At 32.3% G+C, this 144,179-nt stretch overlaps 2 protein-coding genes across 5 annotated transcripts; one reads left to right on the top strand and one right to left on the bottom strand.

The window, feature by feature from the left end:
* Nucleotides 1-8,356: 8,356 nt before the first annotated feature.
* Nucleotides 8,357-68,238, bottom strand: LOC139513793 (RNA exonuclease 1 homolog). The gene is made up of 15 exons (XM_071302607.1): nt 68,051-68,238; nt 56,399-58,158; nt 55,376-55,462; nt 49,917-50,066; nt 48,152-48,283; nt 46,611-46,745; nt 44,300-44,546; nt 41,425-41,568; nt 35,066-35,179; nt 31,201-31,274; nt 23,159-23,272; nt 17,927-18,042; nt 17,211-17,349; nt 13,551-13,671; nt 8,357-8,714 (listed from the first exon to the last, which is right to left on the bottom strand). The coding sequence occupies exons 1-15, from the start codon at nt 68,160-68,162 to the stop codon at nt 8,626-8,628; spliced, it is 3,534 nt and encodes a 1,177-aa protein (XP_071158708.1). The 5' UTR covers nt 68,163-68,238; the 3' UTR covers nt 8,357-8,625.
* A 6,789-nt stretch (nt 68,239-75,027) lies between these two features.
* LOC139513771 (terminal uridylyltransferase 4-like) lies at nt 75,028-140,260 on the top strand. Of its 4 annotated transcripts, none has more exons than XM_071302594.1 (27): nt 75,028-75,261; nt 77,155-77,966; nt 79,989-80,062; nt 80,525-80,641; nt 83,284-83,461; nt 86,727-86,861; nt 87,242-87,432; nt 92,531-92,644; nt 94,901-94,987; nt 96,032-96,203; nt 97,253-98,085; nt 100,313-100,460; nt 101,257-101,343; nt 102,150-102,250; nt 105,497-105,658; nt 108,060-108,149; nt 111,011-111,124; nt 114,583-114,666; nt 117,602-117,779; nt 118,240-118,287; nt 119,545-119,636; nt 124,573-124,697; nt 126,077-126,219; nt 126,596-126,723; nt 130,408-130,539; nt 135,909-135,963; nt 140,106-140,260. In XM_071302594.1, exons 2-27 carry the CDS (start codon nt 77,165-77,167, stop codon nt 140,195-140,197), a joined length of 4,482 nt encoding a protein of 1,493 aa, XP_071158695.1. In that variant the 5' UTR covers nt 75,028-75,261; nt 77,155-77,164; the 3' UTR covers nt 140,198-140,260. The 4 variants fall into 4 exon arrangements, with proteins under 4 accessions (XP_071158695.1, XP_071158677.1, XP_071158686.1 ...); XM_071302576.1 differs by having other exon boundaries at nt 130,408-130,705; XM_071302585.1 differs by having other exon boundaries at nt 75,122-75,256.
* Nucleotides 140,261-144,179: the final 3,919 nt, after the last annotated feature.

The following is a 144,179-nucleotide window of genomic DNA, read 5'->3' as shown; positions in this document are numbered from 1 at the left end:
TGTTATTGATTTCATGTATCTATACAAACGCATTTCTATCGTACAACATTGGTGTTTATGATGAGTTTAATTTACAACCACTGGGTCGGTGCCACTGCTTTGGATGTTTCCTCCCCAAAGGTTTAGCGAGGCCATTACTCAGCACTTCAGTTTGACATTACTTATCATTGATGTAGTCTAGTTATAAATCAACTTTGAACTTTTCGACAAACTCCAGGAATAATTCATCTGACCTATATTTGGCAGAATTTTCTGAATTTCGGTTAAATTCTCAACTCAGTTCTTTATTTGGCCTTTATAATTGTTTTGATTTTAGCGGCGCTGATGAGTCTTCTTAAGACATAACGCGGGTCTGACGTTCTAAATGTCGATCCTGGGTATCTATGATGAGTTGGGGTAAGTATGGACACAACATTCAAGCTTGATACAGCTCAGAATTTGGATTGTGATTAAATAGTTGACACAACATAGGTTTCTGACACAGAATGAATGTGGTTTTAATGAACTTAAAAAATTTTTTTTGCCTTTGAGCAATTCACTATGCTGTTGAATATTAATCCTCTCAAAAAAATGTTTGAAGAATTTTTTTTTTATTTATGAAATCTGAAACGGAAAAATTTACCCCCCCCCCCCTATTTTTTTTTCACATCCCCCTTTCCCTTTTTCCAAAACTGATCTCAATTCAAATTTCTAATGGAGTTTGCAACAATAACTACTCATTTAAATACATCATAAAATATTAAAATGTAACAAAAGGTGTTTGTAATCATTGAATGGTAAAGATTGTTTTAATTTATCAGTTGGTAGTAAAAGTGAATATACATTGTATATTGTATAAAACAATGATTTAAGTGACTCAACTACTATTCTGGACAAAGAAAGATAACTCCAATCAATTAAAAATATCTTGCTATTGCACAATTAGATATTTCTGGCTATTGTGCAATACTGTGCAATTGAAAATTTTGCTATTGCACAATACTGAGCAATTGAAAATTTCTTGCTATTGCACAATACTGTGCAATTGAAGATTTCTTGCTATTGCTGAATACTGTGCAATTGAAAATTTCTTGCTATTGCACAATACATAATATAATAATTTTGGATCCTGATTTGAACCAACGTGAAAACTGGGCCCATAAACAAAAATCTAAGTACATGTTTAGATTCAGCATATCAAAAAAGCCCAAGAATTCAATTTTTGTTAAAATCAAATTTAGTTTAATTTTGGACCCTTTGGACTTCAATGTAGACCAATTTGAAAACGGGACCAAAAATAAATAATCTACATACACAGTTAGATTTGGCATATCAAAGAACCCCAATTATTCAATTTTTGATGAAATCAAACAAAGTTTAATTTTGGACCCCGATTTGGACCAACTTGAAAACTGGCCCAATAATCTAAAATCTAAGTACATTTTTAGATTCAACATATTAAAGAACCCCAAGATTTCAATTTTTGTTAAAATCAAACTAAGTTTAATTTTGGACCCTTTGGACCTTAATGTAGACCAATTAGAAAACGGGACCAAAAATTAAGAATCTACATACACAGTTAGATTTAGCATATCAAAGAACCCCAATTATTCAATTTTTGATGAAATCAAACAAAGTTCAATTTTGGACCCTTTGGGCCCTTATTCCTAAACTGATGGGACCAAAACTCCCAAAATCAAACCCAACCTTCCTTTTATGGTCATAAACCTTGTGTTTAAATTTCATAGATTTCTATTTACTTATACTTAAGTTATGGTGCGAAAACCAAGAATAATGCTTATTTGGGCCCCTTTTTGGCCCCTTATTCCTAAACTGTTGGGACCAAAACTCCCAAAATCAATCCCAACCTTTCTTTTTGTGGTCATAAACCTTGTGTTTAAATTTCATTGATTTCTATTTACTTATACTAAAGTTATTGTGCGAAAACCAAGAATAATGCTTATTTGGGCCCTTTTTTGGCCCCTAATTCCTAAACTGTTGGAACCAAAACTCCCAAAATCAATCCCAACCTTCCTTTTGTGGTCATAAACCTTGTGTTTAAAATTTCATTGATTTCTATTTACTTATACTAAAGTTATTGTGCGAAAACCAAGAATAATGCTTATTTGGGCCCTTTTTTTGGCCCCTAATTCCTAAAATGTTGGGTCCAAAACTCCCAAAATCAATCCCAACCTTCCTTTTGTGGTCATAAACCTTGTGTCGAAATTTCATTCACTTTTACTAAAGTTAGAGTGCGAAAACTAAAAGTATTCGGACGACGACGATAGACGACGACGACGCCAACGTGATAGCAATATACGACCAAAAAATTCAAATTTTTGAGGTCGTATAAAAATTTAGAAAATTGTTAAAAATTGACTATAAAGGGCGATAACTCCTGAAAGGGTCATTTGAAAATTTTGGTTTATGTTGACTTAATTGTAGACCTTTCTTTGCTGAACATTATTGATGTTTACAGTTCATCTCTATCTATAATATTATTCAAGATAATAACCAACCAGATGCTCCGCAGGGCGCAGCTTTATACGACCGCAAAGCTTGAACCCTGAACGGTTGGGGCATGTATGGACACAACATTCAAGCTGGATTCAGCTCTAAATTTGGATCGTGATGAAATAGTTGACACAGCATAGGTTTCTGACACAGAATGAATGTGGTCTAAGGAACTTTAAATTTTTTTTTTGCCTTTGAGCAATTCACTATGCTGTTGAATATTAATCCTCTCAAAAAAATGTTTGAAGATATTTTCTTTTTATTTATGAAATCTGAAATGAGAAAAATTGACACCCCCCCCCCCCCCATTTTTTTTTCACATCACCCTTTCCCTTATTCCAAAACTGATCTCAATTCAAATTTCTAATTGAGTTTTCAACAATAACTACTCATTTAAATACATCATAAAATATTAAGATGTAAAAAAAGTGCTTGTTATCAATGAATGGTAAAGATTGCTTTAATTTATCAGTTGGTAGTAAAAGTGAATATATATTGTATAATGTATAAAACAATGATTTAAGTTGATTCAACTACTATTCTTGACAAAGAAAGATAACTTCAATTGAAAATTTCTTGCTATTGCGCAATATTGTGCATTTAAATATTTCTTGCTATTGCACAATACTGTGCAATTATTGTGCAATGGAAAATACTTGCTATTGCACAATACTGTGCAATTGAAGATTTCTTGCTATTGCGCAATACTGTGCAATTGAAAATTTCTTGCTATTGCTGAATACTGTGCAATTAAAAATTTCTTGCTATTGCATAATACTTAATATAATAATTTTGGCTATTGATTTGAACCAACTTGAAAACTGGGCCCATAATCAAAAATCTAAGAACATGTTCAGATTCAGCATATCGAAGAAACCCAAGAATTCAATTTTTGTTAAAATCAAACTTAGTTTAATTTTGGACCCTTTGGACTTTAATGTAGACCAATTTGAAAACGGGACCGAAAATTAAGAATCTACATACACAGTTAGATTTGGCATATCAAAGAACCCTAATTGTTCAATTTTTGATGAAATCAAACAAAGTTTAATTTTGGACCCTTTGGACCCCTTATTCCTAAACTGTTGGGACCAAAATTCCCAAAATCAAACCTAACCTTCCTTTTATGGTCATAAACCTTGTGTTTGAATTCCATAGATTTCTATTTACTTATACTAAAGTTATGGTGCGAAAAACCAAGAAAAATGCTTATTGCGGCCCCTTTTTGGCCCCTAATTCCTTAACTGTTGGAACCTTAACTTCCAAAATCAATACCAACCTTCCTTTTGTGGTCATAAACCTTGTGTTTAAATTTCATTGATTTCTATTTACCTTAACTAAAGTTATTGTGCAAAAACCAAGAAGAATGCTTATTTGGGCCCTTTTTTGGCCACTAATTCCTAAACTGTTAAAACCAAAACTCCCAAAATCAATCCCAACCTTCCTTTTGTGGTCATAAACCTTGTGTTAAAATATCATAGATTTCTATTCACTTTTACTAAAGTTAGAGTGCAAAAACTAAAAGTATTCGGACGACGACGCAGACGACGACGCCAACGTGATACCAATATACGACCACCAAATTTTCACATTCGTATAAAAATGCATATACTAGACAATATTTATCAAAATTTCTTGTGTATTTTAGTCTAGACACCATCTAATTAACTTAAACTATCGAGATGACCCCGAAAACTACCAACAATCAGTTGTATTTATACAACTGCAAAAAAAAAATTTGGGATTGTATAATTGTATGTCTACGTCGTCGTCTGCATCGCCTGAAGACACATTGGTTTTTTAGACAATAACTTTAGTTTACGTGTATGGATCTCTTTGAAATTTGATAAGAAGGTTCAATACCACTAAAGGAAGGTTGGGATTGATTTTGGGAATGATGGTCCCAACCGTTTAGGAATAAGGGGCCCAAAAGGGGCCTAAAACAAGCATTTTTCTACTTTCAAGATAATAACTTGTATATAAGTATTTCAATTGCTCTGAAATTGTACCACAATGTTTAATACCACAAGTAGAAGGTTTGGATTCATTTTGGGGGTTAAAGTGCCAACATTTTGAGGAATTAGGGGCCAAAAAGGGACCAAAAACAAGCATTTTTATAGTTTCTGGACATTACTTGTATGTAAGAGTATGGATCTCTTTGACATTGTACCATAAGGTTCTATATCAAACTAGAGGCTCTAAAGAGCATGTGTCGCTCACCTTGGTCATTGTGCATATTAAACAAAGGACACAGATGGATTAATGACTAAATTGTGTTTTGGTGATGGTGATGTGTTTTTAGATCTTATTTTACTGAACATTCTTGCTGCTTATAATTATCGTTATCTATAATGAACTCGGCCCAGTATTTACAGTGGAAAATATTTTGTAAAACTTTACAAAAATTTACAAAATTTATGAAAATTGTTACATATTGTTAAATATTGACTATAAAGGCAATAACTCCTTAAGGGGTCAACTGACCATTTTGGTAATGTTGACTTATTTGTAGATCTTATTTTGCTGAACATAATTGCTGTTTACAGTTTATCTCTATCTATTATAATATTCAAGATAATAACCAAAAACGGCAAAATTTCCTTAAAATTACCAATTCAGGGGCAGCAACCCAACAACAGATTGTCTGATTCATCTGAAAATTTCAGGGCAGATAGACCTTGACCTGATTAACAATTTTACACATTGTCAGATTTGCTCTAAATGCTTTGGTTTCAGAGATATAATCCAAAATCTACATTTTACCCCTATGTTCTATTTTTAGCCATGGCAGCCATCTTGGTTGGTTGGCCGGGTCACTGGACACATTTTTTAAACTAGATACCCTAATGATGATTGTGGCCAAGTTTGGTTAAATTTGGCCCAGTAGTTTCAGAGGAGAAGATTTTTGTAAAAGGTAACAGACGACGATGACGCCGGACACAAAGTGATGAGAAAATTGGCCAGGTAAGCAAAAAAGGAAGGGTAGGATTGATTTTGTAAGTTATTGCCCCATTCATGCAGGAACTAGGAGCCAAAAAAGGGCCAAAAACAAGCATATATCTAGTTTCCAGATAATAACTTGTGTTTAAGTGTATGGATCTCTCTGAAATTGTACTACAAGGTTTCATACTACTAAGGAAAGGCAAGGATCGAGTGTGGGGGTAATTGCTCAAAGGGGAGTTTCAAAAAGTGTTGGAGGGGGGGGGGGGGGTTCCAATTTTAGTAAGGGGTTCCTTTTTTTTTGTCAAAATTTATTATTTTTGAATTTTTATAAAGTTTCAAGAAGAAATCTGTAATTGCACAATTGCACAGAATTGTGCAATAGATTTGTAAGATCTTGTCATTTGTTTTGTGTCAAAAACCTATATTATGTCAAAAATTTGATAACAATTCTGACAGTATCAAGCTAGAATATTGTGTCCAAATTTGGCCCAACTGTTCAGGGTTCAACCTTTGTGGTCATATCAGGCTGCGCTCAGCGAAGCATTTTATTGTCTCTTAAATCAATTTCATGTTATGTTCTTTATATGGTAGTTTTTGGTGTGTCTTTTAATTTTGAGTATAATATTCATCAACAAAGTACAAAAAATATGCTTTACAGTACTTTTAAATAGCAGTAATAATAAGGAATACAAATTAACAAAATAATATAAGATAAATGATCATAAATGTTCCTTATTGATTAAAGACAAAATATTGTTTGATGCTTCTTTGTACCTCAGATTTTTAAAATAGGTTGATTTAAAAATTTCATGTACAAGACAAGGGATATTCAAACTCATAAGTGAAAGACAAACTGACAACACCATGGCAAAAAACAACATATAGCTGTGTCTAAAGAGCCGTTATATGCTCTTACTGAGAATTGTTGCATGAATAAAATGGAATATTTTAAAGGCATTCCATCAAAAGCAAATAAAACAGCTCTTTAGAAAAGCATGACTTAGATATAGACAAGTTTGTAATGTTCACCAATTCCACTTCTATGTAATGTTTCAACTACATCAATCCAAGCTAACTCAAGTTATGGAACAATATGTGAAAAATTTGTAAATATCAATTAAATTTCCTTAACTCTGGAAAAACACACAATAGAAATCACTAGGGAACTGCCTTTCATTTATCCCAACAATACTGTAAAGTTTGGTGTAAATCATTTGAACATATTGTCAGTTTAAAACATCATTTTGTAAAGAAAATTATTTAAATATCTTGAAAAATTTTGATTTGAGAAAAGCTATCACAAAATTCAGGATTTCATCTCATAGACTTAAAATTGAAACTGGGAGATATTCCAAATTAGAAGTTCATCAAAGAATTTGTGATAAATGCGATTTAAATAAAGTGGAAGATGAACTTCATTTTCTTATAGAATGTCCTGTATACTCTAAGGATAGAGACATGTTATTTGATCTGATATTTAAAGAATGTAAAAATTTTTACTCCTTGAATATGGTCAATAAATTTATTTGGCTATTAAACTGTGAGTCTATTAATATTTTAAAACAACTTGGCTATTTCTTATCAAAACACCTGCCTTGAGTAAACATTTATAATATAACACTGGGATACTGTAAGTAATATTAAAATGTCCAACTTTTTAAAGCATACTGTTTTGTTGTTTTGCTTTATTGTATTTGTAATTGTTTGTAACTATATATTGTCATGAATGTATATGCACTATGCCCCTTGAGGGTACCTCTTATGGAAATAAAAGATATTCTATTCTATTCTATTCTATTCATTTGAGGAATATTGGAATAGAGGGTGATTTGTGAAACATTGCATTAAATCTAAGGGACAAAGTTTCCATAACTTTGGAATAAAAAAACATGAATAAAAACAAGAATGTGTCCAAAGTACACGGATGCCCCACTCCCACTATCATTTTCCATGTTCAATGGACCGTGAAATTGGATAAAAAATATAATTAGGCATTAAATTAGAAAGATAACTATCGTAGGTGGGGCATAAAAATTAAAAGGGAGGGTTCTATCATCATTTCTAATGTGTGATAATGTCATATTGAGAATTGTTTAAAGCAAATTTGAGTTATCATACAATGAGTTGAAGGACAGATGGATAGACAAACATTGGTATATAATAACACTGCCAGTCATCGACAGGTGTATATGATCGACCAATTGATAAACATTGATCATTTTGCTATAATTTCAAGATAATTTGTTAAATACATAATAAGATTTTATACTGCAACTGTACTTTTTAAAGAGAGAGCAAAACTTCAATGGACCATGACTAAGTGTGTAGGGTCAAATAATCTCCATGGAAATATTATGTGGAATTGCTGAAAGAAATGCATTCCAAAAAAATTTACTGACCATTTACCATTTGTGATACTTCCTAAAAAAACCTACCACAAACTCTAACTTGTTTTAACTATGCTATTGCTGAAGACTGTAGTATGCCCTCTAGATGTCTATTGTATTTTTTTTGTCTTCATGAAGTATACCTCACATTTCATTTTAATCATATTCTTGAGTTTCAAGAGCAATGGACCACAACTGAGGGGGCAGGGCCATAAACTCTCTATGAAAATGCAATGTGACAATGCCTTTCATAATCATGATAACTGCATTTCAGATACTATTAGGTGTTAACCTTTTACAGACTTGATAAAAACTTCAGCATGTAAACTATGTTTACGGACAATGACTGAGAGTGAAGGGTCAAATAATCCCCAATTAAATGAGATATGCCAATACAACTATTCCAGTCAGTATTGATTTACCATTAGGGGTACTTCTTAAAATGATTAATCACAAACTTTACCAATGTTGATGCTAACAATGTCAGTCTGGAAACAGCAGGCCTAAGTCTGGATTAATTGCAAAAGACTAGATTAATACAGCACTTTTTAATTGTATGACTGCAAAATAAATTTGAAGTCATATAAGATTCTAACATAAATACCACATAGTGAATAAATATGAATGAAGTTAAAGTACCCATAACATTACTCAAAATTTTTATGTGCAAAAGATAATCTCAGTTATTCCTTGTTTGTCAGCTATTAATGTACACAACATACACAAAACTTGTTTGAATTCAGCCTAATTTACACTGCAAAACACTACTTGAATTGAACAATCTAATCACATTTACTGAACTTTATCTTTCTTTCCTGGCATCTTCTTTTAATTTCATATGCATCAATTCAAGACAGGATGCTGCATCTTCCATACTGTCATGTCCTCCAACTGAAAACAGTAGAACATTTAGATTTTTTGTTCATTTTAAAACAAATGGATACATTGATCTCTAGGCAAATCTACTCATCAATTGCTTAAAAGAAGTACAACAGTATGGACCAGAACATGTCTTGGGTTGCTCAGGTCTCCCATTGACTAGGATAGAATAGATGAACATTCATCTGTAAGGCCCACTTATCACATCATATTTATCATAGACATTTAAACTGTGGGGTTGCCAAAGGTTCTTAACACCTTAATCAAATAATTCCAAAAAAAACCTTTGTGTTTTGATTAATATTGAATGCATTCTTATTGCGAACCAAATGAAAATTTACCACAGAGTCGTCTGCTCTTGACCAAGGTATTTAAACTTTTGCAAGTTTACCTGTCCCATTCAATCAATACAATAGCTATTGTTCTCTGTGTAGTTTATTCACTTGGACATTTAAATTTCTTCTAGGAGAAATCTATCACTCATTGATTAATTTGCCTGACCAAAAAAAAATCTTCTTTGTTGATTGAAATACATGTATAAACTCACATAAACTGCATGTGATACAGTATTTATTCAATTTTAATAAAATATTTTCAATCTGTTCAATATAAGCACTGATTTAATTATGAAAATTTTATTTCTGATTTTTTTTAACTACTGCATGAATATTTATGGTTCAAAGAATTTGCATGTTTTTTGTGGTTATTCAGTTATAAAGAATAAATTTATGAAGACCTTTATTTAAACATTATCATTTAGTGAACAGACTAAAATAAAGCAAATTTTAATAGGTAAAATGTTGAAATTTGATCAGAAATCAACTTCTAATTTTTAAATCAGTGTTTATATCAAACAAATTGAAAATGTGTTATTGATTGAATAAATACAACATCACATGCAGTTTTATAATTACTTATTTGTACATGTATTTCCATCATTGACAGTTCAATTTTTTGTTCAGGTAAATAAATCAGTGAGTGATAGATTTCTCTTGCAAGAAATTTAAAGGTCCCATTGAATAAACTAATAGCTATTGTATTTGTTAGATGGGACAATAAAACTTACAAAAGTTTAAATGGACAGGTAACTTGCTGGTGAATCTGTGGAAAACTATGATAGGATTCGCAATAACATGACTTAGAACTGGCACAATATGAAGTGGTGTTACTCCTGTTTAAGATGTAACCCCTCCCGCTTTTTTGTCTCTCTTGACTATATTTGTCATTAAACAATAAGAGAAAAATAAACTAGACTGCAGCTATTAACAGGATTACCACACCTAGAACAAAGAAATGAATTTTAAAATGTGGTCAAAATTTCGATACAGTTACAGGGGAGGTAATGATGTTGTTAACATAAAATTTATTTTTTGTGACGTTCAACTGTGACATATCAGGAACAGATGCATCTTACGACTGACTTTTATCATTCAGACTGATTTAACTTGAGAACAAGTTTATGGACCCCTCTTTTTTAAAATGACATTTGGTTTGAATAGGTATGAAGACTATACAAAGCAAGTTTTATGAAAAAGTCAGTGAATAATTTTTTTAATCAGATAAATATTTTTCTAGGTATGTTTTAGGATTACCTCTAAATTGTTACAAATTACACTTAGATAAATTTAATTTTATCAATCCTTAAAAGTTTCAAAACATTTCACCTTGTAATTTGAATTGAATTTTGAAAATTGTTCGATCAGAGTCGAGGATTGATTTTGGAAGTCATGCTGTTTATCAGATGAAAACCAAATAAGAATAGATTGTAGAGGGCAATCCATACATCATTCCTGCCAAATTTATTTTAATTTGGCCATGTAGTCTTAAACCAGATGCTCCGCAGGGCGCAGCTTTATACGACCGCAGAGGTCGAACCCTGAACAGTTGGGGCAAGTATGGACACAACATTTAAGCTTGATACAGCTCTGAATTTGGATTGTGATTAAATAGTTGACACAACATAGGTTTCCGACACAGAATGAATGTGGTCTAAGAACTTAAACTTAAAAATTTTAAATTGGACATTTACCTATTATGGTCCAATATCCAAAATCTAAACACATGGTTAAATTCAGCATATCATAGCACCCCAAGAATTCAATTTTTGATGAAATCAAATCATGTTCAATTTTAGACCCTTTAGACCTCAATGTGGACCAATTGGATAACCGGGCCCAAATATTAACAAGAGGCTGTCACAACGACAGCAAACCGGATTTATTAATATTTATTTGTGTCCTGGCAATATCACAAGAACCATTACTGATGAGTGGTGAAAGTGAAAATCGTCTATATCAAATTTGACCTCCATTTTGTCATCAGTATCAACATTTGAAAAGCTTAGATTGAGTTCATGAGTAAATGCAACAACGTGAATGGAAACGCCATTTTACAATCTTTCAAGAACCATAACGCCTGAACGGTAAAAGTCAGAATCGTCATTATTGAACTTGACCTCTATTTTGTCATCAGTAACAACATATAAAAATTTCAAAAGCTTTGGTTGAATGGTTCATGAGAAAATGCACGGACACAACTGGAAACACCATTTTTCAATCTTTCAAGAACCATAACTCCTGAACGGTAAAGGTCAAAATCGTCATTACTTAACTTGACTTCTATTTTGTCATCAGTTACAACATATTAAAATTTGGAAAGCTTTGGTAGAACAGTTCATGCATAAATGCACGGACACAAATGGACACTCCATTTTTCAATCTTTCAAGAACCATAACTCCTGAACGGTAAAAGTCAAAATCGTCATTATTTAACTTGACCTCCATTTTGTCATCAGTAACAACATATTAAAATTTGGGAAGCTTTGGTAGAACAGTTCATGCGTAAATGCACGGACAGGACTGAAAACTCCATTTTTCAATCTTTCAAGAACCATAACTCCTGAACGGTAAAAGTCAAAATCGCCATTTTTGAACTTGACCTTCATTTAGATGTCAGTAACAACATATTAAAATTTTAAAAGCTTTGGCTGAACGGTTCATGAGTTAATGCACGGACAACATTTGATTCCCGACCGCCCGGCCGCCCGACTGTCCGACCGCCCGGCCGCCCGCCGAGCATCCCCAAATCAATAACCGACATTTTTGTCACAAAAATCCGGTTAAAAATCTAAATACATGGTTAAATTCAGCATATTGAAGAACCCCCCCATATATTCAATTTTTGTTGAAATCAAACAAAGTTTAATTTTGGACCCCGATTTGGACCAACTTGAAAACTGGGCCCATAATCAAAAATCTAAGTACATGCTTTGATTCAGCATATCAAAGAAACCCAAGAATTCAATTTTTGTTCAAATCAAACTAAGTTTAATTTTGGACCCTTTGGACCTTAATGTAGACCAATTTGAAAACAGGACCAAAAATTAAGAATCTAAATACACGGTTAGATTTGGCATATCAAAGAACCCCAATAATTCATTTTTTGATGAAATCAAACAAAGTTTAATTTTGGACCCTTTTGGCCCCTAAATCCTTAACTACTGGGACCAAAACTCCCAAAATCAATCCCAACCTTCCTTTTGTGGTCATAAACCTTGTATTTAAATTTCATAAATTTCTATTTACTTATACTAAAGTTATTGTGCAAAAACCAAGAAAAATGCTTATTTGGGACCTTTTTTTGGCCCCTAATTCCTGAACTGTTGGGATCTCAACTTCCAAAATCAATCCCAAACTTCCTTTTGTGTTGATAAACCTTGTGTTTAAATTTCAATGATTTCTGTTTACTTATACTAAAGTTATTGTGCAAAAACCAAGAATAATGCTTATTTGGGCCCCTTTTTTTACCCTTAATTCCTAAACAGTTGGAACCAAAACACCCAAAATCAATCCCAACCTTCCTTTTGTGGTCATAAACTTTGTGTCAAAATGTCATTGATTTCTATTTACATAAACTAAAGTTATAGTGTGAAAACCTAGAAAATGCTTATTTGGGCCCTTTTTGGCCCCTAATTCCTAAACTGATGGGACCAAAACTTCCAAAATCAATCCCCACCTTTCTTTTATGGTCATAAACCTTGTGTTTAAATTTCATACATTTCTATACACTTAAACTTAAGTTATAGTGCGAAAACCAAAAGTAATCGGACGACGACAACACTGACGCCAACGTGATACTATTATACGACCAAAAAGTTTTCAATTTTTGTGGTCGTATAAAAATATATAATGTGATCTTACTTATGGTTTCAAAGCCTCTTCTTATCTTTTGGAGCATATGTAAGTGAGTTCCTTTACAGATTACAATAGAGATTTTTTTATGAAATACAATTTGGTGCCCTGGCAGATCAATAACACGGGAATATTTTTCATTTGATTTCAACACAAATCTCAGCTATTTCCAATAAATTGAAAATAAATTGAAAATCCCAATACATTTAATTGCATTTAAGGGAAAACTGATTCAAAGAAGTAAATTGTGTGAAAACTTCAGACAAGAATTAAAAATGTGCACATGGACACTCAAAAATTTGCAAATTTCATCGAATTTGTATGTGAAAACATATTTACACATTTTATTTGATACCAAGTTTGCCTAGTTATCTATCCTAGTTTAAAAGTAATATAAACTAAAGGACATATATTTAGTATACTGGGGCCCCTAATTAGTTGTTCATAACATTTGATAAATATCAATAATACAACAGCATTAAGAATGGCATGAATTGTATCTTATGTGTATAAATCAGTTGACAACCGGTATACATAAGATCTTATGTACTTTGATAAACATAAAGGAATCTCGAGTGCAACCACAGATAATACATATAATCTAAACCAGATACAAAAGGAGGAAAACCTGAAATGTCTCGTAAAAAATGTAAATTACCATCATCCTGAATAATTTTTTGTAAGTATTCTGCCATGAGTGTTCTTAGAGCTCTCTTGTATGGTTTTCCAAGTCTGTGAGGGAAAACTAATGAAGTGTCCACAACTGTGCCATGTGTAATCTGAAATTAAATAATTAAAATGAGGTATAAAAAGTTCAGTATTTTCATTCTAGTCAGGAATGAGGGTTTGGATGGGATTAAATGATTAAAGAATAATGCCCTTAAAAAATGAAGATTAGAGGATAACAGGCAAAAAAAATGAAGATTAGAGAAATGTGTGGTCTAGTTTTTTGAAGATTAGAGAAAAAAGGAGTGAAAATTAAATTTTTACAGAAAAACAGACCCCCCCCCGCCCCCATCCAGACCCTCAGGAATCTACTTCCTCAAAATTATTTCCTCATTATGCCACCTGATATTTTTTCAATTATATAAACGGAACCCATTGTAGGGATGATGACACACTGTCAATAAACTTGTCATAGATACCAGGATTGAATTTTTGTATTTACGCCAGACACTTGTTTCGTCAACAAAAAAAATTAAAAAGGCCAAATAAAGTATGAAGTTGAAGAGAATTGAAGACTAAAAGTTCCTAAAAGTTTAGCCAAATACAGGTAACATAATCTATTTCTGAGGTAGAAAAGCCTAAGTATTTCAAAAATTCAAAGTTTTGTAAACAGTTAATTTATAATTATGACCATACATGTATCAATGATATTGCATGTCTCTTGAGAACCCAATAAATTTATCACAAAGCAATATTAAGATCCTTATATGATAGTTTTATTTTAACAGACAAATGTATCAACTAGCAACAAAATATCATATAATGTACTATTAGGCCTTTTGTCAGCATAAAACTATTGTCTGATTGGTTGTCAGGGGGAATACTTAAAAGAATAACTATTTAAACTTTGACAGTAAACAAACAGTGAAATTAATGGATTGCAATGTATGCCAGACTTAATATCCCTGAAAATTTGAACTTTTAAAAATTAATAGGCTAGGCCAGTGGCGGATCCAGAAATTTTCATAAGTCGGGGCCCACTGACTGCCTAAGAGGGGGCCTGCTCCAGTCATGCTTCGGTGATTCTCTATATAATAATCCAAAATTTTCCCAGAAGAGGAGGCCCGGGACCCCTGGGCCCCTCTCTAAATCTGCCTCTGCAGGCAATGAAGAGGTCGTAGTTCTAACCCTGGCTTCAGCAATCTAAAGACTTCAAAATTAGTATTGGTTGTATCTCCACCAAGCAAGTGTCATTTAGGAGTATGAGCAAAGACTGATTGGCCAAGAATAATGTGTGCAGGTAGAGGTTCCTAAGAAATGTAATCTTGTGAACAAACCGGTTAAAATCCATGTGCTGATCTAGTACAAAGCAGGAACTATATTCAAATCACTTTATCATGTCTCATTTTGAATATGCATTAAATTTACCACTGGGCATTAAATAACCATCCATTATCATCATCACGACTTGGTATTTCATATCTATAAGGTACAATTTATAGCTGCTGAGATAAAATGCAACCATTTCTTTTTACTTTAATGAAGAACATAAATGTGTCTATCTACAGGAAGTGATGGAGTTGAAATGCGTTACAGGGTATAAATTACCAATACAAATTTGGTACCAAATATCAAGAAGCTGTATATTTTAGTTGCTGAGAATAATGCTCGAGAGTTGTGTCATGGACAAATACATAAAAGAAAGGTCTGATAGAGGTAAACCAGTATAACTCCACTCCAATGGAATAAAGGTATACAAATTTCCATCCAGATATATATCTTGTTTAGCATTGAATAAAGCCTGAATAAGCTTTATTTTTGAAAGTTTTTATAAAAGATGGAATATATATCTCATAAATCAACAGAAATTAAACTTTTTATGCTCTTGTTACACCAGATATATATAGATTCCTACATTGAGACCAGTGGTTTACCTAATTTTTCCAATCGAGATATTGAAATCAGTCTTAGCAAGGACTTTAAAATTTATAATACAACTATCAAGATTGATTAAACCTGATAATCCATGAATAACTATGCAAGTATCTGTTTCTCTAATGATTAAAAAATAACTTTATAATTTTGTTAAACGATAAATCCCCTCCGAGTGCATTCCACATTCCATGAAGTTGTCAATTTCATTAACACCTGTTAGCATATTTTGATTCATCCAGTGAGCTGATAAAGGTTTATGACCTCAAAATTCATCCAATCATCTTCTGAGATCACCAACAACATCATGAAGATTGAAAAAATATATACAATGGGTTCAGAAAGGATTACATTGCCAGAGAATCAGAGAAAAAGCTATAGGCAGTGAGGCCTTAACATTTTATATTTTTGGAGAGAAACACTTGGTCCTGACCACTTCATTGATTTTGGAACAAATGTGCACACGCTAATATGACTCATCAGATTATGATTGAACTTTATGTTGATAGTATTTTATATTAATAGCTTACTATAAAAAATAACAATTAATAGCTTACTATAAAAAATAACAAACACTAAACAATGATCAATGAAATAGGATCAAGGTCAGATCACTATGTACACCTTAAAATAATTCTTTATAACTAAAATAAAAGTGTCATCTAGCTGTGTCTAAATTTTGTCACAATGAAACAATTAGGTCACAATTTGTGATGAAAAATGCATCACATCATATAGCATGTTCACATAAAGCCTGATAATAATTTTGAGGAAGGTCTAATATGTAATTTCGAAGAAAAACCTGATGCAAATTCATTATGCATAAGAATAAGAAAGTATTTGTTAAACATGAAGTGGATGAGAATGAGATGTTATAATGTGGACAAAATATCCTCCTTGAAAAGTCTCCTCTCCATCCTTGGTGGATTAAGGTATAATTTGGGATCCTTGAGGTAATGATTTTCATTGATTGCAGTTGTAACTAACTGCATCCAATCAAAAGGCACCTTTGAGATTACCTTGTGTAGATGAAGAAAATGAGATAAAAAAAACTGCCATGTGCTGAATGAGCAAAATGTCTTTACCCCCAAAAAATTGGGGATATATACCGTAGTGACAATTTTAAAGTTGTTAATCAACTAATTGAAGTTCCTGGTTATGTTTGTCTTGTAAACATTAGTTTATATTTTCGATTCCTGCTTTACGAATATGTAAACACTAGATACAACCAATTTACACCTTCACATTTAAGTGGTGTTATGGGTTAATAATGATGTAGTTGGAACAGGCATGCCTTGATCTACAGGTAGATGGTGCAGCATTATAATTTAAAATGTTGGCTTAATCTGCCAAGGGTGGAGAGGAGTTGACTGGATCGTAACCCTTAGCTAGCAGAGTTGCATATCTATAAACCAATGATAAAGTTCTCAAAATTAGTTTGTTTCAGTAGTTTTTTAAGTTTTTCATAAAAGTCAAAATTTGAAGCCCTAAAGCAAATAAGTAAGACTCAGTTCAAAGATACTGCTATCTGATACATTTCTTGGGAACATCTGAAGGATGCTTTTTAAAATAGATAATAACAGACCTTTTAAATTCTAAATTCAGAGGCCAAAAAGTGCCTTTCAAGTGTACTATAAAAAGGTATGAATAGTACAGAAAAAAACATTGCCTAAAAGTGGACACTACAGACACTTAAAAGATTATCTAGAGAAACATTTACCTTCACAGCTGTAAGATCACTTTCAAGGCTATGTCCCATTAAAATTGTTTTGTCTGTAACTAAACTTAAAAGAACAGCCTGCACATCACGTAAAGATGTTGTTACTTCTTCCAAATCCTCATCTGTTATGCCACTAAATCTAATAACAAACAGAAAAAGAATGCTATACAAATATCAAACTTCATGCTATCAAACTAAGGATTTATATTCCAGTAGTTGTTAAGTAGTATTAGCTAAGTTTTGTTTATCAAATGAAGTTTACAAGATTATTAGATGATGCAAAAAATGCTTAACTTGGTGAAAATAAAATCAATATCTTATAGACAATTACTTAAATTATCAAATAACATGTACCAGTAGTTATTTTACAATTTTGTTCTCCATGTAAGTTAGGAAGATCTTTAAATTTTAAACATTTAGTCACTGTCATATTTTTTCTAATACTGTTTTAAAGATATTTAGAACTAATACTTGAATTTTACCACTATGCCAAGTTGCCCCAATGGTTTAATACTGTGCAGTGGCATTAATGACTCAATTATTAAAAATGATATCCTTAATGATGCTTGTACTAAAATTTGGTCCAGACTTTTTTCTAAGTTTAAGGACAATTAATCAAGCATTTGCAATTACTGGGCAAGGTGAGCTTAAAAGCTTGAATTATTTATTATGGAGGAAGATACACACTTAAAGAACCACAATTCAACAGTTGATACCTTGTGTTCAAATCAACAATTTCATTGTCTGGTTTAACAAAACTTTCATATACTGCTGTGCTGTCATGATCGCAAACTGATATTCGTGCCAATTCTACACCAGCAGTAGTATATACCTGTAATTTGATAGCAAAACATTTTATTTCAAAAAGTCTGTTGCTGCATCCTATTTAAAAACATCATCACAAAAAAAATTGATGAATCGGTGGGAAAATATACACCTCTGAGGAGCCAAAAATTTCTAGAATTAAACTTTTTTTCTAAACCTTGATTTTTGGGTTTATAAGACTGTAAACAAATAATTGGTGAAGAAAAATTCATAAGGTGGTGCACTTCTTTTTTTGCTACGGGTCATTGAAAGTACCCAATTTTGATGATTTTCCCATTTTTCATCAATTTTTACCCATTTTTGGGTTATTATAGTGAAAAAAAATCACAGTTCCACAACTAAACTTTTTTTCATACTCTCAATAAAGATGAGGTGGACCAATCTGAATAAATTCAACTCAAAAGGTAGGTGTTAATAAATGTATAAGAAAGTTTTATCATATTTTGATGCTTTTTCGTGTCAAATTTACCATGTTGTCAATTTTATAAATTTGTGATTTTTCTCTGTTTGAAAAACAAAATGCATATTATTTCAACTTCTTTGTTATAAATGATTGAAAAAAATACATATCTAAGACATTTGAAATGAAACAAGAATGTGTCCAAAGTACACGGATGCCCCACTCGCACTATCCTTTACCATGTTCCATGGACCGTGAAATTGGGTAATAATCTAATTTGGCATTAAAATTAGAAAGATTATACTATAGGGAACATATGTACTAAGTTTCAAGTTGATTGGAATTCAATTTTATCAAAAACTACCTTGACCAAAAACTTTAACCTGAAACTCCCACTTTCATTTTCTATGTTTAGTGGACCATGAAATTGGGGTCAAAAGTCTAATTTGGCTTTAAAATTAAAAAGATCATGTCATAAGCAACAAGTTTACTAAGTTTCAAGTTGATTGGACTTCAGCTTCATCAAAAACTTTAACCTGAAACTCCCACTTTCATTTTCTATGTTCAGTGGACGGTGAAATTGGGGTCAAAAGTCTAATTTGGCTTAAAATTAGAAAGATCATATCATAAGCAACAAGTGTACTAAGTTTCAAGTTGATTGGACTTCAGCTTCATCAAAAACTACCTTGACCAAAAACTTTAACCTGAAACACCCACTTTCATTTTCTATGTTCAGTGGACCATGAAATTGGGGTCAAAAGTCTAATTTGGCTTTAAAATTAGAAAGATCATATCATAAGCAACAAGTGTACTAAGTTTCAAGTTGATTGGACTTCAGCTTCATCGAAAACTACCTTGACCAAAAACTTTAACCTGAACGGAAAAACAGATGGACGGACGAACGGACGGAAGCACAGACGGACGGACGAACGGAGTCACAAACCAGAAAACATAATGCCCCTCTACTATCGTAGGTGGGCATAAAAATTATATTGGATGTTTATGTTTCTGGTGAAATAATTTTTTGTACCCCTCACCCATTTTTCTCAAAATTTCGGCTAGACAGACTGGCTTGATTAGTATTAAAATTTGAAAATTTTATTACTCTAAAACTTCTTATTGGAAATACACAACTCTTTCACAGAGTTAAGTTTGATTGTGATAATTATCAAATTCATTGCTTTTTTCCACTTGTATCACATGTTTTTGAAATAATTCCAGAACAAGATTTCAATGAGACTGATACGTCAGAAGAATACATCCTTAAGGCAGCATAATGATGTATGTTATTTTATTTTAGAAAAATATTCTATAGACATGTTTTAACAGATACTATCAGCAAGATTTAGACTAATGATCAGAGAGTTTTCATAGACAAATAGTGTTTCTATTGTTATATACTGCAGAAGCACATTTTTTAAATGGAATACTTTCCCTTGATATTCTATATTGCCCCTTTTTATTGTTGTTCGTCATGTAGGTAACCCATGATGACCTTAATATGAGGGGGAGGACAGGGGGTACCCTTCTCCCTTCTCCCACCCCTCTTCTCCTTTCTCCTACCCCCATTCTCCTTTCTCCCATTAGAATAAAACATCTCCTTTTGAGATATTTTTTCTTGAAATATTAGAAAAAAATTTAAAAGGAGAGATATTTTATTTTTTTCTCCTTTCTCCAACTTTTTCTCCTTTCTCCCAGCCTTCCTCTCCTTTCTCCTACCCCCTTTCTCCTTTCTCCCACCCCCTTTCTCCTTTCTCCTACCCCCTTTCTCCCTGTCTCCCTTACCCCTGTCCTCCCCCTCTAATATATCATGTATTTCATTCATAAAAGTACAAATGTAGCCCAATCTTTTGCAAAAACATAATGCCCTTAGTGGGGTAAAAAACGTGAACATAGACTTTCTTTTAAAAGAAAATAATTTATTTTATCCAAATTTTCAGAAATGTACCACTTTTTTAATTCTTTTATTCCTGTAGTCTAATAATTCACCGACTTCTCACCGTATGCAGCAACCCTGAAGTCATAAGAAACGAGTGACTGATGAAAAATAATGTTCATCCAATTCTTGAACCAATGCATGTATATATCATAAACTTAGTCCTCTGTGCACGATTTTATCATTTTTTACGCAAATATATCGTATAATCGTCAATTTTTTTTCTATCTGTCTGTTATGATTTAACAAATATTGCTACTCATTAAATGCCGTGTTTTGAAGCCGAAGTTTACCGATTGTCACCTTATAGTAAATAATCAACAAAAAGCATGGGTATTTAGCACGTGTTTAACATATACAATCAGGTAATTGTTTATTTTAATGACAGATTTATGCGAATTGCTATGACTGGATTTTTATGAGGAGGGTCAAGCTTAGGTCACTATGCATACGGAAAATTTGTCTGCAAATTGCTTCCTGGCAACAAGCAATTAAAAATAAGTAAACTTCTTCTAAATGTGAACAAATTAAAGAATTTTCCTCAGAAAAAAGTATGTGTACAAAGGTTGTATAATGAAAACTATCCATTTAGTTTTAAAAAAAATATGCATATTTTTTTTTAATTTGAGGTTTCATATGACTTTAACTATGACACCTTTCATTAGAAACTTGACAATCACACAGCCCAAGTGCAAGAAAAAACAGACATGGATAAAAAGTAAACAAACATGGAATGAAGGTAGCATAAACCAATTGTAAAAGAAAACATCAACTGTAATGAAAAAATTTAATTAACAAATAGGACCTCATAGATAAAACCAGGTGCTCCGCAGGGCGCAGCTATATACGACCGCAGAAGTCGAACCCTGAACAGTTGGTGCAAGTATGGACATAACATATAAGCTTTATACAGCTCTAAATTTGGATTGTGATCAAATTTTTGACATAATATGAGTTTCTGACACAAAACAAATGTCAAGATCTTACAAATCTATTGCGCAATATTATGCAATTAAAGATTTCTTTTTAACTTTTCAAAAATTAGAAGAAAAAAAATTGAAAACTACCCCCCCTTTTTTTTGCAATTAGTCCAAAACCTGACATTTCTTTATATATAATATACAAGAAGTGAAAGGGAGGTAAATCCGAACATACCCAATATTGTATGTTAAATATTTTAGAATTACCTCCCTTACACTGCTTTAAAATTATCTTAATTGTTCATTGACCAGAAATACCCGGTTTTCCCCTTTTTTGCCCCTTATTCCGTAACAATTTGAGCCATAACCCCCAAAAGTCAAAACTAACCATCCCTTCATGGTATGGAAACTTGTGGTTTTAATTTCAGAAAGATCCATAAACTTAAACATAAGTTATTGTTTGAAAACTACAAAAATGATAATTTTGGTCCCCTTTTTTGGTCCCTAATTCCTTAACTATTGGGACCATAACCCCCAAAATCAATCCAAACTTTTCTTTAGTGGTATTGAACCTTCTTGTAAAATTTATAGAGATCCATACACTTAAACACAAGTTATTGTCTGTAAACTAGTAAAATGCTTCTTTTTGACACTGTTTTGGCCCCTTATTCCTAAATATTAGGGAAAATTAACCCCAAACTGAATCCCAGCCTTCCCTGTGTTATATGGAAACTTTTGGTACAATGTCAGAGAGATCCATACAGTTACACACAAGTTATTGTCTTGAAACTAGAAAAATGCTTGTTTTTGGCCCCTTTTTCCTTAAATGTTTGCCAAATAACCCCTTATAATAAATCCTAACCTACTCCTTATTGTATTAAACATTGTGGTACAATTTCAGAACAATTGAAATACTAATACACAATTTTTTGTCCTGCAACTAGATAAATGCTGTTTTTGGCCCCTTTGGGCCCCTAATTCCTAAAACTTTGGGACCTTTCCCCCCAAAATTAATCCAAAGCTTTCTTTAGTTGTTATAAACATTGTGTTAAAGTTTTATTGATTTCTCTTTACTTATTCAAAAGTTATTTTCCGGAAACAATCTGTCTTCGGACGACTCTGACGACGACATGATACCAATATATCACCAAAATATTTTTAATGTTTGCGGTCGTATAAAAACAAGACCCATATATATGCAAACTAATATTACAGTACTCTTATTTTTCAAGTGCCCAATAATTCTGTGTTGATTGTTTATCATTAGTCAATAATTGGTAAACTTGGACACCAAAATCTGATAGGTAATTAGCAGTTATATAACATTCACATTAGATAATGTTTGAGTTATATTTTTTTCTTTTAAACCATTATACAAAATTTTTCCATACTCCTTTATGGCTGACCTGTGAGGAAAATACGGCTTTATTATCATTTGAATTTTGGTGTCCTGCAAAGTGTAACGAAGCTCTACTACTAAGTACTTGCAGAGAACTATAAAGATTACGTCAGTGGATCTTCTTGGAAATCATGCTCAAAGGTCTAAAATGACTGCAAACTGCATGACCCAACTTCAAAAATACTAAATATTGTATCAGAAATAGACAGCATGTCAATATTGAGATGTGGGTTCCAACCCTGCATGCAGCAGGTGTGCACAACTCCAATCTTAATTGGCTAAGTTTGTCAGTGCACTCCAACTTCCTCCACCAAAATCAACTGACTGCCATGAAATAGCCAATAATACAGAAGCAGTGATAAACACCAATCATTCAATCTTTCAATATAAGGTCAAATTGGAAACAGACATTTTCTTACTTTTTAAGGTAACTGTACTTTAAAATTTTTGAAAAAATCAATTACATACCATTTCACAATCCAATGCAAACACTCCATAATCTCCATCGACTGGTGGCGAACATGGTTGAGTTTTCATATATCCAGATAAGTTCTCCCATTTATTTGTGTCATGGACATGACTCTGAAACAAAAATGGGTATAGTAAATTAAGAATTTATAGGATGTTTTTATTATTGCAAATTATGTGACTATGGCAATAAGAACTCTCAACCTGATCAAGTTAAAAGATTTGTTTAGTATTTGTGAAAGTGTTGAGAAAATATTTCAGTGGTGTATTTCTTTAGGATTAATTCTTGATTTATATAGAGATGAATGTAAAAGGTGTAACACCACTAATTCGGGCCTTGCCAGAAAGCACATACCAGAAAGTAGTACATATTTAACACTAAATAGTTCCTACGCATGAGTGTAACTTTAACCAGATGCTCCGCAGGGCGTAGCTTTATACGACCGCAGAGGTTGAACCCTGAACGGTTAGGGCAAGTATGGACACAACATTCAAGCTGGATTCAGCTCTAAATTTGGATTGTGATTAAATAGTTGACACAGCATAGGTTTCTGACACAGAATAAATGTGTTCTAATGAACTTAAAATTTTTGTTTCTCTTAGAGCAATTCACTATGCTGTTGAATATTAATCCTCTCAAAAAAATGTTTGAAGAAATTTTCTTTTTTATTTATGAAATTTCAAATGAGAAAAATTGAACCCAATTTTTTTAATCACATCCCCCTTTCCCTTCTTCCAAAACTAATCTCAATTAAAATTTCTAATGGAGTTTGCAACAATAACTACTCATTTAAATACATCATAAAATATTAAGATGTAAAAAAACTGCTTGTTATCACTGAATGGTAAAGATTATTTTAATTTATCAGTTGGTAGTAAAAAGTGAATATACATTGTATATTGTATATAACAAAGATTTAAGTTGATTCTGGACAAAGAAAGATAACTCCAATTAAAAAAAAATCTTGCTATTGCACAATATTTTGCAATTAGATATTTCTTGCTTACTATTCTGGACAAAGAAAGATAACTCTAATTAAAAAAAATTTGATATTTCACAATATTGTGCAATAAGATATTTCTTGCCATTGCGCAATACTGTGCAATTGAAAAGACTTGCTATTGCACAATACTTAATATAATAATTTTAGATCCTGATTTGGACCAACTTGAAAACTGGGCCCATAATAAAAAATCTAAGTACATTTTTGGATTCAGCATATCAAAGAACTTCAAGATTTCAATTTTTGTTAAAATCAGACTAAGTTTAATTTTGGACCCTTTGGACTTTAGTGTAGACCAATTTGAAAACAGGACCAAAAATGAAGAATCTACATACACAGTTAGATTTGGTATATCAAAGAACCCCATTTATTCAATTTTTGATGAAATCAAACAAAGTTTAATTTTGGACCCCGATTTGGACCAACTTGAAAACTGGGCCAATAATCAAGAATCTAAGTACATTTTTAGATTCAGCATATCAAAGAACCTAACTGATTCATTTTTTGTCAAAATCAAATTAAGTTTAATTTTGGACCCTTTGGACCTTAATGTAGACCAATTTGAAAACGGGACCAAAAGTTAAGAATCTACATACACAGTCATATATATTGACAGTTAGATTCAGCATATCAAAGAACCCCAATTATTCAATTTTGATGAAATCAAACAAAAGTTTAATTTTGGACCCTTTGGGCCCCTTATTATGTTGGGACCAAAACTCCCAAAATCAAACCCAACCTTTCTTTTATGGTCATAAACCTTGTGTTTAAATTTCATAGATTTCTATTTACTTATACTAACGTTATGGTGCGAAAACCAAGAAAAATGCTTATTTGGGTCCCTTTTTGGCCCCTAATTCCTAAACTGTTGGGACCTAAACTCCCAAAATCAATACCAACCTTCCTTTTGTAGTCATTAACATTGTGTTTAAATTTCATTGATTTCTATTTACTTAAACTAATGTTATTGTGCGAAAACTAAGAATAATGCTTATTTGGGCCCTTTTTTGGCCCCTAATTCCTAAACTGTTGAGACCAAAACTCCCAAAATCAATCCCAACCGTTCTTTTGTGGTCATAAACCTTGTGTCAAAATTTCATAGATTTCTATTAACTTAAACTAAAGTTATAGTGCGAAAACCAAGAAAATGCTTATTTGGGCCCTTTTTGGCCCCTAATTCCTAAAATGTTGGGACCAAAACTCCCAAAATCAATACCAACCTTCCTTTTGTGGTCATAAACCTTGTGTTAAAATTTCATAGATTTCCATTCACTTTTACTAAAGTTAGAGTGCGAAAACTAAAAGTATTCGGACGCCGGACGACGACGACGACGACGACGACAACGACGACGCTGACGCCAACGTGATAGCAATATACGACGAAAATTTTTTCAAAATTTGCGGTCGTATAAAAATATGTAGGATATTTTATAGGTATTTTTGGCATTAAATGACAGCTGAAGGACTGGTGATAATTGTAGAACACTTTTGGAATATTAAAAAAAACTGCACCAAATTTTAAAAAGAAGGTACATTTTGTCTGTTTGTCAGATCTGAAGTACCTGATTTGGTACATCCGAAGTTCCGGGAACCAGTTCTTTCTTTTATGCCGTTAAAGGTATGTTGTTTTTTTCAGTACAAGACACCATAAAGTGTTGCTTTGACATGCAATGATTGCCACTTTATTTGAACTTAAAATGAAAGAGGTGTGCCTGCTTGAAATGGAGGAATTTCACATAGAAAGCAATGGGACCATGAATTAGTGGTGTACTTCCAAAAAGTGTAGACATGGACATTTTGGATTAAGAAAAGACAGTTCCTTTTCAAACGACACTTTTTATTGGAAGTGCAGCAACAAAAAATGTAGTAAAAAAGTTTCTATCAGAAACGGATCCTGGTTTCAAGGACATAATTTAAGTTTAGAAAAATATTATTTATTACATATTTCTGGATTTACAAATTAAACCAAGAATTTGTAAGCATGAACTTTCTATTTGTAACCAAACAATCATAGATTGGTACAATTATTGCCGTGAAGTCTGTATAAATATTTTAGTAATAGACAGTGAAAAAAAAGGTGATAGCGTAATTGTTGAAATAGATGAAAGTAAATTTGGAAAAAAAAATACCACAAAGAGCATCGAGTAGAAGGTCAGTGAGGTTTGGATGTATGCCACAGTGGAAAATTGTACAAAGGAACTTTACTAAAATTAATTAATTGCTGTTCTGAGGGATTTGAACATTTAAAAGTCATCCATTCCATGAATTTTGTAGTCCCAGAAATAGGAGCTTATACAAATACAATTGAAAGTACCTGGCGTGAACTAAAAAAATCACTACCAAAATGAGGCACAGTAAAATCATTATACAATACTTATTTCCGTCAATAATTTTGTACGAAAGAAATATTTAATCAGCTATGACCACCCTTTCATAGCATTTATAAATCTCATTAAACTACCGGTAGAGGCTCTAAAGAGCCTGTGTCGCTCACCTTGGTCTATGTGAATATTAAACAAAGGAAGCAGATGGATTCATGACAAAATTGTGTTTTAGTGATGGTGATGTGTTTGTACATCTTACTTTACTAAACAGTCTTGCTGCTTACAATTATCTCTATCTATAAATGAACTTGGCCCAGTAGTTTCAGTGGAAAATGTAAATAAAAATTTACAAATTTCATGAAAATTGTTAAAATTTTCAGGGCCGTAGCATAATGGAGGCAACTGAGGCAAATGCCTCACTTTTAATGCTGAAATAAGCTTCTCCCTTTTCAGGCACCTGAACCACCCTAAAAAATAATTTCGCCTCGCTTCGCTCGGATAAAAAAAAAATTCCCTTACTTCATTTGGAGCTGCGCTACGGCATTGAATTGACTATAAAGGACAATACCCCTTAGATTTCAGTCATGTTGACTTACTTGTAAATCTTACTTTGCTGAAGATTATTGCTGTTCTGAGGGAATTGAAAATTTAAAAGTCATCCATTCCATGAATTTTGTAGACCCAGAAATAGGAGCTTATACAAATACAATTGAAAGTACCTGGCGTGAACTGAAAAAATCACTACCAAAATGAGGCACAGTAAAATCATTATACAATACTTATTTCCGTCAATAATTTTGTACAAAAGAAATATTTAATCAGCTATGACAACCCTTTCATAGCATTTATAAATCTCATTAAACTAGAGGCTCTAAAGAGCCTGTGTCGCTCACCTTGGTCTATGTGAATATTAAACAAAGGAAGCAGATGGATTCATGACAAAATTGTGTTTTAGTGATGGTGATGTGTTTGTACATCTTACTTTACTAAACAGTCTTGCTGCTTACAATTATCTCTATCTATAAATGAACTTGGCCCAGTAGTTTCAGTGGAAAATGTAAATAAAAATTTACAAATTTTTGGTATTGTTTGAAAATATTATTTTCGTGTTTCTTTTTCTGATTATGATCACATTGTCTGGTTGTATGCTAGCCGTGTTCCATTGATTCTAGCGCGGTAGGCCGTGGGTTCAAACCCCAGTAGGTCAAACCAATGACTTGAAAATTGGTAGAATAATGTGTCAAGGTAGGTTGACATGTTTTCCAGCGGAATGTTTACAGGGCTGAGTTCAATATCGTAGCTGCTATCAATATCTATGTAGCAGCTAGTCTATAGCTACATGTTCAATAGTCAAAAATCTATGTAGCACTACGTAGCAGCTACGATATTCAACGCAGCCCTGGTAACTTGTGATCACTTGTGACATTAGTACATCAAAAGTATGGTTAAGTAACAATGTTGGTCAAGTCGTCTCTGTACCTATTCGTTTAAAAACCTGGGAACGGGCTACAATAGGTGGTGACAGGCTTTGTGGGCTTGCCATGCTCCATGTGCATAGGAATGATACAGTTGACAAGGAACGTGTGTTGAAGCTTTTCGATAGTACAGGTCACAGGAGAATTGGAAAGATTTGGTTGACCAACAGAGATTAACTTTAATATTGAAACTTGTTTTGTTACTTACTAGGCTTGCTAAAAAAAAAAGCCCTTTCTGTTATATATTTTTTTTTTTTTTTTTTTAATTATAAATACATTGACCTCTCCAATAGTAATGCTGAAATAAGCTTCTCCCGTTTCAGGCACCCGAACCACCCTAAAAAATATTTTCGCCTCGCTTCGCTCAGATAAAAAAAAAATTCCCTCACTTCATTTGGAGCTGCGCTACAGCATTGAATTGACTATAAAGGACAATACCCCTTAGATTTCAGTCATGTTGACTTACTTGTAAATCTTACTTTGCTGAAGATTATTGCTGTTTATCTCTATCTATAATAATATACAAAGATAATAACCAAAAACAGCAAAATTTCCTTAAAATTACTGATTCAGAGGCAGCAACCCAACAACAGGGTTGTCCGATTCATCTGAAAATTTCAGGGCAGATAGATCTTGACCTGATAAACAATTTTACCCCATGTCAGATTTGCTCTAAATGCTTAGGTTTTTGAGTTATAAGCCAAAAACTGCATTTTACCCCTATGTTCTATTTTTAATCGTGGTGGCCATCTTGATTTGATGGCCGGGTCACCTGACACATTTTTTAAACAAGATACACCAAAGATGATTGTGGCCAAGTTTGGTTTAATTTGGCCCAGTAGTTTCAGAGGAGAAGATTTTTGTAAAAGTTTACGACCACGGATGACAGACGAAGATGGACGATGGAGCAAAGTGATGGGAAAAGCTCACTTGGCCCTTCAGGCCAGTTGAGCTAAAAAGTGTATAATTCAGAAAAACAAAAACAAAACATTGATAACGACAAAAACTATCACCATCAGTGAGCTGCAACCTGTAACTAAAAATCCCAGAATACTACAAGAAATAACAAACACATTAAATTCTAGTCTGAATGATTTTTAAGCTCAAATGGGTAAGTGTTTTAGATTTATTTTAATATGTTCAGTTAAACTAGTTAAAAGCATGCTTTAAAAATCATTTGCATTGTCGTCTTTTGAAGTGGTGAACAAAAATGGCTGCTGTTCATATTCTTGCATAGCAACGTAAATTGGGGTTATTGGTCATGTGTATAAATTGTGCATCTTCCAATTTCCTGAGTTTGCTACAACAGATTCTTCCCAATTTGGTACACGGTTGTATTAGATTGGCACATTTTATAGATTGGTTGGCACTGGACATGGTGTAGGGGTTAGTTCATCAGACTACTAACACAAAGGTTCCTGGTTCGATTCCCATTTCGAGATGGAAATTTCAAGGACTTAATTTTAGGCTCTCCCTTGACACCATTTGCAAGTATGGTCTTGAGGAGACGATGATAGTCCGTCGGAAGGGGGAGATAAATGGCTGACCTGTGTTAAAAGAGAGCCATATCTCTTGCATGTAAAAGATACCCTTGTAGATTTCGAAAAAGAGCAGGCTAATGCCGCTACAAGGCAGCACTCGCATCCACAAAGTGGAAAGGGATTAATATAAGTTGCAAAACTTGTTTCCCAATCCACTATAAATAAATATGTTTAAAGTAAGTACTGGACCTCTAGTGATTGTTTATTGACTTTGGTTGAATTGCATAGTTCACATTTTATTGCGAACCAATTAAAACTTATCCACAGGGTCAACTCTTCCTTAGAAATAATCTTGACAAACAAAATCAAAAATAAACTCAAGAAGCCATATCTTTTTTTATCTAAAAAGAATATAACTCTTTATAAATATGTAGAGTTATGTTACCATGTATCATAAGACCCTGTTTACACTGGCAACGAAATTGAATCGATCTTTATTTGAATCGATCTTAAAAAGAATAGTTCGTGTTAACATTGCAAAAGCAAAATCGATCAAGTCTTTTTTAATCCAGTGTGTTTACACTACAACTTAAAAACCAGATGCTCCGCAACTGAACTTTAACAGGACATGAAATTTTATGTCTAACAACCATTATATCAATTACCACACAGTACTATAATCCTCACAATTTTTTTGGCTGCATAATGATCACATTTGATTCAATCAAGCATGATTCCATTTTTCACAAAACTCTAAATCAGTATCAAATTCAAACCAGATGCTCTGCAGGGTGCAGCTTTATACGACCGCAGAGTTTGAACCCTGAACAGTTGGACAAGTATGGACACAACATTAAAGTTTGATACAGCTCTGAATTTGGATTGTGATTAAAAAGTTGACACAACATAGGTTTCTGTCACAGAATGAATGTGGTCTGAGAACTTAAACTTAAAAAACTTAAAAATTTTAAATTGGACATTTACCTATTATGTATGGTCCAATATCCAAAATCTAAATACATGGTTAGATAAAGCATATCAAAGAAACCCAAGAATTCAATGTAAGTTTAATTTTGGACCCCTTGGACCTTAATGTAGACCAATTTGAAAACGGGACCAAAAATTAATTATCTACATACACAGTTAGATTCGGCATATCAAAGAACCCCAATTATTCAATTTTTGATGAAATCAAACAAAGTTTCATTTGGGCCCCTAATTCCTAAACTGTTGGGACCAAAACTCCCAAACTCAATCCCAACCTTCCTTTAGTGGTCATAAACCTTGTGTTTAAATTTCATAGATTTCTATTTTCTTTAACTAAAGTTATAGTGCGAAAACCAATGTGTCTTCGGACGACGACGACAACGTCATACCAATATATGACCTCAAATTTTTTTCGGTCGTATAAAAACTGATCTGACCTTAATTTTCATATATAAATATAACATTCACCTGAAAAAAGATGGATCAGGATTGATCTAAGCGTTTACACCAAAAAAAAGATTGATTCAAATAAGATCAATCTTTTTAAAACCACCTCTATAACATGTTAGAGGTAGACTTTTTTAAAAGTCCAATTGAAGATTGGTCTTACCCCTTTTAAACTGGTCCAAAGATCGATCTTTTTTGTCAGTGTAAACAGGGTCTAAGAAACACATTTTTATAGAAGACATTCACTGGAAAGTTCTTAGTCATAAGGGAAAGAACTCACACCATAACAGATAATAATACATTTGTAACAGTATACAAACATACCTTAGCCACTTGACAGCCCTCAGAATTAAAATCTCCCTGGCAACAATTATATCTACTGTCAAATATACCATTAACTGTAAAATAGAATATTGAACAACTTTTAAAGACAATAAATTTTCATGTCCATAAAACACATCCGGTTAACAAAAGTAAAAACAGACTTGTCTTATAGCTATTTTTGTCGGCATATGTAACTGCAGGATTTAAAAATACTGTATTGTCAACCATTAAACCTTATCAAGAACTGAAAAATTAATCCCATTATACATTCAATGTCCTAATGTGTAGAAACAACTGAACTTTAACAGGACATGAAATTTTATGTCTAACAACCATTATATCAATTACCACACAGTACTATAATCCTCACAATTTTTTGGCTGCATAATGATCACATTTGATTCAATCAAGCATGATTCCATTTTTCACAAAACTCTAAATCAGTATCAAATTCAAACCAGATGCTCCGCAGGGCACAGCTTAAATACGACCGCAGAGTTCGAACACTGAACATTGGGGCAAGTATGGACACAACATTCAAGCTTGATACAGCTCTGAATTTGGATTGTGATTAAATAGTTGACACAACAAAGGTTTCTGACACATAATGAATGTGGTCTCAGAACTTAACCTTAAAAACTTTAAATCTTAAATTGGACATTACCTATTATGGTCCAATATCCAAAATCAAAATACATGGTTAGATTCAGCATATCAAAGAACCCCAAGAATTCAATTTCTGGTGAAATCAAATAAAGTTCAATTTTGGACCCTTTAGACCTGACAATGTGGACCAATTTGATAACCAGGCCCAAACATCAAAAATCTAAATACATGGTAAGATTAAGCATATATCAAAGAACCTCAAATATACAATTTTTGTTGAAATCAAACAAAGCTTAATTTTGGACCACGATTTTGGACCAACTTGAAAACTGGGCCTATAATCAAAAATCTAAATACATGTTTAGATTCAGCATATCAAAGAACCCCAAGGATTCAATTTTTGTTGATATCAAACAAAGTTTAATTTTGGACCACGATTTGGACCAACTTAAAAACTGGGCCCATAATTAAAAAAGCTAAAAGTACATGTTTAGATTCCGCATATCAAAGAACCCCAAGGATTCAATTTTTGTTGATATCAAACACAGTTTAATTTTGGACCACAATTTGGATCAACTTGAAAACTGGGCTAATAATCAAAAATCTAAGTACATAAAATTGAGAATGGAAATGGGGAATGTGTCAAAGAGACAACAACCCGACCAAATAAAAAACAACAGCAGAGGGTCACCAACAGGTCTTCAATGTAGCGAGAAATTCCCCCACCTGGAGGCGTCCTTCAGCTGGCCCCTAAACAAATATATACTAGTCCAGTGATAATGAACGCCATACTAATTTCCAAATTGTACACACATGTTTAGATTCAGCATATAAAAGAACTCCAAGGATTCAATTTTTGTTAAAATCAAATTTAGTCTAATTTTGGACCCTTTGGACCTAAATGTAGATCAATTTGAAAACGGGACCAAAAATTAAGAATCTACATACACAGTTAGATTCGGCATATCAAAGAACCCCAATTATTCAATTTTTGATGAAATAAAACAAAGTTTAATTTTGGACTCTTTAAATTTGGGCCCCTTATTCCTAAACTGTGGGGACCAAAACTCCCAAAATCAATTCCAACCTTCATTTTATGGTCATAAACCTTGTGTTTAAATTTCATAGATGTGTATGAACTTATACTAAAGTTATGGTGCGAAAACCAAGAAAAATGCTTATTTGGGCCCCTTTTTGGCCCCAATTCCTAAACTGTGGGGACCACAACTCCCAAAATCAATCCCAACCTTCCTTTGGTGGTCATAAACCTTGTGTTTAAATTTCATAGATTTCTATTGACTTAGACTAAAGTTATTGTGCGAAAACCAAGAATAATGCTTATTTGGGCCCTTTTTTGGACCCTAATTCCTAAACTATTAGGATCTAAACTCTCAAAATCAATCCCAACCTTCCTTTTGTGGTCACAAACCTTGTGTCAAAATTTCATAGATTTCTATTTACTTAAACTAAAGTTATAGTGCGAAAACCAAGAAAATGCTTATTTGGGCCCTTTTTGGCCCCTAATTCCTAAACTGTTGAGACTATAACTCCCGAAATCAATCCCAACCTTACTTTAGTGGTCATAAACCTTGTGTTTAAATTTCATAGATTTCTATTTACTTATACTCAAGTTATAGTAAGAAAACCAAATGTCTTCAGACGATGAAGACAATGGACGACTACGACGCTAACGTGATACCAATATACGACCAAAAAATTTTCAATTTTTGCGGTCGTATAAAAATCATGTAAATATAGATAAAAATCGTAACATATACCAAAATCATTTTTCAGCCAGATTTGGTTTTATATTGGGGCCGTAATTAAAAAAAAAAATCCTGGTGGCCATCAGATATCTTCAACAGTTAATCTGAAACAAAGTAGCAAACTTCATCAGCATCTCATAAAGAACATTTATGCCATGTTTGGTTTCATTCCTTTCAGTGGTTCTTTTGTCCTAACTGAAGGCATAGAAAATCATTTAAAATGCCATCATTTAATGATTCTTTGTTTAATTTGTATATAATTAATATTGTTTTATCAATTCTTATATTTTTTAAGGAGAGTAACTTAAAACAGGATTAATCAAGGGAAGTAACCGGAAATTTCTTTTGTGTTTTCAATAACAGAAAGCTTGAGACAAAAGTCGTTAATGATCATTATTTATTACAATGTTTGACACCCAAGATGTCAAATGAAGCCATTTAATTCACGGGAGAGATTCGTTTGCGCCAAAAATGCGTCCTTTTGCGCCACAACTTTTTTTCTCCAATGCTACGTTTGCGCCACATGTTTTAAAATTACATTGTATTATTTGCGCCAAAAATAAAACATAAGATTGCGCCAATTAGCAGAAAAATGACTTCCATACTCCTTTATTCGGACTTGGAACCGGCAGTTTACACGGCAAATGAAAAGGAAACATATCTTCTTTATACTGCTGCTGAAGGGGTACTTCCCAATTTAATGTATGAAGTAGCTGGTAACTTCACTTTATAGTCCAAAAACATTAACATTGAAGGTTGAAATGCATAAAACAGTTCATAATAATTCCTAACAACAATAAAGCCCATACGCATGGTGGAAACAAAGCACTGTGTCATCATTATATGTAGCTAAAACTTAATCAGCAACAGCTTCTTTTTACTCTTGTTTGGTATATCTTTATTAAATATTCAGCCAAGCAATACGTTTTTTTTTTCTCTCTTTACATAGAATATTTAATGCATTTCAAGTCATTTCTCTCCAGATGCCCATCTTCATTGTGACCTATCTCTGAACATAATTTTATGATACTTTTTAAGACAAAAATAAGAATAAATATACATTAATCACTGATATTTATGATAGATATGTGTACAAGTAAATTGGCGCAAATAAGTTCCGAATATTGGCGCAATTGATACATTTGGAAAACTAAATTTGGTGCAAATGATACCCCTGAAAAACAGTAATTGGCGCAAAAAGACTGCTGCCTAATTCACATGGTCTGTGATTTACAGGTAACAACAGACCTCATCAGTGACACAAAAAGTAATTAATGTTTACTGGTCATTCCAGCTTAAAATATCCAAAACCAAGAGATTCTATACTCCTGTGCAGTGGAGTACCGGCAAGCGGGAGATTTCTGGAATTTCGCAATTTGAGCTGGAGTCTCCTGCTCAAAACTGGAAAATCAACCTATTTTTAGTGAATAAAACTCCGAAACGTTAAATCCGAAATTATAAAGCCAGGCCAGGTGAGCTAAAAAGGGACTTACCTTTTCGTTTCCAAGCTTTAGCCCAATGATAAATACATTCTTCTTGCTTAGCATATACTCCAGTTGGATAAACAATAAACTTTTTTCCACATCTCACACATATCTTCTCATGTACTGTAAATATAGTATAAATATACATCTTTTTATTTAATTTAATATCCATATTGTATACCTCAAGACTATATTCACAGGACTTAGTCAATATTAATATGGATTTAATCTATGATGAATACATTAAATCAAACAACTTTTGGTCTTGAGTGTACCAGATAGAATTATTTTAAGAGACAAGTGAATTATTCTATTCATTTGAATGTCCCTAAGGGATGGGTTTGTGAGTTTCAACTCTACTCATAGCATTACTTTGACAGTCAATAGAATATAGCAAAGTGTCCCATATGTGTGTAATTTTGATGGTAAAAATCAAATATCAAAATAACCATACAAATATTAAACAAGAAATAAACAGAAATTCAAAATATGAAAAGAACAATTTACGAACATGTGGATTCATTGATTTCCATGGGTATCAATTTTTGTTGATTCATGAAAATGTTCATTTTCTTGGATATCAAATTCCATGGTTTTGCTTATTTCTGCATACAAGTCTTATAGAAAATTTGTCATTCGTTGAACATTTGAATTCATGGTTAAACTGTAACCACAAAATTGGTATCCAACGAATAATAATAAATCCACAGTAACTTGTTCACACAGCTAAATGTCTTGCCTGGGTGCCTGATAAGAAAATGCATATGTTGATATCAAAATGACCATACATTAACACGTTAACTAAGCAAAACAACCTAAAGTAGATATAAGAAGATGTGCAATGAGTGTCAATGAGACAACTCTCTATCCAAGTCACAATTTGTAAATATAAACCATTATAGGTCAAAGTACAGTCTTCAACACTGATCAGCTTTAAGAAGTTAGCTAACAACACCGCCGCCACCAGATCACTATCCCTTTCTTGAGCTTCTTCTGCGACAAAAGTCGCAGGCTCGACAATAAGTGATGATGTATTAAACAATTTCAGAAAGAGAACCATAACCTTGAACAAAATGCTACCAAATAGAATAATGTACACAGGTAAATGAAAATGATTAAGATGTAAGGTATACAGTATAAATGTAGAACAGGAATCAATGAACAATGACTTGTTATTCAGGGCCAATGAATCAGACACTTTATAATTAAATCTGAAAATGTAAAACATAACGTTTTGTCGAAAAAGAAAAGATTCAGATTTAAAGAAATACCGTCGAACTTTATGTGCTCCGACATCACGAAAGAGGCTATACATATGGTTATTCATCAAATTGAACTATGCAGAGAACAGTAAGAAGACATTGATACAGTCTATGAAGAATTATGCAAACTTGTTACAAAAGAAATGGAAGAAACAATACCATATCATGAGGCGTTTAGAAAAACAAAAAACATTTTAAACACGAAAAACCATTCTGGAATCAAGAATTAAGTGATTTATGGGTAACTATGCACAGTTGTGAAAAACAATTTAGGAAATCTAAAACCAGTAAAGGGAAACGTGAGACACGAGACAAATTTGTTATGGCGCAAAAGAAATTTGATAAGCGTTTACGATTTCATGAATGGAAATATGAGCAGGATTTAACTTTACAAATAGAAACTCTGAATACAGAAGATCCGAAAAAAAAATTTGGGCAGAATTACAAAAACTTGGTCCTAAGAAGAAGAATGCTATTCCGATGGAATGTGTTAATGACGATGGTTCTACGTCATTCGATGAGAAAACAGTGATAAACAAATGGGAATCCGATTTTAGAAATTTGTACATGAACAACAATGATGATTACGATGATGAATTTTATGAAAACGCATTACGATTGACCCATTGTATATACCAAATGATATACTGAATCAGAACATTCATATAGACGAAATACAAAAAGTTGTCCTACATTTGAAAGAGAAAAAAGCTCCTGGAATAGATGAAATTTATAATGAAGTGCTTAAAAATGAACCAATTATTAAACTATTGCAGGTGTTATTTCAGTTCTGTTTCGACACAGGAAAAGTTCCATCGTTATGGAGGAAAACATTAATTCGACCAATTCCGAATTCTACTTTAAATAACCGAGTGCAAAATTTTTAAGAAGACAACGGATTAATTGTTGATGAACAAAACAGTTTCAGAAGAGATAGGTCATGTGAGGATCATGTGTTTTCTTTGAATTGCCTTATTCAGGATAGGAAATTAACATTTGCTACCTTTGTGGACCTGCAAAAAGCATTTGATTATGTAGATAGGGATTTATTACAATACAAACTGCATTAAAATGGTATTGACTGAAACATGTATAATGCTATTTCTAGCTTATACATTGACACAGAATCATGTGTCTGCGTAAATGATCATCGTACAAATTGGTTCAAGTGTTCAAACAGGGTCCCCCAAGGGAATAATTTATTGCCTACAATGTTCGCTTTATTTGTCAACAATTTAGCTACTGAAATTAAAGATCTAGAAACTGGAATACCTTTTGATAATGAGAAAATCAGTCTTCTATTATATGCTGACGACATTGTTATTCTAACAGAGAACGAAAATGATATGCAACGTTGCTTAGATGTATAAATAAAGGCAACAGTAGTATACCACTGTTCAAACTCATAAATCCATGGACAAAAAGCAAAATCAGGGTAACAAACTAAAACTGAGGGAAACGCATTAAATATAAGAGGAGAACAACGACACAACACTACAATGTAACACACACAGAAACGGACCAAGCATCAGACAAAATCCCACGAGAATAACAAATATAACATCAAAACCAAATACATGTATTTGAGATAGACAAGTACAGTGACACGTCTTATCGCAATGTGAATTTACACTAAAAAATATTTACACTCAAAAATAAGAGAAAACAAACGACGCAACGTTAAAATGTAACACACACAGAAACGAACTATAATATAACAATGGCCATATTCCTGACTTGGTACAGGACATTTTTAAAGGAAAAAATGGTGGGCTGAACCTGGTTTTGTGGCATGCCAAACCTCCTTCTTTTATAGCCATGTGAAATATAACATTAAAATGACAACTCAACATCACAGGACTATAATATAAATAAATTGGAGAACACAATTGACAAAGAAACACACGAACAACAGCCAACAAAAGGCAACAAGTTCAAAATTTTAATACGCCAGAAGTGCATTTTGTCCACACAAGATCTACTAGTGACGCCCAGATACAAAAGTTTGAAAGCCAAAAGATGTGTTATACAGTTGGTGCCAACAATGGAGACTTAGTGTTAACTGTTCAAAATCAAATGTCATGCATTTTAGAAAACAGCGTTTACAATATGTAAGTCACTACAATTATCTTGGCATTATTTTTAATGATAAAATGGATTTTAGTATTGCCACCGAAACATTAGGTAAAGCTGGAGGACAGGCACCAGGAGGGATGATATCAAAGATTCACAATTTTAAGGAAGTTGCATTTAAAACATTTGAAACCCTTTTCGAGTTGTGTGTTGTACCAGTCATTGATTATTGTGCAGGTGAATGGGGATATAAAACATACCACTCCATTGAAGCTGTACAAAACCGTGCTATTAGATATTTTTTGGGATTACACAGATTTGCACCAGGAGTTTCTCTAAACAGTGAACTAGGATGGTTACAGCCAACTTTAAGACGGTGGATTTCTATGGTTAGAAGATGGAATCGGCTTGTTAAAATGGACAATGATAGACTAACGAAAAAAGCTTTTTCTTTGGAACTATAATAAATCGGGCCAGTGGAGCTCTCAGATGAAGGAAATTTTTCACAAAGTGGACATGGACAGTTGCTATGAATATGAAAATTTATGCAACATTGACCTTTTTAAAACAAAGATTATGGAATACTGTGAAAACGATTGGACTGGTAAAATCACTTCTCTCCCCAAATTAAGGACTTACATTACTATTAAACAGAAGTACGAGACTAAACTTTACATCAAAATGAACATTAAGAAACAAGAACGATCAGTTATGGCACAATTTCGCTGTGGTATTCTACCCATACCATTGAAACTGGACGATTTAGAAATGAGACTCCTGATGAACGATTTTGCACTTTCTGCGATGACAGATCTGTTGAAGATGAAAAACATTTCTTGTTGTACTGTAAAGCTTACCATAATTTAAGACAATTATTATTTGAATCAGTGAACCTTGATAAGACATTTTATTGATAATAGAACATTTGCTTATTTAATGACATTTTCATCAAAGACAAACTGCTAAATATTTAAATTTATTTTTCTGTAAAAGAAAGGAACTTCTTTATAAGTAACAATCACATTGCGTAATGCAAATTTGAACATAAGGTTTAAAGTGACTTAAAGGTCCAACGGGTCGGGTGTAAATTTATTGAACTATTGTATTCTTATTATGTAATATTATATATACTACACATGTCATTATAATAAATGATATACTTACTTACTTACTTACTTAACATGTAAACTATATAAAAATTTTAAAGTCAATGAAGCATGATTAAAAGGAGTTGCTCTATATAATCTCAATGGAATTGAGATGTGCTAAAACTCATACAACTGCTTACCAAATAAAATTTGCTAATAATGTGTGAGTCCCCCTACATAAATTAAGAAAAAATTGTAACTTAGAAAACAAATAAAACCTAAAAAATCTCTTAAACACAAAAATATTTTGACTAAGTTTCATAAAGTTCTATACTGATTTGACAAAGTTTATATCTATTTCTAAAAAATAACTGAACTTATGTGTTGACTCTACCTGACTTTATAAATGCAGAATCTATAAAGTCAGCTGGTGTCAGAATTGCTGTGTGTCACAGGCTCCAAATAATGAGGCAAGATTGATAATATTTTAAAAATTTCAGTTTAGTTTTAACAGCTGGGAGTGTGACCTTTGACATTCTGACCTGAAATTTGCTAGGTTTCTTTCCCTTTTCTATATCTTCATTCTATATAAAAATAAGAAGATATGGTATGTTTCTTATACTAGTTTCATTTCAGACCAACAAATCAAATTCAAGTTAGAAATAAAAAACTTTTCAGAAATTTCTATTTTTATTAAATTTGACTGAACAATATCTTATTGTCTCAAAAATCAATAGTCTTTACCAACTTTCCTATATTTCCATCAGTATAAATTTTGTTCCAGTTGAGAAAGGGAAAGAAACTTAACTTACGACCCTGATATCCTTTTACTAAAATTCAATTGCCTATTTTACATTCTCTTTGTGATACTTTTTTGTCCCAATTAAGAAAGGAAAATATAAGTGACCATCCAGAAATAAATTTACTTTAAACATAATGACAGACAGATGAACAAAGCAAAAATTAAAAAGATGATGCCCCCTTGCATATTATGTTATAATGGAACATAACTAGAACACCAAAATTTGATCTTAATTTTGTGGTAATAAGTATTGTGTATATGTTTCAAAACATTTGGTTGAGACAAACTAAACATAGAGAACAGAAACTGATTTTGGGATGTACGCAGGTATAGATAGATGTAGAGACAAGGGTAACACTTAATGCATAAAGTGTTGCTCTTGTCCCTGCTTACATGCTGTTCCGGTAAAATAATAGGACAACTACTAGGACGAGTAAATTTATAAATGAAATGCTTCGCTGGGCGCAGCCTGATACAACCGCAGAGGTCGAACCCTGAACAGTTGGGACAAATTTGGACACACTATTCAAGCTTGATACTGTCTGAATTTGGATTGTGATCAAATTTTTTTACATAATATAGGTTTCTGACACAAAATAAATATATTGAACAATCTTGTGCAATCGAAAATTTCTTCTTGAAAATTTTTGAAAAAAAATAAAATATGAATCCCTTTAAAAAATTGTAACCCCCCCAACCTTTTGACACCCCTGTGAAGCAATAACCCTGAAACTCAATCCCAGCCTTTCCTTTGTAGTATGGAACCTTGTTATTGTTCAGAAACTAGAAAATGCTTGTTTTTGGCCCCTTTTTGGCCCTTTATTCCTACACTGTTTGCCTCATAACCCTTAAAATAAATCCCAACCTTCTACCTGTGGTAATAAACATTGTGGTACAATTTCAGAGCCATTAAAATACTTATACACAAGTTATTGTCCTGGAATTAGATAAATGCTTGTTTTGAGCCCCTAATTCCTAAACGGTTGGGACCATCATCCCCAAAAAATTTCATAGAGATCCATTTACTTAAACTAAAGTTATTGTCCAGAAACCAATGTGTCTTCGGACAATGCAGACTACGACAACATCATACCATTATACAATCCCCAAAAAATGTTTGCGGTCGTATTAAAATATAATTACATCTTTCATTCTTCTTATATAAACTTCTCTCATTGTGTATTATAGCTAGTGATGGTTTATCTGGATTAACCATAGGAAATCCATTCTCTTTCAATTCATCTTCTGATAAAATGTACCTAGACAGTCGTTTATATAGTTCAGCACCTAGAAAGATAAATAAACAAAAAAACTGACTAGACTTGTTTGAGACAAGTGAAACAAACATTTGCCCTTGAAAAATTAGTTTAATTTGAGCAGATAATGACTGTATGAATAAAATAGAAACAATGATTTAAAATACAGGTAAGAACTGGTTATATATCATAATGTATTGTCATTTACAGAGCAGTATGCAATGATAAGGAAATGCAAATCAATTTTCTCTATCTATTCTGATATTTGATATATATATTTTTTATGGATATGTTCCACATGTCTAAGCCACAATCCTTTTATTTTTTTCTTGTTTAGTGTAAATATTTGGCACAACTTTTTGAAATTTTGATCCTCAATGCTCTTCAACTTTGTACCTTTTTGGCTTGATAACATTTTCGATATGAGCGTCACTGATGAGTCTTATGTAGACGAAACGCGCGTCTGGCGTACTAAATTATAATCCTGGTACCTTTGATAACTATAATTACCAAATTCACCTTACCACCACATTTTGTCTTGCATGAGCAATGATGTCACTGTAAGTGGAGTTTTTGTATTGCCCCTACAGCTTTTTTTCTTAAATTAAAGTAGAAAATGTAAGGAAATATATCTTTTTTATATTTTATAATTTGTTTTGATCCGACGTCATGACAAAGCCTTTTGTTGTATGACGTCAGAAGAGTGGAATAACCAAGTCGTTTCACATGTGAAATTATCTGTTTTTATTTTACTGGGAAATCAATCAATGTAATTCATTGCACCCAATGCAATACACACACATATCAATCTACAACAAGCATGTCTAAATACCATACATGTGATTCTTCCGGCAGGAGTCCGGCGGGAGATTATCCAGCTTTTCAGACCCTCTTCCGTCGATCCCGGTAAAATTTGAAATCTTCCGCTTTTTGAAAATGTCAACCTCGTAAAATTTTCAGTGCAAATTTTTGTTTACCAAATTGATAGGGACAGAGAAAAAGTCTGAGAAACTCAAAATTGATATGGGAAAAGTCTAAGAAAATTGGAAGTTTCCTGTGGTGTCAAAGGTAAAATGAGGTCGTAAAATAGGTAAAATCAGTCTGAGGTGTTTAGGATTAAACTGTATATACAACAATAAATTAAAGATAATAGGCAATAACCTGGTGATCAACTAGCTAGTTTAAGACACAAGCCTGGTTGATTAAAAGTGAAATACTGACAACAGATTAAATTGACGATTTATCTGATGCTGTTGAATTGTTGAAAACATGGAACATTTACTGAACCTGAAAGACAAATGAAATCAACTCAAATATGATATTTATGGCTTGTTTTCTATTCAAGCCAATGAAATACCTAAATAAGTATAGTTGTCTTGGACTATTCTAAAATATTTGAATTTGACAAAATGCAAACAGTATTTCATCACCAAATACCCCAGCAGTAAATAAAAGACCAAGTTTCTAGCCAAATTCAACTCTGCCTGGAGATCTTATTTCAAATGGTGCAGATCCAGTACCAAGGGTCAAGACCATGCTTACTTCACTTCATGCAAAGCTGACTATGGTTGCCCTAATTACTTGACCAAACTTATGGAGACAGCTACCAACGAGCAAGACTACAACTCTATCAATTTAACACTTTCTGTTACAAGCATGTTCAGTAGTGGTAGCAAAGTTGACAATGTAGCTTAATCAGAGATTCTTTTTGCCAACTATGTATGATGGCTGATCACTTTATCTTGAACTATACATAATGAATTAATATTTGAAAACCCCTTATCTTCTATTTTTATCAAGTAAAAAGGGATATGCAGGTGTTTAAAGGTATGGAATTATTGTTCTTTTAACAAAAAAAAGCAAGATATACAGTTTAAACACACAAACAAAACATTCTGTACGTCGATAAAAAGGTCCTAATAGTGCAGAAAACTGATTAATCAAGGGAACTTTCTAAGTCCAAGGACCATAACATTGCACAAAACCATCAGACTAGAACCAACTTGTAACTTGTCATGATAAAACTATATACCAATTTACAAATCAATATCTTAATGCATGAAGAAAAAAATAGTGGAAAACTGATTATTTAAAACAGAGGAAGTGCAAACCTAACGTCCCCTTCAACTTTGTCAGTAGGTGACTAATAAGTAAGGATGGAAGTATCTAATACTTAACCAATACTCTGGCAGGAGCATTTTTGTACTTGTGGCATTCTTTAAAATATTCATGTCATTTAATGTCAGCCAACTTTATTAATATTGATAATTCCTAAACAGATGAAAAACGATTTTTTGACAATCAAAATACAAAACTCTAAAATGGCTATTTTTTTTTTAAAATCAACAAAATCAAAAGGTATAGTTAAGACATAACAGTGTTAGAATTTCATAAGAATTAGTAAAAAAAAACATGCTCATGATTTTATGAGACATTTAAAGAAAATTATCTAGTTTTTGACATTTAAAGACCAACAACTATGAAATGCTAAAATCTCAATCTAAAAATCAAAAGGTTGCCAGAATGTATGTAACCTAACATTTTGTACTTTGTACTTGGTAAGGATTTATAAAAGCATTACTGAATGTCATCCATGTTCATGAAGGAGAACAAAATTACATCATTATCAAAATATGTCCATCCTTGATTGGAGTATAAAAAGTCAGATTCAGAATACCTGTTTCACAGGCTATATACAAAAATTTAATGTTGCTTCTCAGAACTAAAAAAATCTACTGTTTTAATATAACATTCTTCTTTACCTTTGAAATTTTCTAATTTAGACATAGTTCCAGATCTTTTCACTGTATAAGATGTCTTCATTGCATTTTTCCCTCCAAGTATAGCTTCATGTGATAACTTCATTGCATTCATTCTAGGCTGTTTTGAAGTTGTTGGTAAACTTTCTGTTATTTCATTTCTCAGTCTTTTAATAGCATTAATTGCGACATTCAAATATATGGTCTTTGTGTTACTTCTTTTGTATACTAACATTTCTTCTTCTTGGCCCTAAAACACAAGTACTTAAATAATATGTAAAGATGTGTTGATTGAACAGGGTTATATATATCATCCTGAACATATAATTGAAATCAATTAATTATATATATTCAAGAATGAACCACAACCTGAAGTAAAAAAACTGACAATCCTAGTCAATTAAAAAGAAATTGAGTCAGACACACCTACAATGTGCTTGATTCAAACAAACAACCTCAATGTTGACAGGCTAGAGATACAGAAGTTCAACAACTTAGACCACTAGGCCACTGAGGTTTCACTCACACACACACACATAAAATTTTAAAAAATTGCATTATCAAATTTAGACAATGTTTCAAGTATAAAAAAGATCTTGCTTGCTCAATTTCCTATTTCTGATAGTGTTTAAAAAAACCAAAAAAACTCAGTTCATGTTTTTTTATTTTTTTGGTTCACAGATTTTTTATATGAAAAGTCGGTCAGTAAAAAAACTAGAGGCTTTAAAGAACCTGTGCCACTAACTTTGGTCTTTGAGTGTATTTAACGAAGTACACTCTACAACATTATAGACAAGAATAGAATTCATGACAGAATTTTTTGTCTAGATGAATTTGTATTGCTTGCCATTTAGTAGGTTGAGTTTCTCTCTATCTTCTTTCGCTTTTGATCTTAAAAAATTACATGTATCATGTGTATTACAGGGTGTTTTTGCATTATCAAATTTAGACAATGTTTCAAGTATTAACACAAAAGAGGGTTAAAAAAGTGACTTTTTAGTAGAAATTGCCCTGCTGAATACTTTTTTGTGATTTAATGTATTTATTAATTTATTAAAACTCTTAAAATGAGTCTTCTTATGATTTCTGCCATTTGTCTTAATATGAGATCTAGTTTTAACAAGGAATTATTTGAATCTAGAATAATTTTGAATTCTGAAAAATTGATTGGAAATGTATGATGAAAACTAACCCAACTAAATAGGGTTAATTTAACTTTCACTATCATTCCTGTACAAACTAACTAACTCCCCTTAGTCATGTGTGCATGGCTAACCCTATGTAGTTAGGTTAGTTTTCATCATAAACAAGAATGTCTCCAAAGCATACGGATGCCCCACTCGCACTATCATTTTCCATGTTCAGTGGACCATGAAATTGGGGTAAAATTCTAATTTGGCATGAAAATTAGAAAGATCATATCATAAGGAACATGTGTACTAAGTTTCAAGTTGATTGGACTTCAACTTCATCAAAAACTACCTTGACCAAAAACTTTAACCTGAAACTCACACTATCATTTTCTATGTTCAGTGGACCATGAAATTGGGGTCAAATATCTAATTTGGCATGAAAATTAGAAAGATCGTATCATAAGGAACATGTGTACTAAGTTTCAAGTTGATTGGACTTCAACTTCATCAAAAACTACCTTGACCAAAAACTTTAACCTGAAACTCACACTATCATTTTCTATGTTCAGTGGATCATGAAATTGGGGTCAAAAATCTAATTTGGCATTAAAATCAGAAAGATCATATCAAAAGGAACATGTGTACTAAGTTTCAAGTTGATTGGACTTCAACTTCATCAAAAACTACCTTGACCAAAAACTTTAACCTGAAACTCACACTATCATTTTCTATGTTCAGTGGATCATGAAATTGGGGTCAAAAATCTAAATTGGCATTAAAATCAGAAAGATCATATCAAAAGGAACATGTGTACTAAGTTTCAAGATGATTGGACTTCAACTTCATCAAAAACTACCTTTACCAAAAACTTTAACCTGGAGCAGGACAGATGGACGAACAGACGAACAAACGAACAGACAGAGGAACGCACGCACAGACCAGAAAACATAATGCCCCTCTACTATCGTAAGTGGGGTATAACAAAGAAGATGTGGTATGATTGCCAATGAGATAACTCTCAACAAGAGACCAAAATGACACAGAAATAAACAACTATACTACCTTCAACAACGAGCATACATATATACATATATAGTCTTCATATCATCAAATATTCAACAATAACAAAAACAATCTTAAAGTTAGCAAAGATGAATGCATCTGGTATCTTATTTACATACCCTTTTAAAAGCCTCTTCTTCCCTATCACACAACTTGAGGCATTCATCAATGATCAAATTCAAATATCTTTGTCTGATGTTTGATGGGACTTTACTTCCAAATTCAGTAGGTATTTGTGGTCGTGCTAAATTTGACTAAATATAAAAAAAAACATATATAAAAATAATGTTATATTTTCTTTAAGATTCGCTAAATTAAAAGGGAACAATGTGAACAAGATTGCAATACCATAGCTGAGCTTTAACGAGCGATAAAATTAACAAATATCACAACATGGTGGCAAACAATCCTACCACGTGTGAGAGTTTTCTGTCAAATTGTATTAGAGGAGTAAATGTGTTCATAAGTTGATTCTGTTGTAAGATAGTTAACAGATGGACTAATGGACTGATGGACAGACAGCCATTTTCTTGTCTGGAGTACAATAAACCTTAAGGGTAAAAATAGAGACAAAGATAAAAATGTTTGTGTTTTTTGTTATTATGTTGAATGGCTTTAATTTGAATTATCTTTATAAGCCATTCAATTTTAAGTGAGATTTTCTGTATTCTTTTATCCTAATGACTATAGGCACAGTAACATGTCTATATCATTAAATTATTGTAGTATTTCATCAAGTGTTGACTTTTAATAGTCTTCACATTATATAAGTTAGTTGTTGGACACCTGATGTATTTATCATAACAACTCTGCATACCCTCAAACATTCAATTGGAGTATTATTTGTTACATGTCAGATTTGAATAAAATCTCATTGAAACAGCATTTTTGATAAATTTTATTTTCAATTGCATTGTATTAACAGAAATTTGTGAACCTAGACAAAAATATCAATAAGTATACCTCAAACAGTTTTAGTTAAAAAAATCATTAAGTAGTCTGAGGATAGGATTACCTTGTGCAATTTAAAATAAAGTATAAACATGTGTTTAAAACCATAAGTATAGATGCCAATACATCATGTTTAGTAACACTTTAAACTATAACAAATAAAATTGATAAGAGAACATTTATAAAGACTCAATTTAGCTTTAAGACCCTTCAAATACATTTTGTAGAACCAGAAAAAATCTTTTTCTATGCCCTAAATGTAAAGTCATTCAAATGATTTAAGGACTAACTGGATCCCTGCATATTTGAAGTGACAAAGTTATTATGCCTGTTTGATATTTTTCAAGCACTCATCTTTATACTTATGTTCATAGTTCTACCCTATTCAAAGAAATACTTAAATTTTATCACAGTCATAAAGATATTATCAACATTCAAGTATTCATCCCTTTGCTCAACATACTGACGTAGATTTTATGCCCAACAAAAGCACAAATGAAGTCAAATAACTTCAACAAAAAAAGCAAAAATGAGGTCAAATAACTAAAAATACACAAATGAGGTCAAATAACATCAACTGAAACTTTACACTTTGATGGAAACATAAGGATTGGAATCAAGCGTATTGTTTAAATAATTCTAAGTGCATGAACATAAAATTAAATGAGACGTAATGATTTATGGTATAAGGGTTAAAAATAAATAATACCACATCTGGAATTCTAGCTTGGCGTTTCTTGGTCTTTGATGCAGTAGACACCACTGTTATTCTTGAATTACTTGAACTGGACTGTTGTATGTGATCTCCCTTAGATTTGTTGTGTGACAGAGTTGGTTGATGCTGAAATGTAGTGGCTGTGATTGTTATAATTGATGATGATGATGACCAATACATAACATTCCACTAAACTCACAGACTGTCTGTGAATATCATGCTACAAATTAATGTAAATCAACTAATTTTCAAGAGCGATTTATTTTTGTGAGTTTGGTGAGTAGAAAATAACGCAAATATGTCGTAAATCTAGGATATTTCCTTATTAAGATATATCAAGTTTATTAGAAAATCATGAAATTAAATCGGCGCAACATGGACAAGAAAGGGTTAAATGCAAAATAATGTATTTGTGAAAACAGGCTCAAGTTTCACATAAAACCAGATGCTCCGCAGGGCGCAGCTTTATATGACCGCAGAGGTCGAACCTTGAACAGTTGGGGCAAGTATGGACACAACATTTAAGCTTGATACAGCTCTGAATTTGAATTGTGAATAAATAGTTGACACAACATAGGTTTCTGACACGGAATGAATGTGGTCTTAAAACCATAAAAAATTTTAATTGGACATTTACCTATTATGTACCAATATCCAAAATTTAAATACATGGTTAGATTCAGCATATCATAGAACCCCAAGAATTCAATTTTTGATGAAATCAAATAATGTTCAATTTTAGACCCTTTATACCTCAATGTGGACCAATTTGATAACCGGGCCCAAATATTAAAAATCTAAATACATGGTTAGATTCAACATATTGAAGAACCCCATATATTCAATTTTTGTTGAAATCAAACATAGTTTAATTTTGGACCCCGATTTGGACCAACTTGAAAACTGGGCCAATAATCAAAAATCTAAGTACATGTTTAGATTCAGCATATTAAAGAAACCCAAGAATTCAATTATAAAAAGTATGTTCCCTATTGGAATTTTGAAAACAAGGAATTCAATTTTTGTTAAAATCAAACTAAGTTTAATTTTGGACCCTTTGGACCTTAATGTAGACCAATTTGAAAACAGGACAAAAAATTAAGAATCTAAATACACGGTTAGATTTGACATATCAAAGAACCCCAATAATGCATTTTTTTATGAAAAACACAGTTTAATTTTGCACCCTTTTGGACTGCTGGGACCAAAACTCCCAAAATCAATCCCAACCTTCCTTTGTGGTCATAAACCTTATGTTAAAATTTCATAGATTTCTATATACTTATACCAAAGTTATTGTGCAAAAACCAAGACAAATGCTTATTTGAGCCCTTTTTGGACCCTAATTCCTAAACTGTTCATGCTGTTGGGACCAAAACACCCAAAACCAATCCCAACCTTCCTTTTAAGGTCATAAACCTTGTGTTTAAATTTCATAGATTTCTAATTATTTTTACTAAAGTTAGAGTGCGAAAACCAAATGTCTTTGACTCTTCGGACGACTACGACGACGACCCCAATGCGATACCAATAAACGACCAAAAAATTTTCAATTTTTGCGATTGATAAAAACCATAGGGTGGAAAGTTCTTTAGTTATTGCACAAAAACTATATCAGTCACTTTCTGCCCAAGCATTAATTGAAATTTTTTCAGTAAATCAAATTAAGAAGAAACTAAAACCAGCTAGAAAAGACTTTTGACATTCAAATAAAGAAATATAAATTTTTTTTGTTACTAACCATATAGGCTGTACTTACCAATGATGATGATGATGATGATGAAGTTGATGCTGAATGTAATTTAGCTGCCTCCTCTAATGCTTTCTTTCTCATCTCCAAAAATCTGTTGTGCATGACTTGTGCTGGGGAAAGCTTTGAGTATGGCTTTTCCCGAATTTTTCTTTTGACCTATAAAAAAAGTATAAGCCTCGTTTGTTTTGTCCTACTTACTGGATGAAATCAAAATTCGTCTGACAGTCAAAGACCAGTAACTCTAGAATGACAAACTAAAATATAAAAAATCAGAAGGGTATTTCCTTTAGAATAATAGCATAGGTGGATCCAGGGGGGGGGGGGCCCACTTTCGTGGGAAAAATTTGGTTGATTATATAGGGAATCATTGAAGCATGACTGGAGCGGGCCCCCCTTAGGTCAGTCAGTGGGCCCCCCTTAGGAAAAGTTCTGGATCCGCCACTAAATAGTATGAAGGTTAGAGAAAATTAATCTAACTAAAGCATACAGTAGTTAGTAAGCAATATGGTGACAAATTAATTTGAAATTTCTTTATGCTGCATCAGCACAAAATGATTTTAGCATGTGATGTTTTGACAAATTGCCTTAAATCTGATGTTAAAAGTCACAAAAATCTTGAATGACAAATGAAAAAAAATCCAAATTATCTGCAAAGACTTCTTTTTATCTGAATCCCAACAACAGTTTAAAGTTCTAAGTTCTAAGTAAACTTTCTTAACCTGATGGATAATTCCTGCAATTTGAAACAACAAACCAAAAACTTTTCAAACTCAAAAGTGTGTTTTCTTCAAAAGATCATGAATGAGGGGCTGGCTAAAATTCTCCTAGGAAATGAGACAATTTCTGATGCATACCAAATATTATTGACCTAGCAACACCTAACCTACCAAACAGCACACTCAAGTATCACTTTTTAGGGATTTGGTGAAAGTGAGACAAGAATTATTGTAGAATAACATGAATAAGAGATTATAAGTTTGTAAACCGAGTGATTAGATAATCAGAAACACTATAATGGTTACTGTGAGAGTTTTGGTACTTGAATTTTAGAAGTTTAGGTCATAAGATAGTCTGAAAGCCATCATTTCCAAACAAATTAGAAACATCACTCTTTAAGGCCTTGCAGATAAACTTTCTTTTTTAAAAAAACAAACTAAATCATAATAAATAATTATCAACATGAGCTTCTGGATGTAAGCAAACAACAATCAATGAATCAAATTGAACTGGTAAGTGCAGGAAAATTAAAAATAAATAAATAGGGGATGAGACATATACAAGATTTGTAATCAGCCAGTAATCATATGAATGTAGTCATAAAGTAATCTAAAAGTAATCATGATTACACCTGTTTTTTGCAATGTAATCGATTATATTATGATTACTTGTAATCAGAAATGGCATGATTACTGATTAAATAGGATTATCCTGCAAAATGTTATTGATTACAGCTGATTAAGATTACTAATTACGATTACCCCATGCCTGCTTCTTGCATATCATATAAATTTATAAACAGACATAACTGAAGAATGGTAAAAGACACACTACCCAAATTTGTACTTGATCTGAGTTTTGAAGTAATAAGCATTGTGTTTTAGTTTCATAACATTTGGTAAATGCAAACTTAAGGATGCACTTAGGTGATCTAAGTTGAAATTAAATAAATCAAGTATTTTAAATTGAAACTATAAACTGGAAGAGTATAAGTTAATGATCAAAATAAGCTAAAATTATTGATATGTCATGGAGCTCCTTTTCGAGATATTTGACTTATGAAATATGGCAGGAATAGGCTGACTCAAGCTTTTACCTTATATTTGCATTAGTATTATTTTGGTCTCAAATTAAAAGAAAGAAAATCAAGAATCTGCTTAAATTTTGTTAAATGACCTTTTATGAGCTAATAAGTCTTATATATATATATATATATATATATATATATGAAAAGATAAATGGGTGTTATGGGGCAAAATATTTGACTAGTATTGTATGGACAAACACCAAGTAGTCCAAACATCTGACACAAATTCCAAAACTTCACTCAAGTACATCCTTAAGTTAGACAAGAGTGCACACGCTGAAATGTCTCGCCTTCTATACTAATCATTGATATTATGTTGATAGTCTTAAGTATAAATCTAAGCTTTATTACAACTGTCACATAAACTTTACATTAACCAAGATAACTAAACAAAGACCAATGAACCTTGAAAAAGAGGTCCAGGTCAGATGAACCATGCCAGGCAGACAGGTACAGCTAACAATGCTTCTATACAACATATATAGTTGACACATTACTTATAGTTTAAGAAAAATACAAAAACTTAACACTGTGCAATGAACCGTGAAAATGAGGTCACGGTTAAATAAAACCTGCTCGACTGACATAAAGATCATAAAATATTTCCATACACCAAATATAGTTGACCTATGGCATATAGCATTAGATAAAAAGACCAAAACTCAAAAACTTAACTTTGACCACTGAACCATGAAAATGAGGTCAAGGTCACATGACATCTGCCCGCTAGACATGTACACTTAACAATCATTCCATACAACAAATATAGTAGACCTATTGCATATGGTATGAGAAAAACAGACCAAAACACAAAAATTTAACTTTTACCACTGAACCATGAAAATGAGGTCAAGGTCAGATGACACCTGCCAGTTGGACATGTACACCTTACAGTCCTTCCATACACCGAATATACTAGCCCTATTGCTTATAGTATCTGAGATATGGACTTGACCACCAAAACTTAACCTTGTTCACTGATCCATGAAATGAGGTCGAGGTCAAGTGAAAACTGTCTGACGGGCATGAGGACCTTGCAAGGTACGCACACATCAAATATAGTTATCCTATTACTTATAATAAGAGAGAATTCAACATTACAAAAAATTTGAACTTTTTTTTCAAGTGGTCACTGAACCATGAAAATGAGGTCAAGGACATTGGACATGTGACTGACGGAAACTTCGTAACATGAAGCATCTATATACAAAGTATGAAGCATCCAGGTCTTCCACCTTCTAAAATATAAAGCTTTTAAGAAGTGAGCTAACGCCGCCGCCGTAGCCGCCGTAGCCGCCGCCGCCGCCGGATCACTATCCCTATGTCGAGCTTTCTGCAACAAAAGTTGCAGGCTCGACAAAAACGTAAACGAAAAATTCAGCAATTTTTCCATTTGGCTACAAAGTAACAATACTTGGCCAGCACCTCATAAGGAAAGGACTATTCATACTATATTTGATTTCATTCCATTCTGTGATTCTCTAGAAGATGTCATTTGTATGCATTTCCCATAGGGTCCTATGTTAAACTAAGTTCCCCGCTGGCGGCCATCTTGGATGATGGATCGGCTACAAAGTAACAACACTTGGTCAGCACCTCATAAGGAACATTCATGCCATGTTTGGTTTCATTCCATTCATTGGTTCTCTAAAAGATGTCATTTGTATGCATTTCCCGTAGGGTCCTATGTTAAACTAAGTCCCCCCGCTGGCGGCCATCTTGGATTATGGATCGGCAACAAAGTAACAACACTTGGTCAGCACCTCATAAGGAACATTTATGCCATGTTTGGTTTATTTCCATTCAGCGGTTCTCTAAAAGAAGTCATTTGTATGAATTTCCTATAGGGTCCTATGTTAAACTAAGTCCCTCGCTGGCAGCCATCTTGGATGATGGATCGGCTATAAAGTAACAACACTTGGTCAGCACTTCATAAGGAACATTCATGCCATGTTTGGTTTCATTCCATTAAGCGGTTCTCTAGAAGAAGTCATTTGTATGCATTTCCCATAGGGTCCTATGTTAAACTTAGTCCCCCGCTGGCGGCCATCTTGGATGATGGATCGGCTACAAAGTAACAACACTTGGTCAGCACCTCATAAGGAACATTCATGCCATGTTTGGTTTCATTCCATTCAGTGGTTCTCTAGACGGAGGACGGACGCCAAGTGATGAGAAAAGCTCACTTGGCCCTTCGGGCCAGGTGAGCTAAAAAAGGTAAAAGATACCAAAGGGACATAACAACTCATAATTCGAAAATTAACCAACAATGCCATGGCAAACAGCAGCCTACAAATCACAACAGAAAAAACTAAAGACTGAGCAATACATACACCACCAAAGCATTTGAAGAATAGTTCATATACGATGCAAAGGTCAACAATTAAAAAAATCAAAAACTGTTGTGCTTTCATGAACTGCAGGAAATACATATGGCAATAACTTTCATTGCAAATGATAACTTGAAAACAAAATTATTCACATAATATTAAAGAATCATATTTCTTACCAACAGACAACAGAACTAGAGTCTCCAAGGAGTCTGCAGAACTCATCTGGTATCAGGTTATTGTTTGCATACATTTAATACATGTACAATGCACTCAATTTTCTAGTTTCCAACAAAATTGAATTTCTACATCTATAACCATGAAAACAGTTTTCAATAAATTAGACAATATTTGCATTTAAGCCATTTGACCTTAGATGTTCTATTGCATTAGAGACCAAGTTGGTTAGTACAAGAGATCATGACACACTTTTCTATAGATAAATGTACCTCAGTGATGATTATGGTCAAGTTTGGTTCCAATTGGCCAAGAATTTTCAAAAGAGAATATTTATTAAAAGTTTACAGACGACAAACAACATACAATGGTCATGATGGTGGACACCAAGTAAAAAAGGAGCAATCAAATACTGTAAATTCAGAAATTATAATGGGGTTTTTATCAATGTGAATAATGCAACTTGGTGAGTATCGCAATAATAAGAACTCATTTTCTGATATCTGATGCATATATCTGTAGGCAGCTTTTCCTGATGTTGCAATGATTAATCTCACAATTCAAGTCCATTCTCCAAAAATCGCAATATTTTCTGAATTTACAGTATCAAAATTAGAAAACAATATGGTTGAAAACAAACAGCAGTCCCTAAAACACTTCCTCAGAAAACTCCACAACAGCCAAACTAATCACGATAATCATGATAATGTCATTAAAACATTTGAAGAAATTACCTCAACTTTACCATTGGTTACCATGTGGATAGGCCACACTTAAAAATATTTTGGTTTGTCCAAACCCTACCTAAAGGTTGAAACAGAGAGTAGGTAAGCATTTTCTTCTTTTTTTTGACAAAGAGAAAGTAAAAAGTCAAATGTTTTTTAGTCTCCATGCCTATCTGATTAAAAAAAAACATTTTCACATCAACACAATAAATGATTTTGAGTAGGCAGCTATTTTTTGGGAAGGTAGGGCTAGGGCAAACAAACATATCTTTTTTATGGCCTTACCATGTTTACAATTTGGAATCCTTGCTTCCTTAGCTTGTAAGCAGCAACCCACTATCAAGGAATTCATTATTAGAAGTACAAGCCCTGAACTATCACCTTAATAATTGCAGCATCAAATTCTATTGATATATATTAATAGATTACCTCTTTTGAGTTTGTACTATGAGCTACTCTTTTTTTACTTGAAATTATCATAGGTTCTTCATTCTTTGCTGTCTCAGGAGGTGTTTTCTATAATAAAAAGTAAACAATGATAACAAAATTAAGTATTCTGCTTTGTAGTGACAGTTATAATTAATATTATATAAATGAATACATTCGCTAGTAATTCAAAACCGTTAAACTGTTATTTTACTGGTAATTGTTATTTTGACAACGTTCTATGTACCACACATGAGCAAGTTATCTCCATCCCTACTTTTTCGGCTTAGAAATAGCCTTCTCTAAAGATTTTATTGTCATTTTTCATCAAGCACTGTTAACATGGTTAAAGTCAGAATGTTGCTCCCATAGACTCAATGTAAAAAAAAACATTTATAAATAAAAAAAAATCCCTACCTACCCTAACTTTTTTTCAGATGTAACTGGAACCACACATACTTTTTTATTTGGCCTAAGACTATATACCAATTATCAAAGCAATATCTTCAAGTAAGAAGAAAATGTGTGAAAAACTTATTTGGCAGACGGGGGGATGGAAGAACAAACTACATTGTCAATGGATAGATCTCAACATTCTTAACATGGCAATTTTTATTATTTACAACAGTTTTCTTAATAATTGATAAATTTGCATTTTACCCATATGTTCTATGCAAAAATGCCTTGGTTGGCAGGCAGAGAATTGGACATGTTTTAAAACTAGATACCCCTGTGGTGATTGTGGCAATGTTTGGTTAAATTTTTACCAGCAATTTCAGTATTAAAGATTATTGTAAAAGCTTTTGGTCAGATGGCCTTTTACCACAAACTGAAAATATCTATATTGACACCAACAGTGTTGCCAGAGTCATGAGAATGTAGGATCCTTATGTCTAACTTCTGCTAAAACATGTTGCAGGCTCTACAATTAGTGAGTGTTAGTTACTAACTGCTTAGTTTACTGTACTTAAATGAATGAGAATTGAATGATAACATAAGATAAACATGATAAAGATTCAATACTACCTTTAAGTTACGCTTTGTGTTTGAATGTTCTGATGCTTTAAATATTTGTAAGCATTCATCATATGTATCATCATCTGACAAGTCTTCTGCATGTATCAATGGGTGGTGCTCTAAATCAGAATCATCAAGGATTTCTTTATCGCTGTCTTCACCAAACAAATCAACATTAATATCAACAATTTGTTGACTGTCTGTTGATGTTCTTTGTGCAGTTACTTTACATGGAACCTCAGATTTCTTACTTCCTGTTGAACTATATTTGGATTTCTGTTCATCACTTTTTCTTTTAATACTTGGCTCCTTGCTATTATTGGCTAACTTCTGCTGTTGTACATCCAATGTTATTTTTCGATGTGAATTTTTTCCAGAGTGATTCTCATCAGATTTTTTAGACTTGTCATGAGAACTTGCTAAAGAATGTTTGCAAGATTTTTTATCTTTATGAGATTTATTAGAATGATGATCCTTATGAGGCTTACTAGAATGGTTCTTCACTTTTGACTTTGAATCTTTACTTTTTTCACCACTGTTATGACTATGACCACTAACTTTCTTATTTGAATTTGGCTGTTCTGTGGTGTGTTTAGATTCTGATTTATTCTTACTAGAACTCCTGTTAGAACTAGGTTTCTTGTCTGATTCCTCACTTTTATCAGCTGTTTTAGATTTTAGTTTTTGATCAGAAGATTTTTCTCCTTTAGAAGACTTTTGAGAGCTGTGAGATTTCTGAGAACTAGACCTACTTTTATGAGACTTTGATAAAAAATGTTTTCCAGTATCTTTATCACATTTATGGGAACTATCTGATTTTTTATGAATACTGCTATCAGAATTTTTTTTAGTCTGTTTTAACTCTGTTAGTGACTTATTTCCACTTTTTTTCTCTCTTTTTTCTGGTGTTGTTATATTTTTGTCAACATTTCCTTCCTCTTTGTTTAAACATATTGTTCTACTCTTCTGTAAATCATCAAATGAGGATTCCTCTGGATTACTCAATAAAAGATTTTCGAAGTATTTAACATCTTTCATCACATTAGTATCAACAGATAGAAGGTCATCTTTTACATTTTCACCGACTGGAGCAGTTAATTTTTGTTCAGAAAGTATATCTTTGTCACAATTTCCTTGATATGAACTGCTCTCTGTAGGTGAATACTGCTCTTCCATTTTATCCTTTTCATTTTCACTTTCTTCACTTCCACTACTAAATTTTGATATATCAAATTCATAACTAGTTTTACGTGCAAGCTTTGCTGGACGAATATTTGTTGGCTCATAACTTAATATTCTCTTTGGAGCTGAAGGCAGTGAATGTGATGCAGTTACTTGATGTGTAGAAAAGTTTTTTTCTGGATCATACTGGTTCAAATTTTCGATTTGAGATTGTTCTTTTTCTGAAGTTTTGTCCAAATTGCTTTTCTTCAACTCTGCAATAGGAGTTGGATTGTATTCCGGAACATTATTTGTAATACTTGTTGTATTAGATCCATTGTATACAAGCTTTCCTGTATATTTATTGATACTAGCTGAATCACTATTACTTGGCCCTTCAACTTCATAGGTCTCTTGTTTAAAGTCCTCATATATAGGATCTCCTGTATATTTGTTGTAGCCAATTATGTTCCTTTGTGTGTCCTTAGAATAATCACCTTCATCTTTTTTGCTATTAACATCGCTCTGAATAGAAGAGTTTGAAGAACAAGGTTTATCAACCAAGCTATCAATATATACTGAGTTGCTTGCAGACTTCTGCACTTTTCCTACAAATAGAAAACTCATTTATTTAGTTTTATAAATAGTTAATTTGTTTGACAAATTAATGCTTGTCAACGTAAATATAAGAAGAATTAATATGAATGACAATAAAACTACATGCCATCACAGACAAAATATGACAAAAAAGTAAGAAACTATAGGTACTTTAATAATGAGCAAAATCTTGACTTGATAGCAAGCTATAAAATGCCATTAAATGACAGATGTAAAAGAATTCAAATGACAACCACTGAATTACAGCTCCAGGCTCCTGACTTTGGACTTGCACACATAGAATGTGTTGGGGTTAAACCCGTAAGCAGACACCCAACCCCTTACCTTGGACGGTGATGCAACAGTTCAATAAAAACACAGAGTTCCAATATTCCCCCATTGCAACAAATTTGATTTATCCAAGGCAAAAACTTAAATAAACTGCTTCGCTCAGCGCAGCTGGATACGCCTGCAGAGGTCCAACCCTGAACCGTACAGGCAAAAATGGACACATTATTCAAGCTTGATACAGGTCTGAATTTGGATTGTAATTGAATATTTGACATATACAATGTATTATAGGTTTCTGAATAAATGTAGTTAAAGAACTTGAAATTGGTTATATATAAATTCAATTAAAGATTTCTTGCTGTTGTGCAAAACACTGTGCTGTTGTACAATACACTGTGCTATTGTGCAAAACTTAGTAATTCTGTTGTCAGACTATAAACAAATAAAGTTCAATTAATTCTCTATGTCATATTAGAAATTTATGAAAATCAAAAGGGAGCTTACATCAATAGATATAAACAATTCACCAAAGTTTCATGAGAAATGCTGACTGCACTTTTGAATTATTGTCCAAAAACTGGGAAAATTCCCCCTTTTTTAATGAATAAAACCCCATAACTCAGAAATTTATGTAAAATGAAAAATTTATAAAATTCTAAAGGTAGCTAACATCAATAAATTAAAACAATTCACCAAAGTTCTATAAGAACTGTTGTAAGCATTTTTGAGTTTTTGTCCGAAAAACTGGAAAATCACCCTTTTTTTTTTAATAAAACCCTGTAACTTCATGAACTTGGAAACGTAAAAACTAAAAATTTATAAAAATCGAAAAGGAGCTCATGGGAATAGATATAAACAATTCACCACAATTTCTTGTAAGTTGGTGAAAGCATTCTTGACTTGAAGTTGAGTTATTGAGAAATAAATGAATGTGAATTTGTGTTTATTCAATAGTAATAATATTTTTTTTCAATCTTGATTCTATTCAAAATAAACACTAATTTAATAATAAAAAGTTGATTTTTAAAAAACTTTAGTATTTTTCCTAACAAAATTTTCATTTTTTAGTTTTTGTTAAAGTCATAAGAAACGAGTGACTGGTGAAAAATAATGTTTATGCAATTCTTGAACCAATGCATGTATATATCATAAACTTAGTCCTCTGTGCACGATTTTAACTTTTTTTACGCAAATATATCGTATAATCGTCAATTTTTTTTCTCTCTGTCTGTTATGATTTAACAAATATATGGCTACTCATTAAATGCAGTGTTTTGAAGCCGAAGTTTACCGATTGTCACCTTAAAGTAAATAATCAACAAAAAGCATGGGTATATAGCACGTGTTTAACATATACAATCAGATAATTGTTTATTTTAATGACAGATTCATGCGTATTGCCAAGTGCTATCACCGGATTTTTACGAGGAGGGTCACGCTTAGGTCACTATGCATACGGAAAATATGTCGGCGAATTGCTTCCTGGCAGCAAGCAATTAAAAATAAGTAAACTTCTTCTAAATGTGGACAAATTAAAGAAGTTTCCTCAGAAAAAAGTATATGTACATAAGTTGTAAAATGAAAACTATCCATTTAGTTTAAAAAAAATTTGTAAGGGTTCCGCGGAACCCAGTGTCTCGCCTATTTTTGCTGTAAATCACAGGCTCAACAACAATGAGGAAAAAAATCAATAAAAATATTCCTCTTGTTACTATTTTATGATTGTAAGAAAATCTAAGTCCATTTGAAAGTAAATTACAGAAAAAAACAGAGTAATCTTTTTACAAACTTTACTTCTGGATACAATCTTATGATCATAAATAAGGTTATTTCCAAGTTTGGTACAAACCCAGGATAGTTTAAGAAAGTTATTTAAATTTTAAAAACTTTAACCACAGAGTGAATGTAATGGTTCCCTGCAGAAAAAACTAAGTCCATTTATAAGTAAAATACGGAAAAAATTGAATTTTATTTTTACAAAATTTTCTTCTGGATACTATCTTATGATCATAAACAAGCTTCTGTCCAAGTTTGGTACAAACCCAGGATAGTTAAAGAAAGTTATTAAAATTCTAAAAACTTTAACCACAGAGTGAATGTAATGTTTCCCCGCAAAAAAAACTAAGTCCATTTATAAGTAAAATACGGAAAAAATGGAATTTTATTTTTACAAAATTTACTTCTGGATATTATCTTATGATCATAAACAAGCTTCTGTCCAAGTTTGGTACAAACCCAGGATAGTTTGAGAAAGTTATCAAAATTCTAAAAACTTTAACCACAGAGTGAATGTTTTGTTTCCCCGCAGAAAAAACTAAGTCCATTTATAGTAAAATACGGAAAAAATGGAATTTTATTTTTACAAAATTTACTTCTGGATACTATCTTATGATCATAAACAAGCTTCTGTCAAAGTTTGGTAGAAATCCAGTATAGTTTAAGAAAGTTATTAAAATTTCAAAAACTTTAACCACAGAGTGAATATTTGTTGACGCCGCCGACGACGCCGACGACGACGGAATGTAGGATCGCTTAGTCTCGCTTTTTCGACTAAAGTCGAAGGCTCGACAAAAAACATATGCATACTTTTTTTTAATTTGAGGTTTCATATGACTTTAAGTTATAGAATACTTTTAATTAATATCATTATTTTTAGGGTTTTTATGTCAAATGTTTTTTTGAACTGTAGGTATAATGTTGAAAATTTTGTCAGAAATAAAACTTTTATTTATGTTTGCATCAGTGTTTACATTCAACAGATTGAATATATAATAAATACAAACTCACATGCAATTTTTTATAATGGTAAACATGTTATTTCTATCTATTTACAAAAAAATGATTTAGCAGATACATTTTTTACTCAGTTTGATTAATCAATGTGTGATAGATTTCTCTGAGAAGAAATTAAAAGGCCCCAGTGAATAAACTACACAGAGAACAAGGGGCATTACTCTCTCAAAAATTATTGTTCAGAACCGAATTTGACAGGCAAATTACCCTGCATGCTGGGGGAAATCTGTTAAGAAAGTATTAGTTCATTATGTAAAGCCTTCATTATAGCATTTTGTCAACAAATCTCGAATTTACAGCTAATTGAATGCATCAAAGGCATAAACTTGATATTTACAAGAAAAAGGTTCATTTTTCCCATGTTTACTAATAATAATTAAATATACATGTAAGATATAATCTAAACTTACATACATGTATATGTTTTAAATTTTGGTAAAACTAAAAAATTTCAAATTTGCTACTTAGTTCCCTGACTGATTAGACCCAGGGAATAATTGTTTTTCCAAAAATGAACCCCACTCTCCCCGTCTTAATACAGAAACAATCCCAAAAAGGTTAAAATTAGCATCATTAGCAAAATAATATTCAAATTTTTTTTTGATAAAACACTAAATGATGAATGCATTGTGCATGATGTTCATATGATGAAATCATAATCTTTCAGTCAGTTTAATTGAAGTCTGGAGCTGGCATGTCAGTTAACTGCTAGTGTTCTGTTGTTATTTATGTATTATTGTCATTTTGTTTATTTTCTTTGGTTACATCTTCTGACATCAGATTCGGACTTCTCTTGAACTGAATTTTAATGTGCGTATTGTTATGCGTTTACTTTTCTACATTGGTTAGAGGTATAGGGGGAGGGTTGAGATCTCACAAACATGTTTAACCCCGCCGCATTTTTTGCGCCTGTCCCAAGTCAGGAGCCTCTGGCCTTTGTTAGTCTTGTATTATTTTAATTTTAGTTTCTTGTGTACAATTTGGAAATTAGTATGGCGTTCATTATCACTGGACTGGTATATGTTTGCTTGGGGGCCAGCTGGGGGACGCCTCCGGGTGCGGGAATTTCTCGCTACATTGAAGACCTGTTGGTGACCCTCTGCTGTTGTTTTTTATTTGGTCGGGTTGTTGTCTCTTTGACACATTCCACATTTCCATTCTTAATTTTACTCTTAAAATGTCTATATAACATTGAAAGGAGATGTGAGAACTATCAACTAAAGTTCAAATGAAGTGGACGTAAGTAATTATGGTAAACTGTACGGCCTTCAATTATGAGAAACAAGAGTGCACACGCTGAAATGTATTGCCTTCTATACTAATCATTGGTATTATGTTGATAGTCCTAAATATAAAGCTTTATATAACTATCACATAAACTAAACATGAACCAAGAAAATGAGGTCAAGGCCATATTAACCAAACAAGAAATACATGTTCACCTTACAATCATTCAATACATTAAATATAGTTGACCTATTGCTTATAGAATTAACCAAGAAAACTAAACATTGACAAATGAACCATGAAAATGAGGTCAAGGTCAGATGAACCATGCCAGGCAGACATGTACAGCTTACGATCATTCCATACACCAAATATAGTTGACCTATTGCATACAGTATAAGAAAAACAGACCAAAACTAACCAGGTGCTCCGCAGGGCGCAGCTTTATACGACCGCAGAGGTCGAACCCTGAACAGTTGGGGCAAGTATGGACAAAACATTCAAGCATGATACAGCTCTGAATTTGGATTGTGATCAAATTTTTGACATTACATGTTTTTTTTTTACACAAAACAAATGCCAAGATTTTACAAATCAATTAAAGATTTCTTCTTCAAACTTTTTAAATCTAAAATTAAATAGTTGACACAGCATAGGTTTCTGACACAGAATGAATGTGGTCTAATGAACTTAAAAGTTTTTTTTTGCCTTTGAGCAAATCACTATGCTGTTGAATATTAATCCTCTCAAAAAAATGTTTGAAGAAATTTTCTTTTTATTTATGAAATCTGAAATGAGAAAAATTTAACCCCCCCCCCCTTTTTTTTCACATCCCCGTTTCCCTTTTTCAAAACTGATATCAATTCAAATTTCTAATGGAGTTTGCAACAATAACTACTCATTTAAATACATCATAAAATATTAAGATGTAAAAAAACTGCTTGTTATCACTGAATGGTAAAGATTATTTAAATTTATCAGTTGGTAGTAAAAAGTGTATATACATTGTATATTGTATATAACAAAGATTTAAGTTGATTCTGGACAAAGAAAGATAACTCCAATTAAAAAAAATTCTTGCTATTGCACAAATAGGATATTTCTTGCTTACTATTCTGGACAAAGAAAGATAACTCTAATTAAAAAAAAATTTGCTATTTCACAATATTGTGCAATTAGATATTTCTTGCCATTGCACAATACTGTGCAATTGAAAAGACTTGCTATTGCACAATACTTAATATAATAATTTTAGATCCTGATTTGGACCAACTTAAAAACTGTGCCCATAATCAAAAATCTAAGTACATGTTTAGATTCAGCATATCAAAGAGGCCCAAGAATTCAATTTTTGTTAAAATCAAACTTAGTTTAATTTTGGACCCTTTGGACTTTAATGTAGAATTTGAAATTTGAAAACAGGACCAAAAATGAAGAATCTAGTCGGCCTTTTTTTTTTAATTAGTTGGTTTACGGACAACTAGTGTCAAAGGTTAGGGTCGGAGGAGGTAAAAAAAATAAAAATAAAATAGCAATCTTAGATTTTTTTTTTGTTCACGTATAACTGTTCTGAAAAATTTGAGTTGGAGGAAAAAAAAAAAAAAAAATGCTGTTCATTCATGACATTACAGGGGTTGAGGAGGAGAAATAGTTTAGCTCTTATCTTGATATGCTTTGCATTTGATGGATGGATGGTCAATTGTTGTTTAATGTCTAGTGGCTAATCAGATGCATAATTAGGATGAGAATATGATAATGAGAAATGAAATGCTAAACTGACACACTGAGCCAGAATTTAAATGTGGTAGCTCACAAGGTAACAGTTCCCCCAAAGATATGTTACCTTACCCAAACACATTATTCTGACTCCTTTAATAATTGCAATTGCAGCGTGCTTGGCGAAGAAGCAGCAGATACCAATTTTTAAGTCTTTGATTTTTGCCCCAAAGGACGCAAGCACTTCTACGGGTGTACTGGTAGGGGTGTCTGCCCTAGTTTTGTTTGGTGGCGAAACTGTTTGTACCTTGACAATGGCAACATTTTCATCAGCCATATTGTCGAATATGGCATCGCCGATTGTTTGCTTAGGTTTGCATTTGATAAAAGTGCTCTCAGTACGTTGACCATCAAAGTTAATATTCAACTGAAAGTAGATGAAGCCGTCAGACTCCATGGTCCTCCCTCGTTGGGTTTTTGAATTCGTCTGCGTCATTTCGAAGCTTTTCAAAATACGCTGTTCACTACAAACGCTTTATTGACACAGACAAAACGTTTTGGAACGCCTCGGATTTTTTTATTCACAGCACTCGAAAAATCGGGTCGGCGGAATAAAAAACAACACAAAATCAAAATTTTAATTTTATTTCACTTTTAAACAAAATCGGGTCGGCGGATCCGTAAACCAACTAATTAAAAAAAAAAGGCCTACATACACAGTTAGATTTGGCATATCAAAGAACCCCAAGGATTCAATTTTTGATGAAATCAAACAAAGTTTAATTTTGGACCCTTTGGACCTTAATGTAGACCACTTTGAAAACTGGACCAAAAAAACTTCAATAATCAAGAATCTAAGTACATTTTTAGATTCAACATATCAAAGAACCCAACCGATTCATTTTTTGTCAAAATCAAACTAAGTTTAATTTTGGACCCTTTGGACCTTAATGTAGACCAATTTGAAAACGGGACCAAAAGTTGAGAATCTACATATACAGTTAGATTCGGCATATCAAAGAACCCCAATTATTCAATTTTGATGAAATCAAACAAAGTTTAATTTTGGACCCTTTGGGCCCCTTTTTCCTAAACTGTTGGGACCAAAACTCCCAAAATCAATACCAACCTTCCTTTTATGGTCATAAGCCTTGTGTTTAAATTTCATAGATTTGTATTTACTTATACTAACATTATAGTGCGAAAACCAAGAAAAATGCTTATTTGGGTCCCTTTTTGGCCCCTAATTCCTAATCTGTTGGGTCCTAAACTCCCAAAATAAATACCAACCTTCCTTTTGTGGTCATAAACATTGTGTTTAAATTTCATAGATTTCCATTTACTTAACCTAAGGTTATTGTGCAAAAACCAAGAAAAATGCTTATTTGGGCCCTTTATTGGCCCCTTATTCCTAAACTATTGAAACCAAAACTCCCAAAATCAATCCCAATCTTTCTTTTGTGGTCATAAACCTTGTGTCAAAATTTCATAGATTTCTATTAACTTAAACTAAAGTTATGGTGCGAAAACCAAGAAAATGCTTATTTGGGCCCTTTTTGGCCCCTTATTCCTAAAATGTTGGGACCAAAACTCCCAAAATCAATACCAACCTTCCTTTTATGGTCATAAACCTTGTGTTAAAATTTCATAGATTTCTATTCACTTTTACTAAAGTTAGAGTGCGAAAACTAAAAGTATTCGGACGACGGACGACGACGACGACGACGACGACGACGACGACGCAGACGCCAACGTGATAGCAATATACGACGAAAATTTTTTCAAAATTTGCGGTCGTATAAAAACTTAACTATAACCACTGAACCATGAAAATGAGGTCAAGGCCAGATGGCACCTGCCAGTTGGACATGTACACCTTTCAATCCTTCAATACACCAAATACACTAGACTTATTGCTTATAGTATCTGAGATATGGACTTGACCACAAAAACATAACCTTATTTACTGATCCATGAAATGAGGTCTAGGTCAAGTGAAAACTGTCTGTTGGGCATGAGGACCACGAAAATGAGGTCAGACAATGAACTTGTGACAGACGGAAACTTTGTAACATACATTGTAAGGCATCTATATACAAAGAATTATGCATCCAGGTCTTCCACCTTCTAAAATATTAAGCTTTTAAGAAGTAAGTTGACGCTGCTGCCACCGCCAAATCACTATCCTTATGTCGAGCTTTCTGCGACAAAAGTCACAGACTCGACAAAAATGAAACACTAAAAGTAAACATGAGTTTTCATGGAATAGATTCAAATCAAAATTTGATCAATTTACATATGATAAACAAGAAATATAGAATATAATATTATCATATGATAAACAAGAAATATACAATATAATATTATCATATGATAAACAAGAAATATACAATATAATATTATCATATGATAAACAAGAAATATACAATATAATATTATCATATATGATAAACAAGAAATATATGATCAAAGCCTGGGCTTAGATGTGTGGATTTACAGCACTGTGTTTCATCCTTGTTTAATCAGTTCCCAAATCGAAATTATATTCTTGCAATAGACCACTTTCTTGTTCATCTGTCACCGGAAAAAACTCATCAATTATGCACGCCTTTATGATGTCATTTACCAGATAGAGGGGGTCACCTGTATCCCTGCACTATTAACATTCATCAAGCGTCTTAGTGATCATCATTGTGCAGGATAAACTAAAAATAATTTTGTTTTGTATGTACTTAATCACAATTCCCTAATGACAGCAGTGCTAATTGTCAATTATATTGATTGATTGATTGTTGTTTGCTTAATGTCCAGTGGCAAATATTTCATGCATATTCAGGACGAGAACAAGTTAACAATAAATACAATAGGTAGGTTGTTGTAATAGAGGCCATGTAGGATGATGGTCGGGGAAATTTGGAGTGCCACTGGAAAATGAGGGTATATTGGATAGGGACAGAAATTTTGCCTCGCAACAGGCCATCTACGGACCCCTCGAGGAGTTGTTGCAAGGGTTCTTAACGTGCAAAGAGCGTGGCACTCTCTTTACACGAGGCATCGGATTTAAACGCCCCCCCTTCTGACCGGACGTGACTGCGAACTTGATACATCCTGCACAGCCAAACGGACGCCCCACTTCGGCAAGCGTTTTACTGCCGGTCGGGAGAAGACCAAATGACCATATTTCTATACCCCAGTCACCCTTGGGGTAATTGTCAATTATAAGAATTTAATTTGCCGAATAATTTGTGCAATATAGTATTATAGTTTTCCTACCACTCGCTCAACATTGAGACGGCAGTGACGATGCCCCTAAACGCAAGAATGATGTTCACTAACACCAGAGTTTTTGACAGAAATGCATCAAACTTGAAAGTTGTCTATTAGTACTATACATGTTATATGTAACAACAATTTTAATTTTTTTTATTTCAACATAGCAGTACTCTTAGCTCGGTCTATGTATCCTTTGAGGAGGGGGGGTCTTGATCTCCAAATCCCGGGCTTAAAAACACAATATCCAGAGGTCCAGAATTTAAATAAATTTTAAATCATGACGTCCTGAAATTCGAAAATAGAATTCCCCAAAGGGTCAATCCTGAAATCCAAAGCTTAAAAACACCTGATCACGGAGTCCCGATAAAAGTCCTATCCCCCCTCTCCTTTTTAATCCGAAATATCCCTGATAGGCATTTTCTTCATTTGCGCACTTTCCCGTAAAATTCTTATGTCACACAATGTCATGTATTTTTGTCGTTGATATGGTTTACTCATTTAATCCAATTAAATTGGTATAACTGTCACCTGGTGTAACTCATTCTCAAAAAGAAAATTTAAAAAACTTTGTCTTTGATAATTTGACTCTTTCCAACAAATTACCTTCCTCTGGTTCTGATTTTGTATGTCTAAAATGACAGTATGGTCGTTCACATAGTCCACTGATAAAGAATGGACAGTTGAGTCCTTTTAAATAACCAGCAGTCGAAAACATGACGAATGTGTATAATGTTGTATTATCATTTCACAACTTGCTCAAATCAAAGGATTGGATTATTTCCCTTGTCAATAAAATATTGCTAGTTTAGGTATCGCTTGACACCGACCTATCGTTACAATCGGACGAAGAGACTGTTATTATATATATATAATATATATACCGACTCTAAATAAAATCTGAAACAACATTTGTTATAGTAGTCTCAGATAAAATTTACTTACTTACTTACATGACTTTGGTAATATTGCACAGTAAAAATTGCAGAGTTCAATAATAATACTTTTACCACTACTGACATCTGTTTAACCAAGGAATTGTATATTTAAAGGGAAACTTCGCAAAAAAATCAAAAATTGATATTATGTTCATTCTGTATAAAAATGTTCAAATTCATAGATATTAAAGTTTTATTCCGCTAGATAAGCGATCACCATCGATTTTAAATTTAGAGTATCAATTCTCCGAGATCCGCCATCTTGTCTTCTTTCCCGATGAATAAAAACGATATGTCTATAAACCACAAAGAAACAAAACTACAGTAACCGATGTAGTCGTAATTGCGTGTCGATATCTTGTCAATCGTACGGTTGTTTAATACGACTAACTAACTTGATACGGAAAATATTCTTACTTTTTTTTAAATTACCATGGTCTGTTGTTTTTAAACTGTTGATATTGGAATTAGGTGAAAAGTCAAAGTTGAAATCATAAATAAGTGTTCCGTGAAAATTGTTTTCGAAAATCTAATTTGTTCATAATTCTTTAAAGTAATATACTTTTTTCAAATATATTTTGATCTTCCCTTATCTGATCACCAGCATGGCTAAAGGTATTACTTCCAAAGGTATTGTGAGGGGTGTGAGGTGACACGTCCAGGTATTCAAGCGATTTCCTGTCGGGCTTGCAAGTTCATGCATCGTTTCACTTCTGCAGGTATTGATCAGTGTACACGGCTGATTACTTATAACTTAAAACTTTCCATTTTGAACTATCAGATGTATAATATACAACTCTGTCTTACTTGTCATTACTAAACTCATACGCTTGTTTATAAATAACATTTCTGGTGTAAAGAATATAATTCATAATATATAAATAATACCCAAAAAATAAGATTTGATGAAATTAAAATCTATTTAAATATTTTTTCCAAGGGTGAATTTGGGAAAATGTAATATATAGTCATTGTCAATAGTGAAGGACAGATTGGAACAGACCAGAAATATTGATTTAAAAAAATGTACGCACTTGCCGACGATTCGTTTATACGACTGGATATAAAGTTACGGAACTATAGCGCAATTTAAAATATATACGTGTATACATTGAACATAAGAAAAAAACATATATTTTGAATAAATAGGGGTAAAAGTGTTGTAAATAGACTAGCCAACGTATGCCAACAGTATGTAATCATCGAATGTCGATAGACTACAGTTGTATACCAAAAGAAGAAGAGAACCAATTTGATTTAAATACAGGTCGATGTATAACTTTTGCTTTGGTTCATTGAAGCTGTGGACCTAGGAAAATCACAGATTTATATTTCAATAAGATTGTTCTCAAACAAAGGAAGGAATTCGTCATCACAATTGTTATATATGCCACTGGACGAACACTAAGATCCCCAGGGGATGTGAATATTTTGCTGGGAAACTTTTGAGTATCAAAGTTTCAAATTAATTTCGGGATTTATTTTCTTTCTTGGTATTCAATAACCGAAAAAAGAATAAATTACTTGTTCGCTAAATAGGGATATTCTTGTCAGATAAAAGAATTTTAGTTATATTTAAAAAATAGGGAAATATGACATTAAATTGGTTCTGTCTTTTTTTAAACATCGTTAAAACGATGTGTGTCTAAGGTGAATGCCACAAGAACCCTGTAATACTAGTACGAGAGTATAGCATGTAAACATTCCTTCTCAATAATATGGTTGTATTGGAAAACTTTTCATACAGACTGACAACTCATTGTCCGATATGCATGTAATATTTGCCACATGACGCCCATAGTTCTTTCTACCATCATCACCTTATTCCTTGATATTGCTGTAAACATCGATGGTTCACACCCAAACAAAATGGGAGTAATGAACCTTCAGAGCTTCTCCGTGTTATACACTTGTGAAATATATAGACGAAATTTCTGTATTGAAATGAATCTACATCTCACAAACAGGATTTTCAAATAACGATTTTGAGTAATCACCTTACAAACCAATATAAACGTATGGCAAGATATAACCATGAAGGAATTTAGTTTTTGTCAGAACTCATCACTATATCATAAACGTATACGTATATATATGCATACAGTTTCAAATATCAAGAACAAGCGTTCGATGTCGATAGTCTGTTCTCTAACTGTTCAGAGTTAGACATGTCACTTGTTCATTCTTGGAAGCCTTCATATTCCCCGTCTAACGATGGGAACTCTTTCTGATTGTGTTGACTATAAATGCTTGTATGGTAATTCTGTCGTTTATCTGTACAAGCGGTTGCATTTCCTCTCCTTTCCCAACAAACAAACGAACGAAACGCAACTAGTCTGATTTCTCTGGAGCTCATCCTCAATGGCTCTTATACGTCAGGAAATTTACATGTATACTAATAATGATTGTTTCATGAACAACGATGTATGAACGAACTATTATAAATTCGTCAATATCTGTAATGCATGACTAAAGTATAACTTTTATTACAACTACTGTATTACTTATTTGGATTAATGACGGCTATCATGTTCAACATTGCACAACTATTATCATAGAATTTTAAAAAAAATCCTCAAAAATCCTCAAAAGATATAATGCCTTAGCTTAGATAATTAGTATTCTTTTCACAAAAAGTTCGTGTAAATGATTGTCAAATGAATTTAATTATGTAAGAATAACATGTTAAAAAGAAACTAAAAAAAAATTATGCATGTTGTATGTTTTGTCAATTAAAAACTTTAAAATTGCAATAGTTTTATTAGCATTTAAACACAGCCAGATTTGAATACAAGTTAAGAAATTCCGGTAAAGTCAATGATATCAAACAGATGTACAATGGTATATCAAATTGGGTAATGTTGCATTAAGTTTTTATTAAAGATTAAAACTACTTTTTTTTGCTTCATATTTGAATCTTTACGCCAATTGCCGCTAAGAAAGTAATCAAAAATTGTTTCCTTTTATTTTTATACACTTTCGGAATTACGAATCTGAATTTTATTTTCAATTAATTTACACAATTTAATTATTGTATCTTTATTCTCATCGTGTATTTAATCTTAGTGTATTAACATCATGACAGCATATACTCTAATCCTTTCTATTTATCCTTTCCAAATAACAACATTTATACCTGTGTACGCTTGAACTCACACCTGCGGCTAAATAGCTACAAGGTAAACGAATTGACCTCAAGCCGAGAAATATACAGTGACCTTTACAAAATAATATACACACTCTGCTCACACATTAGTTGCATTGAAATGATTATCAAAACAATAACGGTAAATAGAACTGAAATATTTTCAGTTCAATATCAGTAAAAATGTTCAATAAATATTTTATGAAAAAAATCTCAACAATAATTAATTAAATTTATTCAAAAACATTTACTAGAGATAATTTTATAGGAGTTTAATTCAATCAATACAAAACGGTATATATATATGCATATTCACTTTCGTTCATTCTTATATTGTGGTTTATAACTTCGACCATTCGTCAGCTGTGCGCTTTTAATTACGTATATTGTCGATAAGCTATAAGAGTTAAACAGATTTTATTTTTTCCCAGAATTCAATAAATCGGGCTAATACGTCACGACCCACTCGAGAATTCAACCAAAAAAGTTACAAATACTTGATTTTCTCCGTTATTAGAAGGAATATAAATTTAAAACTTTGCAAATGTGTTTTTTATGTTAAGATGAACATAATTAGATGATAAGTAAAAAATCGCGGAATTTCCCTTTAAATATACAATTCCTTAATTCTATGTTAGGTCTCTAGTTAAAGTGCGTTAGGGGACGACCATTTGATATTCTAGAGGGGATTTTGAAAATAAATAACTCAGCCTTGATAATCACAAAAATAAATGTTTTGTTCTGTAGTAATTCGAAAATAAATTACCTGACTTGCAATGTATTGAAAATAAATAGCTCAGCAGGTCTAATCGAAAGTATGAGATGGCACCAGATTCTTCATAAATTCATCTTTTTTCCAAAAAAAAATCGGGAAACACTTCCCAATTTTTTTAATAATAAAAGTATAATTATTTTTTAAATATACTTGAAATGTCTGAAAATTGGTTTCATTTAACTTGAGGTATATTGTCTCAGGAAACATAACCTCACTTTTATTTTAACAGGGCCATAACTACATTGAGGCAAATGCCTCATGTAAGAAATTTCAAAACCAAATGCTTGTCTCAATATCAAATTGTGTTCACGGCGAGTGCCTTGCAAGAAGCAAGTTCTGTTTTCCCTCAGACGTAGATCTGATTTTTCGGGATCAATGTTTCTTATTTATTTGTCTTTTGTTCATTGATTGTCCTTCTGTATTCTGTTAGTGTTGCATTCCTAGTAATTTTGTTTTGAACTTGATCATGAGTTTTTAAAAAAACAGCTGCCACACCCTTAAATATGTGAATTCCATTTTTGTTTTATCATGCACATTGGACTTTTGATGTTGTTCCTAGAAAATTTAGTCTTACACTGAATTTATACATTTTGCTTTGAGACCAAAATATTGTCAAAAAAATATTAAAGCAAAACTTGCATTTCAGATAATGAAAGGGTCTTCGGAACACTCAGAAAGCATGTTTTGCATCATTTGTTATATAGCTTCTTGGGCCTTCAGTACCGGGCTCCAAAACCCTCGATGAAAGATGTTTGCCAAACTTTTTAAAGAGGCTAGTTACAACCAAACCTTAATACTATGTATGTATGCAATACATGTATATGCAGTTGGGAAAATAAAAGATTCATTTCTGCAGAGGATGATGATTAATTCTGATTAAAAGGTACATAATAACTTGACTATACGTGTATTATTTATAATAACCAAATCATTTAAAATTGTATGTTTTCGAAAATATCAAAAATATAGTTGTGAAAATGAATAATCAGTCCCTTGCTGTAATGAAAATGAAACATCTTGTTTTATAAAAATAAATAACCGATCAAAAACAAATCCTCAGGCCTTCCACCCCCCCCCCCCCCTAAAAAAAACCCAACCCCCGCCCACCCCAAGATATCAAATGGTCGTCCCCTTATGTATTTCAACAAGGTGGTCATATAGCTTTCTTCATTACAGTGAATTTGTAAAATCGATAAGTTTCCAATAAAGTAACAATATTCAATCAAAGTACTGAAGTACTGAACATCGGATGACCGAAAATTCTTGTGGATGGTCACAAGCACTTGTGTCAGAAAATAAATCTTATCTCTATACCTGAATGTAAGGTTTAATGTACGATGTCATTTTTTTTCGTAGACAAGTCTGTGCGTGGATGATAAATCTATAACTATTATATTATAGTGATACAAATCATTGTGTGGTGAAACGCTGGTTCAAGCGAAATATACAAATTGGATTAAAAGCGGATTGAGAACGGGATAAGTCTGGATAAATTCGCTTGGAAACGGTCGAATATCGACGCTTCCTGAACAATATCTGATTGTTGTCGTGATTAAATTATTGATTTTACAAATTTTAATTAAAGTTTATGTTTCCATCCACGATTCACAGGAACTTGATCAGACTTTTGACAAATTTTAATCGGGAATGGTCCTGTCAAGGACGACGGTAGTAAAAATCGTGAATGTGTGACTCCAGCTAAACGTAAAATTTTAAAGTTTAAACAGCGTTCAAGAGAGGGACATATATATAAAAGATTCCTCTTTAATAGTAGATAATGTGTTGTTACTGTGGCAAGAAGTTTATCTTTTATTATTCTAATATGACGTCCTTCTTTCGCTTTGTAAACAACACACATGTGAAAAAAAACTCGATATATCTATACTAAGCGCAGACTCAGAGATATAGATAATAATGGATGTTACAATATACCTCCCACGTAAATCCACATGTATTTGAACCTACTTTGCAAACGCTTTGCCAATTTTATTGTATTAGAAATGCAATAAAATAAAAGACAAAAGAACTTTTATTCTTATTCGGATACATAATAAAAAGAATTAATATATTGCAACTAGTTTTGTTTATTTCCTAAATTGTATTAACACAGCTATATTTCAAGTTGTGCAATGTCAATCAAGTTCATCATGGAACACTTTCTCTACAATCAGAAGATGAAAATAAGCTTGATATTTATGTTACGATATTAAAAAAAGCTATCAATATACTAATTTAAGTTGCAGTATAACAATGTATAAAAACAATATTTAGTCCGCAATGTCACAAAACTTGATGATATAATTTTTTTTGTAACCATCGAAGTTCGTATAATATTGTATTAAAATGGGATTCTGAGGTAGGTTTTGTTTTGTTTTCTATTCTATTGCATTTGATTTCAACTTTATCTAACCAGGAGTAAATAAGAACAGCTACATACACGGCATACCCACCTTCGCTTCAGTATTTCAAGGATTTGTATAGTATTTGAATGAACTTATTTGTCCTATTAGAATCGAAATAATTCATGGAAGCACTAGATTTGTTGTAAATTTACACATGGCCTGGGCCGTGATATTCGAATTTTATCCTGAGCGTATGTATATTTTACAGAGTTACTTAGCAAAAAGTTTTCTTTAATAGCCAAATATGGTAAATTATAAAAAAAAATAAAAAAAGTCAGAAAAATCGACGATTTTTCATTCCCTATTGTTAATTTTCCTTTTTCAGACGGCGACGTTCCTTTGGCTCCATCATACCTTGTTTATATATCCCAACCCAGAATTGGCGGTCATCCGATTTTCAGTACTTTAGTACTTTGATTAGTCTCGGTACGGAACTGAACGTGTGGACTGAAATTAGCAACACCCTCCAATTCCCACCATTCCAAGTTTAAAGATGTCGATAAATTTTATGGAGAAAATTTTAAAACGAAGAGAAAGCAGACCGAAATAAATGTAAGGTATCACTTTCAATACTAATTTTTCAGAAGTTGTGTATAAATATTCTACGAAAAACGAACGAAGTGCCAACAGACTGCGGTTGTCGTTTGCTGCTGTATAAAAAAATTATATATCATATATTTTTTTGTTTTTCGTTCATCAATGTTCATTGTTTTGATAGATCTGTTTTGATCATATAAAATCAGGTAGTAAGTGTTCTCATATTGATTGTTTTACATTTGTTATTTAGGGGCATTTTATAGATGATTATGCGGTGTGGGATTTGCTCATTGTTGAACCTAAAGTTGTCAGCTTCTTTAGAATTAAGATACAAGAGTTGTTTTTTTTAACATGCTAGTTTGCTATGTAAAAGTCGGCAAGAAGATATGTCACCCAACCCAGACACATTATTCTGACTATGAGCCAACCAATCTCTATTACTTCTAAATGCCATTTACTTAAATTACTTTTAATAAACAAAGAAGTTATAACATTACTAGACATAGGTGACATTTAATTAGTGCAATTTCTGTTGCATTACCTATGTCACCTACATGTATGTTTTTAGGTCATAGGAAGAACCAATTGTTCAACGACTATGGTCAATTAGTATAGCTCATTCATAAAAAAATGCTTGAGGTTGGTCTATTGAACATGTTGACTTGAACTGTACACACGATACATGTACATGTCGCATGAACAGTTATTTTAAAACTAATTCTTGAAAATACTTAATATGAAACAAATTTTTGGTATATATATTTTATGTTAAGGAATCATTGAAGCAATCCTTGCATATATACTAATTAAGGGCATGTGCAGAAATCGGGAATTTTTTTTTGTCTATGAGCCCAGAGTCCCCTTAAAATATATCCAATGGGCCATTTTTAGAATTAATTGGCCATGATGTGAAATGAGTAAGAGTTGGCCATTAGTTTATAACAACAACAAATAAACATAATAAAAAAGTGTTAAGTTTCATCAACATGAGCAAAGAGGTTTTAACCTGTATGATTTTAATTGACACAATAGTTATTGTTCCCAGGCTTTCGTAGTTTCAGTGAATAATTATATAAGTAAATTTAGAATGTATGTCTGTAATGTGTCTAAGAATAACATCTTATGAGTTCATGAAATGTTACATCACTCAGAAATTATACTTTTAATGATAAATATTTAAAAAAAAACTATAAAATTGAGCAATATATGACTAAACTAACACCACTTAAATAAATAGTCTTAAATAAGGTAATGCTGAGATCAAGAAAAGGCTTTTATACGACTACAAAAAAATATTGGCATGATTGGTATCACTTTTAGTCTGTTGTTTGCATTGTCAAAAACATTTGTTTCCGGACAATAACATTAGTTTAAGTAAATAGAAATCTATGAAATTTAAACACAAGGTACAAATGTATATAACCACAAAAGGAAGGTTGGGATTGATATTGGGGGTTCTGGTCTTAACAGTTAAAAAGTTAAATTTTACCCCAACTGTTCAGGGTTGGACCACTGTGGTCGTATCGAGCTGCACTCAGCGAAGCAATTTATTTAAAACTAGACTAATATTTATCATTTAAAAACCATGATATTTTATTGTAATTAATTTTTTTGAGAACAAATTGAACTTGAACATACATGTATATCAATAATTATCAAACCATACAGCACAATCATAGAAGTGATCACATTTATATAAAAGATTAAATAATAAATGTTAAGTATACTCTGTATTTATTTTGTTGAAAAAAGCTATTAAACTGATTTACTATGTAGAACTTAGTATGACAAACATACATGTACAGTCAAAAATAGTAAAATATAATGTCAAGTGCAGGCCTAATATGAATCCTACATTTACAATGTATTCCTTTGTAGAAAAACTCATTTAGAGATTCATTGTGTTTTTTTAGAACAAATATTATGGCTGAAGAACAAGGTGCTGACCCATTAAGCAAGGAGGAAATAGAGGTTGGAATAAAGAAACTGATAAATTTTGGAAACACTGATGATCCTAATAATATAAATTTGAATACTAATTCAAATTTAGATGAGGAAGATAATCAAGATTGTACAAAAAAAGGAACTCTAGCAAAAGAAAAAAACTCAGCTCTAGAAGATCAGCATCATAGTACAAAATCAGAAAAAGCTCTGTCCAAAAGCAAAACAAAGAAAAGTAAAAAAAGTAAAAAAAAGGTTTCTGAGCTTGTCACAGAAAATGTCTCTAATTTTAAACAAGATAAACAAAGTCACCTGGCTAAACAGTCTATAGGTCAACAGTCATCAAAAGGAATGTCACAATATCAGACAGAAGAAAGAGATTTCCTAAAACCAGGATTAATAATATCTGTTAATAAGGAGAGTAAAAGACAGATTACCACATATTTATCAGATAGTCGAGACAGTGCAATGGGTATAAAAAGAGGGGAAGATAACTCAGACCTAACCATTTCTGATAAGAAAATTATAGTTGATTCAGAAAAGGAATATACAAAAAGAAATAAGAAGGTGAAGAAGTCAACACCAGATAATGACATAGGGGATGATAAACATGATAAAGAGCAAGAAGATAAAAAATTGTTTAATGAAAAAGAGTCCCAAAGCCACCCAAATATTGATGAAGTTTCAGACAGATTTTGGAATAGCAAAATGGAAGACAAAAAGATGAGAATGGGAAGAAGTAAGGAAGAAAATGAAAATGGTGCACAGAATAGGGATCATTGTGGTAACTCTATTTTATATGCCTTGCAGATACATTTATTGTAACAGCTGAACTACTTTATTTATATAATCATAAGCAATGCTTAAAAGAGAAGTGCATGTACATGTATATGTATGGGTTGTAAGTTTAAGGGTACCACAAATTCTTTATAGGTCACCATGTATTGTACATGTTGATATGGAAACAACAGGTCTGACATTCACAAACATGTAATTCAGTCATTATTTACATGCTGTTGTTATATGCTGTGTAATTTCCCATTAAATTGAATGGATAGAGAGACATTTTGTAACTATTGTTATCATGTTTAAATAGGAACTCTCTAAACATGCTCAAGACAAAAGTAGGCTAAACAGAAATTGATTTGCAGGTAGCAGAGGCGTTCACAATACATAAATTAACTCAAACAGAAACATTTGATTTGCCTGACGTGACGTCAATCTGATCAAAAATAGTAGCATATGATTATGGTCACAAATATTATTTTTTTGGTCCCTCAATTAATTTGTCAATATATACTTTATTGTTTAGTGATGATGGATAAGACCAAAAAATAAAAAATCTGTTTAAGGTTACATCTATAAAAAAAAAAACAATAGGTAGGAAGGTTGGTATTTCCATTTATTTTATTTTTTGCAATATGATTTCGAGTCAGAGTAGTCTGTCTTGCTATGCTTTTGAGTTGTCCATGTTTACCTGTATTTTTAATAATTGATTACTTCCCTTGGATATTGGTTGGAAAAAATGTCAGCAAAGTGAATTATATATATATATATATAGCTGTCATATTTATAATCGTGAACATTTAGATGTATAAACCAGGAGAGAAATGAAGAAGGGGAATATGAAGGATAAAAAGCAGAAGTGAAACCACATTTACAATTTTATTCACCCAGAGACTAGAGCTCACAACGAACATTTCCGTTTCCCTGTTAAGGTTCCAAAATTGTCACAGAGTCACCATAGTCTAAAATTTATTCTCTTTCTAAAAGACAAACTAGCAGTTGTTTCCAGGGTTGGCAAAAACCCGGGTTTTATGAGTATTGCCCAGCCCAGTGGGAAATACTGGGAAAACCTGGGTTTTACTGGGTTTTAGTGGGTAATACTGGGCAATACTGGGTAATATAAAATACTGGTCTAAATTTCATAGAGGATTCAGTGATCAAACAGAAATGTAATACATTTAAAATATATATAACTTGTTTTAGTTGTCTAGATTGGTCAAACTAAATATAAAGCAAAAAAATCATTTTTTTTCAAATAAGTACAACTCTTATTAAGAAGTAAGAAAAAAATACATTTAAATTTATATCTATGTAATGTACTGTCACTAATTAATAAGTAATTATTCAGATTACAACACAGATTTGTTTATGTAACCATAATCAGCCCTTTCAATTCTATAAATGTTAATGGCATGACCCCTTAGGTTGTTTATTTAGCAATATGAATGTATAACAATTAAAATAACAATTCACTTAAAAAAATGCATTTTTATCAAAGATTTGATTATCAAAACAATGCTTGGTAATTAACAGGGTATCCTTAAATGTGCAAATCTTGCATTGTGCTTACATTAATGAAGAACTAACATGACTAAATGAAATTGAATTTTTCATTCTTCTAGAAAGGACTCAATGGTTATCTGTATAAAAAGTATATATCTAGCTGTAATACTATGAAACTACACCAAGTCTTAACAAAATTGTGTTAAAATAAGCTTAAAAAACCATATTGCCCAGTAATGCCCAGTATTACCCATTTCTGGGAGTATTGCCCAGCCCGGGAAAACCCGGGTTTTCCCACCCGGGAATTCCCGGGCGGGTAATACTTTGCCAACCCTGGTTGTTTCTCACCTAAAAAGTCACCAATATATAGATTTAATGTCAAATATTTTATTTGTAATAATTAATAAAACTACAATACCATGTTACATAATGATAAGCAGAAGTGTATAATTAGCCTGTTTTGTTTTGATTTATCTGACTACATCCATGTACATATAAACATTGGTTATGATTGCAGGTTTGGATGAAGACATACCGCTTGAAAAAGTACACCAGATTTTGGAAAAAGACAAAATATTTCCTTTGAAAAAGGTATTCTAATGATTTATGATATACAATGTAGTAGACTCGGAAACAGTCTGTGTGCTTTGCAATACTTAGTATAAATAAACATTCTAAAATAATTAATACTTAAAATATGTATAAGATAAAACAACAGACCATACCCTCAAACAGACTCCTCAACAAAAAAAACCAACATACAAATAATTAGATAATAAAAGATGAACAACAAAACCATTTTCTTGATAAACATATGATAGGTATAGGCACAAAAAGTGATAAGATTAAACCTGTGTGTGCACTCAAATTTCTATAAAACTTATTTGTGCATGTATTGTAAAGAAGAGACAAAATTAAGAAAATTTAATCTTTGTTGCAACAGTTTGATATTCATCATTGTTTGCTAGCTAAATTTTCAAGTATATCTGATGAATAAGCAGGATTGATTAAAAAATTTAATATATGTACATAGTAGTTAATTTTTTGTTTTAGAAATCCGTCAGGTTTCCAAGAGCACGATATTTCTGTCGTGTCTGTGACTATCATATGGATACCCTAGATGATGTGAGAAGGCATGGCAAAGATCATCGTCATAAACGAAGAGTTGAAGTAAGAAGCTTTAACCTTTATATGCTGTACAAGTAAATTATTTGAAGTCGTTGAAAAAAGGGAATTTATTTCCAACAATGTTTACTTGTTATTCAAAGGGTTTTTAGATTATCCAGCAAATCTGTATAGGAAACATCATATTTTAAAAAAATACTCTTAAATTACAGCCCTTATATAAAACAAAATAAAATATTGATCGACTTGTTTGCTGTTTGCAAACAATGGGTAGGCAGAGTTTCAATATAAATATAAATTTTTATCAGGTTACCTGCGTTTTCAGGTAATTAACAGGTAAAAGGTGTAATTTATTACATTTGTGTTGAATTTTGAATAAAAACTACTTTTAGTCTTCATCTATTTTGTTGTTTTATCTGCCATATTGTAAAGAAGACACCAGTTGCCCGATTCCGTAGCGTATTGTACCATATATAACGTTTTATGTAATCGTGGCACAAATAAAAATTTCAGTCAACCTCCGTTTTCCCCCCTTTTTCTACGTCTCGTAATGATCGATCAAATCATATTTCCCACACGAATTTAATGTAATAAACACATTGAGATAACAAGAAACCTTTTAACTAATCCTCGTTGTTAGTTTCACCAAGGAAATGCTGAAATTTTTCGATATTTACAGCTTCGTTTCCGATTTCCGCCATTTGCATTTGTCAAAATATTTGTTTTTATTTTCCTTCTATTTTCCTTCTACTGCATGATTTTACTATAAAAATTGTCGGGATTTCAAGCGCAAATGAGACCTTGCATATCGTAGATTCAAACGAGAAAAAATTAGAAAGAACCCGAATGAAAACCGAATGGTTTAAGAGTCCTTATGAAAAATCCTTTTTCATCGCGGCATATGCCGCGAATAGCAGTGGCGAACGGCGTACGTCATCGCGGCATATGCCGTGTTTAGCGTTGAAAGGGTTAAAAGTAAATGGTCTGTACTGAAATGTTTTAATGCATAAAAAAAATTGGCAGCATAGCTCCTAAGGACATGTTTTAATTGAATTCACACAGGCTTTGGGTACATTTAATATTGTAAGAAAGAGAATAATTGCAATGAGTGGGGCAGCCCCCCTTATCCTAAAGGAGCATACTCATTGCAATCGATTTAATATAGAGAGAGTATATTTATTTTTCAAGCTAACCATTCATTTTCTCTACATCTTTGTGTAGTTAGGGTTGCTTCTTATTGATTTGGCATGATCTATATCCATTAACATTTCAAATGAGCCCTTACTCCGTACAGGCGTGTTTACAGATATCCATGAAGATTTAAGTCGCGGAGGAGTGGTTTCATCTTTGTCGTGTTCACAACGATTTGTAGAAAATATGCCATACTTCAAGCTGATGTCGAATTATTTAACCACTGAAATTGGTTCCATAAAGTCAGGCTCCACAGATTCTGTACCCGATTTGTTTGAGACAGAATGGTTATCGTGTCAGTTATGAATATCCGCTGCATCATCGTCAATGATATCATCACACATCATTACATGTGCCTGAATCTGTATAAACAGTTTACTAATACACTTTTTTGTTTGTTATTTGTCTTAAAATTGACATGAGACGACAGCGTAAAGTACTCCTCCGTGACTTCATGGATACCTGTAAACAATTTCCACGTGCTTTATCATTAAATGGTCACATGAACGCTTGACGGGAAGCTAAGAAAAACCGAACTTGAAATGCGTAATTGACCCAGACTTTAAATCATTTCCGAAAAGGACCCAAAGTTCCGGATCGCGTCAATAGAAATATTAAAAAAAAATTCTTCAAATTTAAGCAATAAAATTTTCAGTCGGGAGGATTTTCAAGGGTCGGTCGGTAAACTGCAAACAAACAATATTTTAATTTAAGCCTTATGAAAGTATTATTATTTATAAGTTACATTCTTATAAATTGGTTCTTTGAAATGTAAATTCACATTAAATATCTGCATTCCTGCATCAAGTTTTCTAACTTGAGGGAAAATCTGGACCTTTGTTTCTCTTCTTTTTTTTTTTACAATCCAAGATGGCAAAAGACACCCATATCACCTTTTAAAAAAGATAAAAAAAATCAGTTCAGAATTATTTGTTCCACAACATTTTGAAATAGTGAGGGACAATATTTTATTTTTTTATGGATTTAGATTAAAAGTGTCATAAGCATGATAAGGGTGTGTTCCTGTTACGCCTGAGTCTGGTTGGAAACTAAAAAAAAACCAGTACCCTTGCCTATTATATATAGTTAAGGGGCAGGGTGAGATTGGAAAGTTTATTATGTTTATATTTATTCATGATTTTTATTTATATTACTTAAACCTTTTTGGTGTTTTTGAATATAGAGAAAACATAAGCTGAAAAAATGATCAGTTATATGCATGATCAACTAAGGAAGAGAAAAATCATATCACAAAACTGTTAGTTCATTCACAGTTACATATATATGGAAGCTTATATACATGTATGATTAGCTTTATACATTGGAACCTCATGAGTTTCCATATATTTTGGTTCCTGTTTGCAAGAAGTATCAGAAATATGTGACTTTTTCTTGCCTTTCAGATAAGTTTCAAGTTTAATACTGCATTACTGCACTGTCTCATACTAACCTGTCTAATATATCATGTATATATTTAATTTATCTTTTTTGTTAAGAATATCAATATACAGGATGTATTGAAAAGATTAACTGAACCATCAGAAAAACACATACTGGCTGTAGAATCTTTGTTGGAGAGAACATTTAATGAACATCACCTAACTAAAGCAATGATGCAGGAAAGACATGAAACAGTTCAACATTTAGAAATATTTTTGAAAAAAAGTTTACCAGGTATGTAAAAGTTCTTGGTAGGATTGTGTAGTTGACAATACTATAGTAACCAATATTGTTATATGACAATTATTGCAGGAGTTGTGGGACTTTTATGATTTAAGGTAGCACAATACAAAAACAAAAAAAGGTATTCCAAATTTGATTTTTAGCTCACCTTTCGGGCCAAGTGAGCTTTTCCCATCACTTTGCGTCCATCGTCGTCCGTCGTCGTTAACTTTTACAAAAATCTTCTCCTCTGAAACTACTGGGCCAAATTAAACCAAACTTGGCCACAATCATCATTGGGGTATCTAGTTTAAAAATGTGTCCGGTGACCCGACCAACCAACCAAGATGACCGCCATGGCTAAAAATAGAACATAGGGGTAAAATGCAGTTTTTGGCTTATAACTCAAAAACCAAAGCATTTAAAGCAAATCTGACATGGGGGTAAAATTGTTAATCAGGTCAAGATCTATCTGCCCTGAAATTTTCAGATGAATCGGACAACCCGTTGTTGGGTTACTGCCCCTGAATTGTTAATTTTAAGGAAAATTTGCTGTTTTTGGTTATTATCTTGAATATAATTATAGATAGAGATAAACTGTAAACAGCAATAATGTTCAGCAAAGTAAGATTTACAAATAAGTCAACGTGACTGAAATGGTCAGTTGACCCCTTGAGGAGTTATTGCCCTTTATAGTCCATTTTTAACCATTTTTCTAAAATCTTAGTTATCTTTTACAAAAATCTTCTCCTCTGAAACTACTGGGCCAAATTAAACCAAACTTGGCCACAATCTTAATTGGGGTATCTAGTTTAAAAATGTGTCCGGTGACCTAGCCATCTAATCAAAATGGCTGCCATGGCTAAAAATAGAAGATAGGTGTAAAATGCAGTTTTTGGCTTATAACTCGAAAACCAAAGCATTGAGCAAATCTGACATGGGGTAAAATTGTTTAACAGGTCAAGATCTATCTGCCCTGTAATTTTCAGATGAATCCGACAACCTGTTGTTGGGTTGCTGCCCCTGAATCGGTAATTTTAAGGAAATTTTGCTGTTTTTGGTTATTATTTTGAATATTATAGATAGAGATAAACTGCAAACAGCAATAATGTTCAGCAAAGTAAGATTTACAAATAAGCTACATGACGGAAATGGTCAATTGACCCCCTAAGGAGTTATTGTCCTTGATAGTCAATTTTTAACAATTTTCATAAAATTTGTAAATTTTTATTAACATTTTCCACTGAACCTACTGGGCCAAGTTCATTATAGATAGAGATAATTGTAAGCAGCAAGACTGTTTAGTAAAGTAAGATGTACAAACACATCACCATCACCAAAACACAATTTTGTCATGACTCAAACTGCTTCCTTTGTTTAATATTCACATAGACCAAGGTGAGCGACACAGGCTCTTTAGAGCCTCTAGTTATTTATTTTTATATGACTGCAACATCTGTTGTCGTATGATGTTATGAGGTCAGCATTTTAGAATGCTTCATATTCAGCAAACCCCTGTAAAAACTAAGCTAATGTTATCCCTTAATAAAAGAAATAATTCATTTCTTGGTGTATTTTGATATGCTGAATTTGAACATATATTATGATTTTGGATATTTGACCAAAATAGGATAAAGTCCAATTTAAATTTTTTCAGTTCTTTGACTGCATTCATTGTGTGTAAAAAATCCTATTCTGTGTAGTTGGTTGGTCAATCTACACTTGTGAAAAAGACAATGATTATGTTAGTGCAAAGAAATGGTATAACGTTTGCATGAATTTACCTGTAATTTACCTGAGTTTTTACCTCATAAAAAAGAAGAAGATAATTCCAAATAAAACTCATTTATATATATTTTTGTGGAAACCAATTTTTGTGGATTGAAGAAAACTTGTCTTTTTGTGGATATTTGATTTCGTTGTTTTGCAAAAGTCTGCATACAACCTTTTATCATTGACAAAATATGTCATTCTTTGAACTTTTGAATTCGTGGTTCATCTGTAACCACAAAAAACATCAAAAACATCAAAATTGGTATCTAACGAATGATAATGAATCCATAGTATAAGAGCTGCCAAGCAAATGTTTAGACGAGTTGTATATACATAATGTACACAGCCATGTATCACCATCATTGCTGGTGATCCGATGGATAAATCTGTTGTAGAGTTGTCACTGGCTCAGACGTACTTATAAATATAATTATTTTCTGTGACTCTATCTTGCATTAATTTGTAGGATTCTTTACTATAGATAATTGAGCTGATCTGTAACAATAACATCTCCATGCCTTATATATCATGTACTGTAGTACGACGCGAGATTAAAACTGACGAGGAAAGGTAACACATGGCCACCAAAACCTTTATTTTTGTAAAGCCCAGGTGGTCGTGTGGTCTAGTGAGACGGCTACAGTGCAGGCGATTTGGTGTCACGATATCTCAGTAGCATGGGTTGGAATCCCGTCGAGGGAAGAACAAAAAATTTGCAAAAGCAAATTTACAGATCTAACATTGTTGGGTTGATGTTTAGATGAGTTGTATATATATATACACCTCGTCTAAACATCAACCCAACAATGTTAGATCTGTAAATTTCGCCGTGATTATATCTTGCATTAAGGGATCACAGTTTTTTTTTGAGGAAACTCTGAGCATAAGGTGGACTCTTTGACAGCAGTTGACAAACATTATCCATTAAGATGTCAATCAAATCTGTAGCACCTCTGTGTAAACAGTAAACAGGAAAGTAAACCATTATAGAGGAAGCTCAATTAACACCTGTCATTGCCTGTGTAAACATCTGGTCTATTCAAATAATTTTTCTTATTTAATAATTATTCTTTTTTAATACCAAAAACAAATACTCCATGATTATGATGATATTTATATGATATAAATATAGTTTATATTATATCATATTAATAGAAGCATTTTTATTTTTTTAGCTCACCTTTTCCGAAGGAGTTTCTGTAAGTGAGTTGTCAGTTTCACAAAAAATGTACAACTAACATGACTAAGATTGATTGTAAGTGATTGCTATGAAAAATTCATTATACAAAAAAACATTCTTATTTGTAAGTAGTTTTTTTGTAAAACTGACTCCAGGCTTAGGCACTCAATCAATCACTTTTAACATGTGCCAGCCTTATCAAGATTGAACATTTGAAATTTCACCTAAAACTTGGTTGCTAGAATTATTAGTTTTGAAATAGACATATTTATTTTTTTCAGCCATGTTATGTAGTTGGTTGTGAATTTTGTAATCCATTTTTAGATGCTAAGCTGAATATATTTGGATCATCATTTACTGGTCTTGGATTAAAAAGTAGTGATGTCAATGTTGATTTGGATGTACAGAAGGACCATGCAAAATGTTTGACAGCAGCATTCAGAGCAATGAAAGAATGTGGTATGCATTTTTACCAAATGTTTCTTTTTGAGATTTTCAAATTCCAATCAATACATTAAGAAACAGCTGTTTGTATGATTCACATAACATGTCTATCAGGGCTGATTCTATCTGGCGACTTGTCACTACCGGTATGCTTTGAGTCACTTTCTTCATCACCAATTTCCCATTTTAACCAAGTTGATGAATAGCAGATTTTATTGAAAATAAAGAAATGGGATGACAAAGAATCTTTACTTTTAAGAAAAGCGTTGAAAGCAAGTGAACAAAAGTAAGCTGTATGCAATAATGATTAAACTATGTATGTATGCACAATTTAGTTGTATATGTTTTTAACATGTGATGTACATTGTGTATTATCCTATTTTTTTTTCTTACAGAAAATTATGAAAAAGTCATAAGTGATTTTAGTTCAAAAGTGCCATGTATTTATTTTACTGTCAGCAATGTTCAGTACAGAATAACAATAAACAATGAATCAGCCAGGAATTGCAATCTGTTATTAAAGTTGTATGCAGAATGTGATCAACGATTCCTGAAAATGGCTGTTGTTTTAAGATACTGGGCAAAGGTATAATTAGTTAACATTAATTGCCTTGAAACATAGACTCATTTACATTTACATAAATCCCATATTTAAGTAAAATAAAAGTTTTTTTAAAACTATATATGCAATTGAGTCCTTTTGAGAAGTTATTACCCTTGATCTTTTTATGCCCCACAGTGTTCTCCCCAGAAATTTTGGATAGCATCACATTTTGCGTAAATAAAAATAACTATTTTTTTTTAATTTCATTTGTCGCGTCGCGTTTATGCTCTATTTCCTTAATATGTTTTAGTTTATATTGTTCAATTCATAACTGAGAATACAGTTAAACTATAACCACAAAAACAGTTGTTTCAGTTTATGTTTTCTTTATTTATTTATAGTTACAGAATTATTTTTTTCCTCTTGTGCCAAATATGAAGTATAAATTAATGAATGGTTCATTATAGATCAACCTGTATACATACAAAACTAAATATCTAGTACACAAAATTAACTTTTTTTTATCGTATATCAAGTAAAGATAAAGTAGCAAAAGAAAAATCAATTTAAAAACTTTTTTTTATCATGTTTATGAAATTCATTGTTTCATGGCACTTAATGAATTAGTTCCAGTTGTTTCTTATTTTTACATTAAAATGATATGTATTTTTAACAAATTTATCTAACAAATAGTCTGTTAAAGCGTAGTTTTCTCTCTTGGTATATTTTTTCTGTCTACTGTCCATCTGTTGTCATTATCGTGAAAATGCAGATTTTTGTCATATCTGGTCTGGTTCCGATCCGTAGTTTACACAAAAATGTGCAATGGCGGCCGTAGAAAAATTTACGAAAATGAGTCCGAGAATAAACATTGTTTGACAAGAGATTATGAATGAATAAGACGCTTTTAATGCATTAAATGGATTAAACATAAACTTAGCCAATTATGATAACTTTTTAAAGAAGTATTAAACTTATTTTAGCTCTAAACCAAAATTCTCGCTCTCGTATTACCGGAAGAGAAAGAAAGTAATTTTTGGAGAGTTGCACAAATAAAAGACCTTTTTAAAAAAAAAAAAAAATCGTTTCAATCTTTGAAGTTTCGTAATACAAAACGTAGATTTCGAATTGTTTTATGTTGCATTTTTCCATATCAAATTGGTTATTGCAGACATGTGGTATTAGTCATGTCACTAGTGTCAGCTTGGGATATTATCGCATCCAAACAGTTATCACCCTGAGGGCAATTAACACCTAGCTATTTAATCTCCCTAATTGCCTTTAGTGTCCCACTTAAAGGGATTACAATTAAAGGTGATATAATTTTTATGATCATAATCGATTAGATGAAAGTTCAAAATTGAGGACAAGTAAAATAGCATCTTCAAAATAATTATAGCGTCGCGGGAATTATTATAGCATCACAGTGAAAAAACGGCCTGGGGAGAACACTGCCCCACCTACGATAGTAGAGGGGCATTATGTTTTCTGGTCTGTGCCTCTGTTCGTCCGTCTGTGCGTCCGTTCGCTTCAGGTTAAAGTTTTTGGTCGAGGTAGTTTTTGATGAAGCTGAAGTCCAATCAACTTGAAACTTAATACACATGTTCCCCATGATATGATTTTTCTAATTTTAATTCCAAATTAAAGTTTTGACCCCAATTTCACGGTCCACTGAACTTTTAATGATTATTGCTTAAAACTTTACGCACTTCTTAGATATATTAATCAAAAGATCTGTATACTCTTTGGTGATGATTCAAAATTTAATTTAAGAGTTATTGAGTTTTTATGCCCCACCTACGATAGTAGAGGGGCATTATGTTTTCTGGTCTGTGCGTTCGTTCGTCCGTTCGTTCGTCCGTCCGTCTGTCCCGCTTCAGGTTAAAGTTTTTGGTCAAGGTAGTTTTTGATGAAGTTGAAGTCCAATCGACTTCAAACTTAGTATACATGTTCCCTATGATATGATCTTTTAATTTTAATGCCAAATTAGAGGGTTTACCCCAATTTCACGGTCCACTGAACATAGAAAATGATAGTGCGAGTGGGGCATTCCTGTACTGGGGACACATTCTTGTTTTTTGTAAAAAAGGGGGGGTTTGCCATATCTAAGAAACTATTTATTATTTTTTCATAAAACTTCACACACAAGATGACGGGCGTATCATGAGCTCATGGGGCAGCTGTTTATTTCTATTGTGGTTCAGGATCAAATCTTGTCACAATCATACTTAGTGTGTCAAAAGACAGCTGTTACTATTGCAAATGATTTTAATCTTGCTTATTTTTACAAGGTTAGGGAAGCAGAAGTATACTAGACACTATACTGTTATGTAATATTTTCTGGTGATAAATATAGAATAACCATACATTGTCTCGAAATATCAACGTTATTTGAAAAAGGCTTAGAAACAGATAGAAAGCGAGGCTGTGCCGAGCATTTCTACCTGTTTCGAGCCCAGTACAAATAACATTGATATTTGAGACAATGTATGGTTATTCTTTATATACTGCAACCAGGGCTTCCAAAAAATATTTGAGCCAGCCGGACATTTCATATCTGATCCCGATTTTAATCCCTTAAGACTTAGTCACAAAAGGCAATAGTATGGTAATCAGACGGCCATTCCAATGATTGGCATTACATGAAAAAAAAAATTTAAACTTTACTTTGATATGATATGAATTTGATGTTCGGATGTAACTGTTAAATTGGCAGTGCATCATTCTAGGTGTGCACATCAGCGTGCTCCTATCTGCCTTAGACTTTTTATTTGTGCAAAATGACATTGTCAAAAACTTTACTTTCGTTTCAACCGGATGTTGACTTGACAATGGTAAAACATGGACCATAAACGGATACGTAAAATCCGTGTACGTTTACAAAGCACGACTGAGAGAAGAAGCTCTTTCCACGTTGTTTCTTCAACGAAATACTTGAATTGAACGTTAGATAAAGATATCAATGATAATTTTAGCATTTTTAAAGAAATGTAGGATGCATTATTGAATTTCCCACCTGTGCACATGCGCACACGTGTTCTAGTTCATACGACGTAGTTCTGACGATTTTTTATTTAAAACCTTTTTATAAAAATTTTCATCAAATCATGTTGATAAACTAATTTCTAATAATTTTAATCTTTTGGACTAAATCAATTAGATACAAACCGCTGAAATGTAAGAAAATAATTGTGAATAAACCGATCAATTTATACGATGTCCGGTACTGAACATAGTTCACCTGTCACCTGAACAGGTAGATTTCAGCTGTCCTACTACTAATTAGCCTTGATTAAAATTAGAAGGTATTGAAGTAGGTGTTGTTTTGATAGTAATTAATCATCATGTCACATTTATGACCGGAAATGTGTTGATGTTAAAGGCAAAAAGTTGGGTCAAAAAGATCGTGAATTATGTAAAAATGACCGAAAAAGCCTTGAAAACTAAAAAGTATATGACCGTTTCATGCTTTGCCCAGCCGGACTTTTACCGGACATTATACAAATGACCGGAATATATGACCGTTTTGGAAGCCTTGACTGCAACTCTTATAACTGTTCTTAATGTAGTATTTAGGGTAAAAACCATCATTTCTTAATTTTGAGCAGAAGGCGTAAAATTTCCGCGAACCTGTATGTTTTATTGACGTTATAAATAAAACTCTACGGAAACACATTGTCAACATCATAAACAAGGTGATATACTGTCAGTGAATGTATATCACATATGAATATACGGTCAATGCAATTTGACTGCTCAAATAGCACAGCTGCAGTATATATGATTATTATTACATTGGTTGCAATGAATTACATTGATTTCACAGTTAAATAAAAACCGATAATTTCACATGTGAAATAAACGTTATTTCACTCTGACGTCATACAACAATATACAATTATGGCCCGTTGAAAAGGTGAATATCCAAAATTGTCAACACAAGAAGGTTATTTCAACTTTAACTTCATCAAAAACTACTCATTTATGTGTTGTTCGTTCACTTGTTGAATATTTTTCTCTATTTGAATTCTTCAATTAGTTATTCTATGAATACTGTATGTTCAGAAATTATTGTGTCCCTTTACTATTGTGATTTTGTTATTTTTCACTAAAATACAATTTTAATTTTTTGCAATATGGAGGGAAATCCAGTTTAATACATATAAAAAAAAATTCAAAATGCTAGTTTGAATAATTACAATTAAAATCCTGTCGCAATTTTTGTTATAATGAAAACATAGCAATTATTTCAGAATTTACAGTAGCTGATTTTGAAAAGAGCTTTTTAATAGGAGAAATTTGAGGGCTACACTCTTTCCAGAAATGATTTTGTGATTCCACCAGCTTAAGTTTATACTGTTGCACTAGATGAGCCATATGTTGAAAAAATAGTAAAAAGTGCAATTTCTAGTTTTAACTTTTATCAGGTTTATCTTCCATCTTAGGATTCATACAAAATACACTTTGAATATGCTATATAAAATTGAGAATGGAAATAGGGAATGTGCCAAAGAGACAACAACCAGACCATAGAAAAAAACAACAGCAGAAGGTCACCAACAGGTCTTCAATGTAGCGAGAAATTCCCGCACATGGAGGCGTCCTTCAGCTGGCCCCTAAACAAATATATACTAGTTTAGTGATAATGAATGCCATACTAATTTCCAAATTGTACACAAGAAACTGAAATTAAAATAATACAAGACTAACAAAGGCCAGAGGCTCCTGACTTGGGACAGGCGCAAAAATGTGGCGGGGTTAAACATATTTGTGAGATCTCAACCCTCCCCCTATACCTCTAGCCAATGTAGAAAAGTAAACGCATAACAATACGCACATTAAAATTCAGTTCAATAGAAGTCTGATACTGATGTCAGAAGATGTAACCAAAGAAAATAAACAAAATGACAATATACATAAATAACAACAGACTACTAGCAGTTAACTGACATGCCAGCTCCAGACTTCAATTAAACTGACTGAAAGATTATGATTTCATCATATGAACATCGGGCACAATCCTTCCCGTTAGGGGTTTAGTATCATACCATCATAACATATATGAGAAGAACATAACCTGTGTCATGCCAACAACTGGTTTTTGAATAAATGTGTATAATTTCCATTTGTCTGTTAACAGATTTGTAAGATTGATCGGCAAGATGAAGGAACATTGCCTGCATACAGTTTTTACCTATTGTTGGTGTTCTACCTACAGAGATGTAAACAACCAGTCTTGCCAATATTGTATCAGGTAGTAATTCTAAAATCCTTTTTAGTTCACTCACTAGAAATAAAAAGAACTTTGTATAACTACCATCAGAAGTCCCCTGAAGAACTTCAAAGTGAAATTTTCTCTTAAAACATGTTTAATTAGATGACAAAATTAGTTATTGGCTTTCATGTTCAGTTGTTATAGCAAATAAAGTTCTAATTTTTATGCCCCATTTATGGAAATTATGATTTGTGGTCTGTGCATCCATTCCTCGTTCATTCGTCCATCTGTCCATTCACAGTCCATTGAAGATAGAAAATGATAGTGCGATTGGGGCTTCCGTGTATTGTGGACACATTCTTGTTTGTATATAGTTTATAATGGAAAGTTTTATATCTTATATCAGTTTAAGTATGGTTGATGGATTAGAATTAAAAATGTTATAAAGAGTCTTGGGAAACATGTAAGGCAGTCTAACCTTGTGAACCATTTTACTCTCTTCTGATTGCCTTTTACATTTTCATTTTTAGCTCACCTGGCCCGAAGGTGGCCACTACTGGGCCAAATTAAACCAAACTTGTCCACAATCATCATTTGTATCTAGCTTATAGAATGTGTCTGATGACCCAGCCAACCAACCAAGATGGCTGCCATGGCTAAAAATGTAACATGGGGGTAAAATGTAGATTTTGGCTTATATCTCTGAAACCAAAGCATTTAGAGCAAATCTACCATTTGTTAAAATTGTTTATCAGGTCAGGATCTATCTGCTCTGAAATTTTCAGATGAATCGGAGAACCTGTTGTTGGGTTGCTGCCCCTAAATTGGTAATTTTAAGGAAATTTTGCCGTTTTTGGTTATTAACTTGAATACTATTATAGATAGAGGTAAACTGTGAACAGCAATAATGTTCAGCAAAGTAAGATTTACAAATAAGTCAACATGATCAAAATGGTCAATTGACCCCTTTAAGGAGTAAATGCCCTTTATAGTAAATTTTTACCAATTTTACATAAATTTTTGTAATCTTTTACAAAATCTTCTCCTCTGAAACTACTAAGGCAAATTTAACCAAACTTGTCCACAATCATCATTGGGGTATCTAGTTGAAAAAATGTGTCCGATGACCATGCCAACCAACCAAGATGGCCGCCATGGCTAAAAATAGAACTTAGGGGTAAAATATAGATTTTGGCTTATAACTCTGAAACCAAAGCATTTAGAGCAAATCTGACAAAATCTGAGTCAAAATTGTTTTTTGAGTAAACATCTATGTGCCCTAAAATTTTCAGATGAATCAGACAACCCGTTGTTGGGTTGCTACCCCTTAATTTGTAATTTTAAGGAAATTTTGCTGTTTTTGGTTATTATATTATTATAGATAGAGATAAACTGTAAACAGCAATAATATTCTACAAATAAGTCAAATGACCAAAATGGTCAGTTGACCCCTTCAGAAATTATTGCCCTTTATAGTCAATTTTACCAATTTTTCTTAAATTTTGGTAATATTTTACAAAAATCTTCTCCTCTGAAACTACTAAGACAAAATGTAACCAAACTTGTCCACAATCACCATAAGAGTATCTAGTTTAAAATTTGTGTTCGATGACCCTGCCCTATACCAAGATGGCAGACATGGCTAGAAATAGTACATAGGGTGAAATGCAGTTTTTGGTTTATATCTCTGAAACTGAAGCATTTAGAGCAAATCTGACTGGTGGCAAAGATGTTCATCAGATTTAGATATATCTGCCCTAAAATTTTCAGACAAATCCTACAACTAGTTGTTGGGTTGCTGCCCCTGATTTAGTAATTTTATGGAAATTTTGCGGTTTTTTGCTATTATCTTAGATATTATTATAGAATCTAATGACATCTTATACATGTACTATTAATTATGATTTTAACCTTATTTTACATGATTTCCAAAGCATCAGTAAATACAGATGAGTGACACAGGCTCTTTATAGCCTCTAGTTTTCTCTCACAAGAATTTCAATATGCACATGACCAGTGTGTCTTGCACTTATGAGTCCAACTGTTTCAGTTTGAAAGTCTTAAACTTTCAGAGTTCGTAGCTAAAACCATTTGTAATAATGTCATGAACTTTTTAGAGATTCATCAAAAGTTCAAGACTGTTCACTCAAATGAGAAATTTCAGGATTTTAGGTGAAACTTCATAAAACCATAAACATCACTTCTCTTTGGCTTGTTGACCTACTGTAGTCACAGCTTTCCGTGTCAAACAATCCCCTTTGTTAAACTTCCTATTTAAATAGAGATTATTTTTAGGGTACAGATACTACTGAGTGTGTGTCTCCAACAAAAAACAAGATCCAGTCAAAGCCAGAGTTTGATTTCAGTGAAATTCAGGACATGGTAAGAAAAGTAGAACTTCATCAATGTTTTTTCATTTTTTGGTGAGAATAGAAACTTATGGGTGTACACATATATGTATGATGATATGTTATACTTGCTGGTTTGTAATTCTCTCTCCTTTTCTCACACTGTATCTGCTTCTTTATGTATGTTTTGTTACTATTTAAGAACAAATTTTTTATGAAAAAATGTAGGGTAATTTCAAAAATATGGTACTATGTTATGAGAAAAAAATTGTATTTATCAGTTATTTGATTGAAAACCCCAAATAAAGTTTGATTGTTATCTAACAGATTTTCAGGTACTGCTTAGTTTAATTAAAAGTAGTACATGTACCATCATAATTTTTTATGGCCCCGCAACGAAGTTGTCAGTGCCAGATAGTTTTACCCTTGTCAGAAATTCCGTCATTCCGTCATTCCACAACAAACCATTATACAATGTTTTTTCTAAACGCCTTCAGATATTGGACTGATTTTTGGTAGTTAACCATGATGATTTACAGATCAAGTATAAGTTTTGTTCCTCTCTGCTAATTTTTGCCTAAATTACGGGCTTTGGACTTTGACAAACTGTTAAAATCAGTTATACAGACCTTTTTTCTAAACGCTATCAGACATTGGGATGATTTTTGGCTTGTGAGTTACAGATCAAGTTTAAGTTTTGTTTCGCGGCTATGGAAGTTGATAAATTGTTGAAAATCATAGTTATACAGACTTTTTTTCTAAATGCTTTCAGATATTGGGCTGATTTTTGGTATGTGAGTTACTCATGATGAGTTATAGATCAAGTTTAAGTTTTGTTCTGCTCTGCTAATTTTTGCCAAAATTAAGGGTTTTCAACTTTGAAAATTGTTGAAAATCACAGTTGTACAGACTTTTTTTCTATACAGATATATAGATTTTGAGCTGATTTTTTATATGTGAGACGACCATCATGTTTGTGTCCACATGTGTTATTGAAATTGCAGATTTTTCATCTTTTTGAGACGGGGCCATTCGTGTCGCTTTGACACATCTAGTTTTACTTCTTTTTACTTTTTAGGCAAATCATTGGAGCTCAGAGAACACAGATTCTGTTGGATTCTTATGGATTGGGCTGTTCAAATTTTATGCTTTAGAATTTGAATTGAATGCTCATGTAGTATGTATTAGAAACTTTGGTGTTTGCACAAGGGCACAAAAGAAATGGAACAGCAAGAAACTTGCAATTGAAGGTAGATTAAGTCTTAAAATAATATTCTTAATAATCTTTTTCCTTTTTAATGAGCTTTATGTTATGTCAAAAAAGAAACTTTTCATATTAGAATCATCATTGCTAATACAGATATTGTTGTTGTATTTTATCAGACATACATATATTATTATAAAGTGAAAAGTATGATTCAAGGATGAGTTTGGCTTAAACATGAACATATTATATTTCAAGGAGCAAAGTAGAGTAAATGCAGTTGTTAGTCCCCTCATTTATGTTTATACACCTCACTTGTAATGACAGTAAAGACACAGGTACTTATAACCTAGCTTTCTACCAGTGGCAGAAGAATTGAAACAATTTGAAAAACATCTTATTCCTGCTTTTACTTAGACATTGTTTACTTACACATTGCGTAGACATTGCACTTTGCAATGGAGGGGCTTCTTGGTATATAAATTTTGTCAATCTGATATTGTAAGTAGATATAAGAAGATGTGGTATGAGTGCCTTTGAGACAACTCTCCATCCAAGTCACAATTTGTAAAAGTAAACCATTAAAGGTCAAAGTATGTTCTTCAACACGGAGCCTTGGCTCACCCCGAACAGCAAGCTATAAAGGGCACCAAAAATGACTAGTGTGAAACCATTCAAACAGTAAAACCAACGGTCTAATCTATATAAAAAATGAGATATACTTATGAACCACATCAACAAACGACAACTACTGAACATCCGATTCCTGGCTTAGGACATGTGCAAACAAATTGTAATTTCTGTCTCGTCTGCAGTTTACATTGGATTTTGATGCAATTCAATAACTTTGACTAATATACATAACCATAAATGATATGAGAATTCAACATTGTAAGTGCTTTCATGTCAATATTTCATAGCAGAAAAATGATATAATTGTTATGTTAGCGCTTCTGGACTAGGACTAAAATATATATCATAGGGGTGATAGAGGATGTGGGTTAAACCTCAATGAGGAAACAACCCAACACCTGCTTTGTTTTGCTTGTTACAAAAATATTTTGTTCACATCATTTTTGTTGTTGTTATTTTCAGATCCATTTTCATTAAAGAGAAATGTTAGCAAAAGTGTTGCTGGGTTTGAATCATTTGAGTATATATGGGATTGCATAAGAAAGGCTTATCATTATTTTGGTCAACCAACAAACTGTAAACAAATTAAAATGGACAAAAAGAATAATAGAATTGGAAGTAATGATAGTGTGAAAAAAGATAAAGACTTGACACAAATGAAGACAGAAACAAAAAAAGACCAAAGATATAAACCAAAGCAGAAATCAGCCATAGAGAATTGCGGTTCTCAGGAAGGAACTAGAGTTGAGCAAAACAAACTTGATACAGTTAAGACAGAATATCAACCTGCTTCAAATACTTCAACTGTGATTAATTCTGTAGAGTCAAATGCGACTGCCACTTCAATAAAATCCAACAAAACAGTAACATCTTTATGTGACTCCTCTGAAGCAGTCAATCTGTCTGATGCTACAGACAAATTTATAGACGAGAATATTTCATTACCCAGTGCAGAAAGATGTAAACAAACAGGGTCTTCAGAAAACTTGTTAACCAATTCTGAACAAAAACCATCAGATTCAGATAAAAACCAAATAACCAATTCTGAACAAAAGAATTCAGAACACTTGATTAAGTTAGCCAAATCTCTAGTGAATGAAGTCTTAGAATCAGCATTAGTTACTTTGAACTTACCAATATCTAGAAGTTTAAACTGCACTGACACTTACTTGCCAGTACAACATCAGTCTAATTCTGATATGTTGGAGGAAGAAGATACCGAACAGAAAAAGGATCTAAAAAATTTGGAGCAGTATAACTATGTTTTTCAGTATAATGTTCTCACAGATGGAAAGGTAGTTTTCTTAATTGCAAATATAGCAGCAGTTTTCTATTTAAATATTTAGTTGACATTAGATTTTCAAAACTGATGAATGCTTTTTTCTGGCTGCTTGTAACATTTTAACTCTAAAGGGGTTAGAGGGGTGCTGATTGATATTTTAGTCTGGTAAAACCTTGTCTTTTTACTGTAATTCTATTTCGTGGGTTCCTAATTTGAGAAATATTTCAGAAAATATCACTATATATTAAATATAAATAACATTAAAAAGGGAATGGGTTCACATATTCAGTGAATGGAATGAAATTTTAACTTCTTAATAAGTAAAGCAGGCGAGACATTTCAGCGTTTTTAATATAAATCTATTTGAAATGTTAATGTAAATTCATATTGAGATAATTGACATTGAAAAAAAGTTGATCTTTGGTAAAAGCAATGAAAAGTAGATTTGAAAAAAATCATGTTCACAAAAAACTTAAGCTCTTTGCTTATACAAATCTGTGTTCCATATTGTCCTTAACATTCAAATTCTTTAAATGAACCCATTTTCAACAACTATGTTTTCCAGCACACCATTGTCATTGAATACAGTGATTTAAAAAAAATGTCTGTTTATGTGAAAGCAAAGTAACGGAAAATATTTTGACAAGAACATTTATCTTTCAAAAGATTTTATAACCTTAATAAATATGTAAGAACAGGTCTTCATCAATATTTCCACAATAAAATTGAGAATGGAAATGATGAATATGTCAAAGCACAGACAACAGCCCAAGTATACCAATGGGTTGTCAACACAGCAAGCAAATTCCTTAAATAAAATTGAGTACTAGTTCAGTGGAAATGGACTTCACACAAAACTCCAAAACATATAAATGAACAAACATACAAGACTATCAAAGGCCTGGGCTCCTGACTTGGGATAGGTGCAAAAATGTGGCAGCTAAAACATGTTTTTTTTTAGATCTCAACCCTCCCCCTTTACCTCTAGCCAATGTAGGATAAAGAAACACATAGCAATACACACAGTAAAACTCTGTTCAAAAGAAGTCCAAATCCAATGTCAGAATAGGTTACAGAAGAAACTAAGCAAAATGACAATCATACATAAATTAACAAAGGACTACTAGTAGTCGCTGACATGCCAGCTCCAGACCTCAATTAAACTGATTGAATTATTATGTCTCCATCATATGAAAATCAGATACAATTCCTCCCATTAGGGCTTTAGAATCATACTATCATAAAATATATGAGAAGAACATAACCCATATCATACCAACAACTGGTTTTAAAATAAATGTGTTTATTTCCTATGCAAAGACCCTATGAGTGAATCAATATTAATACCAAAGCATGCAATACTTAATGACTTAAAAACAGTATCATAACTATATACTTTCCGAATAAGTCTGTTTAAAGGTTTGGTTAGCTTTTGAGTTAATGGTGACATTTTTGTGCTTTGTAAAGAATATTACCATAAACAATTGAATGTGAAATGCCTGAACATATAAGATGTCTGCATAATGATTTATATATACAAATGATGTCCTTGTACCGATGATAAAATTTGGTAAATGTTTTAACTTGTTTGTGATATCAAAAACCCTGGTGTAATAATTTTCCAGTAATACAGAAATTTCTTCATTGAAATCAAATATGTTGTTACATACGCAATTGAATCAAACAAGTTGACATATATAAACACCATAAGATGGTGACAAGGGGACGTTTCTAAAAATGAATAATTAACAATTTGAAATGAATCAATTTTATCATAAATTTTTGCATTAAGCTTCCCGTTAAAGACATAGATATCAAGATCCAGGAAAAGGCAGTGTTCATTGTTAGTATTAGCTTTATTCAAAGTCAGGTCGGCAGAATAAATCTCTTTAGCATGTTTAGTGTACATACTGAAGTATGCACAGCCTCCAATCATTTAAGTACACTGTGTCTAGAATAGAATATTGAGTCAAATTCTAAAATGCAAGTCTTTGCCGCATATCTATCAATTTGCTAATGAATATATTTTATTCCCTGAATCTCTCTTCACTAGTAGCTTACCCTGTACAATTTTGTAGAATTGACTAGTTCTACTTGATAGTTAGGGAAATAAATGTTTTATTTTAAAACATGCATGTAAAAAAAACTGTCTTTGATGTAAGTTAACTATTTGAAGAAAATTAGTGATGGTTTTTTTTTTCTAATTCAAAAGTACTTCATTTCATCTAACTGTTTTACAGGGACCAGTGATATTCTGTTCTTTGTGTGAAAAAGAGGGTCACTTGAAACAATCTTGTCCTGATGATAAACTACCTGAATTGTCTGCTCTTCCAAAGCTGACAAAGTCTCATAAAGATGCCCTGTCATCATTGCTAAAAAGAATACCTGGTAAGTGACAGGGTTGTTAAGGTTTTTTAGGTTCATCACTATTAGCCTCTTATCTATTGAATACTTATATGTTATTACATATTTTGATCATGATTGAAATGTGTATCAAGCTTCATGTTAGCTGTCCGCTGCATATTATACTGTTTATTAATGCATTTTCACATTTATTATATTCATCACTCTTCTACCATGTATGAAATATTTGTCACATTTCCTAGGGAACAACAAATTACATGAATCAAAGCTTTCTGTGATATGTAATTAGTTATGTAAACATGCTATAACCTGTGATGCATTTCACAATTCATCACTCATCAACTTTATGTTAACCTAAGACAAAATGACAAGTATAAAACTTTTTGGAACTACAGGAAGAGCTTCATCACTTAAAAGACAGAAATATTCATATGTTCAGTATTATGTCATTGTACAAGCAACAATCAATCAGTTAATGAATACAGTTTTTGTTTTTATATGACTTCAAAAATTTTAATGTTGGTCGAATATTGGTATCACATCAGTTCTTAGACCACATGCATTGTGTGTCAGAAACCCATGCCTTGTCAACTATTTAAATACAATTCAAATTTAGAGGTGTATCAAGCTAGAATGTTGTGTCCATATTTTCAATGTTTGCCTTTGGTGGTCCCCAACTGTTCAGGTTCGACTTCTGTGGTCGTATAAAGCTGCGCCCTGCAGAGCATCTGGTAAATAGATGCTAATCATGTGCAGCAATTGATGGATTCAAATAATTTGCTTACTGGCCTAATAACATATTCCTTGTTTGTATTTGTAGGGGAATATGGTCCAAATGAAGTAGAGTTACAAGAAAGAGAGATGGTAAGAAGAGAATTGGAAGAGTTTATTCAGGAACTTTACCCAGGTCAGTTCATATTTTGGTACAGCAGTTCTTATGTATTTCACAACAGGGATTCATAGAAACTACAATGCACCATCTATTGCACCATTATAATGAGAATTGATTTAAATCATAGCTTAGCATGATTGAGATTTAAGATTTTAAAAATATTCTGAGTGTTGTAATGATAAGTCTAGAGATATCCATGTCCTGAATTGACAATTGTAATACCCAAGTGCTATTTCAACCAACTCTTAACTCGGCACAAGCGTGTGCTTAGCTGAATGATCATGTGTTGACTGATTTCATTTAATTCTTTTTCTACAACTTGAGAAATATACATACGAATATTACTTTCCTTACTAGTCCAGACTTCAAAATTAAGATAAAACTAACCTGTAAAGATGCCTAATCATGTGATGCACATGAAAGGTCTGTTTGACTATACAGTCCAGTGTTTGTGAAAATAAGCCCTAACAAACAATATTCTCCTGTGTGAAGTAAATATATATATATATATAACTAAATAATTGACGTTTGTCACATGATTTCCGAAGTTTGTTATATTTTACCTTGATTTGTATAATAGATTTGATAGTTGGAAAAGTACTGTCTAACTTTCCCCTTTTCTTTTCAAAGATCTTAACCTCAAAACCTATTTTAACAAAAGTTGAATAATACTTTAATAGTGTGTCTAGATTTGAGGTAGATGAATTTAATTATTGTCTGTAGGGAATACGACTGACATTTGACATTAACTTAGATAAAGAACCACATATATTTTTTGTACCAAAGCAAAAAGAAACATTTTTCCTGTTGTTTATTTTTAGATTCCAGAGTACATATGTTTGGATCATCTTATAATGGTTTTGGATTTTCCAAAAGTGACTTGGACCTTTGTGTTACATTTGACAAGCATCCTACTGGAGAAGTAAGAACAAACAAAACTGTAGTAGCACATTACTTTGTGTTTTTGCAGAGCTTTTACATTTTGTCATGGAAGAGTTCTTCAAATCTTTTTAACATGGTGGTTTCAGAAGAAAATGTGCTGGTTTGCACTATTATTTCTATTGTGAAATACCTAAATTGTGTCTTTTCTTTGTAAATTTTTGGTGGTCAGAACGATGTCACTGAACCTTTGGACCACCACTGTTCAAGAACTCTGATTGATCTTACATTCCATCTTTGGCATCATCAATATCTAGTATAAGGCAGATTCCAAATAAGAAAGTTGAAAAGTTTCCAAAAATATATTTAACAAAATCAACTTCAATGAAGTTCTGTTTTGGAATACATGTTATACTTATATAAGTAAACACTTTTTGACAAAAATAGATCTATTCGCATTATATTTTTTAAATAAAGAACACCTTAAAAAAATGTTGCTATCATAACAAAATTGACAGACATTTGGCGGAAAATTTTTATGTTAGCAACACAAAAAATCCTGATATTTTCAGTAAATTATCAAGGTTTGGATGTATATCTTGATTTTATATGAAAGGCAAATTGAAATAAAACATTTCTGAACATCTGCACCAATAAAAAAGAAATTGTAATAACTTTAAAAAAGGATTATCTTTGAGTTGCTAACATGAGATTTGACAGACATGAACAATGCTGCTAACATAAAATTTGACAGAAATTAAGTTGTTGCTAACATAAAAATTGACGGACTTTTTTGTTGCTAACATAACATTTGACGGACTTTTTTGTTGCTAACATAACATTTGACAGACTTTTTTGTTGCTAACATAATATTTGACGGACTTTTTTGTTGCTAACATAAGATTTGACGGACATTATTGTTGCTAACATAAAATTTGACGGACTAAAATGTGTTGCTAACACAAGATATTGACGGACTTGTTGCTAACATAAGATTGTGCTAACATAAATAAATTTGACAGACAATATATATTTGACATTTTTAACCAACATTGGAGATTTTATCCTAGTTAAAAGTCATATTAAGAACTCCTGCAAAATACCACTGCCTGAAATTTAAAAAGATTTCAACCCAGGACAGATAACTCTTATTTGTAGCACATCCAAATGTTGCTAACATAAAATGTCAAGTTTGACAGAAATTATGTCAGCAACAGAATTGATAAAACTATTGATTAAATAAAGTAAATTGAAAGATCCAAAATGTGTATGTTTAATGTACATTATGAAATACAATTTTAACAGGCTTATATAAGTACCTACAATGATGTGGCAAGATTTTATGAACCTGTTGCTATCATAGAATTTATTGACAGACGAGCATCGAATAAGTAAGGTATTTGAAATTGAAAAAAATATATATCACAGATGTTTTTAACAAAAGAAAAGCAAAAGATTTAGAAACAGGGATGTTTGAATAATCAACCTACACTAATAAAAACCATTATACCAGTGTCAACTTAAAGCATCGTAAAACATGAACCTTGTGTCAAAAAATGGGAAGTAATTTCCGTCAAACAGTTCACATTTTTCATCTTGTTTTGATCATTTCTACTTTTAATGGAAACAATCATATCCAATAATTGGTTTTCTTGCTTTATATAACATTCTTATTCAATATAACATTCACACATTATCATTCAAATAACAGTTAGTATTATTTTTCTTAATTTGTTCTTTTTGACGGAATTTTTCATTTCTTTTTGGAATCTGCCTTAAATAAGAAATAATAAGATGTGGTATGATTGCCAATGATGCAACTCCACCAGAGACCAAATGACAAAAGAGTTAACATATAATGGTCACCCTATATTGGCCTTCAACAATAAATGAGACCCCTACCTAATAATAAGCTTTAAAAGCCCTCAAAATAACATGTAAAATGTAGTCTGTGATTCAATTTTTTTTTAAATCAATAACTTTGTCAAAATGGAATTTTAACAGAACTTGGACAGTAGCTTGTTTATATCAAGTGCAAAAATGTATAACTACTTGTTGGGGCCATGTGAGCTTTTTCCATCACTTGGCATCCATTGTTTGTTGTCTGTTTTATTTCACAAAGATCATTGTGCATATATATCTCCTCTGAAAACACTGAGCCAAGTTTAACCGAATTTGGCCACAATCACATAGCTAAAAGCTGAACATTGGAGTCAATAGTAAAAGTTTTGTACTATTATTTTGCAAACTGCTATAAATAGAGAAATAGAACAAATCTGATCGTGCCGAAATGTTAAAGATTAGTAATGATCAAAAGACAGTATCCAAAGCAAAACTTCCTCAATAAAAACAGGCTGCCACAAAATATCAAATAGCGCAGGAATTTCAAAAAGCAATCAATCAGTATCCAGAGCAGCTTTGTTTAAAAAAATTGTTTTTGTTTTTCCATATATTCCTAATAAAGGTTTTTATACCCCTGCTTTAAAAAAGGGGGGTATACTGTTTTACCTCTGTCTGTCAGTCCGTCCGTCCGTCAGTCCGTCCATCAGTCCGTCCGTCAGTCAGTCCGTCCCATGAAACTTTCGTCACATTTTTCTCAGGAACAACACATCCACCCTTTCTGTAATTTGGTATCAACATTTATATATGTCAGCCATACCGTGTGATGCGTTTTCAGATTCATCACGCTTTAAAAAAGGGGGGGTATACTGTTTTACCTCTGTCTGTCAGTCCGTCCGTCAGTCCGTCCATCAGTCCGTCCGTCAGTCAGTCCGTCCCATGAAACTTTCATCACATTTTTCTCAGGAACTACACATCCACCCTTTCTGTAATTTGGTATCAACATTTATATATGTCAGCCATACCGTGTGATGCGTTTTCAGATTCATCACTTGACAACTTCCTGTTTATCAAACACTTGTCTGATTTTACACATCATAGCCAAGTTGAAAATTTTCGTCACATTTTTCTCAGGAACTACAATACAAGGATTTCTGAAATTTGGTTTCAGGATTTTTATAAGTCAGCTATACCGTGTGATGCATTTTCAGATTCATCACTCGACAACTTCCTGTTTACCGAACACTTGCATATTTTTACACTATTAATATTATCCACTTGCGGCGGGGGTATCATCAGTGAGCAGTAGCTCGCAGTTTCACTTGTTATTTAGAGTTAACATTTAGATACAGTTGGGGATGAAAAGTGTACAGTTTTTATAGACACCAAAACTATGTCAAACCTTGTTTTTTTTGTGTGTTTTGTGAGCAATTTTCTTATGTTTTTTCAGGGTCTTGATATGGTACACTTCATTGAATACATTTCTTGCAAGCTTAAAACGCATCGTGGACTCTATAATGTGTTCCCAATAACATCAGCAAAAGTTCCAATAGTAAAATTTAAACATCGAAGAACTCAGTTAGAAGGTGACATCAGTATGTATAATTTATTGGTATGTGTTAATTTAAAACTGTTACTTTTACTTGAAGATATTATGATGATAGATTATTTTTCATTACCGGTATTTCCTATCCTCTTTTTGTAAATATGAATCATACTTGTGCTGATTATATTTTTATGCGACCGCAAAAATTTAAATTTTTCGTCGTATATTGCTATCACGTTCGCGTCATCTTTCGAATACTTTTAGTTTTCGCACTCTAACTTTAGTAAAAGTGAATAGAAATCTATGAAATTTTAACACAAGGTTTATGACCACAAAAGGAAGGTTGGGATTGATTTTGGGAGTTTTGGTTCCAACAGTTTAGGAATTAAGGGCCAAAAAAGGGCCCAAATAAGCATTATTCTTGGTTTTCGCACAATAACTTTAGTATAAGTAAATAGAAATCAATGAAATTTTAACACAAGGTTTATGACCACAAAAGGAAGGTTGGGATTGATTTTTGGAGTTGAGGTCACAACAGTTAATGAATTAGGGGCCAAAAAGGGGCCCAAATAAGCATTATTCTTGGTTTTTGCACCATAACTTTAGTATAAGTAAATAGAAATCTATGAAATTTAAACAAAAGGTTTATGACCATAAAAGGAAGGTTGGGTTTGATTTTGGGAGTTTTGGTCCTAACAGTTTGGGAATAAGGGGCCCAAAGGGTCCAAATTGAACTTTGTGTGATTTCATCAAAAATTGAATAATTGGGGTTCTTTGATATGCCGAATCTAACTATGTATGTAGATTCTTAATTTTTGGTCCCGTTTTCAAATTGGTCTACATTAAGGTCCAAAGGGTCCAAAATTAAACTTAGTTTGATTTTAACAAAAATTGAATCCTTGGGGTTCTTTGATATGCTGAATTTAAAAATGTACTTAGATTTTTAATTATTGGCCTAGTTTTCAAGTTGGTCCAAATGGGGGTCCAAAATTAAACTTTGTTTGATTTCATCAAAAATTAAATAAATGGGTTCTTTGATATGCCAAATCTAACTGTGTATGTAGATTCTTAATTTTTGGTCCCGTTTTCAAATTGGTCTACATTAAGGTCCAAAGGGTCCAAAATTAAACTAAGTTTGATTTTAACAAAAATTAAATTCTTGGGCTTATTTGATATGCTTTATCTAAATATGTACTTTGATTTTTGATTATGGGCCCAGTTTTCAAGTTGGTCCAAATCAGGATTCCATATCAAGTATTGTGCAATAGCAAGAAGTTTTCAATTGCACAGTATTGCACAATAGCAAGAAATATCTAATTGCACAATATTGTGCAATAGCAATTAATTTTCAATTGGAGTTATCTTTCTTTGTATAGAATAGTAGTTGATAATATATGTTGGAAATTTGCCAGACATGACTATGATGTCATTTTTTATTTTTATATGCCAATAACTTTATGTAAATAACTTCATTGGAAATTTGCCAATATAAAATGTTGCTGATGAAGCTTTTTTTCCTTATCTTATCTAAAATGTTTTTAGATAATGTATGTTGGACATTTGCCAGACATGACTATGATGTCATTTTCTATTTTTATTTGCCAATAACTTTATGTAAATAACTTCATTGGAAATTTGCCAATATAAAATGTTGCTGATGAAGTTTTTTTTATTGTTTTATACAATAAACAATGTATATTCACTTTTACTACCAACCAATCTTTACCATTCAGTGATAACAAGCACTTTATTTTACATTTTAATATTTTATGATGTATTTAAAAGAGTAGTTATTGTTGCAAACTCCATTAGAAATTTGAATTGATATCAGTTTTGGAAAAAGGAAAACAGGGATGTGAAAAAAAAGGGGGGGGGGTTTAAATTTTTCTCATTTCAGATTTCATAAATAAAAAGAAAATTTCTTCAAATATTTTTTTGAGAGGATTAATATTCAACAGCATAGTGAATTGCTCAAAGGCAAAAAAAAACTTTTAAGTTCATTAGACCACATTCATTCTGTGTCAGAAACCTATGCTGTGTCAACTATTTAATTTTAGATTTAAAAAGTTTGAAGAAGTAATCTTTAATTGATTTGTAAAATCTTGACATTTGTTTTGTGTAAAAAAAAAACATGTAATGTCAAAAATTTGATCACAATCCAAATTCAGAGCTGTATCACGCTTGAATGTTTTGTCCATACTTGCCCCAACTGTTCAGGGTTCGACCTCTGCGGTCGTATAAAGCTGCGCCCTGCGGAGCACCTGGTTAAAAAACTGTTATGAACTTGATGATGAGATAGATGTGCAAAAAATCCTGACCTTTCTACCCCATTCTTAGGGAACATGCAACAGAAAACACACCCATTTTCTTTTGGCTTGAATCCTAGAGTAAATTGTTTTGCTTTAAATTCAGTCAAGTCATAATATATGCATATTAACCATCTAATTTTTTTTTTTTAATTTTGTAGGCATTACATAATACAGAAATGGTGAGAATGTATGCTTCCATTGATCCAAGAGTTAGAATTTTGGGATATGCATTGAAGGTGTTTGTGAAGGTATGTGTATCCAATTATGGTGTACATTGTAAGGTTTTTATACGCCTGTTTTTCGGGACATATTATGGTGTACTGTTGTCTGTCAGTCTGTCCGTTTGTCATCAACATGTCGGACATCAACTCAAAACACTTAAACCAATTTGAATGAAACTTTCATAAATTGTTTATATCTATTGATCCTTTTGGTTTTTTTTATTAGGGCCCCGCCTTTAGGCGGGTCGCCCTATAGTGATCAGTCTGTCCGTCCGTCCGAATCTAGAGAACCATTATGATTTCATACTTTATACTTTACATGTTTATTAACCACCACCAGAGGGCGTGTCATGATGTATGTACAACTTCCTAGGTCAAAGGCGGGTCACTCTATAGTGATCAGTCTGTGTCTGTCCGTCCATAACACTTTAACTTTGTGTCCGCTCCATATCTAGAGAACCATTATGATTTCATACTTTATACTTTACATGTTTATCAAACCCCCACCAGAGGGCGTGTCATGATGTATGTACAACTTCCTAGGTCAAAGGCGGGTCGCCCTATAGTGATCAGTCTGTCCGTCCGTCTGTCCGTCCGTCCGTCCGTCCGTCCGTAACACTTTAACTTTGTGTCCGCTCCCAGGGCCGTAACTACCTATGAGGCAGGGGAGGCAGTTGCCTCCCATGAATTTTCTACACCAAATTACCGGCTGAATCAGCTGTTTTAACCGCTTCTCCCGATCGTACGAGAACATTACGGTTAATGCCTTAGTAGTTCACCCCCATTCGTTGTAACAGGGACTTTCTATACTAAGTATATACTTGACTGTATTTAAAGTCCCTGTTTTTAGTTATATACATGTCTGTTCAGCTTTCAACAATATTGAAATTCAAGGTCCTCGATAAAAAAAAATATCTTGCGTTCCATAATCTTAGTTGCTTTATATGTTTTTTTAACTTACCAGTTTGATTTCTAATAAAAAATATCTTAAAATACAGGTAATAATTGTTTGCATAAAAATTGCTTCCAGGATCCAGCATTACTGATATTTCTTAAAGTAAGGAAATCGAAGAAAAACGGGTCATTTATAGCCATATTCAGAAAAAAATCCATGATCACAATGTATTTAAAGTTAATAATTATAGGCCAAATAACAGCATTTAAGAAGGAGCCTTGGCTCACCCCAAACAGCAATCTCAGCTTGTTTTTGCATAAAAATTGTTTCTAACTTCAAGCAATACTGATGTCTCTTAGAGTAAGGAAATCGAAGGAAAACGGGTCATTTTTAGCCATTTTACCACCCCCACCCCTTCTCTGGGGGGCCTCACTAGGTCGGCGGCCCCAACTCACTGCCTCCCCTGAATTAGAACCCTAGTTACGGCCCTGGCTCCATATCTAGAGAACCATTATGATTTCATACTTTATACTTTACATGTTTATTAACCACCACCAGAGGGCGTGTCATGATGTATGTACAACTTCCTAGGTCAAAGGTCAAGGTAAAAAAACTTTGGTTTCAGTTGACAACCCTGTGTCCTGTGGTGAAAATCGTGTCCGCTCTATATCTTGAGAACTGTTATGATTTCAAAGTTTATACTTGACATGTATATGAACCAACACCAAAGGGTGTGTCATAATTTATTTACAACTTCCTAGGTCAAAGGTCAAGGTCAAAAACTTTGATTTCAGTTGACAAACCCATGTCCTATGGTAAAGATACAATTTTTTAATGCACATTATTCACAGCGGGGCCCTTCTAGTTAATTTTAATGTTTTGTGGGTTTTTTTTCATTACAAATAGGTGTTTTTTCTAGTTTTTTCGAACAATAACTCTAAAACACTTTCACCAATTTGCCAGAAACTTTGGTGAACAGTTTATATATCCCTTTCATTTTTTAGCTCACCTGGCCCAAAGGATCAAGTGAGCTTTTCTCCTCACTTAGCGTCCGTCATCGTCATTCTTTAACTTTTACCAAAATCTTCTCTGAAACTACTAGGCCAAATTTAATCAAACTTAGCTACAGTCATCACTAGGGTAATAAGTCGATGACCTGTCTGCCAACCAAGATGACCAACATGTCTCAAAATAGAACATACGGGAAAAATGCAGTCTGAAACTAAAGCAAAAGTATAATGGTTGCATTATTTCATGCATTAATTGTAAAAAAAAATATCAGGTAAGCGACACAGGCTCCTTGGAGTCTCTAGTTATTGTTTAGTGTGACACTGCAAGGTTTAGGAAAACACTAACAGCATGTGCACATGCTTCTATTCCTCTCAGCAGGGTTTAGAAATATGAAATGATAACATTTTTTACATATATATTGAGAAACGTTATAAAACATTTCAACAGAGTCATCTCCTTTTGGTCAAGGTATTTGATGTTCAATTAGATTTATACTATAGCTATTGTTCTCTGTTTTCTTTTAAGACATGTAAGAGATATCCATCAGTCATTGATTAAAAATTTATATGAGAAAATAATTTATCTTCTAAGTTGCATCAACTCTAAAAAAAGCATGTGATGTTATAAGGTTATTGCATGAATATTGGGGAATATTGTCCCGAGTAGAATTTTATATTGCACGAGCTTGTGAGTGCAATATATGTTCTACGAGGGACAATATTCCCCAATATTCATGCAATAACCCTTTTATTGTATAGCAATATAATATTTGAAAGTAAAAATTTGTTTAAACTAAGATTTTGATGTTGATGACATCATGAATTTTAGAGATTTATTGCACTAGTGCAATATTGGAATTTATTGCACGCTAACTTTTGGTTACTTTCTGTGAGAAATATTATATTGCTATGCAATAATGTAAATTATTCAATTTCAATGATATATTTTCAATTGGTGAAACACAGTGATTATTATATTGCAGATATGTGATATTGGTGATGCTTCAAGAGGAAGTTTGTCATCATATGCTTATATCCTAATGTTAATTCATTATTTACAACAGTGTAAGCCACCAGTGATTCCAGTTTTACAAGAGGTCTGTTGATGTTGTGTGATTAATCTTAATTATAATCAAATACAAATAAAATAAAATAAAATAATAGAAAACTAAGTCATTAACAAATGTGTATCAAACACTAGTTTATAATTGAAATCATATAGGTATTATTTTAGTTTATAATGCTCACTGAAAAAAGAGTAGTCTATTGCAGCTGATATTTAATATATGCAAAAGAATCGATAGTTAGCCGTTTTACGATCATTGCCAGATTGAATACTTATTCAATGAAAATGTGATGTGGAATTTAAACCCTCTATGACTCTCTAGATTGACAAGCTTAATTTTTAATGTGCTAGTTGATAAGGTAACAATCAACTGTATATCAGACATGTCACCCAACCTGGACACATTATTCTGAATCAGAGATAACAATCAACTGTATGTCAGACATGTCACCCTGCCTGGTCACATTATTCTGAATCAGAGATAACAATCAACTGTATATCAGACATGTCACCCTACCTGGACATATTATTCTGAATCGAAGATAACAATCAACTGTATATCAGACATGTCACCCTACCTGGACATATTATTCTGAATCAGAGATAACAATCAACTGTATGTCAGACATGTCACCCTACCTGGACACATTATTCTGAATCAGAGATAACAATCAACTGTATGTCAGACATGTCACCCTGCCTGGTCACATTATTCTGAATCAGAGATAACAATCAACTGTATATCAGACATTTCACCCTACCTGGACATATTATTCTGAATCAGAGATAACAATCAACTGTATATCAGACATGTCACCCTACCTGGACATATTATTCTGAATCAGAGATAACAATCAACTGTATATCAGACATGTCACCCTACCTGGACATATTATTCTGAATCAGAGATAACAATCAACTGTATATCAGACATGTCACCCTACCTGGACATATTATTCTGAATCAGAGATAACAATCAACTGTATGTCAGACATGTCACCCTACCTGGACACATTATTCTGAATCAGAGACAACAATCAACTGTATGTCAGACATGTCACCCTGCCTGGTCACATTATTCTGAATCAGAGATAACAATCAACTGTATATCAGACATGTCACCCTACCTGGACATATTATTTTGAATCAGAGATAACAATCAACTGTATATCAGACATGTCACCCTACCTGGACATATTATTCTGAATCAGAGATAACAATCAACTGTATATCAGACATGTCACCCTACCTGGACATATTATTCTGAATCAGAGATAACAATCAACTGTATGTCAGACATGTCACCCTGCCTGGTCACATTATTCTGAATCAGAGATAACAATCAACTGTATATCAGACATGTCACCCTACCTGGACACATTATTCTGAATCAGAGATAACAATCAACTGTATATCAGACATGTCAACCTACCTGGACACATTATTCTGAATCAGAGATAACAATCAACTGTATATCAGACATGTCACACTACCTGGACATATTATTAACACATTAAACAACAATTGAAAATGTTTTTTTTAGATTGCAGTATAAAGACAATAATAGTGCATTGACTTGACATATCAACGATTTAAGGATGAGGCTTAAAAACAGGAAAAAAAGGCTCTGCCGAGCTTTTTCCTCGTTTCGGGCCGAATCCTTATATTGTTGATATGTCAAGTCAATGCACTATTATTGTCTTTATACTGCAATCTAAAAAAAACATTTTCAATTGTTGTTTAATGTGTTAATGTCATCATTGATTTAAATATTGGGAAACTTACCCATTTTAGAAAAAGGCCTCATATCATGCAGGCGGAGAAATATATAACACGATGAAATAAAATTGAGAATGGAAATGGGGAATGTGCCAAAGAGACAACAACCCGACCATAGAAAAAAACAACAGCAGAAGGTCACAAACAGGTCTTCAATGTAGCGAGAAATTTGCGCACCCGGAGGTGTCCTTCAGCTGGCCACTAAACAAAGATATACTAGTTCAGTGATAATGAACGCCATACTAATTTCCAAATTGTACACAAGAAACTAAAATTAAAATAATACAAGACTAACAAAGGCCAGAGGCTCCTGACTTGGGACAGGCGCAAAAATGCAGCAGGGTTAAACATGAAACATCCCCCTATACCTCTAATCAATGTAGAAAAGTAAACTTATAACAATACGCACATTAAAATTCAGTTCAAGAGAAGTCTGAGTCTGATGTCAGAAGATGTAACCAAAGAAAATAAACAAAATGACAATAATACATAAATAACAACAGACTACTAGCAGTTAACTGACATGCCAGCTCCAGACTTCAATTAAACTGACTGAAAGATTATGATTTCATCATATGAACATCAGGCACAATCCTTCCCTTTAGGAGTTTAGTATCATACCATCATAACATATATGAGAAGAACATAACCCGTGACATGCCAACAACTGGTTTTTGAATAAATGTGTTTAGTTCCGATGCAAAGACCCTATAAGTGAATCAATATTAACGCCAAAATATGGAAATATACATTTACCTGTTGAAATTTGCAATCGATGGTGAACAAATTTGTTTAAGAATGAACTAAAATATCACCAATAAGCATAAATATAATGATTTATAGTATGCAGACCAAACATATTAATTAACAAGTGAAATTATGTTTTTTTTTTATAAAAATTGCAAAAGAAATAAGTTTGAGTCGTTGTATACATTGAAAACAAGAACAGGTTGAATAGGTCGTATGAATAATTTATTATAATCTCAGCAATTTCTATTTTAATATTCATGAGGAAAAATGATATCATACCAGTGACTGTATATGACATAGAAATATACTGTCAACACAATTTGACTGCTCAAATAGAACGAGTGCAGTATAAGAGATAATAAGTTTTTGCTCTGATTTCTAACTACCACATGCAATGGGGAGTAGCAGCAAATATAAGTTTTAAATTTTTGGTTTGATCCAAAGCCACTACCTCCCTCACTTGAGACAAGGGACTAATCATGAAGCCAGATAAATAAAGTCTATGGTGCACTATTCATAGAGTTAAGGACACGTATCAAGTACTTAATTTTCTGCTTTTCATATCAGAATCACAATGAGGCCTTTAAAATGTTTGTCGTTACCTACAAATGTATTGCAATAATAACTTTGAAAATGTATCTCAACACAGCATTTGTTCTGATTGGACTATTCAACTTTAAATCAATATACATATTTATACTAAAACAAATGATATAAGTTTTGTTTGCATGAAAAAAAGATCCGATCTATGCATATTTTTTTACATGGATATTTCTGGATCAGCCCTTATTATCCATAATTATAATTTTGCTTCAATATTCAAATTGAATGGATTTCATTTTGCCAACACAATTTTTTTTTTTTTAGATATTAAATAATCAATTAGTAGAATTAATACACATTTAAAGTAGTGAAGGTCAAATATACTACATGTACTAATTGGTTACTATTTGTTGGCAGTTATACTATCACTATGGGCCAGATAAACCAGAATTCCTAATTGATGGATGGAATGCTTGGTATTTTGACAACATGAAAGCACTTGTAAGTACAAAATTCTCTCTTAAATATAACTTAATGATTTGGGCTGTGACATTTTATTTCAAGGAGTAACTGAAGTTGAATTATACTCATGTTCCTATCTAGAATATAAAAAAGAAGATGTGGTATGATTGCACATGACACAGAAATTAACAACTAAAGATGACGTACGGCCTTCAACAATAAGCAAAGCCTATACCGCATAGTCATGATAGTCAGCTATAAAAGGCCCAATATCACAAATGTAAAACGATTCAAACAAGAAAACAAACATCCTAATTTACATACAAAAAAATGAACAAAAAACAAATCTTTAACACATAAACAAACGACAAACACTAAATTATAGGCTCCTGACTTGAGACAGACACATAAATACAGAATGTGGTGGTGTTTAACGTGTTAGTGGGACAGTGGTGCAACAGTACAACATAAGAAAAAACTATAAAATGCAGTTGAAATAGGCCTATACAAATACAAATACTACAGAGTGGAAATGGCCGGGTACTTGTATATCCCAACAACAAAAAGAATTTAAGTACAGATCTGAGTGTACTCGCAGTTACTGACAGCTAGTTCAAAGCCACTAACAACTAATAAAAAAAATCATGCATCTAAGACTAAATTATAAATCAGTACACATCCAACATCCAATGGATTTAGTGTAAAGACGTCATGAACAGTCAAGAAAACATGACCTTGTGTAATGCCAAGATACAGGTATCGACAGATTGTAGCTTCATGAATGTGTATATGTATATAACAATAATATTTAGTTTGCTTTTAATTTCCTGATAACAAAATCAATATTAATACCAATAAAAACAATATTCAATATGAACAAGTTTTGGAGTTGCGAAACATAAACACTGTAAGATGGTATTGTTTTCCTCAAGGTCAAGACATGCTCCATGTGGGTATATTGTACATCACAGCGCAGATGGGGCATCCGTGTACTATGGACAAATTCTTGTTATTTTTAAAACTGATCCATTAATTTAAGTATCTTGGACTTTTCTAAAAAAAAAAAATAACAATCATGTGACATGTCTTTTTCCTACTGTTTGATAAAGAAGATTTATTTTTCTGGTCTATCATTAATTTATACAGTGTTTAAACATCTACTGAAACATAGACCTTGAAAGGATTTTCTCTTTTCTATTTAAAAGTCATGTTTGTTTTTATAGGACCGCAAAAATTGAAAAAAATTTTGTTGTATATTGGTATCACGTTGAGGTCGTCATCGTCGTCATCCGAATACTTTTAGTTTTGGCACTCTAACTTAAGTAAAAGTGAATAGAAATCTATGAATTTTAACACAAGGTTTATGACCACAAAAGGAAGGTTGGGATTGATTTTGGGAGTTTTGGTCCCAACATTTTAGGAATAAGGGGCCAAAAAGGGCCCAAATAAGCATTTTCTTGGTTTTCGCACTATAACTTTAGTTTAAGTTAATAGAAATCTATGAAATTTTGACACAAGGTTTATGACCACAAAAGGAAGGTTGGGATTGATTTTAGGAGTTGAAGTCCCAACAGTTTAGGAATTAGGGGCCAAAAAGGGGCCCAAATAAGCATTATTCTTGGTTTTCACACCATAACTTTAGTATAAGTAAATAGAAATCTATGAAATTTAAACACAAGGTTTATGACCATAAAAGGAAGGTTGAGTTTGATTTTGGGAGTTTTGGTCCCAACAGTTTAGGAATAAGGGGCCCAAAGGGTCCAAAATTGAACTTTGATTGATTTCATCAAAAATAGAATAATTGGGGTTCTTTGATATGCCAAATCTAACTGTGTATGTAGATTCTTAATTTTTGGTCCCGTTTTCAAATTGGTCTACATTAAGGTCCAAAGGGTCCTAAATTAAACTTAGTTTGATTATGACAAAAATTGAATCCTTGATTTTAACAAAAAATGAATCCTTGGGGTTCTTTGATATGCTGAATCTAGAAATGTACTTAGATTTTTTATTATTGGCCCAGTTTTCAAGTTGGTCCAAATCGGGGTCCACAATTAAACTTTGTTTGATTTCATCAAAAATTGAATAATTGGGGTTCTTTGATATGCCAAATCTAACTGTGTATGTAGACTTTTAATTTTTGGTCCTGTTTTCAAATTGGTCTACATTAAAGTCCAAAGGGTCTAAAATTAAACTAACTTTGATTTTAACAAAAATTGAATTCTTGAGCTTTTTTAATATGCTGAATCTAAACATGTACTAAGATTTTTGACTATGGGCCCAGTTTTCAAGTTGGTTCAAATCAGGATCCAAAATTATTATATTAAGTATTGTGCAATAGCAAGAAATTTTCAATTGCACAGTATTCAGCAATAGCAAAAAATCTTCAATTGCACAGTATTGTGCAATAGCAAAAAAATTTCAATTGTACAGTATTGCGCAATAGCAAGAAAACTTTAATTGCACAGTATTGTGCAATAGCAAATATTTTCAATTGCACAGTATTGCGCAATAGCAAGAAATTTTCAATTGGAGTTATCTTTCTTTGTCCAGAGTAGTAGTTGAATCAACTTAAATAATTGTTTTATACAATATACAATGTATATTCACTTTTACTACCAACTGATAAATTAAAACAATCTTTACCATTCAGTGATAACAAGCACTTTATTTTAAAATTTCTTCAAACATTTTTTTGAGAGGATTAATATTCAACAGCATAGTGAATTGCTCAAAGGCAAAAAAAATATTTAAAGTTCATTAGACCACATTCATTCTTTGTCAGAAACCTATGCTGTGTCAACTATTTAATCACAATCCAAATTTAGAGCTGAATCCAGCTTGAATGTTGTGTCCATACTTGCCCCAACCGTTCAGGGTTCAACCTCTGCGGTCGTATAAAGCTGCACCCAGCGGAGCGTCTGGTTTTCATTTTAAATACTTTGTTATTTACACACTTTGTTTAATTACATTCCAGCCAGATGTATGGTTAGGTTATGGGAAGAACAGGCAATCAGTAGGAGAATTATGGTCAGAATTGTTTTGTTATTATACTGAATTATTCAACATGAAAGAACAGGTGGTTTGTTGTAGACAGATACCAGTCTTGACTAAATTTGAAAAGTTGTGGAATAGTCCATGTATAGCTATAGAAGGTATTATATAGTAAAAGATAAGAGAAGGTAGGAGTTTTTTTTAGGTTACCTGATCTAAAGTTCAAGTGTCAGCTATAGACATACCCCCACATCCCTAAACTTTTACAAACATTTTGTCTGAATCTACTAAGCCAATTATATCAAAATTTGGCCACAGTCATCCTCACGGTATCTAGTTTAAAAATTGTGTCAACTAACAATGCTGTCATGACTAAAAGAAAACAGAGGTAAAATGCAAATAAGTATATTGTGTCCTGTACCCATAACATACCACTTTAAAAACAAATAAGTGTAGAAGGATTAGTACAATAAATGTAACAATAAGTGGTAATCATCTTCTGATTCTACAATGCATGCTACACTACCAAACAATAAATAATGTTAACATCAAATCAGTATACTTGACTGTGTTATTTTAGTTTATTATTTATGTAGAACTGCTTGTATTTTATTTTTTTAGATCCATTTGATTTAGGTCATAACCTTGGAGGAGGACTGTCAAGGAAAAGTAAGTATATACAGAGTATAAAGATAAGAAGATGTGGTATGATCATGATGATTGCTAATGTGATACTATCCAACAGAGACCAAATGACAAGTATGTAAACAACTATAGGTCACTGTATGGCCTTCAACCATAAGCAAAACCCCATGTAGTATAGTTACCCATAAAAATCTGACATATGCTGAAAAATTACCTGATGCACACTGAAATTAGTATCTTACATTTATGCTATTTACTTACTACCATCTTGTCTCAACCATTGCCAAAGTTCACTTGATTGATTCCCTGGATATTTCTATTAAACTTGGTGAGTTATATTATGATTGCTGATGGACTGACTGTTAGAATAAATTGGGGGAAAAAAACTTTTTTGTTATAATTTTCATATAATGCTTCTTGCTTGAGATAAAAAATAATTATTGCTAGAAACTTATAACACATAACGATGTCATAGGCATAATAGTGCTAAACAGATTATCAATGGTCTTTCAAACTCTAGAATGTTTCTTGACCACATCTATATCAGGGCTATTGCCCTTCGATGTAATTTAAGCTGCGGTAATCCTTCTCATTAAAAAAAACATCGATAATCTATTAATATCTTCAAATCACTTTTGCAATGTCAAATGGTTGGGTTGACACTTTTAGTAGTAGTGATTAATAACTAAATCTGACTGCTTCTGTCATTGTGGAAATATAGTGCAATATCACATCTGCATCACATTAAAAGATCTCAAAGCTGACATAACCAATAAAATAGTCACAATTCACTAACTTTTAGTCATTCACTATGTAAAAAATAATTATTATAAAAGAAATTAAGTGGATATAATACAAATATGCCCCTCAAATCTCATATTGAACTTGTATATGCTTTGAACTACTGTAAAGGGGTTTAAACTTCTGCCTATATAAAGGCTATATACAATAAGATATGACCCAGAGATGGTGAGATATAACTATGAGTTTTTGAATTTTATTTAGATCTTAGTAGAAAATTTGATAAAAATGTCTCTGCATTTACATGTAAATAAAATGTATTATTAGGCAAAGCTAATGTTAAAGACACTCAGTGTATCCAAAACTCTGTCTGACCGACAAAATGTAAGACAAAAAATCATTCGGACAAAGAAAACTTTTTAAGATTTTTTGGTTGAATATATAGTAGAAAAGTTCAAATTTCTGTTTTGGTCAGACAAACCCTAAATCAGTTTGGCACAGACTGGACACTATGCAAATGTGTATAAATGTTATTTGTAGTGCAACATTTCATCCAGAAAGCATTTATAAGAGGAAGAGACTTGTACGGCAATCCCAGACCTGATTTAGGAATGAACTTAGAAGCATTGGCAGTAAGTATTAAAATCACATAATTTGTTCTGAGTTATTCCCAAAGGCCATGTTTGGTAGCTTAGATATACAGAAATATGTAAGCTGTTATGTTCTCTTTGGTCGGGTTGTCTCTTTGACATATCCCTTTTTCCATTCTCATTTTTATACCTTTTATTTTCTATTATCAGAAGATTCATTATAAAGGTGTATTGTCCTAAAGGACAATATGACCACAATAAATCAATAAATGCTGATTTTGTTGGTTTTTCCTATAAGTTTGAAAACTATAATGTAACTCTAAATAATAAAAATGATTAGCCATATAAGATATTCAACAATCTCAATAGAACTAAATCCATTGACCCTTTGAAGAGGTGTTGCTCTCAAAAATGAAATATTTTTACTTATTTTCATGTTTTTATCTTGAAACTTCAATAGAAAGGTTAGAAACTGCAAAGAGTTGAAATGATCCCTCATATAATAAATACAAAAAGTCTAATATGACCTCATACAAGAGTGATATAGTTGATTATTTGATTTTGTCAATTTTTATGGACTTCCCCCCTTTTTATACGACTGCAAAAAAATTTACGGTTTTATATTGGTATCACGTTGTCATCGTCATCTGCCTTGTTGTCAGCGTTGTCTGAAGACCGATGGTTTCCAGATAATAACTTTGGTATAAGTAAATAGAAATCAATAAAATTTTAACACAATGTTTATAACCACAAAAGGAAGGTTGGGATTGATTTTGGGGTTATGGTCCCATTGGTTTAGGAATTAGGGACCAAAGGGCCCCGAAACATACATTTATTTAGTTTCAGGACAATAAGTTGTGTATAAGTATTTCAATTAATCTGAAATTGTACCACAATGTTCATACCATTAAGTAGAAGGTTGGGATTTATTTTAAGGGTTTTGGGGCAAACAGTCGAGGAATTAAGGGCCAGAAAGGGGCCAAAAACATGCATTTTTGAAGTTTGGGACAATTACTTATGTTTAACTATATGGATCTCTCTGACATTGTACCACAAGGTTTCATATAATGACAGGAAGGCTTGATCTCAGTTTGGGGTTAATAACCATGAACATTTAGGAATAAGGGACCAAAAAGAACAATTTTTATACGACCGCAAAAAATTTTATTTTTCGTCGTATATTGCTATCACGAGGCGTCGTCGTCTGCATCCTCGTCTTCGTCCGATTACTTTTAGTTTTCGCACTCTAACTTTAGTAAAAGTGAATAGAAATCTATGAAATTTTAACACAAGGTTTATGACCACAAAAGGAAGGTTGGGAATGATTTTGGGAGTTTTGGTCCCAACATTTTAGGAATAAGGGGCCAAAAAAGGCCCAAATAAGCATTTTCTTGGTTTTCGCACAATAACTTTAAGTTTAAGTAAATAGAAATCTATGAAATTTTGACACAAGGTTTATGACCACAAAAGGAAGGTTGGGATTGATTTTGGGAGTTTTGGTTCTAACAGTTTAGGAATTAAGGGCCAAAAAAGGGCCCAAATAAGCATTATTCTTGGTTTTCGCACAATAACTTTAGTTTAAGTAAATAGAAATCAATGAAATTTAAAACAAGTTTTATGACCACAAAAGGAAAGTTGGTATTGATTTTGGGAGTTGAGGTCTGAACAGTTTAGGAATTAGGGGCCAAAAAGGGGCCCAAATAAGCATTATTCTTGGTTTTTGCACCATAACTTTAGTTTAAGTAAATAGAAATCTATGAAATTTAAACACAAGGTTTATGACCACTAAAGGAAGGTTGGGTTTGATTTTGGGAGTTTTAGTTCCAACAGTTTAGGAATAAGGGTCCCAAAGGGTCCAAAATTGAACTTTGTTTGATTTCATTAAAAATTGAATAATTGGGGTTCTTTGATATGCCAAATCTAACTGTGTATGTAGATTCTTAATTTTTGGTCCCATTTTCAAATTGGTCTACATTAAAGTCCAAAGGGTCCAAAATTAAACTAAGTTTAATTTTAACAAAAATTGAATTCTTGAGCTTTTTTGATATGCTGAATCTAAACATGTACTTAGATTTTTGATTATGGGCCCAGTTTTCAAGTTGGTTCAAATCAGGATCCAAAATTATTATATTAAGTATTGTGCAATAGCAAGAAATTTTCAATTGCACAGTATTCAGCAATAGCAAGAAATCTTCAATTGCACAGTATTGTGCAATAGCAAGAAATTTTCAATTGTACAGTATTGCGCAATAGCAAGAAATCTTCAATTGCACAGTATTGTGCAATAGCAAATATTTTCAATTGCACAGTATTGCGCAATAGCAAGAAATATCTAATTGCACAATATTGTGCAATAGCAAGAAATTTTCAATTGATCCAAGTTATCTTTCTTTGTCCAGAATAGTAGTTGAATCAACTTAAATCATTGTTTTATTCAATATACAATGTATATTCACTTTTACTACCAACTGATAAATTAAAACAATCTTTACCATTCAGTGATAACAAGCACCTTTTGTTACATTTTAATATTTTATGATGTATTTAAATGAGTAGTTATTGTTGCAAACTCCATTAGAAATTTGAATTGAGATCAGTTTTGGAAAAAGGGAAAGGGGGATGTGAAAAAAAAATGGGGGGGGGATTTTTCTCATTTCAGATTTCATAAGTAAAAAGAAAATTTCTTCAAACATTTTGTTGAGAGGATTAATATTCAACAGCATAGTGAATTGCTCAAAGGAAAAAAAAGTATTTTAAGTTCATTAGACCACATTCATTCTGTGTCAGAAACCTATGCTGTGTCAACTATTTAATCACAATCCAAATTTAGAGCTGTATCCAGCTTGAATGTTGTGTCCATACTTGCCCCAACGGTTCAGGGTGCAACCTCTGCGGTCGTATAAGTCTGCGCCCTGCGGAGCATCTGGTTTAGTTTACAGACAATAACTTGTGTTTAAGTGTATGGATGTCACTGAAATTATACTACAAGGTTTCTTATTACAAAGGAAAGGCTGGAATGAGTTTTGAGGTTCTTGCTCCAAGGGGGGTTGCAATAAGTGAGGAGCCAAAAAAGGGGCCCAAATAAGCATTTTTGTAGTTTTCAGTCAGTAACTTGTGTTTAAGTGTATAAATCTCTCTGAAATTATACCACCAGTTTCCATGCTACAAAGGGATGGTTATAGGGGGTAATGGATCAAATCATTAAGCAATTAGGGGCAAAAACGAGGGTTTTCTAGTTAAAGGACAATTTAGACAATTTAAAAGCAGTGTGAGGGAAATAATCCAATTCCAATTAAAATTTAAAGAATACTGTTATATATATGTTTGATTACTTGATTACCTTCCTGAAAATTATGTTAAAGGAAGTGATAATTGTCTTAACCCTTTCACCGATTGCTGCCCAGACAGAAGCTACTCTGAGACGATGGCGTCCCTGGCTACTATTACTCAAGTTGGAGATATTCATAATAGATGTCAATAAAAACTTGTTTATAGTTATTTGTGTATTTATTTTATTCACCAAGACCATGTTCACAGTTTTGTTCATGTTTTTGACAATTTTTTCTTCATAAAATATCAAAATTTTCAAATTTTCGTCATTATCAAGGTGAAATTCTCAAAATTCGACTCTTTCACCCCAAATCGTAATTTTTTAACCCAAAACGGCAAAATTCTGAAAAATTTTATGAGGCTGTACAAATTCCTCACACTGATCGATGTCCATTCCAACTGTTTTGTACATAAAACGACATTTTATGTCAAAAAAGTATACTAGTTTGGCTTCAATTCTTCCATATTCTTTCAAAAAAATGTTCCCTCATTTCAAATTCTCGTAAATTCCGTAAATTTCCTCTGATTTTGACACGGTTTTCAACAAACAGAACCGCCATGTTTACACTTTCATACGGGTTATCCATCAAAGAAAGATAACCCACGTTTGCACTGTTTGAGCGGGAAACATAAAAGAGGTATTCCGATCCCGGTAAAACGGGACTCATCGTCAGCTATCTGAAGCGTGAATCCCGGTAAACCGGGACTCGTCGGCGAAAGGGTTAAGATGTGTAGCTGTAAATTTATTTTTAGAAGTTACTGTTAATTAATATTAATTTTAACCATGACTAAGTTATTTTATGTTTTAATACTTTATGATGTATTTAAATGAGTAGTTTTCGTTCCCGACTTAATTCGAATTTTGAATTGAGATTATTTTTTAAATAAGGTATTGGTAGAGGTGGAAAAAAAACGAGGAGGGGTGGAGCGTAAAATTTTTCAGATTTTCAGAAATTAAAGTATTTTTCTTCAAATATTTATTTTTTGAGGGGATTTATATTCAATAGCATAGTGTATTGCGCAAAAGCAAAAAAAAGTTTTTTAAGTTCATAAGACCACATTCATTCTGTGTCAGAAACTTTTGCTTTGTCAACTATTTAATCACAATCAAAATTCAGAGCTGGATCAAGCTTGAATGTTGTGTCCATACTTGCCCCAACTGTTTAGGGTTCAACCTCTGCAGTCGTACAAAGCTGCACCCTGTGGAGCATCTAGTTGCAATATCTTTAGATTTTTGATAATACTTTTTTTTTGGACTTTCAGAGATTCATATTGTCCTCTTATCTGAAAAAGGTCCTTTGAAAGCTGAATGTCTTTGTATTGGCCAATTATGCATAACTACTAAATAGATGCAGATTGTTTCTTTGAAAGAAAAAAAACAACATTTTTATTCTTTGGATACTGTGGATTCATTATAATTCGTTGGTTACCAATTTTCATGGATTTCATGGCTGAGGGTTAACCACCGAATCAAATTTTCAATGAAGTAGAAATCTTCTACAGGCTTGGGTGCAGACTTTTGCAAAACCATGAAATCAAGTATCCACAAAAATATGATTTGTCCTCGATCCACGAAAACTTGTACCCAAGAAAATAAATGAAGCTCACAATAGTTTTAATAAAACTAATTTGATTTATAATTTTTCAGGGATACTTTTTTGATGTTAATCGTCTATCTGAAGGTCCACCACCAAATGATCGTTGTTGCAGAGCCTGCAATAAAATAGGACATATTGCAAAAGAATGTCCTGTAGTAAAAAACAGGAAAGATAGGTGAGAATTCTCGTAATATCAAAGTTGATCAAAAAAGAAAATGAGTTTGCTTCCAAAACTTTGTTGTGGTATTTAATTTAATCTTAAAACAAATTATATTCTGGACTTGTTGTGGTTTCCCATTTTAACATATTAATGTAGACAAAAATTTGAAGTTTGAATGGAAGGTTATTGACCTGATCTTTTGCCTTAAATCACCCCACATTTTCAGTTATAAAAGTGACGTGATGAGTAAAAGCTATAAAAAGATGAACCTTACTTTAATACCACCTAGTAACAATCAAGGTTAATTAGTTCACAGTTGAAATCACTGTTAAGGTGACATGTAATCTATTTTGTACTGGACATTGGTTGGTCTATTTAAAGTTATATTCATTAGTTTCGCTGGTTTACATCTTTTTAATTTAGTAAAAATATCTACACTATCAGAGTTTGTAACAAAAAGTCATTTAATAAATTGTTTAAAAAGATAGTAGAAGCAAAAGTCAACTGAACCACTTAGTTTGAACTAGTACACAGTGTGTGCATGTGCACAGGTGTCGAATTTAATTCTGTGTTTAAATTCTTCAAAATACTAAAAAGTGTCATTGATACCTTTATCTTATAATTAATTTCAAGTATTTTCTTGAAGAAATAATGTGGAAAGAAGTACATTAACTCAATTATCCTTTGTAAATGTATCCGTCTCTGGTCTCCTGTTTTCCTATTGGAAGTCAACATCCAGTATTAAGAAAGAGTGCTTTTTAAAAACAAAAGTAATGCCAACATGATTTTGCATTAAGTGTTTAAGGTAGATATGTGGAGGCTGATGTAGCACACTTTGTAAGATGCACTGTTAATGTAACAGTTTACACCAGAACATCAACTAAATATGTTAAGTCAGAAGTTCAATACATGTACCATTCAATGTTAATCATCGACTTCACAGCCAACTAATTACCATGATAACTTGTTGATACTAAATCTAAAAGGATTAAAATCTAGATAGGAATAAAATTTCTGTCGGGCTTAAACATTTTGAAAGCCCAAAGCCCAAAGTTGCGGAGGGTATAATGTTTTTGACCTATCCACCAGTCCTGTTTCTTGTCATCGCAACTCCTCTCAAACCACACAACTTTTTTTGCCCCACCTACGATAGTAGAGGGGCATTATGTTTTCTGGTCTGTGCCTCAGTTCGTGCGTCCGTTCGTCCCTTCGTCCCTGTGTCTTTTCAGGTTAAAGTTTTTGGTCAAGGTGGTTTTTGATGAAGTTGAAGTCACATCAACTTGAAACTTAGCACACATAGCAAGTGAACAACATTAAAAAAAAATTCTTCATCATGAAATATAGTATTCCTAGATATATGCATGAACAAGGAACTTATTTTTTCTAACTAATAGGGAAGAAAAAGAAAAAAAGAAGAAGGCTGATTATAATCATAGGGAAGGAAAAAGGACATTCCAAGCAAACCATACAAACAATGCTAGCAAAATTGAGAATAGTAATCAGCATAAAAATCCGGGTAGTTATGGGAAAGAAAGAGGTATGTTATGTAAACAATGTCTTTTGTATTTTCACATCTGGTGTTTAGTTTGAAGTATGATACTGTTTATTGCCTATCAGACTTATTGTTCTTATGGAAAAATTAACCCAAAATATGGTTATAAAAAGGAAGTTCATCTATTTAAATTGATACTTTAATCATGTCTTTATTATTGTCATGACAGTTGCAATATCTCAGGCATATTTGTCTAGTTTAAAGAAAAGAAAAAAATGTTTATAAAAATTTCCCAAGGAAATTAGAAAAATATGAAGAGAAAATGAGTATATAGTGTAAAGACTGTTATAGACAATAGATATTATCTTGTGTTATAGTGTTTACTATTTACTGTTCACTTATATTTTCTTTTCTTTCATAGTATTTCACCGTACAGTTTCAGAGTCAAATGACTTGAAATTTTATCCAAGCAACCTAGAGTCTAGATCTCATTCTCATCGTTCAGCTTCAGTACCTGCAAACATCTATGAAAATAAACCAGTTAATGTTGTAAGTAAGATTATAAATGAGCAAACTTTATTATCAGCTTTCAATTATTGCTAATTATTTTAAGTGAATACAAAGATTTTTTTTGTTCTCTGTCAATCCATTTTCCATAGTAAGCTTAAAAAAATAATTACTACTAAAATCTTAAGACACAAAGTTTGCATAATTCATCCCTAGTTTGTTGAATTTCAAAATTCAAAAAAGGAAAATGGTCTTATATTAAAAGAAGTGTGTTTTATTATTTTCTTGTTAATGAAACTCAAAATAATTCAGTGTGTCTGATTGTTTAAGGTATTTAATTATACCACTGATTCTGAATGGTTTAAAACTATCACAGTTGTTTATAGGTTGCCATAGGGCCAAGTGAGCATTTTTCATTACTTGCTGTCTGTGAACCATTCCTTGTGTTATCCGTTAACTTCTTCTCTGAAACAACTGGCCCTAATGTGACCAAATTTTGCCACAATAATCAATGGTGTATCCAGTTTTAAATAAAACCTGCCAGCCAACAAAGATGGCCAACATGGTTTAAAATAGAACATATGGGAAATACAAAATGCCAGTTCTGTTCTGAAAACTGTTTTAAATAGAGAAAATTTGACAGGGGTAGAAATGTAAAGAAATCAAGAAATGGTACAAACAGAGCACAAAATCTAAAGAAAAACTACATCCATAGGTCATATTATGATATCCAATACAGTAGGAACAAGATTGTTTACTTTTGTTTTCAATAATCCTACGCATGGATATGATCAGATTAAGTTTGATTTAAAAACATAATGAAATATTTTTAATAATTTAATGTATCTCAAATAATATCCCTTTATGAGCAATAAAAGAACAAAACTTGACACTATTTGCTTAAAAGTTTATAAAACTGTGTGCTGTAAACATATGAAGTGTATTTCAGTCTAACATATGAAGAAAAGGATTGTTTTTGCTTTAAACCTGTAAAGTCTATTAAAGGTGGAAAACTTACATTTGCAACAAAGCATTATAACTTAGGCCAGGATTTTTTAATTTGTTGGTTTACGGATTTTCCCCATGAAAAAGTCGGGACGGTTGGTTGGAAAAAAAATATCTTTCAAGACAGAAAAATATGCCAAAAAAATGTATTTCACCTTTCTAACAATATGTTTGGTATGCTGTTTTGTCATCATTTCTTAAATTTTAGTTTGATAAAATATTCTTGCTCAGCTGTCATAAACATCGCATGACAGCCAAGAGCTTCACAAATCTAACATAACTTCTTGGTTCTCATTTGTTAAAAAAGTATTAGAAGTTTTTGAAATTAAACAAGAAGTAAAACATTTCGGACAATATAAATTTTTGAACATATCTAGTAAATTAATTCACACTAAATATATTAGCAATTGGTATGCTAGCCAAAATAAAGCTTCTGATGGAAAACTGTTTAATTATGTAAAATTTAAGCAGAATTTTGGTTATGAAAATTATCTTTCTTTAATTAAGAACTTTGATTTTAGAAGATCTATATGCAAATTACGTATTTCTGCTCATAAGCTTCAAATTGAAGTTGGTCGTTTTTCAAATATTCCACGAAATGAAAGAATTTGCAAAAAATGCTCCTCTGGCTGTGTTGAAAATGAAATCCATTTTTTAACTAACTGTGAAAATTTTAAATCGGATAGAGATGCTCTCTTTGACTTTGTTTGCCAAAGAATTCCGAATTTTTCTACACTTGATAATCAGCATAAATTTATTTATTTATTAAACTGTGAAGACAATCAGGTTCTTAATGCTGTTGGTAAATTTATTAAAGTGAATATGAGTTAGTAATTGTATTGTAACTGTATGTAAAAAATTGTTTGTATCTATGTATCTATGCAAATCGATATTCTTTTGCCTTATTCATGTATGCTCTGTATGCCCCTTGTGGGCCCTTAATTGGAAATAAAATATGTTCTGTTCTGTTCTGTTCTTCTAATAATTTCCCGTCAAAAAGGGGGGGGGGGGGGGGGGTGTTTATCCAGGGACAATCGTCATTTCTCAAACAAGTAAAAAAAACCAGATCTGTGTAGCTCTTAATCAATTTCTGGAAATTTTGGGAATATTGATCTTCAAGCATGAAAACTGATAAAGAAAAAATTGCAAAAACGTCGTACGAAAATAAGTTTCAACACACATGTCAAAAACGTAATAGACTCGTCCACTGGAAAAACGTGGATATCGGGTTCATCAGTTGTCATGCATTCCTGTTTTTTTATATCCAAATGGACGAATTGTTTTTATTATCAATGACACAAGAAAATTCCAAATGATTTGTTTATATTTAGAGCTTTAACTTCACATCTCCACATTTGGACAAGTTTATTTTCCATATTTCTATGAGATGATGCATCTTACGGAATGACAAATACGGGAAACGAACATACTGTGTAATGGGTTTTAAACACAGGTTTTAGTTCTGCAAAATTGTTTGCACAAACGTCATTTCAAGGTCGGTTATGATTGATTTTTCTATTTTTAGATACCTTAATTGGAAGTTTTATTTTTTCACAACAGAAAGTGTTTTCAATTCTATTAGTGTTTAATGCATTTTATTTCATAAAAAAAATTATTTTATTTATTTTTCTGGGACAATGTATTTGTTAGGGTCAACGGGAATAAAAAAGCATGAAAAGTCAATTTATTGTTATTCTGCAAATCGTCAAAATCGGGTCGCGGATCCGTAAACCAACAAATTAAAAAAAACCTGGCCTTAATAATGTTTTGATAAACAATACTTTGCATTTTAATCAGAGTAAATAATGACCAACACAGTTTATTATTTTATGCCGCAAAAACATTTCATTTAAACTTGGTATCGTCAGAGTTATCTCTTTTAAAAAAAAAAAACTATTATTTTGAAAAGAAATAGCTCAATACAGGTTGTAATATACAGATAAGGAGAGGTGATATTATTGCTATATATTGAAACAACTATCCCAAAGTTCAAATGAAATAGATATAAGCAATTATAGTCGATGGTGCAGCCTTCAACAATAAGAAAAACCCATACTGTATAAGTACATTGAAATCAGAAACATGAATACAAATACAGGAACAGCTAACAAATTGTGAAATACACACACTGTAAAAGGAACTTTATTATCTTAAATTTTTCTAAGTTTCTTGTGTAAAACTGAAATATCTAGATTTAAGAAAGGAAAGTTATTTCTGTTTATACATGTTGTATAAGATTAGAAGAAAGTGTGTACCTTGAGGTAAATTATGGCAGTATATTTAGATAATTCTCGAGTGTACAGAAATCTCATCAAGGTAACTGTAAGTGTTGTTGGGTTTATTAATTAATGGGATTAAGACAGACCTTTGCCATAAACTGTCGATTCATTATGATATGGAAGAAGTCTGCTATTACATAGTTTATTTCTCAAAAAAACAATGCAATACAAAGGTTACAGAGAAGTAAAAAACATGCATACAAAATATGAATAAATGCATAAATAAAAGAGTGTTTGGCAGTGTTGTGTAGAGTCTAAAAGTCTTAAATGTACATAGAATTAAAAGCCTCACCAAAAGCATGTAATTTATCTAAGACATAGATACAAGGTGAGCAGTGCAGCTATTCTGAGCTTATTTAGGAACACAATTTAATTATGAATTTGAAAACAATGCTAACATTTCAATTGAATTTGTATGTATTATTTATTGATTTTCTTGAAGGGCTATAAGGATTTCCCCCAGAACCCAAATCACCAGACATATCATCCATTCAATCAAGGAGTCCCATTCTATCTACCACATCAACTGTCATCCTCACCAGGAAGATCACCATCTTACCATGCAGGTCACCAGGTACCATTATCCCAATATTACCAGCAACCTTACTTTCAGACTCAAGTTTTGTTGCCTTTTGACAATCCTTATGTTCATACTAACACAGCAGTGCATGCTCCATCAGGAATGACTTATATAGCATCTTCTGATTCAGTGATGGATGCTGAGCATTGTGTGCAGCATAGTAAGTTCAAACTTATGTCACACTCAGCTGCGGTATTTTAAGTTTAAATAGAATTATATTGTGTACTTAAGGGCATACAACACAGTTTTGATCCTACGTTGATTTTTTTTACGAAAATTTGCATACAAACTATTTTTCACCTAGTAAATTCATGCTCTAAAATTGTACAAATGTATAACAATTCTATTGAAATTATTAATTTTTATGCCCCATTTATGGGCATTATGTTTTCTGGTCTGTGTGTCCATCCGTCCGTCGTACCGTTCGTCTGTGCGTCTGTTCAGGTTAAAGTTTTTGGTCAAGGTAGTTTTTGATGAAGCTGAAGTCCAATCAACTTGAAACTTAGTACACTTGTTGCTTATGATATGATCTTTCTAATTTTAAAGCCAAATTAGACTTTTTACCCCAATTTCACGGTCCACTGAACATAGAAAATGAAAGGGGGAGTTTCAGGTTAAAGTTTTTGGTCAAGGTAGTTTTTGATGAAGCTGAAGTCCAATCAACTTGAAACTTAGTACACTTGTTGCTTATGACATGATCTTTCTAATTTTAAAGCCAAATTAGACTTTTGACCCCAATTTCACGGTTCACTAGAAAATGAAAGTGGGAGTTTCAGGTTAAAGTTTTTGGTCAAGGTAGTTTTTGATGAAATTGAAGTCCAATCAACTTGAAACTTAGTACACTTGTTGCTTATGATATGATCTTTCTAATTTTAAAGCCAAATTAGACTTTTGACCCCAATTTCTCGGCTCACTAAACATAGAAAATGAAAGTGGGAGTTTTAGGTTAAAGTTTTTGGTCGAGGTAGTTTTTGATGAAATTGAAGTCCAATCAACTTGAAACTTAGTACATATGTTCCCTATAGTATAATCTTTCTAATTTTAATGCCAAATTAGATTATTACCCAATTTTACAGTCCATGGAACATGGTAAAGGATAGTGTGAGTGGGGCATCCATGTACTTTGGACACATTCTTGTTATAATATATGAGTTTTACTTTTCTGAGTTTTATTCATAAAACTAGAGGCTCTAAAGAGCCTGTGTCGCTCACCTTGGTCTATGTGAATATTAAACAAAGGAAGCAGATTGAAAATTGACTACAAAGTTCAATAACTCCTACAGGGGTCAATTGACCATTTTGTTCATGTTGACTTATTTGTAGATCTTACTTTGCTGAAAATTATTGCTGTTTATAGTTTACCTATATCTATAATAATATTCAATATAATAACCAAAAACAGCAAAATGTCCTTAAAATTACCAATTCAGGGGCCGCAACCCAAAAACAGGTTGTCCAATTCATCTGAAAATTTCAGGGCAGATAGATCTTGACCTGATTAACAATTTTACTTCATGTCAGATTTTCTCTAAATTATTTGGTTTTTGAGTTATAAGCCAAAAACTGCATTTTACCCCTATGTTCTATTTTTAGCAGTGGCGGCCATCTTGGTTTGATGGCCAGGTCACCGGACACATTTTTTAAACAAGAAACCCCAAAGATGATTGTGGCCAAGTTTGGATCAATTTGGCACAGCAGTTTCAGAGTAGAAGATTTTAGTAAAAGATATATAAAATTTACGAAAAATGGTTAAAAATTGACTTTAAAGGGCAATAACTCCTAAAGAGGTCAACTGACCATTTTGGTCATGTTGACTTATTTGTAACTCTGACCTTGCTGAACATTATTGCTGTTTACAGTTTACCTATATCTATAATAATATTCAATATAATAACCAAAAACAGCAAAATTTCCTTAAAATTAACAATTCAGGGGCCGCAACCCAAAAACAGGTTGTCCAATTCATCTGAAAATTTCAGGGCAGATAGATCTTCGCCTGATTAACAATTTTATCCAATGTCAGATTAGCTCTAAATGCTTTGGTTTTTGAGTTATAAGCCAAAAACTGCATTTTACCCCTATGTTCTATTTATAGCCATGGCGGTCATCTTGGTTAGTTGGCGGGGTCACCGGACACAATTTTTAAACTAGATACCCCAATGATGATTGTGGCCAAGTTTCAAATAATTTGGTCCAGCAGTTTCAGAGGAGAAGATTTTTCTAAAAGATTACTAAGATTTACGAAAAATGGTTAAAAATTGACTATAAAGGGCAATAACTCCTAAAGTGGTCAACTGATCATTTTGGTCATGTTGACTTATTTGTAGATCTTTCTTTGCTGAACATTATTGCTTTTTACAGTTTATCTCTATCTAAAATAATATTCAAGATAATAACCAAAAACAACAAAATTTCCTTAAAATTACCAATTCAGGGGCAGCAACCTAACAACGGAATGTCAGATTCATCTGAAAATTTCAGAGCAGATAGATCTTAACCTGATTAACAATATTACCCTTGTCAGATTTGCCCTAAATGCTTTGGTTTTTGAGTTATAAGCCAAAAACTGCATTTTACCCCTATGTTCTATTTATAGCCATGGCGGCCATCTTGGTTAGTTGGCGGGGTCACCGGACACAATTTTTAAACTAGATACCCCAATGATGATTGTGGCCAAGTTTGGTTAAATTTGGCCTAGTAGTTTCAGAGGAGAAGATTTTTGTAAAAGTTAACGCAGGACGACGACGACGGACGACGACGACGGACGACGACGGACGCCGGACGCCAAGTGATGAGAAAAGCTCACTTGGCCCTTCGGGCCAGGTGAGCTAAAAAGGGGAATTTTCCAGTTTTCAGAAAGTAACTCAAAAATGCTTTCAGCAATTTTCATGAAACCTGGGTGAATTGTTTATATCTATTGATGTATAAAGCTCCCTTTTGATTTTCATAAATTTCAAATATGACAGTTAGAAGAAATTGAACTTTATTCTTTGAAAATGTGATGGGTGTATCATGTGCTCAAGGCGCAGCTGTTTATTTTTCCAATTCCTCCCATAATGTAGCCAGAATGGCTATCAAATCTATACACACTGAAATATTATTCTTTGTCCTTAAATGTCCAAGTAGATTTATGCACCAATAAACTATGCAAAAAATTGTGTTACATTGAGCAGCTTATTAAAGTATATGTTTGTTAATTATTTTGCTAGCTTGGTGATTTCTTGTGTAAAGAATGCATTCAAGCAATCAAAAACCCTTATATGGCTAGCTTGATAGTTACTCATTTTCCAGACTTTATGACACTGCTTTTAAGGCTTATACTTGATTATTTAAGTTACAAAATGAAGTGTATGCATACCTGTCAACTGACCCGTATTCTGCGGGTGTGACCCGAGATTTTCACAATTCTGAGGGATCACCTGGAACACCCGCCGGGTCATTGAAATAACCTGAGAATTCCGAAAATGACCCGATTTCACCCGTATTTCTTAGCCTTGAGATTGATTTCACAAGTAATATTCCTTTGAAATACCGGCAAATTTGTAATTCTTCCATGAACAGGAAGTTCATCTAGCTATGTAAACTGTCAAATTAAGTGACCCATTTTATTAAGTGCATGGCTTCACTTGACAGCTTTGGTGTCAAACACACTGTTAATTAACACCAATTGCCTTAGCTTTAGGTCGTAAATAAATTGCACCATCGGTTTACAAACTGAACTAGAGTTACTTCCCCTTATTTGTCACCATTCAAAATTATGCCTTATATTTACGTTTTATGGGTGAAAAAGATTAAATCATAAAAATATAAAATTCAAATTCAAAATATACCTTTATACAATTTTTTTTTAAAAGTTGAAAATTATTTTTTACATTTATACTTCCTTTAACTGTATTACTATATTTTATCATAGTCTAATTTCCTTGTTAAAGACAAATATTATAGATAAAGGCTTCATAGTCAAATTAGTCTCAAACATTTAAGAATTACATCATAATCTAGTGTTTGATGATTGCAGTATTTTTTCTCAAAAAGTAAAGCACATAAGACTGAGTTACACAAATTTATAAAAGTGCAATGAAATAATATTAAATAAAATTTAAAATGACTTAACAAAGTGAACATGCATTGATGTTATGGTATCTTTGATATACATTATAAGAAAATGTACCATAAATACTGAAATTCAGCTCGAAAAAGTTCGTACGCGTTATGACCTGAGATTTGATTCTTCAATGCAGGTCATGCATTTTCATCGTCACAGGTTGACAGGTATGTGTATGACCATACTTGTCAAGAAAATTACATGTCTGTTTCACTAGAATCTGTTAGTTTGAATGGATTATAAGATAGAAGGGCAAGTTTAAGACACAACAATTATAAAATGAATATGCTCCTTTTTGTTGGGGACTAGATGGCAACACTCGTCTCAAGCAAATAACCCATGAAGGGCCCCTTTACTGCTTTGCATATACGGAAACTGTAGAGGTCAAAGAACCAGTGTTACATCACTTTGCAAGCGATATATACTGCATATCAAAGGCACTTCATTACACTTTTATTAATTTATTAAAAAGATAATAAACTCTGTAGCATTGTTGAACAGTTTGTTATAACCAAAGCGTCATAATGTTTCATTGCATTGTACATACGGGTCACAGAAACAAATCCATTTTTAGAACAATTGGTTCTATTTTTATATCCCAGGTAAATGAAATGCCGGTACGCAAAAAACCAAAAATAAAAAAAAATAAAGATTGTGTTTATAAACTTTATTGAAAGAATTAAAAGACAATAATATATATGACAGCAGACATTTAAATTTTATTAGAATTCAATATGTTGCAAGTGGATCACAACTCTTCATCTTTCTTCAGAGATTTCTTTTACTATCGATCTTGTTTGACTCCGTAATTGTGCATTTCGGATATAAGTATATTCCGCTTAATTGCATAATTTTTTCTGACAAATAGGCTATGCAAATAACCGGAATCAACTGTATTGAAATAAACTAAAAGATTTGAAAGGATGTTATTTCAATTTTGGTCCTGCAATTCTTTGATATGAAAATTACAAGGACCAAATATAGTCATATAGATTTAAAGAACATGGCATTTAGTGGTTGATTGAATCAGATTTCTGTAGAGTGGTGCTGAAATTCTTAAAATTCAGTTAGTTAAACTTCAGTGTTACATCATTTTAGATATTTTAAAAAATCCTGGCTAAAGGAAATCCACACTTTTTAACACTATCAAACCTACAAAATATTGTTTTCCTTAAAAACCACACTCCTATCGGTGTTAGAATATAGAAATGTCAACAAGCACTTTGATCAATAAGATTAATTATTTTCTATTTTATAGAGGCAGCAAAAGAAAACCAGAAATGAACAGAAAAAGGATAAAGACATCTATAGAGGTAAGGATGAAAACAAATTGATGTTTACAGACTTCCTTTTTCAGTGAGAAAGTTTGAATTATGTTGAAATTCATTCTCGATTTAATTGTCATAAAGTGAAGGGACAACAAGAGACCCAAAATGAAGTGGCTGATAAATATTTCAGTTGAAGGAACAGGTACACAACTTATATATTGTATATAAATGTTATATATGAAAATAAGGAGATGTGGTAATGTGGGCAAAAGAGACAACTATCCTTCAAAGTTCAAATGAAGTGGATGTTAGTGATTAAAGGTAACTGTACAGCCTCAACAATAAGAAAACCCCTTACTCTATAGTTGGCTATAAAGGCCTTGACATGAAAAATATTAATTCAATTGAGAAAACTAACGGCCTAACTTATAACTAAACAATTTACGAAATACAAATATAACCGACATAAATCAATGACAACCAGTAAACTAAAGGTTCCTGACTTAGGACAGGCAAATTTAGAAAGTGGCAGGGTTGAACTTGTTCAAACACCCTCTTCCTAACCTGAGAAAGTGATGAAAATAAGAAAAAAACTCATCAAATCGATACAAAGCAGAAAAGAATCATAAAAAAAACACATACCAGACTTGGCTGGTAAATATACATCAAACAAAAAAACTAAAACAACAAGAACACAAAATACAGACCTGAGACTACTCTCAGTTACTAACAGTTGGTTTGTAGTCAATAACTAATAATAAAATCAATTATCTAAGATAAAAATATCACTCATTACACATCCAACATCCAATGGTTTTAGTGTAAAGACTTCATTAACAGTCTGAGAAAGCTTAACTTTGTGCAATGCCAAACTACAGGTATCAACAGTTTGTAGTACCATGAGTGTGCATATATGTTAAACAAACCTATATAGTATGGTTTGGTTTTAATTTACTGATAACAAAATCCATATTTATACCAATAAAAATATTATTCAAAGATCTAATTGCAGTGTTGAATTGGCAACCTTTTAGAGAAAATTTATTTAAATATTGATAAGTTTACCCTGATTGTATCTTAATGTATGGACTTGGTCAACAACATCAAATTAGAAATAAGAATGTGCTATTCCTTCATTTTATATGGTCATTTTCAAAATCTATGGCTGTTCAACATTCAATTCTTGTGAAACAGTTATCAGTTTTTCATCAATTAAAGATAATTAAAAGTCAATATTACATGTATTTGGTTTTTAAAATCCATTTAAGGTGAACATGTCAAATCTAACTTTGGACTCATTTTCATGATTCAATGATTGAATTTTATAGATAAAGTCAATTTCTCAGTTATGTTGAGTGATAGGTTAGCTATATATGGTGTATAGAAACATTGTATTGTGCACATATTTAAAAAGGGTCACCTGACATTATTTCAATTTTCATGGTTATGGGTTTTTTGTGCATGGCAGTCGCACAGCAGGTCAGCCATATTGATTAATAGAATCATTGCAGAAAACTTATGTTTATCTGACAGGGTTTAATTGAATTGATTAATTGATCAAAGAAAATGTTCATTATACTTGTTGTCGAACCTTAAAATCAAAGAGTTTCAACAATTTGTTTTTTTAATTGCTTTAAATTATTGAAAACTTGAAAGGCCTTGTCAAAGTTAATTTCAAGATTCTTTTTAATCATGAAGAACTATCAAAAATAAATCCTGTTGCAATTTGTTAACAGTTGTCTATCATTATTTCATTTTTCTTTGGACTCTCAATTTGTAAATACCTAGACCTTTGTTGGCTTAGTTGGATTATTTTTTATAGGACCGCAAAAATTTTAATTTTTCGTCGTATATTGCTATCACGTTGGCGTCGTCGTCGTCATCGTCGTCCGAATACTTTTAGTTTTCGCACTCTAACTTTAGTAAAAGTGAATAGAAATCTATGAAATTTTAACACAAGGTTTATGACCACAAAAGGAAGTTAAATAGAAATCAATGAAATTTAAACACAAGGTTTATGACCACAAAAGGAAGGTTGGGATTGATTTTGGGAGTTGAGGTCCCAACAGTTTAGTAATAGGTAGGGATTGATTTTGGGAGTTTTGGTCCCAACATTTTAGGAATTAGGGGCCAAAAAGGGCCCAAATAAGCATTTTCTTGGTTTTCGCACTATAACTTTAGTTTAAGTGAATAGAAATCTATGAAATTTTGACACAAGGTTTATGACCACAAAAGGAAGGTTGGGATTGATTTTGGTTCTAACAGTTTAGGAATTAGGGGCCAAATAAGCATTATTCTTGGTTTTCACACAATAACTTTAGTATAAGTAAATAGAAATCAGTGAAATTTAAACACAAGGTTTATGACCACAAACGGAAGGTTGAGATTGATTTTGGGAGTTGAGGTCCCAACAGTTTAGGAATTAGGGGCCAAAAAGGGGCCCAAATAAGCATTATTCTTGGTTTTCGCACCATAACTTTAGTTTAAGTAGATAGAAATCTATGAAATTTAAACACAAGGTTCATGACCACTAAAGGAAGGTTGGGTTTGATTTTGGGAGTTTTGGTCCCAACATTTTAGGAATAAGGGGCCCAAAGGGTCCAAAATTGAACTTTGTTTGATTTCATCAAAAATTGAATAATTGGAGTTCTTTGATATGCTAAATCTAACTGTGTATGTAGAATTTAGATTCTTAATTTTTGGTCCCGTTTTCAAATTGGTCTACATTAAGGTCCAAAGGGTCCAAAATTAAACTTAGTTTGATTTTAACAAAAATTGAATCCTTGGGGTTCTTTAATATTTTGAATCTAAAAATGTACTTAGATTTTTGATTATTGGCCCAGTTTTCAAGTTGGTCCAAATCAGGGTCCAAAATTAAACTTTGTTTGATTTCATCAAAAATTGAATAATTGGGGTTCTTTGATATGCCAAATCTAACTGTGTATGTAGATTCTTAATTTTTGGTCCAGTTTTCAAATTGGTCTACATTAAAGTCCAAAGGGTCCAAAATTAAACTAAATTTGATTTTAACAAAAATTGAATTCTTGGGCTTTTTTGATATGTTGAATCTGAACATGTACTTAGATTTTTGTATATGGGCCCAGTTTTTAAGTTGGTTCAAATCAGGATCCAAAATTATTATATTAAGTATTGTGCAATAGCAAGTAATTTTCAATTGCACAGTATTCAGCAATAGCAAAAAATCTTCAATTGCACAGTATTGTGCAATAGCAAGAAATTTTCAATTGCACAGTATTGCACAATAGCAAGAAATCTTCAATTGCACAGTATTGTGCAATAGCAAATATTTTCAATTGCACAGTATTGCGCAATAGCCAGAAATATCTAATTGCACAATATTGTGCAATAGCAAGAAATTTTCAATTGTTTGGAGTTATCTTTCTTTGTCCAGAATAGTAGTTGAGTCAACTTAAATCATTGTTTTATACAATATATACAATGTATATTCACTTTTACTACCAACTGATAAATTAAAACAACCTTTACCATTCAGTGATAACAAGCACCTTTTGTTACATTTTAATATTTTATGATGTATATAATTGAGTAGTTATTGTTGCAAACTCCATTAGAAATTTGAATTGAGATCAGTTTTGGAAAAAGGGAAAGGGGGATGTGAAAAATTTCAGATTTCATAAAAAAAGAAAATTTCTTCAAACATTTTTTTGAGAGGATTAATATTCAACAGCATAGTGAATTGCTCAAAGGCAAAAACAAATTTTAAGTTCATTAGACCAAATTCATTCTGTGTCAGAAACCTTTTCTGTGTCAACTATTTAATCACAATCCAAATTTAGAGCTGTATCCAGCTTGAATGTTGTGTCCATACTTGCCCCAACCGTTCAGGGTTCAACATATGCGGTCGTATAAAGCTGCGCCCTGCGGAGCATCTTGTTTTCACATGATAAAATTTCACAAAGAGCTTCAAATATAAATTTTAAGGATGTAAAAAAATAAATGTTGAGACATTGTTAAGGTCATGCAATCATAAAATAAAAAAATGTCCAAATAAACTTCAAAGCAATATCATTAAAATAGATAATAAAAATCTTTTTGACATGACAGAAATCCCCTAAAAGATCAGTTTTAAAAAAGAATTATTCCTGGTGAATATAATATGCTATGTTCAATTGAATGTCTATTGATATTTTTGTATTATATTTCAGAAAGTCAGAGGCAGAATCAGCAAGACTCTTTTCACAGACCAGATGAAAATTACCACAGACAGTCTAAAGGCAGATTTGAACCACAGTTATAACATTGATTTTTTAATGTAATGATGCTTTTAATTAAATAAACTCATTTTAGTCCATGTAAAAAATATTTTCAAATTGTAATTGTGAATGTCAATCTTTATTACCCATTTAATCAATAACATGGCAGTGATACTGTTGCTGGCAATATGTCTAATAATCTCAGCAAACAAAAATTACAGAATATAAGTGTAGATTGTGTTGTCAGTTTGAGAATTTCGATATTTGCCACCAAGGCAGAATTATGACGTGAAAATGGCAAAAACCTGTAACTTTACAAAGTTGATACTTGAATCACACATAACATTATCAGCATTTTAGGTTAATCCAAGGCACATGTTCTAAATGGTCCAAATAGAGGAAAGCAAATTGTACTTAAACTTTTCTTGCATCATTTGAGATATGATCATGAAAATTGTTTTATTTAACAGGGAGTTGTCTGTGCTTTAAGATCTTTTTATACTTGCCAGAATTGTTCAAAAATGAATATTCTAGACTATATAATTTGGTTTTTTTTTTAACAATTTTGCTAGGGAAATCAAACTTTAAATAATAAGTCATGTTACAAGTGCAGAATTTTCATGTGACACTTTTGTGCATTGGTATCGGGGAGTCCAAAAAACAAAAACAAAAATTGTCTGAACTCTTACACTATATGTCTGCTATAAACACAACATGTGAGTTATCCTTGCCACTGTTACCACCATTGAAGGAATTTTTATCTTTGTGCTGAGACAAAAAAAAACAATAGTATTTTTAGTTACTACAGTTGTAATGTATTATGGTTGGCAAAAACTCAGGTTTTATTTTAATTGCTTTGGCTAATAGGAAATAGTTGGAAAACTCAGGTATTTAGTTTATCCAGAATAAAACTAGTCAATACTGGGTGAGATGAATTACTAGTACCAGGTATGAATCTTTAAGAAGATTCTGTGATCAATTACAGATTCTAAAAATAATAAGTATATATAAGGCATATTTTTTAGGTCACCTGCCAACCTACATAGCTGACATGGCTAAAAAAAAAGAACATGCGCCTGGATAATTTGCAATATTTTATTGAAATTGCTAGTTAAATGTCTCTTTATAGCAGTGGCGATAATTATTTTGATGATTTGAGCAAAAACTAAATAAGATGGACAGAAACTACAGACAAAATAAAATCAGCAGTACAATATCAACAAAATACTGGAGATTATTAAATGTTATATACACACAGACCTAGATATGAGCAGACACAGGCTCTTCAGAACCTTTAGTTTAATTTATAAATCTCATATGACACTCATAATTATTTACCGTTTCAATTTGAGAAAGTTTCAGTCAAACTGTTAACATGCAGCCAAAGAATCCATTTTTTTTCAATTTTATATATGTATATTACTTGTATTGGAACATTAGTTTTCATGTCAAAACTATTTATTGGGATTGGTCATACTTGCCAACTTTTCAAAATGCCCATGGAGGTTTTACTTGCAAGATGGCTCTTGTAGTCCTACAAAACCTTCAAGGGGGCCTTCAAATATATTTTAATGTTGTTTTTTGGCTTCTTTTTCCTTTTACAAGGCTATAGCCAATTGTAAAATTGATTGTTTTGTTTAAAATAATGGACAAAATTGCACTTTCAAAATTTCCATTTGGGAGCCTCCATGGGGGAAATACCCCAAAATAGTGACAGTTGGCAGGTATGATTGGTAATCATTTTAATGTTATGAATAAATTAATCTACAATTCTATGCAAAATACAAACTATGACTAGTATTTCTGCAGTAAATGATATTATTTACAACTATTGAATGGCTGTTATGGATCATCGTAAAAGGGATAGGATACCATGGAGACAATCAAAAACAAAAAGTCAAAACATATAGATATAGGAAGATGTAGCCAATGAGACATCTCTGCTTCCAAGTCACAATTTATAAAAGTAAAGTAAACCATTATAGGTCAAGGTACCTTCTTCAACACAGAGCCTAGACTCACACCGAACAGCAAGTTATAAAGGGCTCCAAAAATTACTAGTGTAAAACCATTCAAATGTGAAAAACAACCGTCTATTCTATATTTAGATAAACGAGAAACAAGAAACACTTGTGAACACATAAACAGACGACAACCACTGAACATCATCAGATTCCTGACTTAGGACAGGTGCAAACAATTGCAGCAGGATTAAACATTTTAATGGTACCAAACCTTCTCCTTTTTTAAAACAATAGTATAACATCATAACATAGAAAGACACACTATAAAAAATCAATTGGAATGGCTTAACTCAATCAAAAAATGTAGTAATACAAATGAACATGTACACCAAAGCCAGTTCACTAAATTATTCTACTACAACAAAACAAGAGTTCACATGCTGAAATGTCTTCTTTACTAATCATTGATATTATGTTGATAGTCCTAAATATATAGCTTTATTACATGTGTCACATAAACTTAACATTAACCAAGAAAACTTAAAATTGACCAATAAACCATGAAAATTAGGTCAAGGTCAAGTGAACCATGCCGGCTGACATGTACAGCTTACAATTCTTCCATACAACAAATATAGGTTTAAGAAAAACAGACCAAAACACAAAAACTTAACACTGAGCAATGAACCTGGAAAATGAGGTCAAGGTCAAATAACACATTAGCGACTGACATATAGATCATAAAATATTTTCATACACCAAATATAACTGACTTATTGCATAAAGTATGAGATAAAAAGACCAAAACATAAAAACTTAAACTTTGACCACTGAACTGTGAAAATGAGTTCAAGATCAGATGACACCTGCCAGCTAGACATGTACACCTTACAATCATTCCATGCACCAAAAATAGTAGACCTGTTGCATACAGTAAAGAAAAAACAGATAAAAACACAAAAACTTAACTATAACAAATGAGCCATAAAAATGAGGTCAAGGTCAGATGACATCTGCCAGTTGAACATGTACACCTCGCAGTCCTTCCATGCATCAAATATACTAGACCTATTGCTTATAGTATCTGAGATATTGATTTGACTACCAAAACTTAACCTTGTTCACTGATCCATGAAATAAGGTTGAGGTCAAGTGAAAACTATAAGACGGGCATGAGGATGCACATATCAAATATAGTTATCCTATTACTTATAATAAAAGAGAATTTAACATTACAAAAAATCTTAACTTTTTTTTCAAGTAGTCGCTGAACCATGAAAATGAGGTCAAGGACATTGGACATATAACTTAAGGAAACTTCGTAACATGAGGCATCTATATACACAGTATGAAGCATCCAGGTCTTCCACCTTCTTAACTATAAAGTTAGCCGCCGGATCACTATCCCTATGTCGAGCTTTCTGCGACAAAAATGGGGATTGAGTAACACTGTCTTTGAGTAAAAACACCTTTCAACTATTTTCGTTAGAACAGAATGTTATTTGTTCCATTATTTCTTGATAAATGAATTCGGTATTGACAATTCACTAGAAAACCAAAAAAATACCCCATGATCATGACGTTACGCACGGTATTGAGTCGCAAGACGTATATAATTGACAAATTTGACGCCATATACTAACGGCACTGGCTACGGTTACATGGAAATGTAACAATAATAAAAATATTATTGTTACATAGGAGACTAAATGCCGGAATGCAAAGTCGGGTAAGGAACCGATTAATTACGAATGTAACAATAATTACTGAGGCTACGGTTACATGGCGTTATTGTTACATGAAAAACAGCAATCATTAAACTTAAATCTTGTATAGTTACAACTTTTGTTGCCTTAATTTTGCATATGTACGAAATAATACTTGAAATAATGATAAATAATAAATATTATCGTTAACAAATGGTGTTTAAATTGTTTTTTCTAACGTATAAATGGTTTTGGTGTTTTAAAGATACTCTTCCTCTTTTTGTACTTAAGTCTGTTGATGGAAACGGCGAGAGCGAGGTTATAGCATTCTGGATAGTTTCTGACGAATCTCGAGA

The sequence above is a fragment of the Mytilus edulis genome, chromosome 1 (genome assembly GCF_963676685.1).
Source record: "Mytilus edulis chromosome 1, xbMytEdul2.2, whole genome shotgun sequence".
Classification (NCBI taxonomy): domain Eukaryota; kingdom Metazoa; phylum Mollusca; class Bivalvia; order Mytilida; family Mytilidae; genus Mytilus; species Mytilus edulis.
Note: the sequence above shows the minus strand (reverse complement) of the source record. Positions and strands in the feature narration are given on the sequence as shown.

What these genes read in the sequence shown, in the direction of transcription:
- LOC139513793 (XM_071302607.1), bottom strand. Translation starts at nt 68,162, where the DNA reads ATGTTTTCGACTGCTGGTTATTTAAAAGGACTCAACTGTCCATTCTTT. An exon ending in CATCATCATCATCATCATTG is followed by an intron (nt 48,284 to 49,916) that starts GTAAGTACAGCC and finishes ACTACATTTCAG; the next exon opens with CATCAACCAACTCTGTCACA. An exon ending in AAGAAGAGGCTTTTAAAAGG is followed by an intron (nt 44,547 to 46,610) that starts GTATGTAAATAA and finishes CTTGTGTTTTAG; the next exon opens with GGCCAAGAAGAAGAAATGTT.
- LOC139513771 (XM_071302576.1), top strand. Translation starts at nt 77,165, where the DNA reads ATGGCTGAAGAACAAGGTGCTGACCCATTAAGCAAGGAGGAAATAGAG. An exon ending in AAATATTTCCTTTGAAAAAG is followed by an intron (nt 80,063 to 80,524) that starts GTATTCTAATGA and finishes TTTTTGTTTTAG; the next exon opens with AAATCCGTCAGGTTTCCAAG. An exon ending in TCAGTGAAATTCAGGACATG is followed by an intron (nt 94,988 to 96,031) that starts GTAAGAAAAGTA and finishes TTTACTTTTTAG; the next exon opens with GCAAATCATTGGAGCTCAGA.